The sequence below is a fragment of the Canis aureus genome, chromosome 6 (genome assembly GCF_053574225.1).
Source record: "Canis aureus isolate CA01 chromosome 6, VMU_Caureus_v.1.0, whole genome shotgun sequence".
NCBI classification, from domain to species: domain Eukaryota; kingdom Metazoa; phylum Chordata; class Mammalia; order Carnivora; family Canidae; genus Canis; species Canis aureus.
In genome coordinates, this window is record NC_135616.1 from 23,992,726 (window position 1) to 24,136,904 (window position 144,179).

The 144,179-nt window shown below is 38.8% G+C and overlaps 1 protein-coding gene and 2 long non-coding RNA genes across 6 annotated transcripts in view; 2 read left to right on the forward strand and 1 right to left on the reverse strand.

Annotated features, from left to right (window-relative positions):
• Positions 1–2,126: 2,126 nt before the first annotated feature.
• Positions 2,127–118,199, reverse strand: KLHL14 (kelch like family member 14). Of its 4 annotated transcripts, none has more exons than XM_077900385.1 (9): positions 117,890–118,199; positions 114,824–115,816; positions 87,776–87,897; positions 42,931–43,020; positions 35,258–35,336; positions 27,938–28,128; positions 27,698–27,856; positions 24,735–24,892; positions 2,127–3,662 (listed from the first exon to the last, which is right to left on the reverse strand). In XM_077900385.1, exons 2-9 carry the CDS (start codon positions 115,771–115,773, stop codon positions 3,615–3,617), a joined length of 1,797 nt encoding a protein of 598 aa, XP_077756511.1. In that variant the 5' UTR covers positions 115,774–115,816; positions 117,890–118,199; the 3' UTR covers positions 2,127–3,614. The 4 variants fall into 4 exon arrangements, with proteins under 4 accessions (XP_077756511.1, XP_077756508.1, XP_077756510.1 ...); XM_077900382.1 differs by lacking the exon at positions 2,127–3,662 and adding an exon at positions 20,059–22,228 and having other exon boundaries at positions 117,890–118,187; XM_077900384.1 differs by lacking the exons at positions 2,127–3,662; positions 42,931–43,020 and adding an exon at positions 20,059–22,228 and having other exon boundaries at positions 117,890–118,189.
• On the forward strand, positions 117,349–120,339 carry LOC144315614 (uncharacterized). The gene is made up of 2 exons (XR_013381332.1): positions 117,349–117,506; positions 118,561–120,339. It is a non-coding gene; the product is annotated as an uncharacterized LOC144315614 (long non-coding RNA).
• A 23,792-nt stretch (positions 120,340–144,131) lies between these two features.
• LOC144315147 (uncharacterized) overlaps positions 144,132–144,179 on the forward strand; it is a 9,497-nt gene continuing 9,449 nt past the window's right edge. Inside the window, exon 1 of the long non-coding RNA XR_013380919.1 lies at positions 144,132–144,179. This exon is cut by the window's right edge and continues 58 nt beyond it. This is a non-coding gene — a long non-coding RNA (uncharacterized LOC144315147).

The following is a 144,179-nucleotide window of genomic DNA, read 5'->3' on the forward strand; positions in this document are numbered from 1 at the left end:
TTTCATTTTGGCTTTAGTTAAGTTCCTGCCTGGCTTAGGGCGCTTGGATTGGGCAATGAAGTGATTCTTGTATCAGCCTACTTAATTCCCTATCCACCTGTCTTTATGTGGTAACTGCTTTTCCAATCTTCGTCCTGTGGAAGCCCCACTACCCATTTTTCTCCTGTTTACTTGCATAGCAAATATACCCTAGGCCACATTACCTAAGTACAGTCTTTGTGGCAGAAAATAACAAATATTCCTTCAGGGAATATCTTATGAGCTGTCATCATTCCTTTATTTTAACTCACATCCTTGCCATCCAGAGCAGCCCTGTCTTCTAGAACTTTCTACGGTGATTGAAATGTTCTGTGAATCTCTACCATTCAAAATGGTAGTTACAAGCGACATGTGCTGTGGAGCCTTTAAAAGGTTACTAGTGAAAAAAAAAAAATAAAAGGTTACTAGTGAGCCTGAGAAACTGAACTTTAACCTTATTACATTTTCATTGATTTAAATTTATAGTTTTTTTTAAGATTTTATTTATTTATTCATGACAGAGAGAGAGAGAGAGAGAGAGATAATGAGAGAGACAGGCAGGCAGAGGGAGAGGCAGGCTCCATGCGGGGAGCCCCACATGGGACTTCATTGGGGTCTCCAGGATCACACCCCTGGCTGAAGGCGGCGCTAAACCGCTGGGCCACCGGGGCTGCCCTCACTGATTTAAATTTAAATAGCCACATGTGACTAGTGGCTACCACTGGGGACAGTGCAGCCTTAGAGCTTTGGGGCATTGCCCTAATTTCAGCATTGTTGCTGCTACCTGGAGAGTCTTCCTGCCAGAGGGGTGTGTTTCCTTCTCTCCAGGAGGCCAGCTCTTCTGTATAGTGTATATTTTCTCTCTTTGTAGTCCCTTTGTTGTTGTCTTTGTGATAGACTGACTTGAAGCTGGGCACAAAGATGGAAGAGTCTGGGTTGTTTGCCCTCGTTTAACCCTCTCCTTCTGCCAGGCCATCTTTGATGATTTATTTCAGCACCACATGCCTGGAATTCCATCATTTCTTTCCCGAACCCCTGCAGTGGCCTCTCGCCAGTTTTCTTGCTGCCATTTTTGCTTCCCTACAGCCCATTCTTCACCCAGCAGATAGCATGAATGCATTAAGATGAAATTCAGAATTTCTCTTCTCCTCTCTTGCCATTTCAGGGACATTACCAGTGCTTCTTTAGCCCAGGATGTTCCTCTTCTGCTTTTTTGCAGAGCTAGCTTCTCATCCTTCAAATCTCAGCTTAAACGACACTCTCTTAGGGAGGTCTTCTCCGACCAGGCTAAAGAACATCTTCATTTCACTGTCTGTCTTTTTAATTTTTTTTTTGTCTGCCCTGTTTTTAATCTTTTTTTCCTTTGTAGCATTTGTTATTATTGAATGTGTTTGTTTAATTGTCCTCTCCTATAGAATGTCCAAGGTATCAGGTTTCTGCTTCTTCTTCATTGTATTTCTAGTATTTAGCATTGAACAGACACTCATAAAGAATTGTCAGGTATGAATTATTGAATCATTGACATTTTCTCTTTTAGAGAGCATGCTAGGCTGTTCTCTTCCTTCTCAAAGTCTGCTCAGTGGATCAGCAGAATAGCACCACTGGGAATTTTGTTGAGAAGGACAAATTTTGTTGGAGATACAGAGCTACTGTATTTGAGTATGAGTCTGGGCAGCCCTGCTTTAGTAGACTGGCTGAGAGAAAGAGTGGACACCTCTGTGAGCACTCTCTGTGTTCTACCCAGTAATGGTTGTCTATCTATGCAAGAGGAATAAGAATTTCTCTCTAACAGCAGAAGTGTACAGTCTACTGACCATTCCCTGAGTGGGGCTACAGTTTTCATGTCTAAGTGTGTTTGCCAGCTGCATGGGCTCATCTGAGCCTGGACTGCAGGAGTACTGATGATGGAATCATGGGTTAAAGTCCTGATTTATTGCTTACTGGCTGTATAAGAATGCGCACATTACAACAGGTGCATTAAAAATATAACCAGGCGGCACACCAGGCTATGGAATATTCTTCAACACTAAAAAGAAGTGAGCTACCAATCCATGAAAAAAAAACATGGAGGAAACTTGAATGCATATTACTAAGTGAAAGAAGCCAATCTGGGAAGGCTACGTATGATTCCAACTATATGACATCGTGGAGAAGGCAAAACTATGGAGACAGTAAAAAGATCCATGGTTGTTAAGGTTGAGGTGGGGGCAAGGGATGAACAGAAAGGATTTTTAGGGCAATTAAAATACTGTGTATGATGCCATGATGGGTACCTGTCATTTGCCCAAACTCACAGACTACACAACACTAAGAGGGGACCATAATATAAACTATGGACTTTTGAGTGACTGTGATATGTCAGTGTGAGTTCATCAGTTGTAACAAATGTACCACTCTGGTGAGGGGTGTTGATATTGGAGGAGGCTCTGTGTATTTGCTGGGGGCTGGTGAGGGCTGGGGATATATGGGAAATTTATGTGTCTTCCCCTGAATTTTCCTGTGAATCTAAAAATTCTCTAAAAAATAAAATTCTAATAAAAAACAAACAAACAAACATAGCCAGCATTTATGAAATGCTCGCAATGAACCAGGCATTACACTAAATGCTTTACTTGAATCCATACCTTCTACTCACAGAGCCCTATTAGATCCTTTTTGTGATCCTTATGTTGTAGACAGAGGTTTGGGGCTTAGAGATGCTGTATACTTTGCACACACTGGGTGACGGGTTAAGCTGGAATTCTAACCTAGGACTACTTGTCTGGTCCCCTGGTGCTATGCAGCTCTTGGTTGATAGCTCTTGGGGTTCTTGTGATAGCCCAGTGAAATACAACAGTGTTGATTAGTGATTAAGCTCTGTGTAAATGCTAATTGACATGCTTTGGAGTGGGACAAATGGCAAGTCCCTCAGCACGTGACCATCTCGTACAGATGGTTCCAGATAGGGAGTGGCTCCCCTACCTGCTGGCGTCCTGGACCTCAGCCTGTCTTGGGGAGGGGCAGTGCAATGATTGCAGGGATGTTAGCCCTCTCCCTGTGCTAGGGAGAAGATCTAGGTGAGAAGCAAAGGGAGTATTGTTCTCCTCCAGGTCTTGCACACAAGCTTGAGATTGGGCCTGTGCAAGACTCTAGCTGTTCTGTTAATCTTAATGGGAGGAGAGAAACCAGTGTTAGCAACCAAAGTGCTCAGGCCCCTACAACCAAGATTGCAAATGCTCACTGTGTATCTATTCTACAAGCACTGCGTATCTATTCTTCATCTCTGCAAGCAGCACAGGACCAAACACTATCCCCTTTTCACATCTGGGAAAAGAGAAGTAGAAAGAGGTAAAATCGTTTGCCTAAGGTCATGGGCTTCATCATTGCTAAGAGCAAGGACTGGCATTCAAACATTTCTTTAACTCCAAATTCAGAATTTTATCTAGTAGATGCTTCTGCAAAAGAAAAAAAAAAAGCTGGTGTTTCAGTTCTTTTATGCTAAGCTCCATTTCAGCGTTTCTTCTGATGTATGGCCCAAATTCTGCTTCAGTGGGTCTTGTTCAAAACTCATTTCTTTGGTGAACCAGCCTCTAATCTCATATGACCACAGGCTCTCCTTAGACCGAAGCTCCCGGACATGGTCTTTGAAAAATGACATCATAATCCTAAAAAGAAATGAAGGAAATTGAAACCAATCTTCGCGACACACTATTTTTATTTGGTTGCTTGTGCTATTTAGATGAAGAGGGTACTGGATAGGGACTATATCTTTTCCATGTTTTATACCATGCTTAATAAGTTCTCAGAATATAATAAATGTTTCACAGGCCAATGAAAAATTCCAAAGCACATAACCTGCTGGGAGGTTGTAAAATTATTCATGGCTGACACTGATGAGAAGATCAGAGATTTTACCCTACAGGGAGAAGACACTGTGACACCCAGAGAAGCCAGGAGTTATTTTTGGGAAAACCAGATGTACAGAGTATTTCAATGCAACTTGTTTTCAGAAGGAATGTTAATAAGCACGCACAAATGTACATAATAACAATGTACTAATTTATGTTATTCTATTATTAAACTAGAGTTGGTGCTGGTTATTTTCCATGTGATACACTGATTTTAATATAGATTTTGAGAGGAACTTTAAAATGCAATATTGCTGATTAAATGAGATGATATAGGTAGAGGACAGCATATATATATTAACGATGATATAAATCTAAATTATCATTCCTGATGATGGAATCATTTCAGTTGTCTGAATAAGTGAATGGGCTTTCTGTAATTAGTGGGAAATAAACATGTGAAGCTGTTGGAAAAATACAATTTGACATGGAACCATCCACACTGTGGTGACAGTTACGTGGGATGTTGGAGGTAAGATAACCTAGAATGAGAGGTAGGAGAAAAGATTATCTGGAATAAGAAGGAGGAGAAAGTACATGAGAAACGTACATGGATGTTGAGGGCTATCATTCTTGAACATTTGCTTTCTTAATTTATCTGTTGTAATGTCCTGGTATCGATATTCATTGCAAATGAAACCTTTTTACTAATGTGTGTGTGTATGTGTGTGCGCATTTCTAGAAGGCTTAGTACTTATGTATACTGAAACAGTTTAAGCACAACTATGGTAGAAAGTCAATATACAGAAATTTTGAGGCAGTGAAGGAGTGGGCTACTGGAACCACTGGAAGGCAGAGGCTATGAGACACTCAAGTCTAGATCAGTGGTCAAGGCTCGTCAGAGCTGGGTGGCAGCACAGTGACCTGGAGTAGGATGTGTCCTCAAATAAGAATGGGGCAGGAGGATGGCATCTCAAAGTCTTGTGAAAGAGATCGCTAAATAAATAAATGTGGGGGGCACCTGGGTGGCTCAGCAGTTGAGCGGCTGCCTTTCAGCTCAGGGCGTCATCCTGGGGTTCCTGGGATCGAGTCCCACATGGGCTCCATACAGGGAGTCTGCCTCTCTCTCTGCCTGTGTCTCTGCCTCTCTCTCTCTGTGTCTCGCATGAATAAATAAATATATAAATAAATGTGAAACACTAGGTGCTATGATGATGATGATGTGTTTTGAGTATCTACCAGGTGTCAAGTATATATTTTACATGCGAATACATGTACCAGATGTTTTATTTTTTAAAAAGATTTATTTATTTATTTATTTGAGAGACAGAGGGACAGAGAGATGGTGAGGGTGAGAGGGAGAGGGAGAGGGAAAGAGAATCTCCAGCAGACTCTCTGTTGAGTGGGGAGGCCATCTTGGGGCTTGATCTCACCACCTGAGATCATGACCCCAGCCAAAATCAAGTCAGATGCTTAATTGACTGAGCCACCCAGCAACCTCCTTATTTTTCTTTTGAAAGGGAATGTTTCCATTACATTGCTAGACCTTACAGTTTGCATTAAGTAAAATATGTGTTAATACAATTCACTGCAGGGGCACCTTGATGGCTTAGTTGGTTAAGCAGCTGCCTTTGGCTCAGGTCATGATCTCAGGGTCCTGGAATTGAGCCCCACATTGTGCTCTCTGTTCAGTGGGTAGTCTGTTCCTCCCGCTTCTCATGCTGTCTCTCTCTCTCTCAAATAAGTAAATAAAATCTTAAAAAGATATAATTCAGCTGGAATTTCAATGTTAGGCCCTTTTGGATGGTAGAAGAAGGTTGGATCAAAACTTACAGATTTGGATCTGTTTATTGCTTAGAATCTACTGTCAATTTTCTTTCCCAAAGTAATTCACATACTAAGTAGAGCAGATTAATAAAATTTCAAGTTCAACTATATTATCAGTAGACTGGATGACTAAGATGAGAGGCTGACCCTGAACAAGGACAAAAGTTTCCAATGAGATTCTGTTTATTATGTAATTTACAAAGAGTAAGAGGAGTGAGTCTTTCTGGGGTATTTTTGTTTGGAGGCCCAGAAAAGGATAGGAGATTGTTAATGTTCTTTCCTGTAGAAGAGCTCCTGTCCCATCAAACACAGATAAGATTGACCATTAAATAAAGCTTTCTTCTTTTTCTTTCTTTCTTTTTCTTTTTCTTTCTTTCTTTCTTTCTTTCTTTCTTTCTTTCTTTCTTTCTTTCTTTCTCTTTCTTTCTTTCTTTCTTGCACGTCATGTGAGTAAGCAGAATGCTATGTTCTGCTGGTAACAGTGGAAGTCAATGTTAAGATTACCAAAATGGTGAAGAAATTGATTTTACCTCATAGTACGATGGCTAAAAGAATGGTCTTTGTCCTGAATCTGCTTTCTCTTTCTTCTTCCAGGTTCTGTCTCTTTTCTGCAGTTAGTACTCCTTCTTGTTTCTCTCCTGCCCTTTCCCCCTTCCTTCTTCCTCCTGATGCAGCTCTGCCTGACATCCACTTTCATGCTCTCTCTACCTGTTAACTTCTTGGGGAAAATGGGATGAGAAGTTTTAAATTTCTCTTGGCAGAAAGAAGCATGCTTTCTGAGAGCCCTTTCCCACCCTTTGACTTAGCAGCTTTTTAGGATCTTGTTTTAGTATTTTTCATGACCATTGTCATACAGGTTATACCATTGCATTGCTTCACCAAGTTGGGCTGTGAACAGAGATATATTTTAAAAATGGATATGCCAAGACCTACGCTAGCTGAACAGTTTAGCACCAGGCTAGTTTACATAACACATATCTTACTGCTATATACAGAGGTCTAAATTATGTGGTAAGATAATTAGAGATTAAAAATTGTGACTTCAAGATAATATGTGCAAAATAAGTGGAGTAAAGAGTGATTCACTCGAGAGAAGAATTACACCATTACCAGAAAAATTAAATTCTAAACATTGAGATTCAGTTTTCCCTTGTGAGGTTCATCCTGAGTGCACTTGTTTCTCTTTCACTAGATTTCTCCTCTTTCCTGTTCAGTGTCCTCTGAGAAATCACTGTCTTCAGGTAGTTTGTAAGCAAGGCCATTGGCTCTCTAAGCAGGAAGTCAAAGTCGATTGTAGAAATTGGACTGTCAACAATGGGGCTTGTGAGTGGTCTCCCAAATTCTCCTCCTATGCTCTTCCCAGTACATCATGTGGTTTATAATGTATACTTGGTTTGGAATTTAGTCAAAAGCTTTAGGCTTCTCCACAGGTGCAAGTATGCACCCACACACAGACAACAATCTTTTATATACAAATGCACATATTCCATTACTTCGGGGTATACACATGTTTACCTTCCTGAGTTTTTTATACAAACACAAACACACACACACACACACAATTCTGTTACCAGGCCTCTCTGTACAGGGGCTTGATTGAATGAGGCAGGAAAGGACAGAAGTTCCCAGGTGATCATAAACACTATTTTCAAAACATGGGCAACCCACTTACTATATTAAACAGGATTGACAGCAATTATTCAACTATTGGGTTAACTCCTCAAATGAGAATACCTTATATGTCTTCATCGTTGCAGATTAGTTGTTTCATTAATGAATTCTATTAGCTTAATATGCATCAAGATAACAGAGCCAACAATTCTCTCAGACAACTTACATTTGGGTTTAGAATGGACTATAAAAGGGTACTTATTTTGTAAAACCTATAATGCATATTTCCCATTTTAGTTATACTTTATTTTTGTTGGTGTACAAATTAGTTTATATTTTCCTGAACACAAATGCTGCCTGAAATGGGAAGAAAGTGGTCTAGGATTCTAGTGAGTGCAATGGAAAAATGAAATGGATAAACAATTTGCCTCAGACAGACATTTCTCTTTTTGTGGTGGTGGGAAGGGTACTAAGGAGGACTATGGAAACATTGATAACTTATTTTTTTTATTACAAAACTTATTTATCTAATTTTTTAAATTATAGGAACATTTATTTTTCAACACTTAATTTGTTATTACAAAAGTAGCACATACCCTATAGAAAAGAAGTACAAATAAGCCCACCTAAAAATTCACCTCAGTTAAAAATACATTGGAATTAGATCTGCAGTGAAGGATTTGTACCACATATTAAGAGTAGTTATCCCAGTGGAGGGATTGCTAGTATGGTAATTTCATTTTTATGGTTCCTTTGGAGAGAACCAGAGAGTTGCTTTGAAAATGTGTTGAATTAGATGTGTGTGGGAGAGAACTAGAAAATACCTTAAAAAGGAGAAACAAAACAAAACAAAAAAACTATGAAAAACCTAGAAGTGGAGTACTTGGGTCGTGTCCCAAATTCCTTAAGCTTTCTTTGCTTTAAAGAAGCGACCTGTAGATGGTGGATAGTGGTGTCTGGGTGCTCACAGCCACACACAGAGCTCTACCAGGGCTTGAGTTACAATAAAATCTAAGGTATTTTTGTATTTTTCGTTCTTTTTTTAAAACTTTAATTGACTTTTGCAACAACTCATCTGAAACTTTCCACTTTTTATTGTATCAGATGATAAAAAAAGCAATCTAATCGACTCCAGGTAGACTTTGCCCTCTGGTTTTCTTATACTTTCAGATTTTTGTCAATTAAGTGTCTTATGGTGAGATAATTGTAGGCTTACATGGAGTTGTAGGAAATGATGCAGAGAGATCCTGTGTGCCCTTTACCTAGTTTTCTGCCAATGGTAACATCTAGCAAAAAGTATGATAGAATGTCACAACCAGAATACTGACAATGATCTAGTCAGGGTACAGAACATTTCATCACCACAAGGACCTCTCATGTTGTCCTCTTCCCTCCTGCCCCCACCTCTTCCTTAACCCTTGACAACTGCTCATCTATTCTCTATTATTTAATTTTGTCATTTTAAGAATACTATACAAATTCACATAGTAGGTGATCATTTGGGATGACTTTATTACCTCAGCCTAAACCAGTGATTTATCCAGATTGTCACATGTATGAGTACTTCATTTCTTTTTATTGATTCCATGTCAGGGATGTACTACAGTTTATTTAATGTTACCTCCTGTGAGACTTTTTGGCTATTTCTAGTACTAGGTTATTATGCATAATTTGACCTGTAAAGATAAAATTTCTATAAACAAAAATAACAACAAAACTTAACGCTCATCGAATGCCTAAAATATTCTAGGCAATGTTCTGAGAGCTTAACATGTAGCTGACGCAATGTCTTGGTTTTTTGACACTTGACAGTGGTAAAACTGTGAAGATACCAGGGCAATTGGGATGGTCAGTCACCCTGTCACGTCATTAACTCCAAGAAATCTGTAAAGTGATTTATAGCTATTAAATAATGAAACATTGGGACTTATTATTGTCCTTAAATGGTAAGAGTAGTGAAAAATTTCATTAGCTGTCCTAAGTACCACTGAGTCCAAAGGTCTTCAATAAATTCCTTTTTGGGCAGCAAGTTCTTGAAAGGTGCTAGCTATTTATTTATTTATTTATTTATTTATTTATTTATTTATTTATTTTGAAAGGTGCTATTTAAATGACAAAATCTGTGTTTTCTCCATCTGTATGATAGGCAAGGATTATAGAGCACTAACTACTTGGGAACAAAGTTACTATTTGTTGAGATTTCTCAAGCTGTTAGGTACATTTCATTTAATTCTGATGACAAACTTTTGGAGTAGGAATTACTATTCTTTTTTAAAATTTATTTTATTTTTTTTTAGGAATTACTATTCTTATTGATAGATGAAAAAATTGAAGATCAGGAGTTAAAATAATGTATTTCAAATCACAAATAAGTGACAAGGCAATGAACAGTGGCATTGCATTGCCTTTGCCCTTTCTGAGGCTGTATAAATCTGTCTCTCAAATAATAGAGAGCTCTGATGTGAAGAGCGTGTGCCTAATTCACACATGCTAGTGGCTCTCCAACCAGAATCTCACCTTCAGTCTTCCCCAGGTTAAGGGAAGGTAAACATTGCTCTCTGTGGCCCCTAACTCAATGGTGGCATGTATCAGGTTATCCCAGGGATGGTCTGGCTTTCTGTTCTGGTGTGGAAGTCATGTTTTATAGCAAGCATGGTAGCTTGGGGTAGGCAGTGAGGGATCTCAGCTTCTACTCAATCAGATGACTTCAATTTCCGTGAATGTCTGAGGGGAGATGAAATGTCTCAGCACTCTTTTGCCTATAAATTCTCTTTGAAGATATCCCCCTAATTAATTTACAGAAGCAACAAAAATTTTTTAAATATTTTAATTTACAGTCTTTGCTTTTGGAAGGTTATAGTCACTGGATCAGTAAGCCTCCTTCTGAGCAAGTCCTCTGGGGATATGACGCTCACATATAGAAAATGTGGTGAGGCAGCCGTAACAATGAGCCACTCAGATCCTCTACTGTAGGGAGCATATTGGACTCACAGTCCCAGCTGCTGTGTTCTGAACCTATTGCTGTCTTTATGCCAGAGCCACACTTCCCACAGATTGCTTCCAGCAAATGATGGAGCATGTCAGGGATTCTAAAGACAGGCTTGTTCCTACCAAGTGGAGAACTTCTCTTAAGAGTGATTTTTGCCTCCAGGACTTCCCCTTGGCCTTCTTCAAACCTTAGGCTTTTGCTGCAGGCTGAGAATCTTTGTGCCCAACCTTTTTTTCTTTCCTCTCTCCTTCCATTGGGGTCGGACCTGAATTGCATAGTCAGGGTTCCTGTCTCCATTGGTGCCCTCCCCTTTTCCCTGTTGGGCAATTTCTTCAATACATCTCTTTCACATCTACACTTGTTTTGGTGTTTGCTTCTTAGAGAACCTTAACTACCACCTACTTAATACCTACTGTCTTCAGTTTTGAGGACTTAGCCAAAATTTTCATTTGAAACAACAGAAAAAAATCCATTTAATATCCACCTATATTTGCCATGTGTTCAAATTTTAGAATATTTGATTTAATGCCAGATATCTGAAACTCAAACTTTTTTGGGGAAAGGAGAGGTAGATTTGGATCCACAGAATATTTGAAGAAAAATCATTTTAGTATAGATTTCTGAGATATTTTCCCATGTTTCTAGATCAGTTTACTTGTCGAAATGGAAACAGAACAGAAGTAGAAGAGGATTGCTTTGGGACTCTGAGGCCAGTTATGTGGCTCCTAAATTTATCTCTTTCTCTTACCAATGATGGTCTTGAATACAACTCTTTGTCTCTCTGTATTATGCTTCCTTCATCTGAAAAGGTAAAATTAGTTCATCACACCCAAGAAAAAAGTATTATTACTCCCATTTTGCAGATGATAAATCTAAGGCTGAGAGAGAAGAATTTAGCTTGCCCAAGTTAACCTAGCTAGGAAACAACAGAATCAAGATTTGGATAGGAGGGTCAGTGGTTATAGCTTTTGCTCTTTTTATCTATTTAAAACTGCATCCAATGATCTTTAAGGTGTTTCCAATTATTAACTTTACGGATTTATACACTTGAAATTAAAAGATAACACCTTGTCTAAATTCATATTTTAACTGTGCATGGATTTTGTGTTAGTGAACAGCACTACCTTATTGGGCGATTTTAGTTTATTTTTCATTGGCTGCTTTACTGAGCCTCATCAAATGTATTTGCTTTGCAGAGCTGCAGTGGATTAATTCTGAATAAGTAATTTGGAAATGTTTTTATTCATTTCTGTGGAAACCATCTATTTGGATTTTCATATATCAAGATCATAGAGATTTGTCCCAGTCCAATTGCAATCTTAGTTACAGCAGTGCCGGCTTACATATTAAGGGCATAGTTTTGCTCTGATGGCCCTTCAGAAATCTGTAATTGGTGTGGAACACTGACACTAACAGAATGTGTCTTATGAGGTCCTATGAGTTAGGCTTCTGCAGATTAATGGAATCTTTCTTGATGGAACAAGCCCTTTGGAATTCATTAACACTATCTGCCTCTCCCATTAGCTACTCACTTCTCACACAATTCATTTGCTCTGTCTCTCCTGGCGTTTTGGAATCAAACCTGAATCTGAGAGTCTAACTGGTAGCTGAAGCAATATATACTGAACATATTCCATGACTTTTTACCCCCAGACAGAGATTTTTGGGTTTTCTTTTCATTTTGGGATGAATAATACTTCCTTATATATTTCTTTTCTACAGAACAAGATTCTTTTTATTCTCGGAATAAAAAAATTCTCAGGTCATCATTACTTTATGCCCTTCATCTTCATCCCTAGTCTTAGGATTTGGGGGAGGACATAATACCTTTTTTCTCCTAAACGTTACTGAGAGGGCTGTGTTTGTGTGTGGGTAGATATTAGGGGACATGCAGTGCAGACTTCCTGGAGACTAGGAACCATGTTTAAAGAAAATGCTGTGGGGATGGTCCAAAGATCTAAGAATCATGTGAGAAATTTAAGCCACAGGTATAAATTCTGGGAGAGCTTATATTAAATATCCAAGATCAAATATAAATGAATAAATAAATAAATATCCAAGATCATCTTACTCTCTCTTTCCCTGTTTATTTATCCTTTATCTTTTTTCTTTCTTTCCTTTTTTCTTTCATATTAGATGATGTTTTGTACAAAATCGTTTCTTAAAACAGAGTAGTTACAACTGATTTATAGTATGTAAAACAGCGTCTAATATGCTAAATACCACCAACCCAAAGGTGCTAGGTTTGCCCATTTTGATGAACTTTTAAAATTCTGCTTATGTTTATATTATACCTGGTGATATTACAGCTATAGCAGCTTTCTTTTGGTTTTTTCTTACATTTAAATTTTGTTTCCTGTAAGCATCATCTAATGAGTTTTTAAAAACCAGTCTAACAATCTTATTCTTTCACTTTGAGTATTTAATCCATTCATCTTTAATGAAATTACTGATATATTTGGTTTTATATCTCCCATCTTATTATTTGCTTTTTCTTTAGTCTGCTTTGTATCTTCTTCTCTCTCTTTTCTTGCATTTTCTTAAATTAATTGAATACTTTTGTCATACCATTTTCTCTTATTTGTTAGTTTTACAATTTTTATTATTCTTTTGATAGTTAACCTAGAGACCACAACATGTCTTCTTGACTTAATACAAATTATTATTTTACCTCTTCCCTAATACTGCTAGAAACTTAGAATATTTGAATTCTATTTACCATTCCCTGTCCTTTGAATTATTCTTGTTATAGAATTTAGTTATCTATTTATTTTAAATTTCACAAGAATTTGCAATTGTTTTGTATGGTCAATATTCATTTATAGTTACCTACATATTTGTCCTTTCATATATATATACCTTTTGCATTCTTTTTTCTCTCTGTGCTTCATTTGGATATTTTCTGTTAATCTTTCTTTCAGTTTACCAATCTTTGTTCTGTTGTATCTAATTTGCTGTTCACTCCATTCACTGAGTTAATTTAAGATATTTTATTTTTTTCTTTTTAGTTTTAGAATATCTAGTTGGTTATTTTAAAATCCAGATTCTAATTCTTTGGTGAATTTTCCATCCTTTCATTCATTTTCTCTACTTTTCCTACATTTTATTTAATATATTGATCATAGTTATTTATTTGCTGACTCAAAAATCTAGATCAGTAGTGGGTTTATTTATTATCTCTTTTTGTTCTGTTGATTTAGATCATATGGTCTTGTGTTTTTTTCTCCTGTCTAATAATTTTTGACTGAATTAATGGTTTTATGTATAAAAGAACTGTAGTGGTTCAACATAATTTTATCTTTCATTAGGGAAAGTTTCCTCTTAACTCTGTTATGCAGATAGAATGAGGAGGTGATTATCTCAATTCATTCAGGGACTGAGTTTAGCTGGATCTCATTTCAGGATTTCTTCTTCTACCCTTAGTTTGTTCCTATTCCACGGCAGTCTCTCCCAGACTCTTGGCTGAGAGTCTGGTCTTTGTATCCTCAGCCTGAAGTCTGAAGAAGATTCAGCTCTTCCCTCCAGTGGCTTTCAGCTTAATTTTTTATCTTCCTAATGTGTATAACTTTAAAATTCACAAATGTCTTAAGGAAATGGAGTCATATATTTGAAGCAGTTTTCTTTACCTGGCAAATTTTTTAATTCCTAAGCACTGTGAGATTTTGGGAACTTTCTCCTGCCTTCTAGAAGTTTTTGGCCTGAATAACATTTCTCCTAAACAACACCAGAATTCCAAACATTTCCCTTCAGGAAAAACTGGTTGTGTTTAGGTTTCCTCAAGTTTTTATTTTGTCACTCCGGTTCTATATTACAGCTAAGTTTGCTGGTTTCTCTTTCCCACATCACAGATTCTCTGATTGAGCCAAGTTTGATCAACTTGTGGCCAGGACTTAAAGATGTCCCCAGAGAAAAAAATTACTGGCCATTGCCGGCTTACTTCAGAACACTGTTCCCTTCTTTGGAAGTTTAGTTTACTTACTCTTAATTGCTTTTAGTGCTCTCTGATGCCTTGCAAAATATTTTAAAATATTAACTTATTCACTTTTTGTCAGTTGCCACAGAGAACATCTTGGCCTGCTGTGTTTTACTTCATCCTATCTAAATATGAAAAGTTCTTGTCCTCACACTTCTCATTTTCTTTATCATTTGTATACCATTGTTCAGTACTTTGCTCTGAAGATGATTATAATATTTTTATCTAGAAGTTATCCATATGAAACTAAGTTAGTTGTTATTTACTGTATTTTTAAGAATTACCTGATAAACATTAATTGAAGAACAAAAATTCTATTTATTTTCTACTTATCTCTAGGACTGATTTTATATACTCCCTCTGCTGTAGCCTTCACTGATGCCCCTGGTTGGACATAAACTCTTCCTTTCAGAAACTCCACATCACCTTATTTATATATCTCTATTGCACATATACCCTGCATTATAGTTACTTATATTTATATTCTTTATAGGGCACATCATAGTGCTTTGTCCATAGTGAAAGGAATAAATGAGCAAAAACTGACAGCATTATACTGGAGATACTTTCTGGGATACCAAAAGAGTTATTAACTATTCATCCTCATCATTTGTGAAGAGATCCCCTAAGATTCAATGGATTCAATGTCTGTGAATGTTTTTTTGGGCTAGAGGCCAGAATTATACCAGTACTATTTCATTTGTGTACTGGGGCAGATTTTCAAAATGGTAAGGTTTTATTACAACTGAACAAGGGTTTTTGCATTAAAGTTTGGCTTTCACAGTCATTAAATAGAGGAAACATGGTTAATGTGACAAAGACAATTATCTTGCCCATACTTACAGGCAGAGGCTATTGTAGAGTTTGTCATATTGATAGCAGTCAGAATTGTCTTTGAGGAAATCCATGTACAACTTACATTTTCAAGATTATGAGCATAAAATTTCTGAGTCAGAAATAACTTTGCTACTTCACAGATTCTAATAACTCAAAGATCAAACTCTTCCCATTTATTGAGCACAACTATAGGCAAAGCACTGTGGGGAAAAAAACATTTTAGGCATTATCCATTCTACACCAAGGGGATTAGTTAAAATAAGGCATAAGTATGTCATATAATGCCATCAATATAATAAAATATATGATTGATGCTATATAAACCTTACAGGTAGTAAATATTTTAAGGATTTAAAGGAGATGATGACCATACTAAGTATTTGAATTATATTTTCTCATCAGACATGTAACGTCAAGGGCCTTGCTTTTCCTTCTTTTCTTTTTTTTCTTCCTATGAATCGGCTTAATGTGGCCAATGGTGTTGGAAAATAAATAAATACACTTAATATGGCATCCTATCCCAGCTGGTTTTAATAGTCTAAATTGCTTTTAAGAAAAACTTGTAGGACAAGTAGAGAACTTCCTGCCAAACTGTATAAATGCCATCTGGCCTGAAGTGGGATGTTGGTGGTCTAAGTCCATTCACAAGGAAACTACAAGTTACCACAACTATTCTGGAAGACCCTGGAGGTGAGGGGAGCTGCAGCATTTCTCATTAGAAATGTTAAGTGAGGAAAAGGGACTGGAGATGAACCGAATAAGCAATATCTCTGGAGACAGCTTTTATGTATTTCAAAGTGTTTGTTACAGTGAAGCAATATTAGCAGTGGGTGGAACATGAACTGTAGAGAGCAATTGGTGGGAGGGAGTCAGAAAGAACACATAAGAATGCTGTTTGATGACTCTATGACACCAGTACATAAATCAAAATTTGCCAATGCTTGAATGTTCCTTCGGCACACTATGAAATTATTAAAAATTACTATAAAGACCACCTAGTCACATGGAAACATGCTTGTGAAATGGTAAAAATTTAAGATATCAAGATATAAATTCAGTTGCATAAAATGCAAAATGTCAAATGAAAAAGATGGATAAGAGTTCAGACCCCAAAGATAAAAGTTATTATACTATATGGTGGACTAAAGGTATTTTTCTCTTTCCTCTTGTATTTCCCAGAGTGTCCATAATTTGGTTATATCATGTTGATAATTAAAAAATAGTGCCTTTATTCAATAAATATTTTATGGCATTATGTTGTTGTTTTTGTTTTTTTTTTTTCAAAGGCACATCATATATTCTCTCTACCTTCAAGGAACCCTGAATCTAGTAAAAGGGTAAGACATAAAAATCTCACAGATAGTATGAGATAGATAAAGTAAGAAAGCCATAGTAAGTCAGATGAAAAATATCACACAAGACTGTTGTGATCATGAAGGCTTAATGAAAGCAGTGGAGTTTGAACAAGACCTTGAAGGACATGATTTTAATAGATAGTGTTGAGCATGAAATGGCATTCTCTGTGGAGAAAATGCACAAGCAAAAGGGCAAAGATGGAAAAGCATAGCTGTGTTTGTGGAAAAGCAAGGATTCACATTGCTCAATGAACACAGAAGGAAAGAAAAATGTCACCTAGAAGTGAGGCTGAGGCCAGATTTTAAGGTATACTTTCCTGCCAAGGGAAAAGTTGGACTTTGTCGTTGCATCCAGGTAGCTGATCTGCATATTTCACTTTGAAGTTCACAAGATGCAAAGTGTTTTCACATTCTTTACATATGATTTTCATGATGTTTTGAATAAGAGATTATCACTCCATATACAGATGATGAAACTCAAGTTGGAGAAGCTCCATGACCTCCGAAGATCACAGAACAAGTTCCTTTTGCCCATTCTTCACATCCCTGTAGTTAATTTACACCAACAAGACAGCATTTGCCATGATGCATCATCATTCATTGTTCACTGTCCCCTCCAGCACAACATCTTCATAGATGGCAAATGTAGACAGACAATTCACCAAGAGTTCCTACATGACTTCAAATGGTTGACTTAAGAAGTTTCTTTGTTGGCAGGAGAAGATGGTGGTTAGAGGATGACTTAATCTTAAAGCCTTGGTTTGACTCCTAGCTCCATTACCTATCAGCTGTCTGACCTTATCAAATAGTGTACTCTTTCTGAGCTTAAGTGTCCTGACCTTTAATATATGAACAAATATTTACCTCATGGAATTGTTCAGAAGAGTAAATGAGAAAACATGTATAAAATGCCGGCATAATACCTGATTCATAACAAGCGTTAAATTAGTGGGAGTGTTATGGTGTTATAATATTGTTGACATAACTTTGATTAATAAACAAATATTATTTCTTTTGTTCCTTTTTCCTAATTTAGTTCAATCAGTTTCCAAATGTCCCTGATTTTTTTAAAAAGATTTTATTTGTTTGAGAGAGAGAGAGAGAGTGAGAGAGCACAAAGTGGGGAGGGGACAGGCAGAGGGAAAGGGAGAAGCAGGCTGCTCTATACAGGGCTCCATCCCATGACCCATGAAATCATAACTTGAACCAAAGGCACCTGCTTAACCAACTGAGCTACCCAGATCCACCTCCCCCCAAATATCCTGGATTTGAGTGACTTGATTGGGAGTAAGAAGCCACCATCTCTCTAAATGTAGGATGACTTCATTCCACAGCCGAATGTTTACCTCACTACCCCTTACCCCCACCACCTAACACCAGTGTCATTTTGTCGTACATAGGGGATTTGAAAGGCCTCAGAGGAAGAGTCAGCCTAATAAATGAAAAACAAAAGGGGAGGTCAGAATCAAGGACCACTTTACCTGAAGTTATATAATTCTTTTTAGCTTGAGGAGTGGACAGTTCTACATGTTAACTCACTCCAGTCATCTTGTTTTTAGGATCATTAGTGAACTAAAAGCACTAAGGTAATACTAATGTTAAGAATTGGCATTTACTGTGTCCTGAATATATGCCAGACAATAACCTAGAATAAAATGAGCCACTTAAACTTCAATTTGTAGAAGACTTCTTTCTTATTCTGATACCATTGTGTTGCATTTTTAAAGCATATTTTTCTTATTCATCTGTAAAAATGAACCTTTTGTCATTACACCAAGCCTGTAAACTCAACAAATGTAGAATGCCTCCATCAAGAGCCCCATCCAATCCTTGGCCTGTATTTATTGTACCAACCAGAGCAGAACTGTATGGATACATCTACACAAAGAAAACATACTACTTAGTTTCTTTTTATGTTGACCTTTCTGCTTCTTTTCATTGCCATTTTCTTTTCATTTTTTAAAAAGATTTATTTATTTTAGAGAGAGAGTGAGTATGAGTGGAGGGAGAGGCAGAGGGAGGGAACCTTAAGCAGAATCCACACTGAGCATGGAACCCTACACAAGGCTTGCTCTCATGACCCTAAGATCATGACCTAAGCTGAAACCAAGAGTCAGACACTTGACCGACTGAACGACCCAGATGCCCTGCCATTTCATTTTCTATCACAGTTTCAACATTCTCTAGATCAGATGCCTCTAGGAAGTCAGGCTTGATCAGTCATGATCTTCCTGGTACTTCATATATGTGACCTCAGTCTATCAAGATACCCACCAATGTGTATTAATTGGCTTTGGGACGTTTCGCCAACCTTATTTTAGCTCACTTGCTATTTCATTTAAAAAATACTTTGACCTAGAGAACCGAATTTAATAAGAACTCTGACATTTATAGTGATGCCTTCTGGGATGTGTTCAATAAATACTCGTTACTTATAATGTCGATAATGATGACAATTTGTTAGGTGATGTAAATATCAAGCAGCTGGGAAAATATGCATTTGGCCCTAATAGGGGAGCACAAATACAGGTACTAATTTTAAGCCTAGAAACACAGCTTCACTGACTAAAAAATCTGGTTCCTATGCTCACGCTCCTGGTTTTTGCCAGTCTAGTTATGGACTTAAAGTAGGCGGTTCCTTGGGATTAGGAAAAAGACAAGTTTTTGCTTGACTGCCCATATCTGGTCAGTACTAGAGATTTTGGGGACTCAGGGCATTTGGAAGAAGCCCTGCAACAACTAGCCGATTGACTCAGGAGAAGATGGTAACAGGCTACCACAGAGAGCAAGCATGGAAAGCAGGACATCCAGTAGAAGAACACAGAAACTCCATTACTCTTGTTTTCATGGAATATTCGGAGGGATCATATGATCCTTTCATCATGAGTTTAATCATCAATGAAGGCACACTTGCTGGGAAGAAATAAGTAAATTATTTCCAGCTTTCAGGCTTTAGGAAATAGCTTCCAGCCCTTCACAGCTCTTTGCCTAGAAGGTTGCCTAACTTCTACCTTCAGCTACATGCTTCACTTTCTTCTACTATCTCCCACAGCCTCTTTCCTCACCCTGCACTTCCTTTTCAGATTTTTAAGAAAAAAATACAGTTAAATACTATGTTTTAAGATGATTGATCCAGTTAAGTGGGTGATTGACTTATTCTTTAGCAAGTATGTGAGTACTGTTTAACACCTATGGTGCCTCTAATAATCTGCATAAATATTTAGTTACTAGATCTTAGATAATGTATACCTCATTACAGCACTCTTGCAGTGGACAAATTAGATTCTCCTCATGACTTTAAAAAAAATAATTTTTTTAAGTCAGCTTTACACCCAACTTGGGGCTTAAACTCACTACCCCAAGATCAATAGTCGCACACTGCACTGACTGAGGCACCCCCTGACTGATAATTTTTAACTCACTATTTTTTCAGAAGCATTCCATAATTTCTCTGCATTGTCCATACCATATATGGTAACATATTGCCAGGAAGCTAAATGAACTTGAAAAACATATCAGCAGAATAACAATAGTTAGGCACTTACATATTATAAACCTTTGAACAATCCACCGTAGAGATTCATACATATGCCTTATAAGTAGGAATATGAGGCAATTGAATTAGTACATAAAGTTTTTATTTAAAGTTTTCCCCTTCCAAGCAAGCTTCATTTACACATTCTAATACTGTACAAAATTTACAATCTCTGTGACTTATGTACTCACTTTTCACTTCTAATAGTGTGTGCTTTTCTGAAATACAGAAAGCTTTACTTATAGTTATCATAAATGCTCTTATTTATTTTGGCTAGAAATAAAAAATAAACAAAGAACAAGTCTAAGGAAAGCGAATATCCTCATATAAACTGTGATTTTCAGAAGAAATGGTAGCAGTTGACGATCAAAGGTTCTGAAGCTGACCTTGTTCTCTTCATGATGCCAGCTAGGATTTTCCCCGCAAAGTGCTGTCACTTTTCTTTCCTTCTCTATATCGTTATGTTTTCAAGGAAAAAGAAATGAAAGTTGATTGCACTGGAGATAGATAGAGATATATATATATATATTTATATATATATTTTTACAACGGATCCTTTGGATCTGAACATACAAATAAATACAAAAACAACAAAGATTGCACTTTACTGTAGAAACGGCGTTAGATTCCAGTACACACCCATCTATCTGGACATGCTCCGCAGTGAAAGCGTATCACCAAGGCATTTTTAATCTGTGCCTTCCCCAGGTTGTTGTTTGGAATGACACGTTTGTTGAGGGGTTCAACAACACCTCTGGGTGATCAAAAAATATTTTAGGCTAGTATTTACTCCTAACTGCTGCTGTTTCAGCTCTGAAGGGCTTGAAAATAAAATTCATGTTCCTTCCAGTTTTGCTTTTTTGACTGGCCGCACTGAAAACTATCTCATGCTGTCCTGACCTTCTCCTAAATTCCTCATGCTCCTAAAGACAGCTAGCAATTGCTCACCTAACTGAGCTCAGGCATCTTTGGCGATAACAGACAAATATGGTGAGTTGGAGAACAATCAGGGGTAAGTCGTGTGCTTTTCTAGAGCCAAATCTAGAGCATTCCCAGAGCCAAGGGTGAGGAAGAGGGCGAAATATTTGTTAAGAGCTATAATTCACTCCTGTGGCTCCTTTAAGTGGTATGTTTTAGGGACAGAGAGACAACTGGGATTGTACTTAAAAGAAACGATTCTTTCTTTTCATCCCTGAATTCCTGAAAGCAATCTCCCAGTTTCAGTACGGGTTACGTTCGGGTCAGATGTGTGATCCAACAGCATCTCTTCAATAGTGTACGAGTGACTTTGTCAGTCTTACCTTTTGAAGGAAATGACAGGTGTGTTCACTACTTTTTTATATACTGTAAAAAATGAGAAAACATGAGCCTCTGTGGAGTGAAGAGTGACATAATACATTTTGTTTTAATCTTTCGTATAAAATTGAGGACACAGATTACAACTGGCTAGCCTACAACCTACAGGGCAGAAAGCAATTGCTACGAGAGCCAACATCTTTCTCTTCTCTGATCCCAGGAGGTGCTGTGAGGGGCAGAAGGTAAATGAAATGGAGGTATCCAGAAACAAATATGTTCCTCTTTAATCTTCTGTGATTTTCTAGAACTGTGTTGCCTATGGAGTCTGTGAAGTAGCCACAGGTTAGGAATATAGAATCAAGTGGCAATTTCGGTAATGCAGGAAGTATTTTAGTGGGGTCAAATTCTGAATCATTCATTAACACAATATCCCCAAAACTTCAACATAGATCACATGCAGGTAGACTACAATGCACAATACTGATCTTAGGTCTCTCTGGGGGCACTCTTCTGTATTTTATCTTTCTCCTTTCGAAAGTTAAGATCCACGTGAGGAGTTTTTGTAAAGCTGGGACAAGTTAAAACCAGTCTGAAATGGAAGAGTCTGTCACCACAGGAAGTTTGGTGTGATCCGATTACAGACACAGTTATCTGTTCAAGAACAGGTCTTTTTCTTGTGTAGTTACTTGTAAATCATTAGAAACCAAGGGTGGGTTTCGGCAGTTGTACCATTAGGATGCACTGTTCATAGTATAATAGTGATGTCACCTGTCATTGTCTCCTAGAATGTGATACTGTTCATTCCAGGGTTTCCTGGTGTTATTTATTATAAGGTACACAGGCAGGCAGGATAACTGTTGCACAGGCTGGGCCTGCCAGTGGTTCTGCTACATCTCCTTCCAGTTCTGTCCAGGTGCCTTTTTCCGGACAATAGCATATCGTAGATGACTTGTAGGCCCCCTGTAATGGCAGAGTAGGGGGCATTTAGGGAAGGATGTCCAGAGAAGTGCAATGACAATCTTATTGATTACATTTACGTTGGAAAGAAAATATTAATTCTCTGCTTTTGCTAAAAAGTTCCAAATGAAACAGTGGACTTTAAACTGTTTTATCCTAAGGGAAAATTTGAGATTCAGAAGATTTCAACTTCTGCTGCATGTGTGTGTATAGTGTGTGTGTGTGTGTGTGTGTGTGTGTGTGTGTATGATTAATAATAAAAGTCGGGATGCCTGAGTGGCTCAGTGGTTAAGCGTCTGCCTCCAACTCAGAGCATGATCCTGGAGTCCCGGGATCAAGTCCCGCATTGGGCTCCCTGCATGGAGCCTGCTTCTCCCTCTGCCTATGTCTCTCTCTCTCTCTGTGTCTGTCATGAATGAATAAATAAAATCTTAAAAAAAATAAATAAAAGTCAAATGCCTACAACATCTAGATGATCAGCAAATCCCTTAAAATAATTGCCCAAAATTGCCCAGCTGGTTTAAACTAAAAAAATTCATCTTAAATTTTCAAATAATTTCAAGAGATTGGATTTGAGATTGTTGCCTCACTTTCTTATTTTTATTTTACTACTGTAGAGAATCAGAGCTGGGATTAAAAACTAGCTTAAAATAAACTGGAAAAAAAGGGCTTGCCAACTTCTTTGCACATTGATTGATTGGTTGATTTTCAAGTGGCCACATTAGAAATAAAAAAATGTCTTTAATCTTGTTTCCTTTGTCAACATCTGGAGGTAGTGCTTCTCTAGTTTCCCTTCCAAAACCAAAGCAGTTTGGTTTTTATCATAGGCAAAACCCAAAAATTCCAACCAACCTAATCATCCTATTTTGAAAGTGTACTCCTCATGTCTGGTTCCAAATGTGTACACTTTTGCAGCTAGTCATATGTACCAGCGAACAAGCACATGCCAAGTTATATATGTCTAGTTATATATATCAGTATATATTTGTCTCCATATAACTAATACCCTTTTAAAACTCCCCTCCAGAATAAAGGGGAAAGGAGAAAAAATGAGTGGGAAATATCAGAAAGGGAGACAGAACAGGAGAGACTCCTAACTCTGGGAAACGAACTAGGGGTGGTGGAAGGGGAGGTGGGCAGGGGTGGGGGTGACTGGGTGATGGGCACTAAGGAGGGCACTTGATGGGATGAGCACTGAGTGTTATTCTATATGTTGGCAAATTGAACACGAATAAAAAATAAATTTATATATAAAAAAAACTCCCCCCCCAAATTTACACAATAACCTTGTTTGATGCAAAAGAAATAAACCCCACATAAATCTTATAAAACCAACACATAAATAAAAAAATATAAAACAGTCATCATATATAAAATGAATTATGCAGACCATGAGGCCCTACATGTGTCCTAATGTGATGTAATTTGAACTACACAGCCACCTCCTCAGATGTTCTTGATGAAAGAGAAAAAAATAAAGAAGAAAAGAAATTTTAAAAAGAAAAAAGCTGAGCTTAATTATTAAGTTCTTAAGTCCAATTTTCCATTTTATAGGAAATACAGAAACTATTTTAAATGACATTGCAAAGAAATTATTAACCAATTCCAGAATGCCAGCTATTCTGTATGATAATTGACCCTGTTTTATTTTTGTTTTGTCTTTTCTACAAGTTAATGGAAGAAGAAGTGGAGTGGGGTAATTTTCCAGATTGCAAGAGATGGATGAGATGTAATAGCCAAATACAAGTGAGACTACTGGATCCTGCCTTGAACATATCAACTTGAAATATACATTTCAATAGGAAAAAAATCTGAATATAGATTAGATATGAAGGAGTTATTGTTAATTTTGTTGGATATGATGATAGTATGTTTACATACACAAATAATTTTTTAAAGATAAATACTGAAGCACTTAGGGTGATGATATGATGTCTAGAATTTGCTTCAAATTGCTTCAGCCAAAATTTTTAAAAAGGTGGACAGATGAAGTATGGTAAAATCCTGATGGATTTTGAAGCTGGCGGCTGGGTTAACAAGAGTCCCCTGTACTCTTTTTGTGTGAGCTTGGAAATTTTCACGATAAAATTTGGGCAAAGTGAAAAGCAATGGCAAATTATATATTCTAAAGAGAATCTGTGGATATTCAACAATTTTTTATTTTCATGCCTTACGGGTCAGAAACTTTTCAAACGATTCAAACAATTCAACAAACTAAGCAAACAATTTCAACAGAACATTTGTAAAACCCCTTTAGTCTCACTTTTAGTTGGAAAAGCAGAATCACAAAAGTATGGGGATAAGAGAGAAGAGATAGACCATATTTTGGGACACAGTTGATCAGATAGGAAGCCAGCTCGACAGGAACCATACTGATTCTTTCTTATTACCGAAAGTAACTTACTGCTTGCATACAAACATGATATTCTTAAAAGGTTTATGTATGGATGGTAATGCATAGTAAGAACAAATCAGGAAGCAGGAGGGGAAGGTAAACGTGGACACATACCATACTCCAGCTGTAGCCTCCCACAAGGTAGATGCTGTCATCAAGTGCTGCGCAACCAGGACCACTTCGACCCTCCAAAATGGGAGTTTGGAGAATATTCCACTGGTCACCTTTTGGGTCATAGCATTCCACAAGCATTACATCAAGGTGGGAGAAACCTAAATGACACAGCAAGATGGAACCACACAAGGATAAACTCTTGGGGTCCTGATTCAAGGTTTGGGCTTCGTTTTAAAAACGCTCTAGAGCCAAGAAACAGATAATTGTGTCTTTAAAGAGACAAAAGTATAAATTTACTAGTGAAATTGGGAGACATGTTACAGAGACCTAAAACAAACAAACAAACAAACAAACAAACAAACAAACAAATTCTGGATATTTCCAATTAATTCGAAGCAAGAATGTCTGACTCAAGTCATTGGTAAACATTGATTATATGGGGGTAGATCTTATTTAAAAGTGTTTATCAAAACCTTATTAAAAAGGTTTATAATAATTAAAAGCAAGCATTTTATAGAATGCTTACAATAAGCTAGTTGTCTTCCAAGTGCTTTCTGTAGATGAATTCACTTAATTCCCCTCAACCACACTATGGGATAGTTATGCCATTATGTTCATTTTACAGATGAAACAACTGAGTTGCAGAGAAAAGTAGTGACTTGAATAAGTCACACAGCCAGCTAGTATACAGGCTGAGGTTTAAACTCAGGCAAACAGGCTTTGGAGCTCATATTCTTACAGACTAAACTGTATTGCTTTTCCTAAGTGAATATTTAACTCTGTCAAATGTTTTAGTTAACTAAAGATGTGGTGTTCAGCATATTTTACCTTTTTAGCAGCTTATATTTATAAGCCACAATGTGCATGATTTCCAATAGCCACTAAGGATCGAGGTAGAGTAGAGGGCTAACTTCTGCTAAGAGTTGCTCCTCCCACTTCTGATGAAGTTTATCAGTGGCTGGGGCAGTAAGTAGGTTGCAGAGAACAACTTAAGTTCAAGGACTCCACTGGGGCTCTGCTTTTAATTCAGGAAGTCAAAAATCCATAGGGGGAGAGCTTCATGATCACCGATCAGACCAAATCCTTAGTAATATTTTTCTTCTATTTAAATGCATGCAATGGATATTTGCTAGCTGACACTTACAATGCATACACTAAATTAATCAACCTACTGGACTCTTTTTTTTTTTTTTTTTTTCAACCTACTGGACTCTTCAAGGTAATTGAGAAGATAGACCAAAAAGTAGAATAATTTTCATTCTGGAAGAGGTAGATGAATTATTTCAGGCCACTAACTTCTTACATAAAATAAATCCTATAGCTTTGAGGACAGTAGAGCAAAGGGCTTACTGGAATTCTATGGTATATTCCTTTTCCCATTAAGGCTATCGATGATAATATACATACTTGAGGATTGGAGCAAATTCCTAGTTCTGAAGCCCTATAGTGGCATCATAGGAGGATATGCATGCCTTCTCTGTGCCCAGTTCATATATATGTTGACTGTAAGCCTCACAAAAATTACCAAGGAAAGGATAACTATCCCTCTTTTATAGACATGAGGTTGAGAGTCTTGGTAAGACCACACAAGTGCATAACTGGGATCCAGACCCATACTTTCCCTCTAAGCCATGATGTCTCCCTGAACCAACCTCACTGTTATTTCTCATTTAGGTTGTCATTCCCCAAGTCTTTCTGTTCAAGTGTAACCTCAAACATTAGAAGTTTCTAGAATGTTTAGTCATTATATGCAAAGGAAATCACATTTGAATGAGGAAAGCTACAAAGTTAATACTTTATACAAATATTTTGCTGTAAAGGCAGGGTGTATGGATTGAGATGAAGGAACACCAGTGAGAAAGAAGGAGAAGAAAAAAAAGAGTGACAGCAGCAAAGATAACCTCCCACTGAAGAGAGCACAAAGGTGAGCAGCACAGATGAGGATACTGACCTTTCTGACTAAATATGAACTTGGAAATATTTACATTTAATGATGACACCTGTGTGGTCTTTAGTATGTTAGGGGGACACATGTATGAGAAAGCCCAGAAAGGAATGTCTACACCTAACCCAGTGTTTAGATGGGTATATTGTGGAAAAGTAAATGCACAGATGGGCCTTAGCTACCACACATGGATGGCCTGCTTCTCATGGGGTTCAATTTCAAGGATTGTGACAGGTCAGAGCTGGAGGAGATTTTAGAGATCAGCTCGACCAGTTTTGTCATTTTCAGGTGAGGACACTGAGGCCCAAAGCAGTTTGGGACTCCTCTCAGCACCAGAGATCTCTGTTTCCCTGTCACATTCAGTATGACATACATGCATATCCTGGTTACACACGTGTGCATAAATTGCAGAAAGTTGTAGTCATAGATGTATATGGAGAAGGAAAGGAGCCCAAACAAAACCCTAAAAATACCTTGTTTTAAATGTTTGTTATTAGTAAAGCAAATGGAAGGAAGTTGAGAATCACAGAAGGTTTGATACTCAACTCGCAGAAGAATTTATTCTCAATTTAGATATGAAATTCCATGAAATGTTTTTGTTAAGAAAAATCACGTATGAGCTTCTTTATGCAGCTATGACTGAAGTTCTTTATGATTACCACGAAAAACAATTTTCCGGAAAAAATTTATTACTATAACTTTGGTGATAAGGAATAATTTATTTTACTGAATTCATTGTTACAACAAATTGTTTGTGCTTTTCCGTTATTAATGCTCTCGTTTCTTACTTTCTGTTGACATCATTATTCATTTCTTTAATGTGTGTGGTAACTTAAAAATAATCCTCTCTGCAGAGGAGCCAAAATAAATGCCTGCCCAAGGGTACAGCTAATTTACACAGAGTAGATTTTATTTGGTCAACATGTTTTTTACTTGGTTAACTATGATTATCTAACAAGAAACCCCCTTAGCAAAGAAACAGGAGATGCAAATGATATTGTGATTAAAAAAAAAAGACCTTTCAAATGATTTCCTCCAATTGCATACAAGCGATCATTCATTACAGCCAAAGTGTGGATGGCACGTTTTGTGTTCATATCTTGTTTTCGAGCCCAGACATCCATTACAGGGTCATAGCAATATAGCCATGGGACATATTCTCCATTGTGTACACCCCCTGTGAATTAAACATATACATACAAGTCAAGAAAGTGCCTTGGAACTGAACTTTGTAACAGAAAGTGGAGGAATGACTTGCCTGAAATGTATATTTTCCCATTGTGCACTGCTCCTGCATGAGCTGCCAGGGGCTGTGGCAAAGAGGACACATAACGCCATTCATTTGTTTCTAGGTTATAGCACTCCACGCTGGACAAATAGCCGGTTTCGTTCCTTCCACCAATAACGTATAAATGTTTGTCCAACCGACATGCATAGAAACTGGCTCTTCTACAATGAAAACAACAACCCACCGTAAATCACAAAAGGAGCTCAGTCAGGCAAAGGAGGTACATCCTGCTTTAGAAAAGGCTAGCAGAAATTTGGAAATTACACACAGTCCCCTTCTGAATCCGAGACCTTTACAGTAATCATATGCATTGCCCACTCTGGCTAACATTTTGATATTAAAGTAACAGTAGAGGAGAAATTTCACCAGCTCTGATGCAGCTCCTTTTCTCTTGCTTTCTTATACATTGGTAAAGTGTTCACTAATGTTTGGGATATTTGGTACCTTGTAAGGATATCACAGCTCAGTAAGACAAAGTGAAAAATGAGGTAGATAATGTAACAATAATAAATTATCTTGACATTCACTTTTTTCATGGTCCTTCAAGGGTCATTGTTCCCAATTTATAAGAGAACTACATCATCAAATTTTTTCTTCAATTATCATTTTTTTCATTCCCAGTACTACTGCAAATAGAGAAACTTTTGTGAACTGAATTTAGTGTTGAAGTTTTGCTCTTACATAACCTATTGTAGGAATTTCATTGATATGGCTTTTGGTGTTGCTTCTTACAAAGCTACAGGATATTTTTCAGTCTCTATTCAAGAGAGGCACTTTATTCAATTTTCCCAGTACGCCTTCAAAGGCCAAAGACACCAGCTGTGTTGAAAGGCCTGGAGACAGGGAGACCGATTCTGAGGTACACCATAAAACAGGAGTGAGATATCGAGGGCCTGAATTAGAGTTTTATGGAAGACATACAAGGGCAGATGCAAAAGATGTTTTAGAGCAAGACATAAGACCTGGGAGCCAGCAAGACATGAGAGCTGAGGGAGAACACATGTTCAAAGGTGACTCAAAAATTTGGAGTTAGGATGACTAGGTTGATATGCTGAGCAAGTCCTTGACCTTTTGCTTCTTTTTTCTCATTGATGCTACTGGAATCACATATATTTTGAGGATAACATGCGGTCCAATACTGAATAAGTACAATTGTTAAGTGCCAAGCCCCTCAGAGAGTATAATTTGTTTGACGAATGGATAGTTCTCATAAAATTTAGTGCCAAGACTCTTGGGCCATGTGAGTAGCAAGATCCAGTCCTAGAGGTTTTTATCAGGAGATTTTTGAAGCTCTGTTTACAAAGTGCCAAAACCTCTGGGAAGCAGTATTCAGCATCTTGATTGTCAGTTTAGTCTCTGGGATAGATTGCCTGGCTACAAGATTTATTGGATGCGTGACCTTGGACATGTTACTTAACCCCTCTCAGCCTGGATTGCTCATCTGTAACAGGGAGATGTTAATGGTACCTTCCTTAGAGGATTATTTGCAAATACATATGTAAAGTGCCGTCATAGTGTCCCCGTTTGTGTTCATCCTTTGGAATCTTCAGTTAACATTATCCAGACAAAAAAGTTTTTAAAAATCAGCCATCAGGGTGTTTGCAAGGAAACTTTTCCTAGTAATACTTTAAATGACAGTTAAATTCTTTAATGTTGGTTTAGGTGATTTATTACCATATAGATAATGGTCTATGTTATAGATGATGATGTATTCAGTTTTGCTTTATTTTTCCCAGGTTTATTGAGGGATAATTGACAAATAAAATTGTAATATATGTAAAGTTACACTGTGATGATTTGATACATGCATGCATTGTGGAAGGATTTGCATAATCAAGTGAATTAACACATCCATCACTTCACATAGCTACCTTTTTCTTTTTTTTTTTTTTTTTTTTTGGTGACAACACAAGATCTACTTTCTTAGCAAATTTCAAGTATATGCTACAATGTTAACGATAGATCAACTATAGTCACCATGTTAATACATTAGATATTCAGAACTTTTTCATTGTGTAACTGACCTTGTCTGCGTTTTCACCAACCTCTCATTTCCTTCATCCTCTAGCACCTAGCAACCACCATTCATTTTGTTTCTGTAAGTTTAACTTCTTTTTTTGCTTCTTCATTTTTTTTTTTAGATCCCACATATAAGTGATACCATGCAGTATCTGTCTTTCTCTGTTTGGCATCTGTTACTTTGCAAAATAGCCTTCAATTTCATCCATGTTGTCACAAATGGCAGGATTTAGCTGTAAATAAGATTCCATTGTACATATATACCACATTTCCTTTATCTATTCATCTGTTGGTAGGCAGATTGTTTCTATATTTTGGCTATTGTGAATAATGCTACAGTGAACGTGGGAGTACAGATATCCCTTGAGGATACTGATTTCTTTCTCTTTGGATATTGTATGGTTCAGGTTCTTTTGAGTATTCCTGAAACTGTTAGCATCATTGATAATTTTAGAGCAAAATGTTGGCTGTCTTTGTTTTTTCTGTATTTTCTTGATGCTTTTGAAAGAAATATGTGCTGTGGGAAATTCAGAAGGATGGTAAAGAACACAATGATGGAGAAAGGAGGAAGGAAAATAAAAAGCAGGAGTGGCAGATATCCTAAAATAAGGCCTATTAACCTGGGCCCTCTGGGTCTTCTGAGGGGTTCAGGAAACTCTGACATTGTAATAAAATTGCCATAAAAAGTTGCATATATAGGTTTTGCACCTGTGCATTTTTTGGAGAAAGTATTTGGAAGAAGCTTTTAATCAGATTATCAGAGCAATAATTAATCTAAAAAATTTTGAGATTTTCTGTTACAGAGAAGTAAAAACTCATTTAAATATACTATTAGGTTAAAAACAGTCGCAAAATTAAATGCCCACAGATGTCCATAACTTCCTTCTATTTCTCTAACCAGATTTCAGTTGTTCTCTCATTGAATGTGATAGGTCACGGTTGTCTTACAAGGATTTTTACCCTCTCAGTTAAAATATTTTTAAAAAGAATTTATTTATTTATCCATGAGAGAGAGAGAGAGAGAGACCGAGAGAGAGAATGGCAGAGACAGAAGCAAGCTCCATGCAGAGCCCGACGTGGGACCCGATCCCAGGTCTCCAGAATCACACCCTGGGCTGAAGGTGGTGCTAAACCGCTGAGCCTCCTGGGCTGCCCAGTTAAAATGTTTTATTGAAAAGACTGATCTGTCTACAAGAATAGATTGAAGTAACAGATGTTTCTTTGCACCGTGGACACAAGAGTACATCAGTACCCTTTTTCTATACGATGAGTCCATAACAAGTCATAGAACCTCTGAAATAATTTTACTACTGGGCCATCTTTAAAGAATTTGAACAATGTGGGCTGTAAGGTGTTGAGTTCTCTGCGCTATATACTGGTCTAGAAAAGAAAATGCCTGTTAGTCATGACAAGTGCGAAAACCCTCCATTAAATAAGTTTAGATAATGGCGAATAAGAGCAAGATCTCCTCACCATAGTGTGAACTCCTTTCATCTAGACTAAATTTCAGTTCTCCCACTTTTTCTGTCCTGGCTCCTTCCTTTCTTCCTGACCTTAAGTGAGCCTATCAGAATTTGCTCTTGTTTTAGCCAATATTTTCTTAATTTGATGCTTCATGTGTACTCCTAGCTTTATCCACACAGTGTCACTGTTAGGATCTAAATGGGGGAAAAAAATCAGCAGGTTTCATATCCTGACTAAAAGTGCATTTTTATGTAGAAATTCCAATAGTGAAGATTCTGAGCCTATGACTTATTCCCTTGCTAGCCCAAAGTAAGAATTCATGAAATGCATCGTAGGAACAATGGATAGTTAATGGTCTGTCAGCATCTGTGAATATTTGCTCCAGGCTGAATTTTACCATACCAGGTCTCTCCTGGGAGTGCTCCCAGCCCCTCCTCCCCACATGAAGAACACACAGGATTAGGCTGTTTGGGTTTTTTTGTTTTGTTTGGTTTTGTTTGAAAAGTAAGTTCAAGATTACAGAAGATTTTTAAGTGGGATTGCGCTATTTCTATTTCAAATTGTTCATCCATCCCTCCTCCAGCCCCTCCTCCCCCAAAGCCAGAGGCAATAGTCAATGCATTGCAGTAAGTTTAAAGAGACTACCAGCAACTTCTACAAACATACTTTGAACTCTGCGTATTGTACAGGTCTTTACTAGTTCTTTCTGACCCTTAAGATGGTCAGTTTATATCCTAAAGCATGAGATTTAATTACTATAGCCTTAGATCAGCTTGAATTCTTGACTTTCAACCTCAGGTTAAAAATGGTAACAGATTTTTTTCAAACAGAATATTGTCTTACGTCTTACATGGCTTACATTGTCTCGTGTAAGGCTTCTAGAAACAAAATATTTAGATTTGGAAACAATTTTTTTAATGTATTTGCTTCTAGCATTTCTCTTACTCTGTGAAATATGAACTTTGTTATTGGTGCTCTCCAAACTGCTTTTTCTTTTTCATCTTTTTTTTTTCTCTCGACTAGCTAGGAGGTAAGATCTCCATATGAACAATACCTAAAATATCTATTTTTACTGGAAAAAAGTGTAAAGTTATCAAATCATTTCTATTGATCCTAGTTTCAATTTTTTAACCTCTTTGTTTCACTGAAGAATCAAATCCTACATCTGAGACCAAAACAACTCAGTAGCATTACATTTAAATGTATGTTTTCCTGCAACCATTTCATAGGTAGCAGGGATGTAATCCATGAGTTAGCTGAGTAAACCTAGGAGTAGTGTATCCATTCCCCTGTTGAGCTGTGTGTGTGCGTGTGTGTTGCAGGGAGTATCCTGCATTTATATTAGAGCACTCCTTTGGAAGCTCTGATGAGGTAAAAGATGTTAGGAGTCTGTTCAGCCAGCTCTAGGAGTGGGTTACCCCAGAGGTGGTTTTCAACATGTTTCTATTATTCTCAGTTTGGTAATTTCTCAGCATAATCACTTCTTAGCAGTTTGGTAGCAACTCGTGGAAGGAGGGAGGTTGGGGAACTTCTGGTGAGTCTAATTCATGGTGTATGCAATGCAAAATTAACTCATTTAAATGTTTCAAGAAACTTCTTTTCAGATCTGAAGGATGTCTCAATATTTTCTTTTACTTTTTTTTCTTCTTTGTTTAATCACCAATTAAGCCACGCCAGTAACTTAGAATGCTACTTAGAATGGAGGCTTGGCAATGACAGAAAAATTTCACTTTAAGTTATGGATTGCTGCCTGGGTCAACCAACCCATAGGAGATCTGGAGCTAGAAGATTGACTGGGCATTTGTGAGATCTGCCTTTTCCCACTCAGCTCTGTAAGGAGCTCTTTATTTGGTCTATCGAGTTGATTGTTCTAAATCTAAAAAAAAACTTCTCTTACTAGGGACCTGACATGATATACCATAATGACTTAGAAAGAAACGTTAAACAGTCCATCCTGTCAACGGTGGCTGCCGGGCGCCGACAGACCATGGCAGGTCTTTTTATCAGGTCAATGAGCTGCTAAAAATTGTCTAAGTAGGACCCTGCCATGATAGGCCATAGTGCCTCAGAGGAAGTCATTATAGAATATCAAGTAAACAATACACATTTAAAAAAATTACTAATTAGGTTTTGCAGCAATACTTCTCATCCTTAGGGGCTCTACAGTGAGATAATTGACCGCGACGTGAGTTATGCTTCCCAAACCGAAGGCGTGAAGGTTAATTATCGTGGTGTGCAGCCCCCAGCAAAGGGGACCATGGTGATGAGATGCTGTCATTTCAAACATATTACTGATATTTATTTGAAAAATATTTTTTTAAATAAAACTTTTTGGAATGGTTTTGATTAAACGGTAAAGTGATGCAGCCACAATAAGAGGATCCAAGAAATAACCCCCGAGCGAGAGACACCAGGCCCACTGGAGGAAGGCTTTGCGAGGCTCCCATGCACACATGTAGGCACACGACAGGGACAGAGAAGTTGGTCAGGACATTAACTAGAATAATTTCCCGAGGTATTTTTGAACTACACCTTTTCCTAAAAGTGTCTGTGGTTCTTATACTGTGTCTCATCATTTCCAGTGTATAGCTTTTAGGCTCTTGAAAGAGAGTTTTAATTTATTTAGAGGGAACAGAGCGTTGGATATGGAGTTTTCTCCTAACATTGATTCAAACTGTCTTGCTGCACCAACGCACATTTTTGAATCAAGGATAGTATCTGAAAACTTCCCTTTAACTTGGAATTTATGATTAAGGATCTAAGTTGATCCCAGTGTAATCTTAGTGAATGTTTATAAAAGAGACGTTAAAGTGAAGAGTCCTGAGGGAAACAGGAAAGAAAATTATTTCTTAAATAATTCAGTTGAGAAGAAGAAATAGGTTGCAGCTTATTGTATCATGGTGGGTACTTTCCTCAAGAGGGTGTTGAAGTACTATTATTATTTTTTTAAAGATTTTATTTATTTATTTGACAGAGAGAGTGTGAGAGAGCATAAGCAGGGGGAGAGGCGGAGGGAGAAGCAGGCTCCCCACCCCTTGCAGGGCTCCCTATCAGGACCTGGAATCATGACCTGAGCTGAAGGCAAATGCTCAACCGACTGAGCCACCCTAAAGTATTATTCAAAAAGAATTGAGTGCTCAAAATTCAGCATAGGAATTCGCACATGCTTGTTAAGATGTGGCCTCACATGGGTAAGAGCAGGAGCAGCAAAATATGTATAAATGTAGTAGCCACTTGTCCCTTGGCCACTAGGAGACTTTGAGATAAACACCAAATACATAAAAGATAAGATGACACCTTGCAAAACTATTTTTTTTAAAGCGAACAAATGATCTGTTCTTCAATGTATGATGGGAGGATAGTTGAGAGGGCAAATGTAAAGTATTTGAGTTAGTGAGACTTGGAGCACTTAATACTGTAATTTCTACATCAAAATGGATATTATCATAAGAATGGTGTTTTATATTTCAGTGATAGGATTAAAATATACTATCACTGAAAAAAGAGGGATAGGCAGTGAGGTTTTAGGTCCACTTGCCAAAAAAACCAAAGCAACGTGGTAAGAGAAGACAAGTCATACACTTTTTTTTTCTTCTTCCTTTAAGACCAATAATTGACTTATTTGATTATTTTTCTCCATTGAGTTAATAAAGTAGTTATTCTAAATTGGCCAGGTCAAATTTTGCATCTTGACTCATGTGTCTTTCATTGGCTCCATTTAGCATAATTTACCACAGAAAACCATTCAGCATCCATGCTTCCTGTAAAGCAGCCACAAATGTTCAGACATAAGAAATAAACACTTACCTTTCTTGCATGGGTGGAAGTTGTATCCAGCTATTAAATCGAGGATCATATCGGCTGACAAAATTTGTACTGTGTTTTCCTGGAAAAATATATTTGAGACATTTAAAACTTAAATTCCTTTGCTGTTTTGCACATTTAATAGTGTTTATAAGATGTCTTTGTTCTTGAGTTTGACACACAGATGAATTAAGAACAGGGACTATCTAACATAGTCTGAGAAGCAGTAAATCAGTGGTAAATGTGCCACCCAATTATTTTTCTTTTTCTTCTCTTCCCCTCCATCTTTTCTTTTTTCTTTTTTGGAATGAGTCAGAGTAAAACTAAATCAACCATAAGAAAAAAAGCAAGTATGTTTATCAAAACAGTTTTACCACAAAGTTAGGGGACACATTTCTGGGTTTTGGTATTTTTGTGTTTTAAGAATGAAGTTATGGTCTATAAATAAACAGTTCTGGAGACTACCTTGTGTGGTATCTCTGGTTAGAGCCCTTTTTATAATGATCCAAGAACCTAGCAGTGGTTGAGTCAGCTCTCTCCCCATGGAAATAACAGTGATCACTATAGTAAGAGTTTGCTTTAGGAAATCAGGTTTAGCCTATGTATGTCATGTAAGTTCTGTGCATGTATTTGGGGGAAGCACAGTTGCAGGTACACGTGATGAAATGGGAAACAGGAGTCCTAAGAGCTGGTCAACCAGCTTGTCCCCTCTGTTGGGCCTAGGAAGCACAGTAATGCCTCCAAAGCATTATAATGGATTTTATTTTACATATAGATTGACACCAAAGCAAGAAATGGAAGCAAAAGAGTACATTCCAATTTTCTTTGTAGCATCTGAGATGACAGTCATCTAAAGCACTAGAAGTTTTAACTCTGAAAGTCTGTTTTTGTTTACATTTGTAAGTAAAAATTGAAATAACAGGTACCAAACTTCACCACAGGAATAAATGGATAGGAGTGTGTGTGTGTGTGTGTGTGTGTATGTGTGTGTACCTGCTCGCACAGGCATGTATATTCCACACAATCGTTAATTGGATAAATATACTTCAAGCATTTATTGTATGTCTTATGTGTTCTAGGTTCTGAGAATATATTGGTGAACAAAAAAGGAAAAGTCCCCATTTTTGTAAATGAATAAAGAAATATATACTATATTTTCAAGTAGAGATGAATGCTATAAAGAAAAATAAAGCAGGGATTGATAGGGAGGAGACTAGTTTAAGTAGAATGGTTTCCTGCCTACAGATGTCTTCTGCAAACCATGCAAATATCTGCAGAATGAGCCTCTCACACAGTGGACCAGGTGAGTAGAAAGTCCCAGAGGTTGGCCAAGAATTCAAAATGGGCAAAATGCTGGGGTGACTTGAACAGAAGTCAGAGGCATAACAAAATCCAGAACATAGTGCACCTTATGGACTGGTATAGGGTTGCGCCTTCTGTTATAAGAATAGTAAGAAGTCACTGGAGGTTTTGAGCAAATGAGGAGCATGGCCTAATTTACATCTTACAAAGATCACTCTGGCTATTATATGAAGAATACACTATAGAGGAGCACTCTGGAAGCAGGGGAGCTGTCAGGAAGCCATTATAACAGTCAAGGCAAGAGTTGATGGAGGCTTGGATGAAGGTGGAAGCATTAAGATATGGCCAAGTTTGGGATCTATTTATGGGCACAGCCAATAAAATTTTCAGATAGACTGAATATTGGTATGTGAAAAAGTAAATAATTAAGGATGACTGCCAGATTTTTAGTCTGAGTAAGTAGATGGAAGGTCATGAAATTTGCTGAAGTAGGGAAGACCAGGCAAGAGCAGTTTGGGGGTCGAGAAGAGAAACCATTAGTTCTGTTTTGGATTTAACTTTGAGAGGCCTACAGAATTTCAAAGTGGAAGTGTGTGGTAGGCTACTGGCTAAATGAGGCTGCAGATGCAAATTTTAGAGTTATTAGTCTAGAGATATTTAAAATCCTAGAACAAAATGAAACCCTTTAGGCAGAAGGTATGGGCGTGGAAGATAAGGGGTCTTGGGATTGAGCCCTAGAATACAAAAAGAAAAACCAGCAAGGAAAGGAATTGTCAGAGATAGGAGGAAAGATATGATATTTTGGAAGCCATGGCAAATAGTGCTTAAAAAAGACCGATGGACAACTGAAAATTGACCATAGGATTTGGCAACATGGAGGCTGGCGGTGGCCTTGACAAGTGTTGATTCAGGGAACAGGTAGGAGATTCCTCAAGAGAGACTAAAATCTAAGAAAACAGATGCAAGAGGAAGGCAGTGCTTCTTAGCACTTTTGTCATTAAAAAAAAAAAAAAAAAGATAGCTAAAGGATGCAGCATCAAGAGAAGGTTTTGTTTGGTAGTTTGGTTGTATTTTTATGTCCAGAAATACAGGCAAGAGCTTGGGCATGCAAGAGGGAATGAGAAATAGGCCTTAGATCGGAGCAGAAACAATAATAGGAGGGAAGATAAAATATATGGGTAGACTTGGAGGTAAGTGGCACTAGAATTGGTAGTGGCAAGATGAAGATTTTATCTTCTGATTGCTTCTATTCTCAATGAACTACGAAGAAAGGCCATCAGTGGACAGTGAGGAGGGAGGTTTTGGAGAAGGAGGCATTTAAGAGAGAAAGTGTGAGATAGCTAACCTGGAGGGTAGGATAGTATACCGACCAGGGAAATTTAGTGGGGTTGACTAGTAGCCAATATGGTTTACCAGTAGCCAGTGTGATTGTGCAGTTTTCTACAACGCAGATTTAGTCACTCAAGTACAGGGACGAGGTGGAAGAGTGTTGGGCTTAACCAGAGCCAGGGCTTTACCAGGCAAGTATAATGGAAGGAGAGATGGACGCAAGGACTGCCGGTATATGCGCGAATGTGATTACAGGGATGGGCAACATAAGTCCAGTAAGGAGGGAAGTAAGGACATCATATGATGACAGACAGTGAGAAAATAGTAGGGTAGAGTGAAGGAGGTGGCACATCCAGGATAAGTAGACAGCTGCCACATAAAGGGGCAGCAGGTGATAAAGACTAGAGACATCCTTTAAAGTGGTGGGTTTTAAGGTTGTGGGAGTGACAGTAAAGAGGTAGTAGAAAGCTACCTGCCTTCAATAATATGAAGTTCTGGATCAGGTGGGGGAGCAGACACCAGTTCCCAGTATAGAGGGTGGCTGGGAAAACAGTACTCTCAGAGGATTGCCAGCCTTTGATTAGAAAAGGATGGAAGTAATCATTCAGAGGAGAGTTTAAGGATTCTTGGGATTTTGTGGACGTGATATGAGTTCTAAGTATCTTGTGAAAGGGTCCGGATGGTGTGATTGGTTGGTAAATTAAATTTTATTTGGGAGTATACAGAAACAGTTAAGAGTCCAGAGGTGGGAATGACCCAAAAGACAAATAACACAGAGAGGCTCCAACTCATGGAAGGATTACATCTAGAGTTGGTTTATAAGAGAGTTTTGTAGAATTTGTAATCATTTCACTCTTGGAAAAAAATATTCTTGATAGGCTCCAAGGTTAATTCCCAAGAGAACCTGAAGATGAATGTCGTTCATAGGAATGTAGAGCATACCTGCCATAGATAAGAAAGTTTCTCTATAAAACTTGGTTTAGAATTTCCATTTAAAGGAAGACATCTGTCTCCTTTCAGGAAAGGGGCAGAGTGCCTTCTGGTAGAAATTAGCAATGTTTTCTTTGGTTGTATCGGTAGTGGTCTTCACTCATGGAAAAGGTTAAGTAGGGACTGGTGTGATATGGATTTAAGATGAAGAAAGAATTTCCAGGGGCAGCTTCAATGGTGTGAAAGAGGGGTGAGGGTGGAGGACTGGGGAGAGAAAAGGCAGACATTCTGGAGTTGGCAAAGCATGTGTAGAGGGGATAATGAATCTCAGAAGAAACGAGTATGGTGGAGTGAGGAAGGTGAGCTAGAAGAGTTATTTGTTCCTTCCTCATGGCTTCTCTTAGGACTCTATCAGTAGCTTGAGAGTGGTAGCCACGTGCAATGGAATTTTGGATTATTCCACATAATGGAATAATGCTTTAGTTAAACATAATGCTTTAGTCTCTTCTCATCTTTTCTATTTTTTTCTTAAATCTTCCCCAATTTCTTCTCTTTTTGTGATGATGCCCTGTCACCAGACACCATTGTTGACTACCCTTTAGGTGACAGGTAAAATGGAGCATGGGGTGGCAGTTTCCAGCCAGTGGTCAAAGGGAAGAAGGGGGAAGGAAAGGAAGACTGCCATAGGCAGTGTTTTGGGGAGTGAATCATCAGTAAGTGACAAATATAAGTCATTTTCCTGTAATCTGGGACACTGACGGAACATATGCATATGTATTAGAATATTATAATGCATTCCTGTCATTAATGACATGAAGGGAGTCAATAAGATTTAATATCTATAGCTGACTAGAAAAACAGTGTATGTATCCTGTTTAAATTTCCAGTAACTAATATGTTTTATGATTTCAAATTCTGGTCTTGTAATCAAGATAATAGAGAAATGAAATTATATTCGTATTTTACGAGTAAATATATGTTTTATGACAATGTATTCAAATTCACAATTTTCTATTTCATTCCAAGACATGCATCTCAGGCATCATTTTCACAAGAAGTAAAGTTTAACTTAAGATTTTGTCTTTGGAACTGACATATCCAAAGCATTCGAATTCACGGATTTTAAATTTTTCCTCCCTGGTAGCAGTGAAATTAAAGTTCTATATTATCATAGGATTGCTATTCTTGATAAGTTTTGGTATTAACTGCTTACTTTTTAATTGTATAAGGTATTATAACATGAAAATCCCATATTTTTGAGATGACTGAGTCCCTGCACAGTTTTCTAAATGAGAAATGAAGAGTTCCCTGAGAATCAGAACCACTTTCCACTATGATAGAATACTGACTTAATTTCACAAAATCAAGGCAAAAACATGATTATTATTTAGTATCTAGCAAAATATATATGTTTGTGTGAGGAGGAAATGTTATACAAGCCTTAAAGACTAAAGCAGACAGACCTAGGTAGGAATCAGTCCATCTTCGCGCAAGCTCTGTGAACTGGCAAGTTCTTTCACCTCTTCAGGCTTAGATTCCCATAGTAAAACTAGAACAATCATGGAACAGGCCTCCCAGGATGGGTGTGAGGATTAAGTAAAATGATGCAGGTGAGTGCTTAGCCAATTCCTGGGAAATAATTAGTACTCAATAAATACTACTTGTTAATGTAGTATTTAATGTAAAAAAAAAATAAAAAAAATAAAAGGTGGTCAGCTATGGTTGACCAGATGGTTGGAATACAAAGCTACATGAAAAATGTTTAAAGGATTGTGGTGGCTGTGTGATTGGTACCTAGCCCAGATACCTTTACCAGACTGGTACCTGCACTCCCAGGTTGCTCATTGTCATAGCAGCTCCCTCCCTGGGGAATTATTCTCAGCCATACAGGCCATACATCCCTGCTTATCCTTCCCCTGACCTGGGGAAGGCCTCAGCCAATGACTGAGTGATTGACCCAGGGGCACAGAAGACTGGCCTGCTTGCCTCCTGAGGTGATTGATTCTCCTCTGTTTAGGAGAGCCAACTCAGTGACTCATCAGCATCTGCCCAGATCTGTACAAATGACTTGTTGTACCAAATACCCCTTCAGGGACAGAGTGACTCAGCTTTGCAGGTGGGACTCCCATAACTCTAAAAGAGTTAGCTGCCAGGCCCTTACTGAGAGTTATTGTAAAGTTAAAATAGTTATTAGAGTTTTTCTATAATTCAATTCTGAGCCTCCTAGTGGCCAAAGCAAAAAAAGGAGAGACATGTTAAATCACACAAATGCATTAGTGGCAATTTTCAAAAGCACACAATGCCTTAGTACTGCAGTCTGGCAAGAATTTGTCACATGAGTCTTCACATGGGGCACGCTGAGTGGTGACAGTGACAGGTATCCCTGCAGTAAATGCAACACTGTGTTTTCTATAGTCTTTTGTTGCAGCATATTCATTGAGGGCTTTCAACTGAATTCCTGTTCCTCTCAGGGGTGGGGGGAGGCAAATCAGTGAGGTCCAATGGCACAGTTTTATGGGAATCTGAATTAGTCCAGAGATAAACCATGACTCTATAGACCAGAGGAAGAAATGCGTCCATAATGCTCTTCCCTATCCACCCTCCCCTCACCAATCTGTCAGCTGTGTGTGATAGACACTGAACAGGAAGCAGATAGAGGTTATTTTGAGGGGGTGGAGGGTGCATAACCCAGGGAGCAGGTTTCCTGTGTTGCTGAAAAAGTGTGTCTCAGAGGAATGGGAAGTTTTGCGAACACCAAGTGGTCACACCAAGACGCATATTTTACAGAGGCCTGCTCCACCTGGGGAGGGAGGTGGGCTAACAGAGCATTGTCCCCAGAATCAGGACTCTGCAGCCTTCTCTTGTCATGTGTTAGTTTTAATCTGGCCTTCAAAAAGACCGTTGTGCAGATTCTTTGCTTAGATAAACCCAATCGCTGTGCACTATGTACTTACAAAGGCTCTATTCAGTTCAAACCACTTCAGAGGGACAACAGGTTACACAGTAAATGGGGGACTTACAGTGGATTGTACATATGCCAGCGTTTTTGGGGAACACGTCAAGTGTGTCATTGCAAAGATAAGTTAGCGGAGAGATATTAAATATCACTTTTGTTCCTGTTCTGAACCTGTTTCTCAAGAAGCTCAGGAACTGTCCCCTTTGGAACGCTGAAGGATGGGAACCGAAAAAGCTGCAGGTTTTGAGAAAGAACGTCCTGCTCTCTTCAAAGAAATGTTCTTGGAAGGGTGGCCTGGGTCGTTTTCCTTTAAGATTTTCTAGAGTGAACAGATGTAACAATTTTCTATAATTTGCCTTGGTGCAGATGCTGAAAGAGAGCATTCACAATAAAATATACGCAGTATATGTAATTTCACTTGGATGTTCTGGGGTTTTAAAGTAAAAATGTGTACCTGCAAGCTGTTTTATGGTTTCTCGGTCATAATGATCTCTGTTACACAGAAGGCTACAACTGCGACTCCTCCCTCCTGTGCAGGCGTTCCAAAAATATCTTGATAATTTTGCGTATTCTGTGAGGCACCGCGTTCTCCCGTGTTGGCTGGGTGGGGAAGCGGGTTAAAACGTGCAATTTCTCTTTGCGATCAGTTTATGGAGTAATCACAGCAACAGGGAGGATGGTGGGGAGCCTTGCACAAGGTGCAGCCACCAGAATGGGTCTCAGGCAACCAAGGCTGCGAAAGATCAACTGGGGCTGTGCGCTATGACCGCAGATAAAGCTTATTTATGGAAACTGCATCCTTATACTGATAGAGCGGGAGAAAAGTGGTGGAGAAGGTGGTGAGAATTCTTAATAGCTGCAGCTTGCTACCTGCCTCTGGGGAGTCTGTGCTGATGCTCGTGGCGTTCCTCAGGGGACGGATAAGGAGAGGGGCTGGGGCGGCACTGCGAAGCCAAATCCCCAGGCGGCCCATGAGCGAATGCTCCGCTGCGTGCGTCCTCTGCAAGCTCAATGGTTGACCCTCCCTCCAATTGTCAGCCCAATTTACCGACTGCTTCATTTGTCCCTGTTCACAGAAATGTATTTTCCACAGTAATTACAAAACGGGCTGCCACCAGCGCCTTCCGCAACACACATCCTTGTTGAGTTCAATAGTTACCATTGGGGTTCCACTGGTCCTCTCCACCCAGCACAAACAAGAAGTTTTCTACCTCCACGACGCAGTGGTGGGCACTGTTGTACGGCATAACTGGAATGGGGGGGGGGGGGAGAAAAAAGATGCATGAAAGTCTCCACCTTAGGACTCAGCACCTTGGCTCACCAGTTACTTGCTTCCACCACAGGGCATGAAATGTGCGAGTGAGTGGGAAGGAAGAAGAGAGCACAAGCAGCAGAGCAGGGCGCCCGCCAATCCACGGTGGCTCAGCCGTGTGTTCACAGCAATTTCAAACCCAACCCCTTTTGATGAATTTTGCATAATGTTATTCCGCAAATTAGTCAAGAACAACCTGTCATGCTGCTTTCGATTCTTGAGTTCTCCTCACCTGCCCGGCGATGGGGATCGCATTCTAAAGCAATGACGGATACTCCCAAATGGTCAGGGCTGGGGGTTGCTTCTTGGAAGAACTAACCCCACGTACACTTGGAGCCATGGAGATGCTCTGCCCAAACTTGGTTTGCTGGCAATCTTTCCATAAACAGACTCAGGGTGCTTGGGAGCTTTCTATTCCACAGCAATGAGCAAGCTGAATTTCCATACAGTTTTAAGTTTTTAAATTAAGGTCCTGCTGATTTAATGCCTTCTCCAAATGTATACGCTTAATCTCCTGTACAATGTCATTAGCAGCACAATCACACATTTTCTATCTATCTGCTTAGGAGCTCTTCTGGAACAAAGATAAAAACTGTCAGGAACATCACAAATATCCGTTCCCTTGGTCTCACCCTCCCCCCTCCCCTGCCCCAACTTGCATGGTGGATGCGAGGAGGGCGTATTCTTCAGAAACCCACCAAAGCCTGGTTTCTCTGTATTTGTTTGTTCTCATTTACATTCTCTTTTGGGGACACGCACAGTGAGACTAGGACAGCCCTGTCACCCCATGTGCAGCGCAGGGCCGGGCTCTGCTATTATAATATCATATGGCACATGTATACTTACACAGAATTAGTTATCGTATCACATGTGGTGGTTTGGACCCAGTGACACCAGTAGGAAAAATGATGTCCTTGTTCAGCTCATCATATGGGCACCTTAAATCTAGGTGAGGACAAATGGGGAGGTGATGTGCATGTTCAGGCGGGGAACTTATTGCTTGACACGGATCAGCAGAGCACTTAAGAAACCAGTGCGGTGGGAAATCAATATGACTCAGGGCCAGCTCCTACTTTGTGCTCTTTTGCCAATGCTGAGAGAGAGAGAGAGAGAGAGAGAGAGAGAGAGCCTATCTTACATCCAATGTATTTTGGATGATCTATATCTCTCATTTCATTTTGCTTTTCCTGTCTTTTATTTTTTTCAGAATGCACTTAATGCTGGCTAAGATAGGTAAATAAAATTCATAAGGAACCAGGCATAGCCTTGAAATCTGTAACCCAGCTTCTGAAAGAGCAAATCAGATCATTTAAGCTTCTTACTAAAGGATTTTAGGAGTTTGAGTTATTTTTTCAGTTATTTTTTTTACTATGAATATTCATTGTTTTTGAACTTACAACGCCAGAAGGCATTGATACGAAAACCCCAGATTTCGGTGATAATATAGAAAGTGGATGTGCCATGGATTTGTGTGGCCCACTAATTAGGTCATTGACTTAGGGAGTCATGTTGGGGATGTCCTTCTGCGCCTCAACCCTCAGTTATCTCTTTGGAAAATGATTTTAAACAGATGGCTCTGCAGGGATACCACATAGTTTCTCAGAATCCATTGGGGCAGGATATATGTTGAGTTCACTGATCAACTAAGATGAAATATGTTTTGAACATTAAAAAAAATTAATCATCATTGTTTAGATTAGGATGCTAGTTCCAAAATAGCAAACAGAAAACTATGCTCCTCATAGGTGATGTATATTGTGTATACTGTGAACAGCCTGGCGCTACTCCAGTTCATCATCATGTCATCTGGGCAGTGTGAAGTCACAGCATTGATTGTCATCTGCATGCATCTATTCACATGGGACCCGAGAATGAGAATAGAGCCCATTGACTATAACCAACTTACGTTATGACTGCTGTTCTTTCAATATTTAAATTTTTGGTCAGCTCCATGCCCAAACCTTATAAATAATGAAAAACTGTATTATCATCTTTTTTAACTAAAAGTCCGGTTTGATAATAAAGCACCATCTCTGAAAATATAACACTTGTGTTTTGTTCTTGCCATTTATTTGCTCCCATTCAGGCAAGCAGAAATTAAGTGAAGGAAATAATACATGATTTATTCTTAAGCCTCTTTTTCATTTGATTACCCCTATTGTTATGCTTTATGCAAACAAATGAAACTATTGCACTAAACTACAGAAACCTTCAAAATAAGAGAGAAGGTCTTTGAAGTCCTAATATAAAGGCTACTTGAAGGCATTCCCATTTTTTTTTTACTCTTGTTTTTAAACCTTGTATGCTATATTTCTTGGCTGGGTATTTTAGTATTCTCATTCCTGAAGTATCGTCTTTTCTAAATTATTACCATGAATCGAGAGGCTATAAATACACACAAATAACTCTTTGAAATTATTCTGAACGCGAAACGTTCCAAATTTATTTAAAAAAATCTATATTAAATCAATGTTCGAGTTTTGCAAAAGACCTAATTTGACTTCTGATTAAACCTGAAGCAAATCAAAATAAATAGGGCAGTGAGCGATAGCAAACATCTGTTTCAAATGGCAGGTACTGCATGTATTGATTATCTTTTAAATAACAAGGTATACATGCCTGACCCTTTCCAGATTTCTCGAGAGGTGGACACTGGCCTTGCCCTCACAGGCAGGTATTGGAGGAGAAGTTTGTGCTCATGTTCATCTATAGCCCAGTGCGAGTTTTTAGCGTGTCAGTCAGTGAGTTAGAGGGAAAGGGTAAAGAGAAGCTAATCAGGATGAAATGAGATTAAAGGCTGTCTAATTTTACAGCAACTGTGATCCATCAGCTACTGTGAAAGTGACAGTGGAAATGAATGATGGAGACAGACAGGTGGGGCTGTACATTTCACTGATTTATCCTCAAATGCACTGGGCCTTATTTTATTGAGTGAACATGACCGCATTTATCATGACTGTCATCTAAACCCACTTCCCTCCATTTAAAAAGGTCACTTTACTCAGAGGGAGTAGGAGAGAGGCACTTTCGAATCAGATTTAAAATCTCATAACACGTGTTTATAAGGCTCTTTGTGAGAATTCTGAACTTTATTAAACAAACTAGAAGTGCCAGGAGGTAAAGGGGGTGAGAAAAGGCCAGAAAATTGTAATAGAAGAAACCTTTGGTCACTTGAAAGAACACATTCATTTAGTTTCTGGATTGGAAGTATTTGTACCATGTTTACCTTTCCAGTTCCAAACACCTGATATTCAATTCTGGTCTGGGAAATTAAATAAAACATTTACATTTAGCATTTTTAATTAAGAAAGTGGGAAGCAAGTGACACTATCAAATAAACTTGGACAGGATATTAAGTCACAGTATTTACTCTGCAGAATGACTAATCATCACACACTCAGTAGATGTTAGCAATTGTTACAAGCTGCCACAGTTTACTTCTATACCTATTAATTGTATTCTCATAATTTTACGGCCATAGGAAAAAATCTCAGTTACACAAAGTCTTTTACCCTGTACCACTGCAATAAAGTGTCCTAGAGTGTTATGCACAAAATTGGTTTGTGGATATGAAAATTGGGAGTCAAAACCTCAGAGTATTTTGTGTTACTTTTCATAATACTAACCACCATTTACCAAACATGTACCATGTACCAGACACTGTTCCGGTGCTATAGATATAGATATAGAAATTGAATATGTGGAGCACCTGTGTGGCTCAGTGGTTGAGCAGCTGCCTTCAGGTCAAGTTGTGATCCCGGGGTCCTTGGATCGAGTCCTGCATCTGGCTCCCCACAGGGAGCCTCCTTCTCCCTCAGCCTATGTCTCTGCCTCTCTCTCTGTGTCTCTCATGAATACATAAATAAATAAATCTCTTTTTAAAAAAAGAAATATGTAATTGCATTCATGTATAGTTACCTATATCTCTGAAGATATAATGACACTTGTGTTTTGTTCTTGCCATTCATTTGCTTTCGTTCAGGCAAGCAGAAATAAGTAAATGAAATCGGACCTGATATTAAAATACACGATAAAATGCAATATGTGATAAAATATGTCAATGTTTTATTTACCTTTAATATCTTTCCTTTAATACAACTAACTTCAAGGGAGGCATTACTTGCTTGTTTTTTCTCTATTAGGAATACTGAGGCCTTGAGAGGTTAAGTCACTCGTTGAAGGTCATACCTAGCTAATGAATGGCAGAGAGAGAATCTGAACACAGGAATAGCTGGATCCCAACCCACGCTCTTGTCCATTTCACTCTACTGATTTTCAATAGGTATGTTCATCCAACCAGGAAGTAATTACTGAGTACCTGTGTGCTCAATGATGGTGCTCTTGAAATTTCTGTGTAATTTTTTGTATTGAATCATATTTTAAAAGTTTATTACTTTCTTATTGAAAGGAATCCTTAATTAGAGCAAGTGGACACTCCTACATATTTTTTTAAATCCAGATATTCAAATAGTTGGTTTTCTTAAAGTAAGGCATGATTGTTTTACAAAGCCAGTGTTCATAAAAACACTTAACAAATCTATTGGCAGAGATTTAAAAAAAAAAAAAAAAAGTGAGGTCGTATTTGACCTTGTTAAGCAGATTCAAAGTATCTTGGGCACAGAGGCACTTTTCCTGACATACAAAATTTGCAGGGGGCTTGTTGTGTTATGTAGGCCTTTTTCTGTTAGAGATCCTCACTACTCTGTTTCCTCCCACTTATGTCTAAGGAATATATATATCTTTTCCAGCAGAAAGTATAAGTATCCTTCCTAACCACACATTTTCATGAACGTCCAAAGAGACTGATTTCCAAAGAAGGGAGGGCAATGCTAAGTTTATAGGATTGCTAAATAAATGGTTGTTGAATGCTTATCATTTTGCTGTAATGTTTATGAGGACCTTGATTTTCTATTGGCTTCAAATACATAACCTTGCAAAACTGTCAAATGCGACATACTTCCTAATTTTTTTTTAAAAAATTAATGCCCATGGTAAAAATGCAATCTTATAAAAAGTAAAGATTATGCAGGACCACTAAATTTTCCTCCTATCTCTATGCCTCAGTGTTTCAGTTCCTACCAGAGAGGCTATCACTGTTACCATGTTCTTGGATTTTCCTTTCAGAGAGTTGTATATATATGAGTCATTTCTCTATAATACAAATGGCTGCCACACAATCTGGGCATACTGTTTAGTACCTTGCTTTCTTTGCACTCAAGAATGCATTCACTTACTCTTTCTCCACCAGTCAAATATTTGTTCATCTGCTACTCTATGCCAGGCCCTGTTCTACCTGCTGAGGAGGTCATGGCAGAAAATGGCATCAAGAAATGTTCTAGTCAGGGGGAAGCACACAGTAAACATATACACAAGGAAATAGGCACTTTTGTTTCAAATGATAGGTACAATGAAGACAAGTAAAGCAGTGTCAGAAGAGACAGAATGACAGGCTGGGGGATGTGGATAGTGTTTAGGGAAGGCCTTTGTGAGTACACTTTTGAGTCACCTCAAGCCAAGATGACTTAGTGAGCCAGGAAACCAGGTGCAGGAATAATAAGCACAAAGGCCTTGGGATCCAGTCGTGGAATGAATCTGGCAAGAAGACCAGAACAGAGAGATCTGAGATGAGGTCTAGGTGGGAGACCAAGGTCAGGGCAGGTGTGAGGGTGTGGTCTTGGTCCGAAGACAACACTTGGATTGTCCACCATGGCTTTTTTTTTTTTTTTTTTTTTTAATGGCTGCATAGTGTTCTGTTTGATGGGGATCCTATAATGTATTCCATTCTTAATTCATTCAACAAGTATTTATTCAACATTAATTATGTGCAGACACTTTTCTGGTTGCTGATAATGCAGCAGGAAACTAAGCTCTCATAGAGCTTACATTACAGAGGAAAGAAGTATGTAAACACATAATGAGCAGGAACATGGCCAAATGAAAATAGATGATGTAAGGAGAAAGAAAATGGGATGATGTGTTACGGCGTGATGGCATGGTTATTGCTCTAGCTGGGTGGTCAGGGAATGGATTTAAGATAGAGTTTGAAGGGTTAAAGGGAGGCACCGTTATAAAACATGGGCAAGGAGTCCATGCAGATAGACCCCAAAGCACAATGAACTGGAGGTGCCTAAGAAGTCAAGAGAGGCCTGTGTGTCTGGAACCCTGAAGGTAAGGCCAAAGAATCATGGGATGAAGTCAGAAGGCAGGCAGAGGCTGGGTAGATAGGTCTTCATAGGTCAAGCTAAGTGGAGTGGATTTCATTCTTAGCATGATGGAAAGGAACTGGAGGGGTTTTAACCAGCTGAATGATGCAATCTGATATATGTTTTAAAAACATTACTTTGGCTCCTGTAGATGTGGGAGGGAGAAAGGGGACAGAGGGAGAGAGAGCACTCTTCCTGTGATCTGGGTGGGAGATGACAGATGCCTGATTAGGAAGCAATGCTAGGGATGGACAGAAGGGGCATGTGTTGAAAGGTGTTGCTACCAAGAGTGCTCTGCTGTGTCCTTGTAGACACACAACGGAGTTGCGCACACTTGGGAGTTCATCTGGAGGACTAATTCCTTCAAGGGAAATTTCTGGCCCAAAAGATGGCTGCATTTTAGATTTTGTGGGCTATCGTTACATTTTACCCCTTTTAACATTTGTATCTTTGCCAATATGGTTGGTGAACAATTGGTATCAAGTTAAATTGTAAATGTGCACATATTTAATTATGCTAGAGGTTGAGCATCTTTTCATAAATTTGAATTCTTTCTCTTTTTTTAAACGATTTTCTTTTTAATTAATTTCTACAACCAACGTGGGGCTTGAACTTACAACCCTGAGACCAAGAGGCTAATGCTTTACCAACTGAGCCAGCCAGGCACCTCAAAATCTGTCTTTCATGTATTTTTCTTGGTTGGGTTTTCAATTTCATGATATCAGAATTTATGTTACCTATAATTATGTGATTTCTGTTTTTGAAGTATTCTTTTCTATAGATTTGTCTAGACTGGCAAAATAAATGATATTTTGGAAGCATGATGTTGCTAGAATGTATATTTGTGAAATATTTACTCACTGAAACAAATTCAAATAGCAATTACATGTTGTTGAAAACAAATATAACCTGAAAGAAAGATGCTCCATTTTAATAATAATAATATTGAATGAGTATTCCTTACCATAGAATCACAGAGGAATTTTAAAAAACAATTTCTTCAACTTTATAGTAAGTGTAATTGAGAAACATAAATAATTTAAAATTTACAAGTTAGTTTAATCCTACCCTCTAGTCTTTCTGCAAAGACCAACTTGGCCAATGATTCCTTGGAGATAGAAACAGACACATTATAAAACATTTTACATGAAGCAGGGGCTTGGTAGATGCTATACAATAAATAATCCACAGAAAAGGCTCTGTTACTTTTTTTTCTGTCATATTGGGTTGTACTATTTCTGCAAATCACCAATAGTTGTTTGTATATTTCAGGATTACTTGATCACTATGGACAATTAATCTGGAAAATTAAGCCCTGTAAGAAATTTACATGGCCTGAATCCAGTGGTGAGTTGGTTGAAATTCTGAATTAACCCGAAGGTTACCAACATTTTCTCCCCAACGTGTTCTGCACGCACCGAGCCAGGATCCCATAGTCCCACTGGAGACAAAATAGTTGAAGTGAGTTCATGATACATAAATCTGAAAAAAGTGCATATGTATTAGGGTTTGGATGCTGTGCATGAACCATGAGAGCTTGTTTCTTTCTTATGGTTCAAAATTGTATATAAGGGAGAATTTTCCTGACAATGAGTATTGCTTCAAAACTTTTGTGCACTTGCCAAATTCATGCCTTTATTGTACACTTGCCAAATCATGACAGTATATTAAAATTGCCTGTCTTATGTTTGTTACTAAAGGATCTGTGAGCTCCTTGGAGCCAAACTGTGTCATCGGTATAGCTTTATGCCTACCCTGGTGCCCAATACATAGTGCTGGGTCAGACTCAGGCATTAGTTTGAGCTTTTACACCTAATAAATTAATTAGTTACACTAGTGAAAAGGGGCACCTGGGTGGCTCAGTCAGTTAAGCATCTGCCTTTGGCTCAGGTCATGATCTCCGGTTCCTGGGTTCCTGGGATCGAGCCCCATGGTAGTGGTGGTGGGCTCTCTGCTCAGCAGGGAAGCTGATTCTCTCTCTCTCTCTCTCTCTCTCTCTCTCTCCCTCTCTCCCCCTCCCCCTTCCCCCATGTGGGTTCTCTCTTTCTCTCTCTCAAATAAATACATAAAATCTAACAAAAGAAAAGAAAAGAAACATTAGTGAATCAATAAACGTTAGTAGCGTGAATGAGTGAATGCTAGCTAAGAGAGATTGCGGTATTTACTTCTTTGGAAAGTATGCAAACTAGGATGGGTCCCAGAAGACCGGAAGAGGGGAGGGATTGAAGGAAGAAAGGGAAGAAGCTGTGCCTTAGATCAGATTCTGTCTGTGACTTTTAGGAGAGATGTCACCCTGTAAGCAATACATATGTTTTAAACGAAAGAGGTTTGCAAGTTCCTCAAAAACTGTGACACAGTTCTCTAGGAACTATTATAGACCTAATTGTGCCAAGGTCACAGGCTTTCAATAAATCCTTGTTGATTTACCGTTTCAGCTCTGAGCACTTCACTTGGGGAAGCACTAACAACCAGCAAAGCCAAGGGGACTTTTAATAGGACTTCTATTATTTTCTATTATCTACTTAAGCAAGACTCACTTTCAAAGTCTTATTTTTATTTTAATTAGAATATTTTCACTAAAATGTTCCTATGACTATATTATAATATCAACTATTTAATTTTGAATACTTCCCGGCATGTTAGAATATAGTTTGATTTTCACTTTTGGAAAGTAAAAACATCTTTGGGAATAAAAGCTACGACCTCTTCCAATAATTAGTTCTCAGTTTGTTTGTTTTTCGGTCTTATAAAGCATTGTGTTTTCAGGGACAGATTGATGAAACGTGCTAGTGCTTTGATGTTTTTCCTTTCCTACAGGTCCTTTCCTTGTTAGCGTCCTGACCTTGTCTTTCTGGAGGAGTAAGAAATTGCATCTTTCATTCTACACCTAAAAAGACTCACTGAAAAAAAAATAGTAAACTCTTTAAATGGATTAAACTAGCACATATTATTTAAAGCTGTGAAAATAAGGCCCTTGATAAAGTTCAAGGGAGCCAGGGTTATTTACACCGTGCATGGGCTGGCAAAAGGGTAGCAAATATGTTCGCTAAATGGTTTAAAGTCTCTTAGACGATGGCCTTCTAGTTGTCCCAAATTATTGAGGGCAAGAAGAAGGAAATGCGTGTGGTCTATATAATGAGGATTTACAAAGAGTTTTTTGATATAGATCCCATCAACTCGGTGTTGGACAGTGAACACTAGTGGTTCACGTGAAAACCCATCAGATGTCAAAAGGTGTGTTTAAGGATTACTTGTCTATCAATTTATTCGTTCATTTATTTTGTTCCCAAATATGTATTGAGGAACTAGTAGTTACCATGCTAAAGTCTGGGATATCATTCTTGTATTCCAGATCTCACAGTGAAAGAGAACATAAACAGGGTGAAATAGGATACACAGTGCTCTAGGAGAAGAGCAGTAGAAACGCCAGGGAGGAAAGGACTAAAGCTTTAGGGACAAAGAAAGGTTTAAGCTAAATCATAAGGCTAAAAAGCCATTTTCCAGGATATCACAGCAGCAAAAATCATCAGCAGCAAAGGGAATGTGGATCCTATAAATATTTTTTGAGCTCCTACTATGTGCCAGAACTTGGACTAGGCATTAGTGATAGTATTTAGATTACTTTATAAAAATTGATTATTAAAATTAATTTCCAAAATATTAATATTAGGATCATATTTCTTCAGTATCAGTTGTTTTGTTGGGGCCAGAGGAAATGTGTTTGGTGAATGTGAGAACAAAGAAAAGGGACGGACTATTATGTATACCGTCTTTTTAGGCAGCTGTCCTATTGCCCAACTCAGATTCCCTCTGGAGCACTCTCTCCTTAGATAATCCAGCAGTAATGGCCTCTACTCTAATTAAATCTCTCCCAACATTTGGAGTCACCTGATATTTCTAGAAGCAGTTGGTAGGATTATCAGAACTGTGAGCGATACTTTTGTTCCTTTTAGGCCATCCCTCATCGCATTTGCTCTTGTTGCTTCCCTGTGTTATTATGCTATGGTATTTATTTGACTTCAAAGGATATTTCACTGCAAAGATTCAGAAGGATTTGTTGTACATTCCTTCCATGACCATTTCATGTTATGTGTCTGGGTACACTCACATAAAGTTGTGTGTGTGTCAAATCTGGGAAATACTAGAGCAGTTGAGCCAAGCAGTGATAATTATACTGTCGATAGCTTATAACACACAAAGGAAATTAAAGTGCAGCCCATAATCTTTGGAGATGAGCCCATGTTGGGTGGTATTTGCCATGGAAAGGCATCTAGGGCCATCTTGAGAAAGTTCTGAAATCTGTATTCCTGGAAAAGAGTGGAGAATTGTAACTGTGCAGATTGAAAGAGAGAAACATGTAGGGAAATATGATAAATACTGAAGTTGCCTTTTCTTGTTTTTTTGGCACCATTTTTTTTTACTGGCAAAACTAGACAGTCATTGAATGCTAAGTGATATTTACTTATAAATATATTTATGAATGTGCATGAATATTTGGCACTTTTCCTGTCTTAGAATTTAGACTGAGACCCTAAGGCTTAAGCTAATCTAAAGGTACATGCCCAGTCATCTATGCAGGACTAGCTATAAGTGGCCCCTACACTTGTTCTGTCTGGTTGTGTGTGTACACACATGCACACATGCACATCCCTATTTCACCTGTATATACAATGACACAGAAGACTATCGGGGGGAATTTTCTTGAAGAGATTGTTGTAGGAATTTGGTGGAGCTTTGGGCATTTTCAATCTGCAGGAGAACAGAACACTCCTCCCACCTTCACCCCAAAGACAAAGATGAAGGCTGGTAGAAGATTCTTGGGCCAGATGTTTCTGTGTCTCTTGGGGCCTGACAAGAACAAGGAGAAGTCTGAAGGCAAGACACTGGTGGGAGCCATCTGTGATGGGAATGTGGAAGAAAAGAGCTGGGGCACAGTGGCCTGCATTTCTGGATTTGGTGAGGCAAGGATACCTAGTACATTCCTGTGTGCTGAGTTGGCACTTGGGTGGCTTGCTTGGCTAGAACTGCCACAAAAAGATCCTCCACCCAACAATATTAATCGCCAGGTCAAAGTGACTGTGATGGAAGCTATGTGGTGAACACGGTATATGGTATAATGTGAAGTCTTTAAAAAGAGATTTATAATAGAACCCATAAAGAGAGTTCATCAAAAACAGTCAGCTTTATGGCATTTGTCTCTTGAAAGCCAATTTCTAAAAACACTAGATACATAAGAGCTCTTCTTTCTGTGTCTTCCTCTCCAGATCTGGTACAACCAGATTACTCAGGATGGCTGACTTTCCACCAGGGTGGATCAGCCTTTCTCAATCTCATGTCAACATCAGTGCAGGAAAAGGCTACACTGAGGCTGTTATCCATAGAAAGGCCTGGCCTTGCTTAGAAAGATTTCCTGAAGCCAGGGAATTTGGATTTCAATTTGGATTTCCTGAAGCCAGGGAATTTGGATTTCCTGCTACCTTAGCCAAGAGTGGCTATTTGTGCCCAAGTTGAAAAACAATATGGTTTATGCCCAACACTTGCCTTCCTTCTGAGAGTTGGAATTTTGGATGCCTACCTGAGAAGGCCTCAGTAAAACTTTTGGGCACTGAGTCTCTAATGAGCTTCAGTAGTTGACATTTCACAGGTGTTGCTATAATTCAGGGCTGGAGGAAGTAAGTGTGTCCTGTGGGACTCCACTGGAGAGGACTCTTGGAAGCCCACCCTGTGTTTTTCCAGACTTTGCGTCATATACCTTTTCCCTTTGCTGATTTTGTTTTATATGCTTCACTGAAATAGATCATAGCTGTGAGCACAACTATGCATTGATCCTATTAGTTCTTCAAGTGAATCACTGATCCTAAGGGTGGTCTTGGAAATCTCTGGCACAATAGAAGACAGAGAATCGTCATGTGCATGGGGAAACTGAGGTTTTGATTTAACATTCCAGTATAACTGAGACTGTTTTAAGAATGTCCTAAAGTATAGCCCCAGGTAGAGATGCGACATCCCACAGAGAGGTTTTGAAAAATCAGTGGTTGGACAAAATCAAGTTGTTTTTAGTTGGCCCTATACATGAGACACTCTTTCAAGAAACTGAGTATGGATGCATGTGTTTATGACAAGACTGCTTCTGGACTCCTGAGGAACCCTTTTAGCTGGAGAGGCATGGGTTCCAGATTTCCTCTGACTGGAATCAATGTGTAGATCTCTCTGGAGAACCCACTAGTGGCCAACTCTATCCTGTCAGAGGTGCCAGAGGATTTGTCAGAGAAGTTAACACAATGGTCCCTTTTAATTTCCTCAGAAAATTTACAGTCCAGTTGAAACACTAAATTGACATATTTGAGAGCACTTGGAAGAAGTAATGCAGTGTTGTAGGAGCATTGTACCAGAGAAATCTAAAGAAGGAAGAAGTCCCTGGTCCTTGGCTTAGGTAGTGATGTGCTACCTTCCATCTCTCTCTCCAGCCATCACATCCTTCTGCATCTTCACAGGGTGTCTTGCCTTATCTTCAAAAAAACTAGAAAATGTAAACTTCTTTCATCTTGTTGGTCCTTCCAGCTATCCTTAGGGCACCCCAGTCCCTAGGCCACAGAGTTGGGCTCACACTCACAGTGCTGGATACAGCAATTACTCTAGAGATGGTCCCATAACCCAGTCAGTCCCTTCAGAGGGTTTTTCATACTGGAAATGACAAGAAGACACATTTTCTTCCTGACCACAGATCCTGGGGCTGCTTGTGACAAAGGAGAAGAAGGTCTGAACAAAGGAGCTTGTGTAGTGAGGAGAAAAGAGACTTAAAGAGAAAGAATTCTAATAGGATTTCAAAATTTTGTTTCTGAGTCATGTGCAAGGCCAGTGCTGCCCTGCCCTCCTGCTGATGTGGTCTCATGAGTTCTCTTTCTCCCCTGGACCTTTCCAATATCCCCCTGCCTCTCTGCTTTTGTCTTTGTTCCTTTTTGGCTTAGTCTTCAGAGAACAGTCACAATGATCCTTCTTCTGAGTCAAATTGGATGACGACATTCACTTCTCAGTCTTTTCCTTACTTCTTATCACCCTTAGAATAAAGGTTTGAGCTTTCAGAATGGCCTATAAGGACCATAGAGTCTCATTGTGTCACCTTCCCAAGCTTCTTTTCTACCCCTCTCCCTTCAACAATGGTGCTTCAGCCATATTGGCCATACTGGCTTCCCTGGGATCTCCCCAACACCACAAACGAATTCCTGTTTGAGGTAATTGGCACTTGCTATTCTCTCTGCCTCAAGAGTTCTTCCTTTGTGTATTCTCATGGCTCACTCTATCACTTCATTCAAGTGTCTACTAGAAAGAGAGACCTTCTCTGACAATCTGATTACAAAAGGCCTCCCTTGTCATTCACCACTTGTTTACCTGCTTTAATGTTCCTGACAGCACTTGATAATGCTTATCATTATATAGGGTTTTTGTTTGTTTATAAACTGTTTCCATATTAACAAGTAGGCAATCTACTAATACGCTAGCTGCATAGTTGCATGACTGTCATGCCTACCACCAAATCTCTAGTCCCTAGAACAATGTCTTGGCATATAGCCAATAAATATTTGTTAATGACAGAATAGTTTCAGTTATGCTGAATTGGATTTTTGTAACTCACAACCAACACTTCTACATTTTGGATGGAGAAAGTAAAGCAATTTGGCTAAGATGAAATAGTAATTCAATAAGCATGGGACCTCAGCTAGTTGGTTCAGTATTGGAGACTCATGCAATTTACCTTCTAAAATGGAAGATGGTACAGTGTTACACAGATCTAGGTTTTATATCATTTTACTGTGTGAGTTTAGGTATCTCTATTTTCTTCATCAGTAAGATGTGGATTATAATATCTACCTCACAGGGCTATTGTGAGGATTCAATTAAATTGGATAGCTTACGTAAAGCACCAGGCTCATTATAGACAAGCTATAAAAGTTAGTTCTTTTTTGTCTCCTTTCCTTAGTTCTTCCACCAAATATTTTTACATTGTTTAATTTTACAGAAGACAAAAAATTCCAGATAAGCAAAGTTCTATTACTTGTGATATTAGCTACTTAAGAAAAGCATGAAACTGTTAAAGCATGGATTTGATATAGAACTGTCTTAACATACAATTTTGATGTATTGGAGTTGGAATGTGTGGTTCCCAAAAGATCATATCTGGGTATGTGGATAGGATGAAGTGGCACATGTCCCCACAATTTCATGTGTTATATTGGTGGTGCTTAAAGTGGTTTAGATTCACTTCCTAAAAATACACACTGCATGAGGATAAGAGATTTCATTTGTGATAACATATATCACACAACTACTACTACTATGTGCTGTGTATGAAACAGAAAAGAACACAAATTTTCCTTGATAAAAGAAAAATGTACATGCATAGGTACATTTAATGCAAAGCAGACTATATAGCTAATGATACGATGGAGGTCCAAAGTTCAGTGAAAGACAAGGCAAATGAATAGTAAATTTTTTAGTTGTTCTGGCACATAATAGTTACAGGTAGATGTATGTGTATTGGGTCTGGGAAGGAAGTGGGAAATGATCCAATGCAGAGGGGCTCAGGGAATTCCAGTCAATGCCATCTGTGTGTATAGAGACATGGTGGCTGGGGAACTGTTAGGCAGTTTCGTGGGGCTGGAATATAAAGTAAACTTTGAGGAGCAATGGGACGTAAAGTTGGAAAAGTAGAAACAAGGTCATGGGGGCCCCGGAATACCAAAGAGTCTACAGCTCTTAGTAGAGAGACAATGGAAGGTTTAGAGAGGGCAGTAAAGCATGAAGTCTGTGAATAGGGAACAGATCCTGTCATTTGATCTTGCTATCATTCTTTCCTCACCTGGATATGTTTCTGCTAAAATAAAGGCAGCTGTCATCTTAAACTCATAAATCCAACAAAAGAGAGAAAGTTCTATAGAGAAAAAGCATGGAGAGTATGAACACTTTCAATTGTCCACCCAGAAAAAGTAAAACATAACCACACATAAAATCTAAGAGGCAAAGGAAATGGGAGAGTGAGACATCAAAAGAAAAAAAAAAGACCACTAATGAAATGATAACAATAGGTATATGCATTATTTGTGGAGAGAGAATAGGCAAGAAAATTTTTATATAATAAAGGGGATGAAGAGAGGGAATAGTCCTAATATCTAAGAAACTAGACATAATTGCCAGCAAACTATCCTTTAAACACTACTTCCAAATTGGATTTGGCTTCTCTTTCCCCTCATAGTAATAAAATGGGGAGTAATACTACCTCTACCCCACAGAATGGTGACTATTATATGCATTGTGAGCCAACAAAGTTTAAGTGATTATTTAGCTCAAGAAAATAGCTAATGAATTGTCCTCTTTCTTCAGGAAGAGTATCTGAGCATCAAAGGATAATAGAAAGGCCTAGATCAATTAAAAGCCTGTTCCGTCTCACTGTCCTTCAGACCCCTACCCCTTGGGTCTTCATTTCCCCCCTGGATCAGCTTATATTTCATTGCTTATCTCCATAATAATTTTCTGGCATACACACTCAACTTTCTTGTTCCTTTCTCTATTTTTCACACTTGGAGTTTGAAACCAAATGTTAGTTATACCAACCCTATGTCAGCACCTACACAACTGAATGTGGTCGGAGACAATTATACCACCATGTGAATAGGCCTTATTTTATTTTATTTTATTTTATTTTATTTTATTTTATTTTATTTTATTTATTAATTAATTTTTGTTTGCTCAATTTACCTTTAGTCTTAGAAAATTAAAAAGATATACAGGAAGGGTATGTAAAAGGAAAGACCTCCTTTACCTTTCCCCTATACCTCCTTCCCTAGAGGCAGATGTCCTGACCAGCCCCTCCTGCCATCCATTTTCAAACATCTATGTAAATAGAAGGCCAAGTTTGGGTTTGTTTCTATTAGTAACCAGAATCATGCTGTATGTATTGCTCTTTGATGTGGTTGTTGAAGTTGTTCCCAATCCAGCATACTCTTTTTATCTGCTACATATTCCACAGAATCAGTGTCATCATTTGGATTGCTTCATTCTGCCATTATAATTATGCCCACTTTTGTGCACAAATTTGAGTACAGGGGTTGGAATTTGAGAGGGGAGAGTCTCAGTTTGAGTACCTGTTGATCTGAGGTGAAGGCGTGTGACTTGGTGTTGAGAAGGTGGCAGGCAGTGCACACTGACTTGGGCAGGAGGGTGGCTGGACTGTGGATTTAGGACCGGCAGGCCAATGGCACTCCGTGTGATAGGAAAGTGGTTGGTTTTGCTCCTGGTTTAGAACAGGCCTCATTTTAAACTCATGATATTCTTGGCTGAAATTCTTAGCATGTTTCCCTAGACCACTCATTATTCCATTTTTCTAGATCAAGGGTGAACAAACTGTGGCCCATGGGCCAAACCTGGTCAACCACTGGTTATTATAAATAAAGTTTTATTGAAACACAGTCACACCCATCAGTTTATATATTGTCACTAGCTGCCTTCACGTTATAATGGCAGAGTTGAATAGTTGCCACAGATACCTAATGGCCTGCAAATGACAAAATATTTACTATCTTGTCCTTTACAGGACAAGTTTTCTGCCCTCTGGCCTAAATGATGATTTCACATCTTGTTCTCTCTCCAACTCCTTAACATCTGCTCCTTGACTTAACTTTTAGCTGATAACACTGTTTTCTGTTTCACTAAGAAAATAGAAACAATTGGAAAAGAACTCCCACCGGCTCCCAGCATCATACCTACCAAATTACCTGCACCAGTATATCCATATGCTGCCTTTGCTTTTGCTTCCTTTTCTCATTAAGGATGGATGGGCAGTGCCTGCTTCTTTCTAAAATCAAGCCCTCCACTTGCAACTAGGTGCCATTCTCTCTCAATTACTCAAGGTATTTTCCCAGCAATTTTATCATGTCTGGCATCATCAATCTTTTCCCTCTGTATCAGATCTCTCCTATCTGCAGAGAAAAATGCTGTTAAGTTGCCACTTTAAAAAGGTTTCTTGGATCATGGTGCTTGGGTGGCTCAGTTGGTTAAGTGTTAAGACTCTCAATTTTGGTTCAGGTCATGATCTCAGGGCCATGAGATCAAACCCTAACATGGGCTCCGAGGTCAGCAGGGAGTCTGCTTGAGATTCTCTCCTTCTCCCTCTCCCTCCCAAATAAATAAATAAATAAATAAATAAATAAACAAACAAACAAATCTTTAAAAAGTTTTTCTTGGATTAATATCCTCCACTTTCTCCCTATCTCATTTCACTGTTTCTCTTTAAAGAAACAATCTGTACAAGAGTTGTCTTTCCTCAAACTTTCCAAGTTTTCCCCTTTCAATGCCACTTAAACCCTTTCCAGTTAGGCTTTTAGCTTCATTGTTCCACTGACACAGCTGTCATTATGTTAACATCCATATTTGGATCTGATGTCATTTCTCTGTGCTTGTCGCACAGGATCTATCTGTAGCACCTGACATAGTGGATCACTCTCCTCCTCCACCTGTGTCCTTCTGGGTGACCATTCTCTCTGGATCCTCCTTCTACCTGATTAGCTGTTCTTTGGTCCCAGTCCTTATTGCTTCCTTCCCATCTCCTATCTGTAAATGTTGGCATGCCCCAAGAACACGCCCTTTAAATCTCTTCTCACCTCTACCCACTCATTGCATTGATCATCTTCCAGCCACATGACTTTACAGCTCCACTTGAGTATCAAATGGGCTCTCCAATGTAGTGTGCTCCAAACCAACCCTCAGCTTTCCCCCTTCAAATACTTTCCTTTCCTACTAAGTCAATGTCAACTCTGTCCTTCCACTTGTTCAGGGCAAAAAACTGAGGGGCCATTTTTGGCTTCTTTCTCTCATATTATGTTTGATAAAATAAAGCATTTTTCCTCTGGGGATTAAAGATATCCTTTTAGACTTTTTCTTTGCCTACATACAAGTAGATAAAAATGGATTGTGATATATATGCTTTTCTAGTCTGCTTTTTTCCATCTATGAATATATGGTAAACTATTTTCATTCCAATGAAAATAGATCTTTGTTAGTGTTAGTTTTTAATAATGATAAGCTATTTATTGTGTGTGGTTAAACTAAAATTTATTCAGCAATCCCTAAGTATCAAACACAAGCTTGAGTCCAATTAATTGCTATGATAAGTTACATTGAAGTGAATATCTTTGAACATATGATTATCTCCTTAGAAAAAATTCCCAGAAGTAGGGCTGCTGTAAACAGGACCATTATATCCTTTTTTTTAGAGGGGGGAAGGGGCAGAGGAAGAGGGAGAGGGAGAGAATCTTTTTTTAAAGATTTTATTTATTTGAGAGAGAGAGTGTGTGTGAGCAATGGGCGGGGAGAGGAGCAGAAGAGAAGGGAGAGAGACAAGCAGACTCCACACTGAGTGTGGAGCCTGATGTGAGGCTCAATTCCAGGACTGTGAGATCCTGACCTGAACCAAAATCAGGAGTCAGATGCTTAACCAATTGAGTCACCCAGGCATCCCAGGACGATTATATTTCTTAGAAATTTATATTTTTATGTAGTTTACATATAAATATAAATAAGCATTTTTCAAGATTCCTAGATGAGAGTAATATACTAATATTTATTGATGAAAATAACGTAACAAATAAACTTGATAATTTAGTAATGCTCTTTTACTAATTACATTTGAATTGCAATTTTGAATCCATTGTATGTAGAAGATATCACAGATTCAGTTTACAGAGATTGAGCCTTCTGAGGGTGGATTCAAGGACCCTTTGCAATGACGCTGGCTCTCCAGGAGTTCAGACTGCCCACAGCTTTGGTTGATGATGATTTAGATGTCCACAGCTTTGGTTGATGATGATTTAGATGTCCAATTCACTTAGCATATGATCACAAATAGAACCTATTTCCTCTTTAATCCAAGTTGCTCACTTCATGATATAACAAAGTGTTACAGTAGAAATATTAATTCTGGTACTAAGCAGGCAAGTAAAAAGTTCTCATTAAAGCAGAGTAATTATAGATACATATCGGAATAAAGTAGGATTTTAACTGTGGGCTATTTAAATTAACTTCCTAGATTGAATCTTTTTATGTGCAGAGAGGGCTTCCCTCTGGAATTCATGGCAACCACTTCAGTGTTCTTCAGGCATTCAGAGGAATGCTGAAGGAAGAGCTGCCTGTTAATTGCCATGGCTGCAGACACCCATTGCTGCATCCTGCTCGAACTCACCTTCCTTGGACTGCTGCAATTTTGAACTGAGCCACTAGATGGTGTACACTGTTCTTTGCTTGCCCCCCAGAAAAAGCATCAAGAACTATGCTCAGAGATGGGGCTCGAAGTAAGGCCAGCAAAAACAAAGAAAAGTACAACAGTAAGACAAAAATTCATAGGATCTTTTAAAAACTCTAGTGTTCATTTTTTTTTTTTGATGCAGATCACTCTGAGCTGGAGAATAAGATCAGTATTATTTTCTTCACTTTTCTCAAGTAATTCCAAATATATATTTTTAAAGATTTTATTTATTTATTCATGAGAGACGCAGAGAGAGAGGCAGAGACATAGGCAGAGGGAGAAGCAGGCTTCATGCAGGGAGCCCAGTGTGGGACTCAATCACAGGATCCTGAGATCAGGCCCTGGGCCGAAGGCAGATGCTCAACCACTGAGCCACCCAGATGCCCCTCAAGTAATTCCAAATATTTGAGATGGACCAAAATCTCTCTTTGATTCTCTGCTATTCATAATAACTTATATTTAAACTTCACACCTCAGTGCTGAAGGCAATATAGTTTATTTTCCCTTTTAGAAATTCATATAGACAAATACTTAGGAGTGCCACCCTATGCTAATATTATTAAAGATAGATATTTAAAATAGGCCAGATTTTCCAATAATTGAAAGATCTGCAGATAAGTTCTGTGGTGTTTAGTGGCACAGATGTAATGAATTAGAATTTAGTGCTGCCCTTCTGTCTCTAAGCAACTTTGATCAATGCATCAATATAGACTTGTATTTCTATATATAGTGTACACAGGGTTGAGAAAATGATTTGATTTTCTTTGCCTTTTAGGGAATAGTTCACACAGCATTATAAAATGATAAATTGCTTTAAGAAGCAAACTTTTTAGATAACTTGAAAGAATAAAATCCTTTTCCTTACATTAAAGTTCTCTCTTGGGTTTTTACAAACACACAGGCATTTAGCTGTGGATGACTTTTTTCTTTTAAAGTAGCCTCAACATATCTTTTACTCTTTATTGAATTAATTTTAAAAAATAGTAAATTGCTTTCAGTTAAGAAGCAAACATTTTAGTGAAGAAAACAAACTAAGGGTTGCTGGAGGGGAGGTAGATAGGGGATGGGCATTATGGAAGGCGCTTACTGTGATGGGCACTGAGTGTTGTATGTAAGTAAAAATCATTAAATTCTACTGAAACTATTATTACACTATATGTTAGCTAACTGGAATTTATACAGAAACTGGAAACATTAAAAAAAAGAATAAAAAAGTCCCCCCCTTAAAGTACTCTCTCCAATTTTTATAAATAGCACATGCATTTAAAATATGGATGATCCTTTTATGATTAAGTAGTTTCAAAATATCTCCTACTCTTTCTCGTCATATTAACCTGGGTCCTATATGAATTATAGATCCTCATCCCAAGTAGCAGTTAACTTTTTGAATCTTAATTAGTCAAAGATGACTATGGAAAATTGGTAGGATCATTTTTTGTGGGGAAAATAGTCTTCAAACCAACAGGACCTCAGAGCTGACAAGGACTGCTCAAAGTTCATTTCCTCTATGCAATAATGAAATGAAAAAAAAAAAACATCTATAGGTGGATCTTCAGTTGGAAAATCTAAAAAGTCAGTGAAATTACTAAAAGGATTTAATGGTGCTTCTGAAAACAGACCTAATTTTATGTTCTCATTTTTTGAATTACATTCATCTGACATTTAGAAGTAATTTTAAGGAAGATTTTTTTATTAGCTGAGAGACGAGATTTCTTGGACTATAATGATAAATGATGACTATATTTTAGGAATATAGTCAATTCATGATTATTCAATGACCAGTGGTCTGATTCATATATTATTCCAGTATTATTATTACTTCTGTTACTTCCTTTCAGCCTGTCCTTTGGTTACTTAATCCTTCAGAGAGTGGGTAAAGCCAAAGGACAGTGGTAATTTTGAGTAAATTGATCATGTATCAGCCGTAAAAGAATTTGATTTTTGGGTCAGGGTGTGTGGTGAAAGAATAGGACGATAAGGTCAAAATTCTATAAATTATAAAGTTTTTAGTTTGCTTGAAGTTTAACAATTTTAGTCTTTTACTTCATATAATTAATATTTAGAAATTGTTTTTACACATCTTTTTATATATAGTTTGTATTTTAATTTTTTTCAAATATTACTTTCATAGATATGAGCCTTTTACATTATAACTCCTGAAGGCTTTAGGTTTAACTTATTATTTACATATTATGTATCCTGCTGTTCTCATCTGACAGTCTAGGCTGAGCCCTATAAGAGCAAAATCAACTCAGATTGAGATTGAAATGGCCTCTGTCTCCAAATTGGCCTTCCCCATGATGGTCAGGTATTGGAACAATAACTTCAAAACCTCTTCTGCCTCATGTTGTATATATGGATCACAGTTAATGAAGTGAGTAGACTGGATATTTTGGTTCCATTGGGCTCACTTTTACTGCATGAAAAGTATTATGAGAAGTTCCTGTTACTATTGTATGGGCATCTTAAGGAAAGAATAATCTGTTATAATTGCAGTTTGATGATAGGTTTAAGTAATTGGAAAGAAAACGTGGAAGTGAGAAGGACAAAGGGAAGAAACTCCTCATGGTTGCCTGAAATCTAGGCTATATAATTCATGGTTCCTCATGGAGCCAGATGATGAATTATAGAATTAGTCTATGTGATTCAGACAAAACACTTTGGACAAAACAAAAGGCTACTAGAAGACTCTCAGTTGGTCTTGCTTTATTTCTGAAAAGTTGGTATTCATTCATTCCTCCACTCATGTATTCAACAAATATCTCTTCATTGAATCCTACTCTGTACCAGGCATTGGTCATACATAATCCTATTTTCTTAGAGTTGGGTCATTAGTTCTCTTTTGTCTCCATCTCTGCCCTTTCAGATGTCAATGATGCTATTTGCTTAATGCTGACTTCAGAATTTGTATTTCTAGCATTTTCTCCTCTGTCATATAGACCAATTCCAGTCCTCTCTGGATACCTTCCCTTAAATATCTGCCAGTCTTTAATTCTTCCTTTCTTCTTGTTATGCTCACCAAATATTCACCTGCAATGTAATATGCACAAGTCTGGATGTGATGAATAGAGACACTGCAACACAGATGTTTAAGACTAAATCTATTCTCCTCTAAACTTACCTCTTCTTCTTGGTTTCCTCTTCTAAGCAAAAGCATCAGCTCAATTTGACCAAGCCATACTGTCTCTTATCTCCGACTGCCCAGCATTACCAAATGATGTTTAATGCTATTTATAAAATGAGTTCTAATTTTGCCATTCTTTCATTGTTTTCATAGCCATTGCTGTAAATCAGGCCCTTATTATTATCTCCTGCCTGGTTATGCAATAAAAGGTTAGTTTGTCACCAATCTCTCCTTTTCCAACTCATCCTAAATTGGCTTTTAAAATACAAATTTAATTATGTTATTTCCCTGCTCAAAGATTTTTGGTGATTTCCCACTGACTGTAGAATAAGATCTAAATGGTTTTCACTTGACCCTTTACACTTGTTCTCAACCCACCTTTCAGCAATTCCCAACTTTTTGCAATTTCCTCAATTTAGAATGCAATGTCACATTCAGCTTTTGTTCATGTTGTTCTCTCTCTCTGGAGTAAGAACTTAACATGTTTGCATGTCATTTGCCAATTTACAAGGGACTTTCCCAAGCATCTTCTGTGAGGTGGCAGGAATTATTTTCTAGAGTTTAAAACAGAAAGAACCAAGGCTATGAACACATAAATGGTTTATTGAGGCTCTTACGATTAGCGAGAGAGTCCAGATACTAAATGTCAGTAGGCACTAGCACCAAAAAACAGATTAGATTGAAGTGTAGCATTTTTATTGAATAAAATGAACTTGGAATATAGGTTCCCATCAGTATTTGGTGTCATATATTTTATCCAAGAGCTTTTTTTTTTTTTTTTTTTACACAAAGCCAATTCTTAAATTGGATTTATTACACTAATTAGAGTTTTAAAAATTCAGTATTTTATAGTCACTGTAATAAGCTCTTTTTTTTTTTTTTTAAAGAGACATGAGGGATAGGCAGAAGGAAAGGGAGAGCGAGAATCTTAAGCATGCTCTACGTCCAGCACAGAGCCCAATGTGGGGCTTAATCTCACGACTCAGATCATGACCTGAGCTGAAATCAAGAGTTGGACGCTTAACTGACTGAACCATCCAAGTGCCTCATGCTTCACTCTATTTTTAATCTTTGTGTATTTTTACAGTGATATAGATATACTCAACAATATTGCTACAGTTTACTTTCGTGAACACTTCGTAAAAACAGCACCTGCTGGTTTCATCAAATTTTATAATACTTTGTGCCACAATTTGATGGAAACACATTATTTCAACAAATATTTAGCTAGTACTTGTTTTGTGCAACTATGGTAGGCACTTAGTACACAGTCCATAGGAAAAAATACATTTTCAAAGCTTGCCCACAATTTTTGAATTTGAACTATATCTATATCCCTTAAGCCCATTATTCAAATATCTTGATAAATTGGATATTTCTCTCATCACTAAAAAGTATAAGCACTTTGGGCCTCACTATATGACATTATGTGTCTGTGTATAACATTATATACATATGTATGCATGTATATGTGTATATTTGTGTATATATATATACATATATCTGCATGTGTATATATACATCAAACAATTTGATGTAACACTCATTCCGTGTCACTGTATAAATAAGATGTGAAGGCAAAGTGGCTTTCATGTCTGTGAGTTTATTGATTGCCAGGGTTGCTTAAGTTGCTATTGTTGTTCAGACACTACTCACCCATTTCTTCAATAATTACTACACGTGCTTGACACAGTGGCTATAAAATAAATAAGGCACAATATTCTTCCTTTCAGTCTAGGAAGGCAGAGATTGAAAAAACTACCAGACAAAACAATAAGCTTTCTAAGGTAAATTGGGAAGGGCTCTGTCACAACAACAGAGGAAGCAGCATCTATTTGTTAGAGGTGGGGCAGGAGTGACCCTGGCAGGAGGTACGTGGCTAAGTATTGAAACTCTATGTGCTCCCTTAACACCCTGTACCTACCTTTAGCTTCGCCTATCATATTATAGAGAACTGATTCACTTGTATTTATTTTATCATCTATCTATCTATCCATCCATTTTAAAGGACTGATTCACTTGTCAAAATTGTGGAGACCTTAATACTGTGGGCCATGTCTTATTTGTATCCCAAAAGCCGAGCATGAAGCTTGAAATAGAACAAGTGTTGCACAACTATGTGTGGAATTAGACAAAAACGAAGAGCAGCCCACACAGAATAAAGGGCATGAGCAATGGCTTAGGGGTTAGAAGGATGACATTTTAGGGATCTGCATATTGTCTGGAAAAGCTGGGGGAAAAAGTGTGGTATGGGAGAAAAAAACCCAAGTGGATTTGGGGAGGCAGGCTTTAGAAGCCATGCTGAGCAGGTGGATTTCATTTTGCATGCTCTGGCGATTCATGGAAGATTTTATACTAGGGACTGATAATGGGAGTGTTGATGAAGAAATGAATTAAAACAGAAGATAATAATGATGGCACTTATTGGTAGCATGAAGAAGGGAATCAGAGTGGAATGACAAGTTGGGGATGAAACTTAACTTTTCAGGTTGGGGAGTTGAAGATGTCATTTACTGCAATACAGAACAAGGACAATGGGTTTGAAGGCAAGATAAAGATTCTAAGGCCAAGTGGAGATGTTCTGGAGGCAGTTGGAAATACAGTAGTCAGTTTCAAGAGAGAGTGTGTAAACAAACACCGGTGTGTAAACAGTAACTAGAAAAGAGGCATCCAAGAAGGTACCCGAGAAAGTACATTTTTCCCAAAGCCACATTTTCAGAGTAAGAAGATGACTTAACCAGATAGATACGACATTCATTGAGATGAAGGATATATTAGAAGTGCTAGAAGTGCAGAATGGATGCTCTCTGGACCAGAACTCATCGCCCAATAAAACCCTCCTTGTTCTTCATGATTTCACTACTAGGCCCACCAGGCTTCCTTACATATTAACAGTGTAAAGATTGTCATTTCTCTCCTCTTCCTCAAGGTATTCTTCTTCTCCTTTGGAAACATGTATATTTTAAGATGATTTTCACATTGGTTTTATTAAATGGGAATGTGGGAGGATGGTGATGGCACAGTAGCAAGGTGAAAAGTAGAGTTGTAGAGAACAAAGTACATTCTCTAAGGAGAAGGCTCTTTCCCCCCACCTAGCCCAGTGTGCTAGGGCTCTGAAGCTGGTGATTTTTAAGCCACTCAAACAGTTATACACTGAATTCCATGCCTCTGGACACTTAGGTAACATTAGTAGACAGGGGCAACAAAAGTGGCAGATATTTAAAATCCTGCTGACAGAAAACTTGGGCATTCCTTGGTAGTCTGCAGAGTGGCACACATCCCTGGGCAATCCTGGAGAGACGTGGGGGTGTAGCAGGTGTCTGCCACTCTGACGCCCTGGTGCCATGCATCACAAGAATGGGCAGAGGTAAAGGGTAAGAAGTAAGCTCCTCCAAATGGGAACCATCTATTTAAGGGATAAAAGAAAGGAAAACAATGACTTTCAAACTAGATTTTTATTGAAGCTAATAATACTCATTAAGAATGATTCGTTACTGACATCTACATTCACTGAGCATTTGTTCAGGCTTGATTCCCATAAAATTTACATTTTTACCTGTTTTTTTGTTCACTCAAGGGAAGGCCTCCTCTCCCCCAACCTTGACATATTTGTTTTAAATGGCTAATTAATCAAGCTCTTCTTTTTCACATCGCTGGCCTTCCTCAGTTACCAATCTAAAAATCTTTATGTGGTGAAGAATGTTGGAACACTTCATTCTCCCACAAGTTTGGAGAAGCCTCCTCTAATAGTCTCCATTTTCAGAGCACAAGCACAGTGAACTCACTTGCCTGACTCACCCATTTCAATCCGCAATTACCCATCTGACCTTGAAATAGAGACAGTATGATTCTCCCGTAGGACCCTCCGGGTAATGGCTTTTCCTTCTACATTTAGTGACATCAGGAAGGAGGTCCCAGCTCAAACTTATGCCATCCCTCAGATACATAGTACCTTTTCTTTATCAGAAACAAAGCCTCAAGTCTAACATGATAGGAGCTACAATGACAAAAAAGAAAAATGTAACCAAGAGGAACGTGGGAAAATGGAGAGGAGTGATAGGAGCAGAGCAGTGTTCTATGAAGAAGGAACTCACAGAGCCCAACAGGGATCCACGCTCACAGAGCCCAACATTGGTCTCAACTCTCACTACAAACAATAGTGTTTTTTAATTTTTACTTCGTAACATTAAGGTATGCAGATAACAATGCTGTATGGTGGAAAATGTTTTCCATTCATAACAAGAATCATAGAGAAGAAGAAAAGTAATTTTATCTTTTAAGTCAAACAAACATTTCTGGTTATTCTTTCTTTGAGGGATGGCCCTGGTATAATACTGGCTATAGGCTTGACCTGCTACTGGTGGACAGGCTTGGTGGTATCACGTCACTGTCCCTTTCTTACCTGCCTCCACTCCCAATTTGTTGATTTGGTAGTGAGAGAGCCAGTTAGACCCAGTAAAAAATATAAAACAGCTAGCTCAAGTGTTAAGGAGATTGGAGAAGCTAAAGTAGATATTATAGTTCCAAAGAACTGAAAATGTATCTGTATTTTGACATTTTCAATCGAGTTTGGTCTGTAATAAAAGGCAGCTTAAGAATATTGAATGGTAGGCCTCTTCTGATCACCACTGCAGATCCACTCTCCATCTCCAGTAGACAGTCTTTCCCTGCTTGATTCTTCCTTCCAGGTGCTGAGGGCACTAACCACATCTAGGGACTCCCTTTCCTCTGGCTTCTGGCAGGATTCGGTTTCAGAAGACTGAGGGGAGGAAGAGGGAAAGGTCAGGGTATATATTATCCCTGGTTTCCGTCTTCTGAGTATGTCTCTCCAAGCAGCCCTATGTCTGCTTCCTGTTGGAATCCTATGTTATTCATCAGGTATGCTTCAGCTTTAATATGGCACCTTGTGAGTTCTCATATCTGCATTATTTGCATTAAGGAGTTAATTATTTTCTTTTTTAAATATTTTATTTAATTATTCATGAGAGACATAGAGAGAGGCAGAGACATAGGCAGAGGGAGAAGAAGCAGGCTCCCTGCGGGGACTTGGATGCAGGACTTGATCCCAGGACTCCAGGATCACGACCTGAGCCAAAGGCAGATGCTCAACCACTGAGCCACCCAGGCATTCCAGGAGTTAATTATTTTCCATTCCAAATGGCTCAAGTAAATTAAACACTTCGGATATATCCTTTTCTAAATAATCCAGTTGGAAAAAAAATTTCATGTTAGAAAGAGATCAAATGATGTCAGTTACAGGTCAAAGAACTCCTAATAAGGTTTCATAGAACATGGCTTAATAGAAAGAACGCTGAACTAAATTAGGTCAGAAGCCATGGGTTTGAGTCACAAATTCATCAATTATTGCATGACCTTGACAAGTCACTTAGCCACTTTGAACTTTAGTTTCCTCATATGTCAAGACAGTGATAATAATGCCTGACCTGTTTATCTCACAGGGTTATTATGGGCGACTCAATGAATGATAGACTGGGACGTGCTTTCCAAATGTGAGGACTGGATACCATTATTACCCAGGGTTGTTATGAGGATAAAATTTATCCAATAAATACACTTGTAAAGTTTCGTTATCCTGAAGAGCCCCCATTACATGTATACTCTTAAAAGCATACTGACAAGATAAAAGCAGTACAAGGTTGAGTTTAAGATGCAGAAGACAACTGGTTGATTTCATATTCTGGCTCCACTGAAACTATCTTGAAAATACTCCTCAACCTTGGTTTCCTCATTAATAAATGGAGAAAATAATGATCTTGACCTCACATTGTCACTCTGAGTATTTAATGAGATAAGTCATGTAAGGCTTGAAGCACTATATCTTACAAAAGAAGTTCTCCATCTATTTAGCCTCAAGCCATAAAGGTTGAGAGAGAGCATCTCAATGAAGACAGTGTCATACAGAGGTTAAGCATCCAGGTTTTGGAAGAAAAAATTTATGCCTTGGAATATTAACTGTAATTTTCAACAAGTTATTTAGTCCTCCTAAACCTTAGTTTTTAAATCCTTATCAGGATTACATCTACCTTAAAATAGGATCTAAATAAGATGCATACAATCTGTTCAACACAATGCTGGCCACATAATAAATGCTCAATTAAAATGTTCATTATCATTTTGGTGTTGCTGAAATTAAAACTCCCTACCTTATCTTTTTATCCTTTACTCTTTTGCATATATAGTCTGCAAAGAGGCTGGTTTACATAGCAGATACTTGCAAATTCAAAGACAAATTAAGACAAGCAGAAAAATGCAACTGCATACATACATATCTTTGAAAGATTGATATTGTCTCAGCACAAGCAGTGGATGACGTCTTGGAGGACCCCATGGCTGTTGAGCCAATATTTAGCCACTCTGGGAACTGGCCTGTGATGCTGGCAAGAGTGAGAGTTAATCCCCCCAATTCAACCTTTGCCCACTGTCTGGGGGCTGTGTCCTGTGAGCCAGGCAGGGAAGTGGAGAGAGTCAACAAGGTAGATATAATGTCTGCTCTCATGGTGCTGGCAGAGAAAGTGTTTCATTTATGTTCAGAATAGAGTCTATCTCCAAAGTTAAAGATGAAGGTCACAAAATATTCCCTGGGAGTCAGTATGGTTTGTGATTTAAGAATGTGATCTCTGGAGCGAGACTACCTGAGTTTAAATCTTGGCTTTGCTTCTTCTTCTTCTTCTTCTTCTTTTTTTTTTTTTTTTAATAAAAGATTTATTTTAGAGAGAGAGAAAGGGAAGCAAATGAGGGGAAGGGCAGAGAGAGGGAGAAAGTTTAGCAGACTCTACACGGAGTGTGGAGCCCAACTCAGGGTTTGATCTCAAGACCCTGAGATCATGACCTGAGCTAAAATCAAGAGTTGGATGCCTAACCGACTGTGCCACCCAGGGTTCCCTTGGCTTTGCTTCCTATGGAGGGCACTGGACAATTATTTTACCTTTTAATGCCTTGGTTCCTTCTCTATAAAATGGGAGTAATAAGAGATCTTGCACCATGGATTGTTGTGAGGACTGAATGAGCTAATGCAGGTAAAGGGCTTAGTCAGTCCAATAAATGTTAGTTACGAGACCGTAAGTATTGTTTTACTACCAAGAGGCATGATTTATGAATACCATAGTTATGTTCTTAGATTAGAGTACAAAGATTGGCAAATGACAGGTTGTAGGTCAAATCCAGTTCTCCACCTATTTTTATAAAATAAAGCTTTCCTGGAACAGAGCCATGCATATTCGTTTCCCTGTTGTCTATGGCTATTTTCATGCTGGCAGAGTTGAGTAGTGGTGACAGAGACCTTATGGCTGCAAACTCCAAAAGATTTACTATGTGGCCCTTTACTGAAAAAGCTCACTGACCCTTGGATAGACAACTACTACTAACATATTTTTTCTCAAAAGGAAAAGTTGTTGTAGAAATAATTTATTCTGGGAAATGTGTTTATATCCATGTGTTTGCATTCTGTCAAGTGACATATTAGACCCTGCAAACAAGTGAAACTCAGAAGACTTCAGAAGGTACTTCTTTGTGCCCTCCCAGCCCCCATAAGTTCTGCTCAAGGAAGCAAAGTGCATGAGGATGATGCTACGAACCTACTTTCAGCAGAATTAATGTCCTGTTATTTTCCAGTAGTATTAGTGGATTCATGCCGTTCCATCCTCTCTTTCAGTGGGCTTGCATTACCCACGGTCACATGTGCCTGTATGAAGCTGTAGGGTGCAGCCTGTGGCTTGGAAAAAGAATTCCCTCCATATGGAGTCAGCAGAGCTGTAAAGGGAACTGAGCTCTGATCTTTGGGTTTCCTCAGATCATGATAGAATCAGGCATTGGCCATCATATTTGTAAGTGACTAAACCTGGTAAAAAGAACAGAAGGTGCTTCTTAAAAAGATGTGTATTTTATGGAAAACTTAACAATTTTCCAAAGGTCATGAAAGGTTGTTCTGTCCGGTGAAAGTGCTTGGTTAGCGCTACCCTTCTGGCTTCACCATGTACTCATGGCTATTAAGCTTTTCAGTTCAGGGCTGAGACAAGATGGCAATGGAAGCCCAATGTGAGATTAACAAATGAACTGGACATTAGAGAGACACATACATGGAATAGGGGGACCATCCTGGGTTATTTCTGACTAGATCTAGAAATCCATTTATCTGTATTTGTGACAAACACAATGTAAGATATTAGACCTTGCAAATTTAATAATAAGATTGAAGGCACGTAACCATTGCAATTCTCCTTAATTCATCTGCACATAGATCTTTTGATTATCACTCGAGTGGGCAAAAGGACTTGGGTTTTTGACAAGGATAAAGACAAAAAAGGAAGCTCTATCTTTTTTTTTTTTTTTAAATGAAAGCTCTAAAGTGGAAGAAGTAATCTAATCCTACGAAATGTTTATGAACACACAAGAGCAGCTACTGGTATTTGGTAAACTTAGTGATTACAGTTATGAAATACTTCAAACAAATTTATGACTGGATAGGAAACGAAGATCTGAGATTTACCAACACACTTCAGATGAAGGAGGTCCTTTGTGTCATTAGTACAAAATGAAAAAGACAAGCAAGAAAGTGAACCGGCGCAGCTTTTCCCTCTTTAGCAAATCACATCCTGGCACACAGATCTTACCATCACTATTTCTGCAAGTGGGGAGGTACACAGAGTCGTGGCAGGAGTTGCAAGTCTCTAAGAAGGGAAGGCTATCTCTTTCTAGCATGACTTTCCCCAGGAATAACTCAATCCAATATTTTTCCTTTGTTCTTTAATTAGTAAAAAAGGGGATACTGGAAAGTTCAACAAATAAATATGTATATTTATGATATTAACATATTCAGTTTGTGCAGAGAATATTCCATTTTATTCTGCATAAAATGCTGGAGTGCCTGTCCAGTGTTGCTTCACCTTTAACTCTTTTTAGAATATGCACTCTCGTTTCACTCCAGTAATGAGAAACAGAAGAGTGCAGGCTCTGGAACTTTATTTGGGTACACAATTTGGTTCTGCCATTTACCATCTGTGTGACCTTGAGCAAATGACTTGATATCTCTGTGCTTCCATTTCTTCATCTCAAGTAGAAATAATCGTAGTGCCTAATACCAAAGCGGTGTTGTAAGAATTAAGTAAATACATGCTAGTGATGTGACTAGAATGTGTGCCTTCCACATAGTGTCTGTTTTTTTGTGTTTTTTTTTTTTCCTTATGTGGGTCATTTGCTAGGGGTAGTGAGGTAAACTGTGTCTCCCGAAAACATATCTTTAGGTCCTAACCCCCCAGGACCTGTGAACATAAACGCCTTTGGAAGTAGGGTCTTTGCAAATGTAATCAAGTTAAGGTGAGGTCAGAGTGGATTAGGGTGGGCCCTAAAGCCAATGACAGGTGTTTTTATACAACAGAGGAAAGAAAGATTTGGATCCAGAAGAGTCACAGGGAAGGATTCCATGTGAAGACCAGGCAGAGATGGAGGTGATGAAGCTACAAACCCAGGAATACTGAGGATGGCCAGGAGCCATGAGAAGCCAGGAAGAAGCACAGAAGCATTGTCCCCTCCAGGCTTTGGAAGGGCCCAGGGCTCCGCTGGCATTTTGACTAGATTTCTAGCCTCCAGCAACATGAGACAATACATTTTGTTGTTTTAAGTCATCTAGTTTTGGGGATTTTGTTATGGCAGCTCCAAGAAATGAATATACCAGTAACCAAGATGAGAAAGTGGGGACTTGTGGAAGAGAATGAGAGATTAAAAGGTGAAAGCTCAGGACCTAGATGAGGGCTCGCATGTGGTTCACTTGGGTGTTCTTTGAATTTGGTCATTTCATAGGGTCACCTGTTTGGTTTTTTTTTCCTTGCACAGAGGGGATTGGGTTTGGGCCAGCAAGGTTGAATGGCAGACAGCTCTCCAGGGTAAATATGAACATCACAAAGCTGTCTGTCATCTAGAGCTGTGCTGCTGATACAGAAGCCATTCACCACGGGAGGTGATTTTAAGCGGAAATTTATTAAAATTAAATAAAATCGGAAGCTCTGTTTCTCTCTTGTAGCCACATTTAAAGTGCTCAATAGCCACATGTGCCTAGTGGCTGCTGTATTGGACTTTGATGTTTGAAAGAACATTTCCATCATTGCGTAAAATTCTATTGAACAATGCTGAACAATATTTTTGTGGTTAATAAGATTTATTTAGGGGGCAAGTGAAACAAGCAGACAGGTTGTGTTGAGAAAAGGAAAGTGTCATATTCTTGTAATATGGATAAACAACTCCATAATTTGTTAAAAAAAATAAAAAGTTAATATGATGGTAAAATCCATACTTGGACAGCTGCTCACAAGGCAAGTCTCACGTGCTGAATGGTCTACTGTTTTCTTCATAAAATCATCTTTATCACTGCTTTTCTATAATTTGGACAAAGGAAACTATATTAATTGTTTTAGACTGAAAATTAATATAGCTGAAACTAGTTTGTATCCAATGGCAGGCATCACCATGGAAAGGTATGGCCTGCTTTGCCTTCATCTGGTCGAGATACATCTTGTATAAAATTTGTTAATATTTTGGTCCCTTAATACTGAGAAGGAAGTAAGTGCTACAAGGAGACAAATGAGATCAAAAAATCTGTGAGCCACAATCTCTTTCCTCCTCTTCAGATCTAATCATACAGATGAATAAATTGCCATAAAAAATAGCAAAAATAAAACTAAAAACAATGACTGAATCATTTTTTTTAATCTCATGTACTCTGTGTTCAGGTAGCAAGAAATTTAATTCCAGTCGGACCAGTCTCCTGTGATTTTTTTTTCCCTTTTCATCTAAGATATTTTTAATGCTCAGAGGCATTATAATAGAAAAGCATGTATTTTTGCTTGGTTTATACCCATCATCCTTACCATTACAACAAGACAAAAGCATTAAAGTAAAATTAATCATGTCAAAAGATTTTAGCAAAAACAAGTGAGACCATGCATAAAGCATCGCTTTGTCTAGTGTGAAGTCATGCTCTGATTAAAAACATATAATGAAAGCTAAAGCGATACATCATTGCCTTAGCAGTAGGGTTTTCTGAAAGCACTTTGCGGTTCTCGACATAAAAATGTAGGGAGATTTTGGTCTTTGAAATTCACAATGATTATTGTTCCAGCTAAATAACTGGAGTTCAGTCTTAATTTTTTTTTGAAAAGAAATTAAGACTTAATGACCAAATAAGGCATGCCGGTAGGATTAATAATTAGCACACGCTGTAAGGAGTATCCAGACACAGAGGTAAGAAAGTGTCTGCTCAGCAATCCCCTTTCAATGAAACCATTGTTGAAGCCAGCTGAATGTGGCCAGGGTCTTAGGGTATCCTCCATGAAATACAACTGCTTGCTCCATCAAAAACAATGTAATTAATAAATACAAGGTGTGGTAGGAGAGTGATCATTCCCCAGCTGTGAGAACATTTTGTGTGTGATACACAAAACCAATTTCTATCTGGCCATATAGTCATGAAATATAGATTTGCTTCTGAATTCCAGTGCAAAATGATTTCTGGGATCTGAAAAGGAACAGTTTGCTTATTTGCACTTTGCCTTAATTACTCCTTTATTTTGATGGAGATATTTGCGTATAATAATCACTCACCCCAATTATCTTTCCATTTTTGGGTTGTAATTTTGAAAGCCATTTCAATTCTTTTTTTAATGAGTTTTCTTTAAATGATAAAAACCATTCTGTTCTATGGGAATTATGTGTATCTATCCAATTTTTTATCCATATACATGTTTGTATATCTATATTGTAGACGTGTATTAGTTTACATATATATAATAAGCAGGAGAAATAGTGAAAATCAAATAAAGTCAGACATAGTTAAACTGTTTGAGTGGATGCAAAATTTTAAAAGTTCCTCCCCAAATGCATTATAATATTTGGAATGTATTTTAAAACATTTCCTTTAATATAGAGGCATCCAGTCTTCTGTGAATAAATATCAGTCCTGACAAGGAAGTCACATCGAGACAAGAATGGACAGGAAGATGCATGGAGAAGTGAGCTATCTCTTCTAACTCATAATTGTTCATAGGAAAGCAGGGATAATTTTGCAGGTGACCAGAAGAGTGAACCAAATTATTTGTTGAATCTAAGGGTACGTGGTTTGTAATCATTAGGCTTATCAAAGAAATATTTTGATAATCCTTCTGAGAACTTGGGAGGATTGCACTTTTCCACTCACTTTGAAGTCAGGTGTGGCCAAGTGACTTATTTTGCCAATAAGATGCGCTAAATTCAGAGCAGAAGCTTCAAGAGTCAGACTGAAACTGTCCTCTCCCTTGCCAAGGCAACAGTGACAAGTCAAATGGTGGAGATGTCATGAACTTGAGAACTAGAATACGAAGAAGTAGGACAGAGATCACAACAAATCTACCCTAGGCAGGTGACGCGAAAAGAAATAAACCAATAAGATTTGGGAATTGTTGTTATGACCCCTCAGCCTAACCTCGCCTAATCTGACTAATGGAGGCTTTGGTATGAAGAAGGCCCACAGTGGTTGATGACAAAGAAGCCCAGATTGGAGGGTGGAAAGATGGAAATGCATGTTTTGGCATGGAACACCACTGGGTAAAACTACTATTTGCTTTTACATAGATAGTGGATTGGTTATTTAATAATCTTCCACTCCAAGGTTGGAAGAAAGAATGTTGACAATGTGCAGTGGTTGCTGCTGGTAGCACTTGGCAAGATCTACAGAAAAGAGATGATCTCACAAACAAAGCTGGCCCATTTAGAAGCAGGAGTGAAAGGAAATGAGGTCCAGAAATCTAGGAGTGTGCAGCATTGGAAGAGTTTTTTTTTTTTTTTTTTTAATCTCATCTGGTAGAAGATTTGGGTTTTGTGTGTCATACACGAAATTAAGTATGTTTTGAGCAATAAAGGTAAATTAAAACTCAGCTGGCAAAGACAAAGTTAAAGATATGGTTTTCACAGTAATTTCAGCACATTAGAGTATCTTAGAAGAAAGTTTCAATAAAGGACGAGATACCCAGTGTGTTCTTCTAACTCTGGAAAAAGAGTAAAAAGGGAGCTTTCCCATTAAAGACTGATAAATATATGGAGTGTTAGAGTGTGTGTATGTGCTTATGTGTGTGTGGGTGGGTGCGTGTGTGTGTATGTGTGCGTAAAGGAGAGAAAATGGTAAATAAAAAAAAAAACTAAGGAGAAAGCAATCTACGAAGTATATTAGAAAAGAACTGTGGACATGGTCACTGGCCATGGAGTGGATATAAACATAAGAAGATAGCTAAGTTTTCTAGGGAGTTAATTGCCGAAAGACCTACCAGCCTGGATTAAAAGAGGCTGTGAAAATTAGAGACTTAAATGTCTACAGACATGAAAGGTACTTAAAAACTCTTCCACTTCCAGGAAGAGAAGAGCTAGTCTCAGGTTCACTTCAGATAGGTCCAAAGAAGATAATGGAAAAAGAAGAATCTCCCATAAGGTGAAACCAGGGGCCATGGAGAACAAAGGAAAATGAGCAGAACCAGGGAGGGCCCTAATCAAGAAACACAACCTTGGATAGGCATCCTTCAAAATGCCTGTTTGGTGGGATTGCTGAATTGCTATGATTTTTCCAAATGAAAATGCTTATTGAGCTGATCCTGTCCCTAATCTATCACTGTGCACGATGTGGGAGGAAACCAGGTAATTTGATTGTTTAGTTTGTTTCCAGATCAAGATCAAGAACAAATAAGCCTGATACTGGGAGGGTTGTTCATCACCCAGAGATCATCACTAAGCTTGATGATTTGTGATCTGCCTTATGTGGAGGGGCAAGTGGACTTTGATCATGGCAAGGAGAATACATGAAATATTTAATGTCCAGTAGGGCAGATTACAGTAGGCACAGTTACTCTTCACCAGATACTTGGATTCTCTTCTTCCTGAACCCGGGGAAGATTGTGCTTCCCTGCCCCCTTAAAATGCGACTGAGCATAAATGCTAAATGTCGCTTTTAATTGCCAGTTCAAGACACTACAGCACATTCTTCCTCCATTGCATGGATGACAGAAATACTTGTTAAGATGCAGCCTCATGTGCCTGGATTCCTAATGACTCCGTTGAGCAAATGCTCTCTGCCAACCTGTGTTGGACACTTAGTGTGAGCGAGGAATAAATTTTTTGTTGGCTTAAGCCTCTGAGATTTTGGAGTTGTTTCTTACTACAGCATAATCTAGCCCATCCTGACTGATACACATGGTTCCGTGCTAGAAATAGATAGAAATTTCACTCTAAATGGAAGGTGTGTCTTCTCTCTCAAACTCCTTCTGACAAGAGCAGAAAGAAATTTTCAATCTTCTGCTTTTCTCTATTCGGCTATATGCAAAATAGACTAAAATAGAATAAGATTTTTTTTTTGAGGAACAACTATCTTCCAGATGCTGAGCCTACAGCCTTATTTGTATTATTTGATTTAATTCTCACAATATCTCTAAGAGATAGGTAGAATTAAAATATTCACTTTGCAGATGAGAAGGATCAGAGTGAAGGCAGCATACAAAGGGCTCCCAGTCAGCAAATGCCCAGGGGTATATTTTAATTTAGCCTATCTATCCTGAAAGATGTGGTTGTGTGTGTGTTTGTGTGTGGGGAGGGGTGTTTTGTTGTTTCATTTTTGACACTGCTTCAAAGGCAGAGTTAAGATGTCAGGAAATTTGCATTGAACTATGGCTTGTTAATAATATTAAACGCAAGTTTTATCACTTACATATCATAATTTGCAGTTTAGTCCATAAGCCAAGATAATATTCTTAATCTCTAGGAGTAGGGTATTCATTCAATTAACCTATATTAGTTTTATTCTCTGAATGTGGTACTATGACATGTACTTTGGATCCATTTAGATTTTCCAGAGTGAAATGGGTCAGCAGAGATTAAATCCCATTCATCTGCTTGGATTCTTGACTAATGGCAATTGTTGGTGAGACAGATTGGTGTGCTACATGAGGCAGCACTCTCCGATGGAAAAACAGAGACCTGTGTTCTATTCCTCATCCTGCCACTGAATCATCCTGTGACTCTGGGTATGACACTTTCTTTCTTTCAGTCACTTAAAGTAAAAGCCAAATTTGTGAACCTGTTGTAGAAGTGCCTACATGGTCTGGTTTCTGTTGATGTCTTTAGCCACATGTCACATCTTTCTCCCCCTCACTCTTTGACTTCAGCCATGCATCTTCTTTCCACAGGGTCTTCATACTTCCTATCAACTAACCTGGAGCACTCTTCTTTTCACATCTTTACTTGGCTAACTCTGGCTCATCCTTTGGTTCTCAGCTCAGCGCAACTGCCTTTTCTTTGGTGACATTCTCCAAGAAGGCTAAACTAGATCAGGTCTCTTCATTACAAGATCTTCTATACCTTTTATACCTTTATGCTCCTCCTTCAGATCGCTATCACATTTTGTTATTATATATTGCTATCTGGGATTATTTATTAATGTTGGTTCTCCCCACCCTTCCTGGCTCTAAGATTGGTGAAGGCATGATAATATTTGCTTTGACTCAGCCTTGTTTTCTCTGTATTGAGAACAATGGCTGCATAGAAGATATCAATTACATTTGTTGACTGAATGAAATTAATGTGTAAAATGAGAGGACTGGGCAAAAAGATCATCTAATCTCTTAGTATTCATATCCACTGGCTTGCCAGACTTAGTTTGCAATTTGCCTAGGAATGACACAGGAATGAAACATCTCATATGACTCATACCTTCTTTATACCAGACTCAGTAGCAAGTACCACAGTTTGTGTGTAAAGAAAGCGTCAGCATTATTTGTACATGTGCTGTTCTCTGAAGAAAAAGCAATCGCTATATTCAAGGGAGGTATAAACCAGAAACAAAGTCAACTAGTTTTTCCAGGTACCCAACTTCCTTGAAATACAGTAGTTTGGAAGTGACCACCACACATATTTTTAAAAAAATCTATGAAAAATCCACTAATGCACTGGTGCATAAATACACAGTAGCAAATAATTCAAGATATATAGCAATGTGCAGCCATGTATCTCAAATTAGAATTGAGCTCATTGAAGGTAAAATTAGATGCTAACATATTTAAAAAGTCCAAACACAATTCTCTTTCTTTCTTTGTCCAAAGTCATGGAAACAATCACTCCACAAATGGAAATAAAAAGTTCCAACAAGCCAAGAGAAAACAACTGTCATGCTATAGTATAAAGTCTTTAGATCACTATGTTTTCACAGACACATTTCAGTTCTTACTTTTTTTTTTTTTTTTGCAAGGGAGAAGAGGCAGAGGAAAAGGGAGAAAGAAAATCTTAAGCAGGCTCCACACTCAGTGGAGCCCAGTGTGTAGGGCTCAATGTGGGGCTAGACATGGGGCTTGATCTCACAACCCTGAGATCATAACTTGATCCAAAATCAAGAGTCAGACACTTAACCGATGGAGTCATGTAGTCACTCCACAGAGTTCTTCTTAAACTGATCTTAACAATTCCTTGAAAAAGTCCCATATAATATGGTTCTTAGTTAATCCTCCAGCCCCACCACATACTTTCCCAGACTCAGATTCTCCTATAGATACACAAATTCATGTCAGTTTCTAGAACGCACCAACTCTGTCTTGCCTTGATAATTCCTACCCACTTTTTCAACTTTATAGAAGGTCACTTTGAGGAAAGCTTCTCTAACCTCTCATATTTAGATTAGGGGCCCTTTTTCTGTGCTTCCATAATACCCCAAGCCTTCTCTCTCTATTCCTTACACTCTCTGTTGTAATTGCCTTCTTAGCTTCTTAAGAGGAGAGACAATCTCATCGTATTCAATAATTGCTTGTTACACGAAGGAATGAAGTTTGTAAATAAGTCTAAATTCTTCCCAGGCAGTTTCAGAGTCATTCTGGAAGCATTTAACTGTTTTCTGAGGTTCTCCAGCAATGAGAAATGTACTATCTATGGATTCTTCATTCCTTTCTAGAAATGAAATGAAAATAAATAAAATTAAATAATTAGTGCAGTTAAATCTAAAGATAATATAAATAAAGGAAACCTGCAGGTATAAAGCCTTCAATTGGGTTGACTACTTCTTTCTTTCTAAATAAATAATCATAAGAAATGATTGTTAGCTTTTGATTAACTTGACTTTCTCTCCAACATATCCTCAACAGAAATAAACTGAAGTCAAGATGTAGAAGGGTCAAGGAGAGAAGTCTAGGTGACAGTATCAGTGTGCAGGCTTATATTTCCTGAATGATCAGCAATTATTAGATATCGTATATGATCAAATCTGTATTCATCTTTTGGAACTGAAGTTACACTGTCTTATACAAGATTTGCTTTGTTGGTACTATTCTTCAACATTTATGGAAAAGTAAATTTGAAAAAAAAAAAAAAAGAATGAAAGGGTGCCTGGGTGGCTCAGTTGGTTCAGAGACCGACCCTTGATTTCAGCTCAGGAATGATCTTGGGGTCTTGAGATTGAGCCCCACATCGGGCTCTGCACTGGGCATGAAACTTGCTTGTGATTCTCTCTCTCCCTTAAAAAGAAGGGAGAAGAAGGAGTCCACTAGCCTCTGATCTTTGTGAATCCTAAAAGAAATTGCTGACACCCAGCCCCAGGACTGCTCTCATATGGGTGGGATCAAATTCAACGTTCCCCAGGGATCAGAGGAGATAGCCCAGGAAACCTCTGCACAATAGTTTCTTTTATGTCCTGTGACTGAAAAATACCAGGCCCCAAATCCCTGCACTACCAGGTAGAGGACAGAGCTGCAAATCAACTGAAAGGAAGAAGGAAAAAAAGGCTTCTCCCCCTACTTCTGGCAAAGAGAACTGAAGTGGCCAGAAGAAGAAACATGCCTTTCTATGTTAGTTCTTCTCGTTTTCATCCTAATATTATTAAAGGGAAGTCATCATGGGCACATGGAAGGACAGATTCTTACTTTGAAATCCTTTTCCCTCTCATTGCTCACAGAAAGCAATAACCAGCACCTAAGAAATAGAATGTCTCATCTGAAATGCAGGGAAAGGAAGTCTGCCCATAGGAAACACCTTTCCCCACCAGGGAAGGACTTGGCCAATGGAGAACATGGAGAAAGGAGATGGCTCCTCAGTGCTATCCAGTGGCAGGGATCGTAAACGACTTCTTCAAATGGACCCCATAAAAACTTTGACATATCAGAGAGGGGTTATAAAAAAAAGTATAAAGCAGCCACAGGAATTGTTTCGCTTGATCTTTGCACCAAGGATTTAGGGCCTGCAAAGTGCAGGAGGCATGTTTTTTTTGCACTGGCCATTTTAGTATTCATGTCTCCTGTACTGCTTTCTAATAAGTTAAGAATGAAACGGGAGACTGCGCGCAGGAGTGAGAAGTGCAGGAAAGGCAGTACTGTAAAATAAAAATGAATGAAAGTGCATCTCAACTTCCCCTCTGTTATTAACAGTCGAGAGAAAAACAATGCCAATTTTACTGTTATTACTTAACGTTTTACAGGGAAAGGAAGACTCTCCAGTCATTTTTGCATGTTATTTCTTAGTACTTTTCCTAAGAAAGACCACAGAGCTCTGTCCCTATTCTCAACATTAATTATATAATGTTATATTAAATGATTTTTCCAAAGAGGCGGATAATAATGCAATCTGTGTCAGCACGTTACCCAAACGGTCTTTTCCGTGAGAATGATTGTTCCCTTTGCTGTGTGGGTAGACCAGCCTGCTGGCTGGCTGGTGGTTGGATTTTGTGTTCTTTATGTTATGTGGATCCACTTTCTCACTTCTACGCACCCTCCTCCCTTCACTTTATTATTTGCACAGCCTTTCAGCTGTGATTCTAAAATGTAACCTAATCAGGTAAGATCTAAAGAAAGTGACGACTGTCTTTCTTTTCATTATTCTTTAGTCTGTGATTTGGGTAAGCCATGTGGCTCCCATCACTGGGTGTCTGTGCTCTTCCTGTGGAAGGCATCCTCCAATGAAAGGAGCATGTTTGTAAGACAGGCTGAGAAATGTTTGCTCAAACCAAGTGGGCAAAAGATTCTAAGATTCAGAGGCCCTAGCTGACCTCGGGTTTTGGCTTTTTGCTAGTTAGCTTGTTAGTCTGTCTGGAGACAGTCGTTTAATAGATCAGCAGACCCCAAGTCAGGCACTGTCTGCTAGCATTAACTGGCATCCTCACATCCTCATTTCTCTGCCAGTAAGTTCAACAGTCCTTCAGGGTCAAAAGAATGGCAGTGGGAAGCTCTGGAATCCCTAATGGTTCGTTGGATTTGGGGAGAACTTGGACTTTTTTTTCTATTCCAATGAGAATAATCTACATGTCTTCCTTTATCTTTTGGTGGCCCAAATAGTGTGGAAATCTGTCAGTGGCCTGACTTATTTATTAGTCAAATAAGATGTCTTAATTAAAAAATACAAACCAACAGCAGAAATCATCCGGATAAACTGTCTATATCTCTCCAACAAACCTGAAAAATATGCCTTCACTTGGGGCCATGTAGTCACAGCCCAGCAGGTAATAAACTCTATTTTTTAAAGTACAAGTCCCAGTGAAATGAAGAGCATAAGTGGAGTAGACATTTATTTCAAAGCTCTAAGCATGCCTGACTATGGCAAAGAGGTTCAAGATCTTCGAGTATGCTCCCACTATAAGAACTTTTCTACACATTAATGTCTTTATTTCCTTTCATTTCAAACCTGGTGAATGGAATCAACTGACAGTAATTGATCTCTACTTCTGAGACTGTAGATTACCACATCCAGCATAGGAAAATTAGGTTCCTGGCTCTGGGACAGTGAGTCAAAGTGCTGTATCTGTTGCAGTGTAATTTGTCTCCTCTCTGCCTAGAGAGCTTGAGTTGACTGATGCCTCCAAGGTATAAGGGTCTACACAGTCCTTGTGCTCATATTGGCAGTATTGTTACAATAGTGGTCATAGCGCCTGGAATCTGTTGAGCTCATGCTGTGTGCTGGATGACTTCTAAACACAATTTTATTTAAAAATTATTTCAGTGGCAGGGGCTCCTGGGTGGCCCAGTCAGATAAGCATCTGCCTTTGGCTCAGGTCATGATCCCAGGGTCCTGGGATCAAGCCCCACATCAGGTTCCTTGCTTAGCACGAGCCTGCTTCTCCCTCTCCTTCTGCCACTCCCTCTGCTTATGCTCTCTCACGCTCTCTCTCTTTCAAACAAATAAATAAAATAAAAATACTCCAATGGTGCTTACAAAATGAAGCCATGACTTGGGACATTTATATGCCTTGCTCAACATGATGGACATGGATTTGAACCCAGGTCTGCCTGATTCAAATTCATGCCTTCTTACTACACCCTTCTAAGAGTTAAATTAGGCAATGTGAGAAATTTGAGTAGGCTGACCATAAGTTTCAGGCTATACTATTGTCCTAGCATAACCAATGGGTCCACATGTCATGCTCGAAAGTGTCCCAGTCTGGAGAATAAATTGGATGATCACTCTGTCTCCAAAAAAAGGTTTAAAATGAACATAAGACTTTTCTTAGGTATTACTCATGATGCTTTAATTAATCTTTTTGTCTTTAACGAAGGACTTTAAACCAGTAGCAATTAGACTTTGCCTGGTGTAACTGGGAAAGCAGAGGGACTTGTGAATGAGGGTCACTCCTTTGGCCTCCGTCTCTGTCATCTCTCTTCAAGAATCTTTGTCTTTCCTTTTTCTTCTATCCTCCTTCTAGTATCTGTGTCTTACTCTGTGTAGGCATTCCCTATTGATCAGGGTCAGATAACTGATTCTTTGGTGTTACTTTAAAAATTAGGCTTCATCACTCATTTAAATGCTCAAATCACTGTTAACAATACTTTTGTCAAAAAGAGAATGAAAACCACTTTAAGGGTCTCTAACATATTTTCCTTTCTTCCTTCTCCTTAGGCTTGCTGCTGTGACACCCCCACCCCCACTTCTTTACTATAGCCGTAGTATAGAGGTGTCCAGGGAGCTTTCTCGTTGCAGTTCCTGGACAATGCTACTGGCGGTTTCACTGGGGTAAGCCAGCTCCAAAATGTATTATTTCAAGCACCACCTCACATGTCTTTGCTCCTCTTCTGCTCTTATGGGCAAACTGTTGTCCCGTTTCTATTATTTTAAAGGGCTCTTAGTAAGAAGAAAGGAAATGATTTTTTAAAAATCCGATAAAATACATAACTGCTTAAAAGACACATGCTATAAGAAAAGCTAACTTTCTCTTTTGTCGGTTTTAAATGTATGGCTTTGATTTATGGATCAAAATTACTCATTTATTATTTTATCTATACAGCTCTGGGCAATTTTGACAGTTAAAATTTAGTTTTATTGACCAGTGCAGTCACCGTGCCCACGAGGGGACTGGGGCACACAGCCGGCTGCACTCAAGAAATGATGATTTTTGATTCCATGACTGAGTCAGATTGGGAATCATAGCCGATATAACAATAAGTTCCAAATCTCAGTGCCCAAGGCAAGAGGTTTGCTGTAAAACACAATCACCCTTTAAGGAGGGGAGGAAGAGAATCTCGGGACGAAGTTTGCAAGCACGATTTAATGCAGCCAGGATAGGCCATGGATATCTGTCCATCAGGACTGCAGAGAATAGAGGGGAATGTTTCTCTAAGACCCACTTCCACAGACTAAAGGTGAATGAGCAGAAATGCCTGAAAGGCAAAATGAATGTTAGTTGTGTAGACAACGAACCAAACACCCCTTACGATTTGAGAAAATTCACTAGGTCTATTAACCAACCTTTTACTTTTTGATATGCAAAAAAAAAAAAAAAAAAAAAAACAGAACCAAGGCATTTTTTTTGGGACATTCTGTGACCACCCTCTCTCTGTCATAGAGACACAAACTCATGCAGTGCTTTTAGGCCAGATTAATTTAGGCCTATTCGGCTACCAAATTGGCCACCTCTGCAATGTTAATTTAGTCTTTTACTCGAAATCCCCTGTGATACATAAACAGACCTCCAAAGGCTAACAAATCAATAAAATGTCTAATTTGATTAGCTACGTTTTCAAATTCATCGAGACAGCTCTAAGCTGAAATAAATAGGTGGGTAAATAAATAAAGGAGGGCACTCACTTGTGAGTATTTTCCACGTCTTCTTTTCATCATCGTAGTACTGAACCAAGTTGCTGGGGAGCCGGTCCGGCCCAGGAGGCAAGCCTCCGACCAATAACAGCATTTTCTTGTTAGAGCGAATTCTTCACCCAAAACAAAAGAGGAGATGAATAACCACATTACTGTAGAGCCTTTTTAGTGGCGACGAAATCATAACCATCAAAAGAATGTTCCTTGCTTGCAGATTTCTATTTCATTTTTTCCTGTTTCTTCTCCCATTCATGTCTCAACAGTTTTTTTGAACCAAGCAGAAAAATGATCAGAAGAGCAGCATATCCCCATACTCATGGAATAATAAGCTCCCTTTATGCAATTTGTTAGAGGTTCATTCTAGAACGACCTTTTTCTTATATTATCCCTTTAAATCATCACTCTTTACAGCTGAGTACACATGAAATGCTCTGGAGTTGTACTAAGGTTAAGCATTAAAGTTGCATGTCAAAAATCGTATTAGTCAAAATCATTATTATAAGCCATTCTCCACTCAAAGAACCTTGAAAAAATTAAGGTTATGCAGAGAGTTTGTGAGCCAACTCTTTAATCACCCAGGGAACTTCGAGTACCAGTTTGGTACAATTAGTAGCACAGGGCTAACTGGGGTAGGTTAACCAGTATCAAGGAGACTTTTTGTTTAATTTAGCTGAGACTTCTGCCTTCATCTCCTTCCCAGCTCCCCCTCCCCTTCCCATGCACCCCCCCACCTCCGCCGGGCCCCATCCCTGGGCACCACTGGCGACACAGCAGCACCAATTGGTAAAAATGAGACTGTGAGGTTGTTTTGAGCCTCCCCAGAGTGGAGCCCTGCCAATGCTTGCCACTGATCCAGCGGCATGAACCTGCTCAACTGTGCAAAGTCACTCTAATTCCCTCCCTCTGTTTTTCTACCTTCTCCCCCAGGGGGCAACCACTGAAAGGAGTGACTACCCACCCATCAAGAGCTGGCAATTCGCTGCTATTAACCGTGACTGTGATTCCCAGTCTGCCTGGCAGTTCCTGAGAACAGGCCTGCAACGTCTCATATGCAGTAAAAGCTGTAAGATGCATCCTGGCCAGCACACATGACCTGATGGATGTGCGATCCTTGGGAAGGCTAATGGATTGAGCACACTTGCGATTGGAGCAGGGAGGGGAGGCCCAGACCCCCACGAGGGGCCTGCTGATTTAACGGTCGCTTTACATATAATTGAACTTTTCATTTACCTGAGAGGCTGAAGGTGGTGGTGGAAGAAACGGAACAGCCATGACTGAAGGAAAAAGTCAATAAATACAAAAGGGTTCCTCTTAACTATGATCACAACCCGCGGTGGTGGCTCTGAATCGGTTATTACATATTCAGCCTGTCGTTCTGATTCAAGGACGCTTGGCAAAGTATGCCCTTGTGGAGAAGCACTGTTTGTTGGTTAAGAACCTAACATTCGGAGAGTTAACTTAATACAGTTAATGACATTTCCATGTGAAGGAAGGGAACAGGAGAATTCCTTTAATGAAACTCTGGTGCCATTGAATGCGCTGTACATGCCTCGGTAGGAATAATACCTTCTGGAGAAACTCCTATCAGGGAATCATGGATAGGGGGAGCCGTACTTGCAGAAGAATGTCCAATGTGATGTCAGCTTGCAATATCAATTTTGTCACAAACCAAACGTCCCCTCACTTCTTTGAATTCTACAGTACTTTGGGACTGTACTCATATATGCCTGTTAGACCAGAATATCATAGCAGAGAGCTCCAAACTTTGAGGATTTCAGTGATTAGGGTGGGAGGGGAGGGCGATGGAAAACTCAGTGAAGGAAGTAGCTTTCTTTTATTCTGAAATGAGAACCTGTGTAACTGATGTGCTATGTAATCTCCTAAATGCATGGCTAATAGAACTAAGATAAGACTATTTGATTATTGTCATTATAGTCCAAAGAATCAACCACTCTGTGAGTGTAAGACAAGTTAAGATGAGAGCAAATACTCTTTTTTAGGTTGCTGCCATCTGTTACTATGTGTAGACATTTCCTGTTCGACTGGCAGGCACCATTCTGTGGCTGTCATGACATGATACATCTACCTGCTGCCAGACTACGGCTGATGGCAGGAGGACCAGTATCTATGGTCAGACAGAAGAGGAAAGACTCAGTGAAGTGGTAGTGTGACCAAAGCAATATAACTAAATCTCTATTTTAATGTTTAAATAAAGGTACTTTTTTGTGTTTCATGAATGACAAATGGTGAGAAATGAATGACTTAACTATGTTTGCAGGGTTGTTTCATTGATTGGTAAGGCCAGCTTCCCTGGGCAAATCCATATTAGTGATTTCAACAGCAATTTAGATGGACCATCTCTGGAGGTGAGGAGAGGATCTAGGGTCTCTGTTCTCTCTGCCCGAAGAGCCACTCACTGCCATCTGTGCTCTAAGAAATGGCCTGAGATTACCAATACCTAAGCCACTGAACAATTGGAAAATGGTAACCACCCTCACCCCTGCCAACAATGACATGATTCAAAGGGCTACCTAGTATAGCAGTAATGAAAACTTCCACATAAACTAAGTCTCAGAACCATACAGCCTTCTCATGGAATGTGATGAAGGATTATATGGAAGGAAAGGCAATTCCACCTGACCCTCATTGGTTGTGCATTTCCTGTGAAGGACCAGTGTTTTAAGTTCATTGTGTATGGCCTTTTAGTGAGTGACGACATATTTTAAACTTGCACTACTATATTCATATATTCATTTGACTTATTGCGGCATCTCACTTAGATGATTTTGTTTCTAAAGCTTGTGTCACTTGATTTTCTAACCCACTATCAATATTATTTAAGTCTAAATAAAGTTTAAAACTCTACCTTGCGAAGGTGAATTAAATAGAAGCCAAAAATAGGAAAAAGCATGTGAGAAGTAGCAGAAGGCAGAAGAAAAAATGCAGAGACTCACAGAACTCATGTGAATGGTTTCCTACCTATTTTCTCCATTGACTATGGAAATAGCCTCATGTTACAGAAATAACTCCATTTACAGGGATGTTAGAAAGTTCTCATAGTCAAACTAAATGGCATGGAGAGTGTTTAAACACAGGCCTCCTAATGTTCCCAGGCCTATGATCTTTGAAAACTTCAAATTTATTTTTAAAATTTTTGTCTTATCATAACTTCTGATTAAGACCCAGATGACCAGGATTCTAGGGCTAATTTTCTTTTCTTTCTTTCCCTTTTTTAAAAAAGATTTTATTTATTTATTTATTTATTTATTTATTTATTTATTTATTCATTCATTCATTCATTCATTCATTCATTATTTCATTTATTTGAGAGAGAGAGAGGAAGAGAGAGAGCATACCCTCAGGAGGAGGAGCAGAGGCAGAAAGAGAAGGAAACTCCCCACTGATTAGAGCCTGCTGTGGGGCTCAATCCCAGGACCCAGGATCACGACCTGAGCCAAAGGCAGATGCTCAGCTGACTGAGCCACCCAGGAGATGCTTTAGGGCTAAATTTTCTATTCCACAGAGTAATTTTGTGTAAATTACTTGGCTTTTTGGAGTCTCTGTTTTCTCATCTTTAAATAGATTAATAGTATCTGACTTACCTCTTCCAGGGATTGTCATGAGGATTATATAATATGATAAAGTGAAAGTTCTATGTAAACTCTAAGGTAAACTATTAATCTGTAAATATCGGCAATACAATGTGGGCTTCATTTCAACATAGCAAACCTGATTAGTTAAAAAAAGAAAAGTAACATTTGTCACTGAGTTTCTTGTTGAGTTCATGTATATAAATACAAGCTAATTAAAAGGACTTCACTACCTAGTTGTTATATGTTCTTAGAAAATTATTACTTTAACCATATTGAATATCTTTTGAACCTTATTATGAGAAAATACACATTTAAACATTACATGAAACTGAATCTTTCTGGATCCAAATAAAGGGGTCTAATAGAGATCACTCTACATTTTTTTGTTTCTTAAGAATAAAACAAATGAGAAAAACCATCACATATTTTACTTTGATATAAATGCAATGTCAACTATTCAATTACTCCTAGAAAGTAATACATGTGAATAATTCCTGTGGAAAAGCTTCCATTCTTTTTACAGTGTGCAATTATAATAGTGACACTGACAATAATGACAGATAATAATGAATGTGTATTGGATATTGAAACCTCTGATTATCATGCTATTTATTTGATGTGTGTGAACTTCAATTTGAAAACACCACGATAAAAAAGATACCTTGTGAACCAGAAAAGTAAAATTAGGAGAACCTGAATTAACTTGCTGAAGGGGGTTTCAATTATTCTTTTCTAAATAATTCCAGCAGAGCCTTACAGGTTTAATTTTAGATTAGGAAAAATCTACAGGTGTAGCCTTTTGCAATAATTAAAGTTCCTTCACATGGCCACCTGGTACACTTTTTTAGAAACTCTTTACATAGGGAACCGATTTAGCCAAAATGAATATTTTCTCTTCAAATTTGTTAATATTTTAAAAATACCCCTTTTTAGTCTTCGACTTAGCACCACCTAGACCAAAGTAATGTGTTTAAAAGACAAGGAATTAGAGATAAAGGGCTTAGTATGTCATGATTAATAACATTATTTGGATGCCTTTGATTTGGCTTCCTAGATTCTTGCATAGAAAAAGATAAGGTTAAAAAGGCGATGGAATTTGAAGGTCTCCTTTGTTCCATCTCAGTAATTGCCCAACATTTACCATGTGTCATATTTGTGTGTGTGTGTGTGTGTGTGTGTGTGTTTGCGCGTGTGTGCATATGCGTGAGTGCTTGCGCGCTCACATATTCTGGTTCTGGGGATGAATGATTGAAGGATGACCTAAAACCTCCTTGTGTAAACAAATTTTTCATCATACTGGTGTTCTAAGTACGGTAAAGTCTCATTTATTTATATTTCAGTGATTTGGAACTTAAATAATTGGGAAACAGGCCAGATAAAGTTTACCTTTCCATGATACATGGAAAAAGTTTTCATTAACTATATTGCAAGGAGAGTTTTAACCTGTTGAAGAAATCAGGTGGTCTGCTGGTACTTTAGAGCTACCTATGTACATTTAGACTAAATTCCTTTTACAGATTACAAATCTTTCTCATTTATTTATTAAAGAAAACATTCTGCAGTCTTCTAAGAATCATTACATCAAAGAGTTAGAAGAGAACTTTGAAGTAATCTAGTTTGGTGATCCCCAAGCCTGGGAGGCACCAGGTTCATCTGAGGGGTTACAAAATTTACATTCTTGATATTGATCCTCGGGTCCTCACTCCCAGAGATTATGATTCAATTGGGGTGATGCCTTAGCAATCAATAATATTTCACAGCCTTCCAGTAGATTTCAACTAACATACAGCCAGGTTTGAGATCACTGACTTGTCCCCTTCTCTCCATAACATAGAAATCTTTTTTAATCGTTTTTTTCCATAGGTAATTATTCTTATCAATTTGGCAATTTATAACAAAACGGACCTTAGTTTTTCAAATCCACTTTATTGTTGAAAGATGTTGGACAGTTTTGTTAAATATGTTTTTTCTCCTTATTCTGATCTGAAAATCTAAGTTTTCTACAAGGAAAAGAGCAAGTGCCTGTGTCATGGCAGCACTTTAAATATTGCAAGACAGTTGCCATATGTCTTCTCTTCTCTGTGTGGAAAATCCTCAATTCTTTCTGAGAAAGTTTCCTCCCATCATATTCACCTCTTTTGAGTATCTCCAGACTATTGCTGTACCTTTTTAAAGATGTGGTCAGAATTGTATACAATATAACAATATGATATGTGACATGATGTGTTTTATAGTTTTATAATATATTTTATATATTATATTTTAAGGCTTTCTAAAATTACAGTAGTCTTTTAGAGGTCCCAGTGCTGTGTTGGGTTCCTGTTCAGCTTCCAGAGGACTACAAATACAGATTTTTTTTTTTTTTAAACCAAGTGTTTCCAAGCCAGGTTTTTCCTGTCCTATATTTCTTCTGGGTAATATTTTAAACATCAATGTGTGACTATTTTTAAAATGTTATTTAATCTCTACTGATTTAGATGTTTTGTTTCAATTCACTTATTATTTAGCAGTTATTAATTGAGTTCCTACTATATTCCAGGTACTGTTCTAAACACTAGAGCTAATGGTGGGAACAAGAGGTATAAATTCTTTAAATTCTCTCATTGCACTTAGTTCCATCCTAGTGCGGACATCTATTGAAAACATTCTCAAAGCAAGGATCCTGCTTGTTAAGTTGTTAAGGGGTATAAGTCCTACAACTTGGGTGAGATCCTTGGCTTTAGTTCTTTTTTTATTTGTATTTTTTTTTTAGAGAAAGAAAGAGTAAGTGGGGGGAAAAGGGGGTAGTGGGAGAGGGAGAGAGAATCCCAAGCAAGCTCCACGTTCAATGTCGAGTCTGACGTGGGGCTCAATCCCATGACCCTGAGATCACAACCTGAGCTGAAACCAAGAGTCAAATACTCAACGGACTGAGCCACCCAGGTGCCACCCAGCTTTAGCTCTTTTGAGATGAATGACCTTGGGCTAAACTCTTCTCACTTTTTAACCTTGTTTATGAAATAGGGATAACAACAGACTTAAGGAATAGGGTTTTTTTGATTAAATTAAATAATACATGCAAAGCATTTATAATAGCACTGGATAAATGCTATCATTACCATGTTCCTCCTCCTCCTCATTGCCATCATCAGTGTTAGCTATTTCTTTGTTGTAATTTGCAGGCTTGACAAGCTAGTGGCCTACATCCTAGTATTAGAACTTAAAAATAGTGGTGCTGTATTTCCATTGTTTAGATATTTTAATTATCCTAACCTGTTCTCTTTGAAACAATACTAACTCATTGGGGGTTTTACTCTAGACTTTCTCATCTACGGTCTTTTAGGAGTATGTAGCTGTTTTTTTGTTTTGGTTTTGTTTTGTTTTTTGTTTTCAAACATAGTGATTTGATGGAAAAACTAAGCAGTTTTGAAACGGTAAACTGGAGTAGGTAATCATTTTCCCATCCTCTAAAGGCCAAGTTAATTTTAATGTCAGAGTCAACCAGACCTGGATTTAAATTCTCTTTCTGCCACTTCATAGATTTATATCCTTGGGCTGGTATGCTACCTCTCTGAGCCTTAGTTGCTTCATCTGTAAAGTGGGACTGTCACGAGGGTTAAGGGTAATGAAAAAATAAATGGTTGCTACTTGCGAATAAAACCACCTTTCAGAGCCAGTCCCTTTAACAAATGAGAAGTACTTTGTGCTGCTGATGCCTTGGAAAATGAATGTCTCTGTCTCGTGAAAGGAAAGAAAAACTGTTATCTCCGACACAATCCAGTAGGGAGAGGCTGGAGAAGATTGGAGGAAGTTATGACTCATTCCCATTACTTTGCAATTTTAATGGACTTCACTAACCCTATGATGGCTTGGTATTTCAAACACGCAGTGAGTGAATGGGCAATTTCACATCTGGTGGTCTGGCAGGGATGTCTAGTGGTGGTCTGGGAGGCAGGAAAAGCAGGGAGATGCAAGCCCCCAGGGATTCACAGATGTGAGGATGGGTGTGGGATTACCATAGGCCATGAGATATGTGGGGTTTGTAACAGTTTCACCAGATCTGGGAAGCCACCCACTGACATTTGGATTGCATATGGAAAATATGTAGCTCTCACAGTAATCAATCGATAAATGATAACTATTATTATGATGCATAATTATTAACCTTATAAATCACTCGTGCAAAAATCAATCATTGGAATTTGGCTTTTTCTTATATTGCTTAGAAGCCTTTCAGAAATCATGGGTTGCGCTATTTATAAATAGCCTGCATCTTTACTGCATAAGTGAGTTTCACAAAAATATAAAACCATTGGGTTTCCTACAATGGTGTGGACCCAGATCTCTAATAAATTCAACTTGCTCACTCTCTGGTCTGCTAGCTTGCTCTCTGTCACCGATCTCACCAAACCATATCCAAGTCACCAAGTTTTCTGATAGTCTTGATTATTCTGCTATGTTCTTGCTATTTTCTATATTTTCCAAGTCCTGAGATTCTAGAGCCATGATGTTTCTTCAGCCTATCTCCATATTCCAGTCAAACTGCAGTTAGCCTGAATCAACTGGGTTTGGCTCTCTCCTGAGCCAATGGAGCAGTGGTGTCCCTGCTCCCATTGAATTGACCTGTCATAACTTTGTCAAATGAATTTCAACAAAGCCTGATGTTGATCATCAACGACTTCAGTCCTTTAAAAAAAAAAAAAACTATTGAGGAATTCCCCATTACCTATCATCTATAAGGTGCGCATTTTCCCCACATGATAACTTCCCTTTCTCTCTCTCTTTCTCTCTCACAGGTGAATGCCTTGTTTATGATTCTCTTTAGGGATAAAAGAGTTTCTGAGTTAAGGTCTGAAAAAACTTGAAAGAGGAATTTCATGGAAACTGCTTAGACCATGGGGAAAAGTAAGCCGAAGAAGATCCTGAGCGATTGGCCAGGAGGAGACTTTGAAAATCAGCTAGACTTCCCGAAACTTCCAGCTAGAATGGTACCCAAAAGTCCCCAGAGGAGAGCTGCTACCCTTTTCTTAAATTTTTCCAGAGAAGTAAACTCCCTTGAGAATTTGTTCCAGCTGATTTGCTGTTGTATTTAGGTTTCTTTATCATAGCTGTTCTTGGTAATTACACAGCAGCTTTCATCGGAAGAGCCTTTAAATAGACCTGATAATGCCTCTCTGAGGTAGGTAAACACAAAGTATCATTATCCCCATTTAACAGATGAAAGAATAGAGGAAAAAGGGCTTGGGCATCTTCTCCAGTGCCTCAGGATGGGTTTTATTTCCTCTATCTCACAGAGGAAATGTCTCTAGCGTTTTCTCACACCACCCTTCTGTGATTCTCAGGGTCAGGTATAACTGAAAATGCTTTAGCTTCCCATCTTCTGACCCTGGAGCTGCCTTCTTCCTACCACACGAGTCTGGCTGCGTAGTAACTGGAGAATGGTCAGTCATACACATTACTCAGTTTTTCTAAGATGGAAGTAACTTTAAAATTTGTTTGATTATATCATAAAGACAATTCATGCTCGCTGAGAAAAATTCTGACCATACTTACAAGCAAAAAGGACTTACAGTATAGTAGGTGGTCAATAAACGCTTCTTGTATGAATGAAGAAATGATAAAAGAATGAATGGATGAAAAGAGTCACTGGTAATCTCACCTTCAAGAAACACATCATTACTGATTATCATCTCATCCTTTTTCTTCCCTCTCATCTGTTTTTAATGTCCAGTCCAGGAGTGTGATAGTGAAGATGTCAGAAGGCAAAAGGGGAAAAGGAAAAGTCATATTTCTGAACTCTAAGGTGGAAGAGTTAGACTTTGGGTAACAGTCTTACTGACAAACACCCACATTTAACTTGCCACCTTTACTCTGCACTGCCTGAAACCCCTTTGTCTTTTATCCCTACCTGAGCATGTCTAAATAATCAGTCTTGCTGTTGTCACACCACCACATTCATGGTTTTTCTTGGTTATCTCTGTCTTTCTTTTTGTTCTTTAGGATTATTATTGTCTCACAGAATGAGAGCTGCCCATGATACAGAAAGTTTACCACATTTCAGTTATTAGCACAATATAGAAACTTCATGATATTTGCCACATCCACATACTATGATATTATTTAATATTTTACTTAAAACTGCTCACTTAAAAAATATTTAATCCTACTCTAATTTAGTGGCTCCCAATGCTGGTGACTCTTTAGAATCACTGGGGAAAGCTTTCTCAAAGTATCTAGGATGGGGGCAAGCTCTCAGAGAGTCTGGTTTAATGACTGAGGGTGGGACTCAGCATTGTTTTTTTGTTTTTGTTTTGTCTGTTTTGTTTTAAGCTTTCTGTGTGTGATTCTAATGTGTAGTCAATATTGAGAATTATGGCTCTAAGCAATCATATTTATGAATTATGGACTTCACGGATTAATTGTTCTTTATTTCTATACATGCTCAAATGTAGTAACACCTAACCTAATTATTACAATAAATTTAAAAGTGGTTTTTCATGTACCATCTGAAGTTATCTCACATCCTACCAGATGGTAGGCAAACATAGTTGAGGATACACTATAATAAATGGAAGAAGCCAAGACATTAAGGCCTGGACCTCTGAAAACCATGTTACATTCCAACTCTGCCACTGCTTATATACTTGGCTGTGAAAAGATCAACCTCTTTACGGACTTTAGCTTTGCACATTGCAATTGTAAGTAACGGTCTTCCTGCCCCCCACTCCCACCCCCACCCCCCAATTCCTTGCCTGAGCCCCTGTAGCATGCTGGCATTGTCCACAATTCCTCCCTGGCACATATAAATTCCAGGTGGATTAGGAATGTGACCATTCTTCCTGTATGTGGATGAGGTAGTTGGCTTATGCTTTTGCCACTCTCTTCTGGGACCAAACTGGTAGACTGGCTAATGATGGTAGAGGTAGATGTGACAAAAAAGCCTTCCATGAAATGCAGGCCTCCTCCCTGAGATCATAAGCCTTAAGGGCCAGAACAGGTGCATGTTTATATTGTACATAGCACTTCACACTTCATCCTTGGTCCTTTGCTTCATGAGGGACCATGGCTTCCAGCCAAGTTTTTACTCCTGTATTTCCCCCCTCCTTCCCACACCTCCCAGATTAAAGCTTCCTTTAGTAACTAGAAGCAGTTGAATATCTTCTTTGCTTGATTACCTATATAATCCCTAATTCTAATACCTAGTACTTAGTGCCTTTCTTCTGAAGAGCATAAATTGCAATGGAAATAGCATCTCATTAATCCTCCCCGCATCCCTGTGAGGAAGTTGAGTGGCAAGTATTACCTCCTAGACTAATCCCCATGCCTGCAAGTGGGACATGGGATCTCACTGCTCACTAGCACAGATGCCTGCTGCCGAATGAGCTGGCAGGGACAACCAATGTTTGTGTGATAGGAGAAAGCTCTCCTCCTCGTTCAAGAGAGAAGTGGTTCCATGCAGCCTGTCACAAAGGAGCCATTCAAGCTCTGTGTAGCTTGGTGACAAAAGGAGATAAAGCATCACTCTCACGCTAGTGATGGACTCATAAGTAATGCCTGCATTTAAACTCCTAATAAAGCTCAATTATTAGACTGTGCTGCCCCCTGAGAACAATCTCATTATTGAGACTTCTCTCTCTCTCTTTCTCTCTCCCACCCATCTGGCCGGCTTTTTGAAGACATAAGAGTGACTTCCTGACCTGAGGAAACTGGTATCTGCTGCACAAGAAAAAGTGCAGAAAGACATAAGATCACAGAATGATGTTGAAAACACAAGTTCAGGATATCATATACCTGGCTAAAATTACTTGTCCCCGAGAATCTAGGATGTAGCAGTCAAAATGAGTATATCAACAACATCAGCATTCACAAGGAAGTCCAGCCATTCCAGATGATGCTGAGGGAGACCATGGCCAGATCCTACCTCATGATCTAGAGCCTGATTTTATCCATTACTCTAACTCCAGGGAGAGATTTCTCGTGGGGGAAGCTAGGAAGCTTGTTCTGAGGAACTGGAGCCAGCCTCCTACCAAGCAGGCTGTTTCCAGTTGGAGAGTCACTGCAGGAGTGGCCATGCAGGAAGACAGTGAGAAAAGTTAGTTAGTAACTGAATATATTACTCCAGGCTTCTCTTGGAATATTCATGGCAATAAATATGTGTCCATCTTCAATTTAAGAAAAGAGAGTTTCAGCTGATACCTTCTAAATGGGCCCAGAATGTGATTTTAGGGGCAGAATAATTCCGTGAAATCATCCTGGGATTAAGATAAATGAAGAAGGTTACCCTTACTTTTGGGTAGATAAGCAGCAAGGGACTGAGACAGGCCCCGGGTGTGTGTGCTGTGGAGACAATGAGGTGTGGCTTGTGGGATCCAGCTTAGGGACACCCTGCTGCTGTGGGTGAAATAGGAATCTCTTATTCTCCTCTTTTCCTCTCCCTCCCTGTGGGGAGCCAGTTCTTTCTGTTCTTTGCTGCTTCACCAACCCTGGAGGGGCGAATGCTGAAGTAAACCCTAGCTCCAGGGCTTTGGGAGGCTAAGAGACTTCCCGATATTCTCCCTGAAAAGGACATCTGTGTGGAAGCGTCCCAGACCCTCCCAAACAACCAATCCACAACAGTATCCTTTTCAATCATCAGTTCTTTGCCAGGCGGAAGCAAATTATCCTGGGGAAGCTGACCACATTCTCTGAAGCTGAATTGTGGACACTCTGACATGTGGCTTGCATTATTCTGAAAATACTTGAGTGTAGTAAGTACCTCAATTCCACCATCAGGAAATAAATCCCTCGGAGTCTGGTAATTCCAATAACTTACTCTGTGATTCACTTCCCCCTTTCATATGTCAGTTTATCAGATTTCCTTTAATTCTGCAACACCTTCCCCTCAACCTTATCTTTCAGTAAATCACTCTTAGCATTTTCTCCCATCTTCTGCAGATCTGAAGTGAATTGGAAAGCAGAAGCAATTTTTTGTTTTAGTCTTAATGATTTTCAAAGCGTGGTCCAAAAACCACCAGTAGCAAAACCACTTGGGATGTTGCTAAATATGCAGGTTCTTAGGTCCACATTCCAGATTTATTTAGAATCTCTGAGGTAGGGCTAGGGAAGACATATTTTATTAAAAAAAATCTCTATTGTTGATTCTTAAGAGATCTACTGATTTAGGCAAGACTTTATGAGGCCGAGGAAAGAGGATATTTTTCTCTTCCAGCTTTGTATTACTGGAAAAGCTATTCATATATTGCTGACTTGGATCATTGCTTAATTGCCTATATAACTTTGCCCTATAGACCTAGTTGAAAAATAATAATTCAGTTAGCTTCCCTAACCTGTTTTCTAACTCCTGTATCCTATTATTGGCTCTTGGTGTAAACTGAATCATGTTTCCCGAAATTCATATGTTGAAGCCTTAACATCCAGTGTGACTGTACTTGAAGATTACCTTTAGGAGGTAATTAAGGTTAAATGAGGTCATCAGGTGGGGCAGTAATCTGATAGGACCAGTGTCCTTATAAGAAGAGAAAGAGACACCAGAAATCTCTGTCTCTCTGCACACAGAGGAAGGGCCATGTGAGGACACAGAGAAGGCTGCTCTCTATAAGCCAGGAAGAGGCATCAACAGAAACCAACCCTGCTGGCAACTTGACCTTGGACTTCCAGCCTCGCAGAACTGTGAGGAAACAAATTCCCGTTATTTAAGCCATCCAGGCTGTGTTATTCTACTTATGGCAGCTCAAGCAGACTAACACAGCTTTCCTTTAACTGTCCAGCCAACAGGAACACAGGGCAGAAAGAGACCAATGAATCTCACACTCACTTTTGGGAACTGATGCTCAAGAAGGAACTTTCTATAGTCAAACTTGCATAAATACCTTGGGAAAGGGTTTTCCTAATTTTACCGCACAAAAGCTATACCTTGTTACAGCCTGCCATCTACATTCTGTATGGAGAATTTGGGATACGGAGAGGTAGGCTCCTTATCTACTCCTCTTGTGCTCAAGGGCTGTACATATGTAGTAAATGTTAATGGATAACAATGTTCCAGTGGAGGAAGGGCAACTAGGAGGAATAATAACAGATATAGTAATGGAGAGAAGTGATTCGCATCAGCTTTGGTGGCAGACTAATTAGTGTCTATAAAGCCATAGACATGAATTTCTTTGTGCTTTCACAAATTTTAAATGTTTTTTATGCTCTGAGACTCTATAGTTTCCTTGCCATAAAAAAAATGTGAAGCATTTTCCAGACACATCTTTCTGAGTTGAGAATTATTCTTTCTAGGTCAGAGAGACCGTTGTTTTCTGGAACTTGGGCTCTCAGTTTGACTCGGCTGATGGAAGGCTGGAGGGGCTCCTTTCTGTACAGGGGGTGCCCCTTCCTTGGAAGACAGTTTTACTTAAACTACTTGCTGCTGGTTTAGTGTGCTGCTTTCTAAGTCTGGAGAAATCACAAACCTTGAATTTCTTTGAGTGAATTAGAGTGATGTTTACATATTTCAGTTTAGCTTTGCCTGCTTTCTATCTTTCCAAATTTTGTGTTTTTTTTTTTTTTTTTAGATTTTATTTATTTATTCATGAGAGACACACACACACAGAGAGAGAGAGAGGCAGAGACACAGGCAGAGGGAGACGCAGGCTCCATGCAGGGAGCCTGACATGGGACTCTATCCCGGGTCTCCAGGATCACGCCCGGAGCTGAAGGTGGCACTAAACCGCTGAGCCACCTGGGCTGCCCTCTTTCCGAACTTTGAATATAAGAATGTCTGAGTGATAGCTGAAGTTTGTTAGCTTCTAGGGATACTGAAGTGACTGCCTAGAATTAGTACCTTCTTTTTTTTTTTTTTTTTTTTTTTGTGTAGTACCTTCTTTATGTAAGACTTCCACATAGGGAAGAAGATGCCTGCCTTTTAAACTACGCAAATGACTAATTTAGAGAGGTTACCTGCTTTTTGGGATCTGTTGGTGGTGCATACTAGAAATTATAAAGTTATCATATACTTTTGATAATACTTTGTCTCCTTGAGTATCAGGATAAAGAAATCCACATTAAAATTCTACCACTTTGCACTCTGATGGTCGCCTGGAGCCTTCTTTGTGATATAATAGAGATGTAAACCTTAACGGAAAGCAAAAACTTATTTGGTTGTTCAAAGAGATTCATAATCAAAATACAAATTGTCCATCCAGAAGCATAAATAGCCACGACCGAAAATCCTGGCCTGTATTGTTTCTTGCTGATCCCCATAAGGAACACTTTTGCATCCCTTTCCAATTGAGAACATCTGTTTTGCAGTTTGTTTTCTTTTTACATATTTCTTCTGCAGTGGCTCTTATGGGTTATCATTGTCTTGGCAACCAAAAAAATTCACCTCATTCTATTGTCTTGGCAACCAAAGAATTTCACCTCATTTCCCTAAAATAATTATTGTATAAACATATTTTGAATAAAAATGTCCTATGTAGCTCTAAGAAAATTTAAATAAATTAAGTAATGGATTTTTTTTTGATTAAAAGTTTTGCTAAAGTGAGTCCAAACCATTAGTTGAGAAATATAATGCCTAAGTCAACGTAAAGCCAGAATAATCACATGGAGAAGAAGATAAACAACAAAATTGACCACAGATATTTTCTTCTGTCACACCCAGCACTGGTATTTTTAGTAATAGACATAATGTGTCATACAAAAGTATCTTGAGAGTTTTCCACTGTATATCTGCATGCATTTTCTTTTCATCTTTGTCAGCTACAGCAACCAATTCCTGCAGAAGATGGGCCCTGGCTGTGCTCTAGGAGCCACAGGAAACACTACTAAAAATCCTTTAAAGACTCATAACTCAATAAGAAAAAGACAAATAGCCCAACTAAGAAATGGCCAAAGGATCTGAATCGATATTTTTCAAAACAAAACAAATAACCAATAAGCACGTGAAAAGATGCTCAATGTTGTTAATCATTAGGGAAATCAAACCACAATGAGCTAGCACTTCACAGCCATAATGATGACTGTGGTCAGAAAGATGGACAGTGAGAGTTGATGAGGATGTGGAGAAAGTGAAACCTTCATACACTGCTGGTGAGAATGCAAAGTGGTGCAGCTGCTTTGGAAAACAATCTGACAGTTCCTCAAAAAAGTGAAACATTTGTTCATTGTTCACTGAATATCATATGACCCAGCAATTCCACTCCCAGGTATATCCCCCAAAGAAATATAAACACAAGTCCAACACAAACCTATATATAAATTGCTTATAGCAGCATTATCCATAATAGCAAAAAGTGGAAATAACTCAAATGTCCATCACTCGATGGATAAAGAAAATGCAGCATATCTATACAATGGAAAACTCTTTGGCCATGAAAAGGAATAAAGTACTATTACATGCTTCAACATAGATGAACTTTGAAAACATCATGCTACATGAAAGGAGTCAGAAAAAACACCACACATTATGTGATTCCTTTTATCTGAAGTGTCCAGAACAATAATACTATGAGTCTCTGGAGACAGCCCTCAGTGGGACTGAGGGGATGATGGAGGAAAATAGGAGCTGATTGCTACCAGATTACAGGGTCTTTGGGGGGGGTTAATAAAATTATTCTAAAATTAATTGTGCTGATGGCTGCACAACTCTGAATATACTAAAGTTACTGGATTTTACACTTTAAAAGGAATTGTATACTATGTAAACTATATGCCAATAAAGCCATTTAATGTGAATCCACCATGATTTTTCTAATTTTTCCAATTGCTGACATAGATAGATCAAGAGGATGGAACAGACTCCAAGGCTGGCCTAAGCTCTGTTGTTCATTCAAAGGTGTAAAAAATAGACACTTTCAGCAGAAATATTATCACTAGCAGAGCAGCACTTGAGATTTATGCTATGTTAATCCAGCTCTAGAAAGAACATCTTGTATGGAATCAAGGATCCTAATAAATGAACAGAAAAGCAAATTGGATATAAATAGAAGTATTCTTATAAAAATAAAAGCTGTCCATTATAAAGTATTCATAGCCAGGCACCACATTAAGTGTTGTATATACATTCTTCCAACATTCAGAACTGCCCAAATGAAGTGGGTATTAATTACTATGTACACCTTATTGATAAGCAGGCTGAAAAGAAGTTAAGTAAGTCACTCAAAGAAAGTCTGCTTGTAAATCATCGAGGTGGGATTTGACCCACCTCTGTGTGACTTTTGGGTCTTAATTACTACACTATAGAACTATTTAGATATTTGCATTGTAACACGGCCATTTTATTTGTACATCCTCTTATGCCATATTCTTTCTCTTATCCATATATGTAGGTTTCCAAGCTTTACTGTTTCCTACCTACAAATGTCATTTTGGAGTGAACACTTGTGAAAACCTTAAAACAGGGAGATTACAGGGATTGCCACTGACAGTAGAGGTACAGTTGTCATAGTAACCAATCCACCCAATTGGTCTTTGCTATAAGGCACATGCTCCAGCCTCTATATAATACACCAATATTGTCTGGGATCCTTCAGAGTTATCAGTGAACCCCAGTTTAATGCATATGAGGTTCTAGATCCTAGTGTGCATATTAAAGCATTAAAGTTTTTCCTTCAAAGTTTCCCTCTCTGCCTCACAGATTTTCATTCTCTCCTCTAATCTTTTCCATTTGCCCAGGATGTTCTGGTGTGATTGGTTTTAAGGGGGGCTAAAAATCAGAGCCAGGCAGTGGTCTGCTGCTCTGTTGTAAGTGGGATTTACAAATGTCATTATTTTCTTTTGGGGGAAAAATTGACCCTCCCAACCCAATAATTCCTCACTCAGTGCCAGACTGTGATTTGTTGACTGTCCCGCTCCCATTCCCACATACAAGATAGACCTGCAGGTGCTAAAAACACACGTCAGAAATCATTGCACAGAAAACTTCAAGCTGGCACCGAGCTATATGCACTTTGTCAGTGGATACACACACAGACACTACACACATCCATCGATCCACAATTTTCTTTCTTTCTTTCTTTCTTTCTTTCTTTCTTTCTTTCTTTCTTTCTTTCTTTCTTTCTTTCTCTTTCTTTCTTTCTTTCTTTCTTTCTTTCTTTCTTTCTTTCTTTCTTTCTTCTTTCTTTTCTTTCGATCCACAATTTTCTACAATGCCTCTCCATTTGCAAAAACTGTCTCTTCTCTAACATTGGTGCTGTCTCTCTTCCTCCTCCTCTCCATTTCACTGGCCTCGCCTGTCTTCAGAGGCACCTGAAGGCACATAAGGCAGGGAAGTGAAACCGACTGTAATTCTTCAGTTCACTTCTCTGCAGCCTCCAGTGAGCCAGTCTCCATACGGTGGCCCAGCTGAGCTCTGAGGAAGTTCAGGGTCCCTGTGCAGGTGCAATTTACCCACCCGCTCACAGGCGCACCGGGAGCCCAGGACCCGACATATGCATGTGAGGGGCTCGGGGATGGCAGAAAACGAAGCCTCAAAGCTTGAGTTTAGGAGATTAATAAGAAGAGGGAATGCTCCTCTATCAATGGAAGAAATGGAAGGCTTTTACATCTAAAAAGGCCATCGTTTTCCCTTTGAAGAATTATATATAAATTACTGTGAACACTCAGAAAGTCTAATTTTCCCACTTCCTTCTGATGCCCTTGTGTTCACTTTTGGGTTCCTTCAACTTCATTACTCTGGTCTTAAAAGTCTCTGACTAATTCAGAGGGGCTCTCGTGAAATCACTGAGGTTTCTTGACGGGCAAAAATGTATTCAGTTAAATTTTGTCTATTGTATCTTTTAAAATTAATAAGTTGATTTTAAAGAGCATTTTCTGTTTACATGTTTTTTTCATGGTTTCAGCATATCATTACCAAAATCCTGGCAAGTAGAACTATAATTACTAACCCATTTTACCGACGTGGGGCTCAGCTAAAGTGCAGCTAGGACATCTATTTAGATTGATGATTTCAAAGGCAGTGTTTCCACCATATTATTGCTGATTTTATCAGTTCAAATTTTTTTTTAAATGCCGATTTTTCCACCATGGAATTCAGCCAAGTAGTGGATAGTTCTTAGCAGAGCCTACAACTTCCTGTATGATTTGGACAACCCTTCTTGCATAAGCGCCTAGCCACACACACTTTCTGTCAGTTCCTGGAAGGTACCAAACTTTTCTCTGCCTGGTGCTTATGTGCATTCTCTTCTCCCAGCTTGTGTTTTCCCTGGGTGCACACCTTGCCCTCCTCCAGACCCATTACTCTGGATATCTCATCTTTTAAGGCTCATCTTAAATCTCCTGGTCTCTCCAGTGAGGTTGCGGGACTCTGTTATATGTTATCCCATGTCTACATATGTAGATATGTTACCTCTACATATGTAGATATGTTATCCCTACATATATCTATCCCTATCCTATAATATATATGTTATCCCTAATCTACAGCACGTATTACCGGTCTGATTAATTTGGGTAATTCTTTTTTTTCCCCTTACACTGGTAACTGCACAAAGTCAGCACTGTTAACTGCACAAAGTCTGTCTTGTTTAACTCTGAATCTCAGAATCTAGCTCAGAGCTTGGTGCATGATGTGTTTACATTCAATGCAAACTTGGGGGCTAGTTTTCACAGCAGAACTTCTTGTTAGTGGTAAATTGCAACACATCATCCCAAGTTCCCACTGTGGGGGTGGTATGGTCATAGGCATGGGTTTAGAAAAACTATCCAGGGCTGTGAAGGTCCCCCTGTATCTCAGGTCTGCTGCCAGTCCCAATTACACTGAAAATTAAGATGATTTTGCAAGGAATGCTCCTATAGTTTCATATCCTCCTATTGGAATAACAGACTGTCCCCTTTGAACTCTGACACTTCTGAAATTACCACATTATCTAAAAGAAGGAAACAGTTTTTAGTGAAACATCTTGATTAACTCAGATTGCAAATATATAATTACTGAACTGAATTGAATTATGGGAGTGAAGATAACCATGATTGACCTTTCTCTGTTCCTTGGGGAAACATTTTTTTGTGTGTGTGTCTTTAAGAACTGACTTTTCTCTTTTCAATGGAAGACCATTAATGATCTTGTAAACTATATTAGTTGGGTATGTAGTGACTTAAATGCTCCTAAATTTGTACTTCTTTGTCCAACAAATATTTAACAACTATTCTCCAGGCTCTAGAATTTCCTTGCCCGTATTCTTGTACTACTAAGTCCTCTTTTTCTTTCTTTTTCAGATGGTTTATCTTTTAATAATTTCTTCGATTTCCCATATTTCCTTGTATTTCCCTTACTGCTTCTTTTTCTTCTTTTTTTTACTTCCTTATCATTTATTTTCTCTCTTTGCATCATAAACATTAATTATTTTCATTTCCCCAGGATTGTAGGCTTTCTCTAGTACCTTTCTGCTTTAATTCTTTTTTTTTTTATTCTCCCTCTTCCCTCCCCCCACCCAAGGCCTGGAGCTGCCTGGCCCGCGGGCCCCAGGCCTTTCTGCTTTAATTCTGATGCTGCAAACAGTTCTAACCCTATTTTCATTAATATTATTTGTGGCTAGATAGGCCTCGTTTTAATATTCACAGTGAAATAGACATATTCACTGTTTCACCTATGTTATAACTGAGAGTCCTTCCTCTGGTTAACTCATTCTCCTGCCAATATAATAATAGTGTTGTGTTGTTGTTGTTTTTAAAGAAATCATCATGCATCATGAATTATCTTGGAAGTTAATGGAAAGGACATAACAATGAATATATTTTCTAAGTGAATGACAGAAGGTATAAACATTTATGGTATAAAAATTGTTAAAATGATTTTCTTGAAACAAGATATAAACCCAATAAATTTCCAATTAGAGTAATCTTATTTTGTGTTATTAGAGTATACAGACATTTTTATAATTCTGGCTTCTACCTGTTGTATTTATCACCTGTAAGTATCACCAACATGAATAACTTTCTATTGTCCTCACGGAAACAAAGCTGATACCCCTCTAATACTCTAGTGCACAGAAATCTAGGGAAAAAAACCTCTTGGTTCAATTCAAGCTCCTAGGCTTTGTTTTGTGTTTTGTTTTATTTTCACAATTATTTTTCATAGTTAAATTGAATGTTCTCATTTTTATTGATTTATTTAAAATATATTGGCTCATTGTATTTTTAGTAAGTTAATTTCTGAGTGAAAAATCTTAGCAACCTTATTACATGGCCCCTTAATCTCAGAACTAATAATTAAATATGGTAGACCAATGGAAAAGAATTTTGGTTTTCCAAAGTATTTATCTCACTCCTTTTCATTGTTTGGGTCATTTGAAGAAGCATGAGAAGTTGTAACTTTTAATCTCTTCAGTGATGTAGTAAAACAAAGATATGGAAGGTATATTAGAGTTCGTTTTCTGTATAAGCCATATATATATATATATATATATATAACATACACTCACAACAAGGGAGTATTCTTCAGATGATGATGACTGACTCCCAATTCAATCGTATACAGATAATTAGACAAATTATTCATCTTCTCTGAGTCTCAATTTTCTAATATTTAAAAAGATGAGAAGAATGTTACAAGGAGTAGAAAATGTAAGCAAATAATATGGCAAACTCATGGTAGGTACTCAACAGTGATAGTTACTATTGCACCTGGTAGACAAAATTGTGTGTGTGTTGATCATCTTTCAAATAACCTCCATTTTTATTTCAACATTGGCTTTGTCAATTCGCACTTAACTGACTAACCTAAGTGTCCACCTCAATTATACTTAAGACCAATATCAATTCAAATTGAACTCACATTTGTAGATCAAGGTCAGGCACTTGATCTACTGAGGGAGATAGACACATAAACCAAGCCTACAACAGTAGGAGTGTCCTCCAGAGGTTACTCATTTTGGAGAAGGCAGGGGGAAATTATAGATGTACTCAATCTAGCTAATTCCCTTGGAAGTCAGGAGTCCTGACAACACATACCCTTTGATCAAAGCAGCTGGAGTTATAGAATGGTATTTAGAAAAATAATTGTTCATATGTTCACTTATGTGTTTTGATTAGTCTGCTGGATATTGCATGTCAATCTTAGCAATGTGTTAAATGTACCTGACTAATGTCCTGCTGGAAATCATTAAAATATCATATAAATGATATTTAAACCTCTTCTGAATAATGACCAATTTCTGTTAGCTGGTTCTCTATATAGTATGCTTGAAAAAATTGAGCAACTCATTCATTTTTTTAAATTAATTAGTCTTTACTTTCCGAGATTGCTACTTAAATTCTTAAGCCTTATTATGGAAAGTTGAAATTCTAATTTGGCATCAGTAGAATTATTGAGACTTGTATTCTTTCCAAGCAGAGGGAGAATGATCAATGAGATTCTTTCCACTAGAATGAGGACAAAATTTTGCGTCCATTTTGTTGATTAATATATCCCAAGTGCCTAGGACAGGGGTTAGCAAACTATGACTCACAGAACATATCCAGCCTGCCTCCTGTTTTTATATATGCCCCGACCAATGGATTTTACATTTTTAAATGGTGGGGAAAAAACAAAAAGAAGAAGATTATTTCATAACATGTGAAAATTATACAAAATTTCAGTGCCCAATAAGTGATGTTCTATTATAACACAGCCATGCCCATTCATTTACATACTGTGTGGGGCTGTTTTTGTGCTACAAGGGAAGAATGGAGTAGTTTTAACAAAGATTGTGTGGCTCCCAAAGCCAAAAATAATTGGTATTTGGTCTTTTACAGAAAAAAAAAAAATTGTAACCCCAGGCTTAGAACAATACTTTTCCTTAACTTCTTTTCAGGTCAGATACATTATTATTTAACCCTTACAAGTTTTCCAAAAGGAAAGTGTTAAGTCTAAATATAACTCTAGGGCCAATCACTGCCTCATATCCTAGAATGGAAAGGTTCCTTGCATGAAAAAGAACACTGTGGATGAGAACACAGACCCAAAAGCCACACTGCCAGGTCCAGACTTTGGTTCTACGACTTACCAGCCGTGCAAAAATGGGCAAAATACTTAACTTCTCTGTGTATCAGTTTTTCCATCTATAGAATGAGGCTAATGGTGGTACTCATACCTTAGTGCTGTTTTGAGCATTAAATAAGTTAATGTCTGTAAAATGCTTAGAACATCTTCTGATATTAAGTAGTTGTAAATAACGTGATATATTTTTTTTTACTGTATTTTACTGTATTTTTAAGTTAAGATAGAGAATCTTGGAAATTGGCTAAGGTAATGAGTGAAGTGCACCATTTTCATAAATATGGAAAAAATACAAGATATGAATTTAAAATGTGAACATGTCCACTTTTGTCAGTAAATCCTCTGAGTCAATACAACACATTAATATCTACTCTAATTGCTTTTTGATTGTAGGATATAACTATTTGGTTCCCATACCTGTGATATAATTTTGTAATCAATGGTCCTGTTTCACATAATAAACAAATTGTATTCTGAATGGTTGAGTAACTTCTGATACAAAAATCTAACTACCTAACAACTTCTAATCTGAGGGTATCAAATTGATATAAAGGGAAGTAACAATTTAGAGAATACATGGATACGAGATTGGTTCGCTTTGCTAAGGTTGTTATTCAGGCCTTAGAAAGAGAACTGATAGAAAATATAGTCCTACATTTAAGGAAATAGTCTTTAAGCACCAAAGCCAGGAAACAAAACTATGTTAGGAAATCTAATGGCTTTTTAATCATTACAACTCATTTTAGCCAATAGATAATTGTGCTCCTTCAAGTTTAAGTAGATTTTTAAATTAATTTATATGAAATCTTTAAATAGACTTTTTTAGAGACTCTTTCAGGTGGCCCTCTGTCTTCTGTGAAATAGAATCTCTGGAAAACTACACTTCAGTATAGGACTGTACTTGGGACTGTGGTAGCTGGTGGTTAAACGTTTTAAAAAAACATGATTATTTTCTTTATAGGTGTTTTCCTGTGGAAGGGTCAATGGACTTTTTATGTGCAATAGTAATATAGATTGGGGAGCATATTGGTGAAGTGCAACACTGAAGCTTTCTTATTTTATAATCTTAATTCTTTCAACTTTCAGTTAGCATTTATTTAACTGTTGCATTGTGTGAGATGCAATGAAAATGTAAAAAAGAAGTTCCTGAATCCAGTCCAAATTGACTTATTTGAATGACTACTAAATTATGCTCTAAAATTTAAAAAATACAAATGAAAAAAAAACTTTGGGGGTTACTTAAGCTAAACTTAGACTGTATGTTGTCTGATATTTACCTTCTAATGTACTATAAACATTGCATGTTATGTCACTTATTAAATTAAATTTCATACTTTGGAAGCCTTTATAAAGGTCTTTTCTAGAAACTTTTTCCAGAACTTATTTCTTGTTTATATTTCTTGCAATAAAACAAAGAGAATAAGAAATAAGACTTTGAATGTCTTAATTTTTGTCTTCTCAAGTCCTTTTCTCTTAAATTAGTTATGTATATATTTGAATATAAGATAATAAATCCTTTATTTTTAATTTATTATTCTTTTTCAAATTTATTATTCTATGCTTAATTTGCTAAAATAAAACATGAATCTGAACATAAATGGCATACTCAGAAAGACTAAGCCACTAGAGCAAAAATTAAATATTAATTTGGGTATTTAGAAAGTCTTCAGGCTTGGGTTGCTTTATTTTTCTAGATGTAATAAAAATTCAAAATTACTTAATAGTCTTTAAAAATATTTAAAATATTGTTATTATGTTAATGGCCTTACTTTCTATAGATAATGTGATTCTTAAGCAAGTAGATTCTTTTTGAAGTGATTCTAGCTCCTCATATTTTGTATTTTTTCCAACAGATTAGTCAATTTTAATTTTTCAACTCCTTGTCTAAATTTGAGGAATTCTTTCATAGACTTTAAAAACTATAGGTGGATAAAAAGTAATAAATATAATGCATCCCCACTCAATTGTCTTCAATAAAAGTGATGCATTTGCAAAAGCAATTGTTTAACACATTTATCCTTCTGTTAAACTACATGTAAATCTGAGAGAACATTTTTATATTACGCTGATGCTATAATAAATGGGCCAGTATAATACTATTGGTTACAACTTACAGCATTTCTCTACATTAAAGTTAAGATCTTGATGGTTTGTCTTACATCTTTTTTGCAAATTAAAATTAGAATAATGTAATTAGTCCCCCCAAATTAAAATGCTACCGTTATCAATAATGGAACCAAATCTGAGTTATAGTACTTTGAGAGCAACAACAGGTTCACATGAACTGTTTTCTTCTCTGTATCTTCTGCTTTTAAAGGAAAATACAGTTTTCTTCCTGCCGCAGAAGTATCAGATTCTTGCAGCATCCATGACACTTGTAAGCATTTAGTGGTCAGACACCACTACATATCCTTCAAATGATATGGCCCAGTGAAGCTGGAAGGTGTCGTCACGGAGCCAGGCAGCCTGGTATCTCAGCCATCCACCAGGACAGAACCAGCAGGCCCCAGCTGTTATGCTGAATCCAGACTAAGGTGGAAAATGGACTTTGCATTTTGAGAGTCAACTGTCCTAACACTGAGCCCTAGAACATACTTATTAGATAAAAGTGCATTGAGGGCTTCAGAAATTCTTTACAAGGTCCAATTTGTAATGTCCAATATCCCGAAATCACTCTTAAAACAAGTTAAGCCTTAATCTCATTATCCCTCTGGATTTCTGAGTTTATACTAGATTTTACATGTTTTTCAAAATATGAATAAATGGATGTCAGGACTACAGCTGTGTTGTTTGAATTCTTAAATCTGTATAATATATACTAAATGAAGTATACTTTGTAGGTCATTTAAAAGTGATACAAGTTAAGATAACAGAATATTAATCACCAGTGCCCATTAGTGGGCTAACATTTGCCCACTAAGTTTTAATCTTTAGACAAATGAAAAGCTCTGACAAAATAAAAGTACATTCCATGTTCTTATTCATAGCTGGACTTCTGGGCTCACTATTCAAGCACACAAGGGTTTGGATTCTTTTTTTTTTTTTTTTAAGGGTTTGGATTCTTGCTTGTGCTATTGTCCTAATATCCTCTTTTGACACAATTCATTAATTCATCTCTCACAAATATTAGAAAAGCAACTTAGAAGGTGGCTGAGTCCCAGATTTCCCATACCTCAGTGGGCCTCACCTGAATACCAGTGCTGTAGAGAATATTTTCCTGTTCTAAAACATCTCTAGTTGGGTCTAGTAGAAACATCACGACTAAATATTTAATTCCATAAAGCTGCACAAAATGCATCCCCCCGCCCACCTTTAGATATCCTTCTGAATGGGAAAATACCATGATGGATTCTTAAACCATGTAACACTTTGGTGGATTAGGCTGGGGTGGGTAGCCTGGCATCTGAAATCATGATAGTTTTATCATGAGAAACTGAGAAGACACTGCTTCTCTTTTTTTGGGGAAAAAAAAAAAAAGAAAGAAAGAAACGCTCTGCTAGGACTCATTAAAAGGGGTCTTAACATTGGAACCAATAAAACATGACTGTCAATTCCTACGGCTAAAAACAAATCTCAGCAACATTTTCAAAAGGCATCATTTCTCTCTCCCCTTTGACATGAAACCTTATTTGCAGCACACAGAGACACATTCCAAAGAGCAACAACAAGTCCCCAACTTCTTTGTGACTTCAGAGCAGGCACAAGGACCTAACTGGAGCCAGATGACTTCCCTCCTCCCAATTTTCAGCCCTGCTCTCGGTGCTCCTGGTACAGATGAAAGCTACTAGGCGTGATTCCCTCTGACACCCTGAAACCTCCTGCTTTGCTCTCCTTTAAAAGTGCAAAAGAAAGGTTTTCCACAAAAGATAGAAAAGTTTGCCTGGGTATGTGATGCCAGAATTTCCAATAGTGACCCTAAGAGACAAAAACCTTTGGGAGCTCTAACTTCCAGAGGGAGCAGACCCCAGTCACTAAAACGACGACGACAACAACAACAACAACAAAAAACCTCGAGTGTCTGACGTTAAGAATGAAAGCTCTCTTCATGGAGCATCGCCAGGGCGCTCCTGCTCGCCCAAGGCAGGAAAGAGGTGGAGCGGGGTGGGGACTTGTCACTGCAGAATCCTTTTCCTTAAGCGAGTTCATTTTGAGATTTGGAGGGAGGACTGGTTAGAGAGGGTTCCAGAGCTGCGCTTCGAACTGCCCTGGCCTTTGGCCCCACCTGCCTGTCAATTTCAGCCCACAAGTCCCACATTTCTGGCCCTGGGGACGGTGAGAACGTGGGCTCTCTAGCGCTCGGGGATGCAGTTAGGCCACTTCCCCGATGACCTTTCAGGGACTCCGCAATCAACTTTCCCCACGCAGTCTGAATTGTTTGTTTGCGTGTGTTTTCAGCCCGCCAGAGCCTCCCGCGCAGCCCACCCCTCTCCCCCTCCTCTCTGCCCCCTCCCCTCCCTCCGGCCTTTCCAGCTCCCCCCCCCCCCCCCCGCCCTCCTCTTTGTTGTCTCCTACCTGCTGGCCAGGCTCTGCCTGCAGTGCTGCCTGAAGGGCATCAGGTGGTAGTTCATGGCGTCCAGCAGCAGCTTCTGGCAGACCGGGTCGGTGCGCATGAAATCCACTGACTGGACCCGCTCCACCAGCTCCGGGGCCGGGATGAGCGCGAAACGGAGGCGCTTCATGAGGTCGGGCGCGTACTGCATGCGGGTCTCGCGGTCGTGCTCCAGCCACAGCACGGACATCTGGAAGAGCGCCAGCTCCGACTCCACGGGGGGCGGCAGCGAGTCCAGCAGGGCGCGCATCTCCTCGAAGTTGAGCAGCAGCACATCCTCCACCAGGTACTTGTTGGCCAGCTTCTTGGTCTCCTCCAGGCCGTGCAGCGCGGCGATCTTGCACACCTGCTTGTAGTTCTGTACCGAGATCTGGTCGTTGAGGAACTGCACGCAGAGCTTGGTGACCTGGGGGATGTGCAAGATCTTGCTGACCGACAGCACCTCCTCCACCGTGTCCAGGGAGAGGGTCACGTTGGCCGTGTAGAGGTACTCGAGCACCAGGCGCAGCCCGATGGACGAGCAGCCCTGCAGCACCAGGTTGTTGATGGCCCGCGGACTGGTCAGCAGCTTGTCGTCGGGGGAGGAGGAAGGAGTCCCGGGCTCCTCCTGCGGCGGTGGCTGCTGCTGCTGTGGCGGCTGCTGCTGCGGCGGCTGCTGCTGCTGGTCCTTGGGGGCCCCCAGGCCGTCCTGGCCGCCGACCCCTCCCCCGAGAGGGGGGTGGCTGGAGAAGAGCGATCGGAAGTACTGCGAGCAGGAGGCCAGCACGGCCTTGTGGCAGTGGAACTGCTGGCCCTGGGCCGTCAGGGTCACGTCGCAAAACAGCTGCTTCCTCCACAGCAGGTTGAGGCCGTGCAGCAGGTTGTCGCTGTGGCTGGGGTCGAAGGTGGAGGTCCTGTCCCCGGATCTGGACATGGCGAGCTGACTCGGCGCACCTGGCTTTAAACCCTCCTCCAACCTGGCAGACAGGGGTGGGGGATGGGAGGGAGGGGAGCAGGGTAGTGGAGGTGGTGGGGTGTGGTCGGGGTGGGGAAGGGTGTGGAGGGGAGGGGAGGGCGAAGAACAACAATCAGTGCTCAGCTTGGCTCCCGCCCGGCGCGCCCAGGACCCCGACCCCAGGAGTACGGTCTGCAGGCGCCGAGTCCGTGAGCGCCACCAGAAGGGCCCTGTCTGGGGTCGGGGCGCCGGTTCAGCTCCCGGCTACTCCTCTCGCCACCGCCCACACACTTCGTCCCTCACTTTCCTAAAACCACCCCGGCTCGGCTCTTGGCAGCGACAGTGGTGGCAGCAGCGACGGCAAAGTGGCGGCGGAGGCCGAGACACCTCGTGGGCTTGTGTCCATGCCGGGCCCGAGGGAGGGAAAGGCCGGGGAGTGGGGAGTCGGGGGCCCCGGAGAGCGCAGAGGCGGCCGTCGGCGGAGGGTCCAGGTCAACTTGTGCCTGCAGCTTTGCTTTTCGCAGTTGGTCCAGTTTGGAGGGGGGTGGGGTGGGGTGGGGTGAGGTGGGGTGGGGTGGGCAGGGGACCCGACAAGCGTGCGGGTGGGCGATTCTTAGCCCTCCGAAAGCTGGGAACCCCTTCGATTATCCGTGCTGCCCCGAGAAACTCCTAGGCTAATAGTCCGAGGGCGCAGATAAAGCCCTTTCTTCTCCCGGGAAAGTGCAGCGGAGCGCGCTGAGGACCAGCTCCGGGGACTCGGCAGAGGCGGGAGCCGTCCTTATCAATTCTAGCTCGTTTCTCTCACCCCGGCCCTGCCTGCCTCCCTGCTTCGCAAACTGTTGGCTTCCCCGTCACCGCTCAGTTTGCCTCATTTTCCAGAGACGCCTTGAAACCTGGCAGGAGAAGCCTTCCAGCCCCCCCACCCCACCCCCACCCGTGGCCCCCTCTCTCCCGCCCCCTACCCCCCCCCCCCGCATTTCAAAGCGCGGGAGTTCAGACGTGTATCTCCCCTTCCCTCCCGGGGCGACCCCGGGGAAGAGGGGGACGGAGGAAGTGGGGGGTACTGGGGTGGATTTGGAGCAGGAACCGGGAGGCCCCGGAGGGATTCACGTGAAAGGTTGTGTCTCCCAGGCACCAGGAACAGTGGCTTTAACTCCAGTAACTGTAAGAAGTTCAAGTTAACTGGCAGGTGTTGGGGGAGGGGGTGGGGGCTGTCCAACGGGGGGGTGGGTTCCGTGCGGGGTCTCCGCATCCCACCCAGCGTCGCCGCGCGAAGCCTCAGCTTCCTTCCGAGCCCCTCGGTACAGCCCCCAGCGGCCCCCCACTCGGGCACCCCCACTCTCCTGGCCCTGGAACTACTTCTGTTAAAAAAAAAAAAAAAAAAAGTCTGAACCGCCCGCATCTAGGCGGAGGACGGCAGGTTGGGGGAGGCGAGGCGAAATCGATACGCCAGGTCCTTAACCTGTAATTGCACCTTCCAGGGCCGAGCGGAAAGGGACCCTCTGCCCACATCCCGCCCGCGCGCCCGCCCGCCCGCCCGGGAGGGCCGCCGCCGCCGCCGCCGCCGCCGCCGCCCGGCTCCGAGGGATCCCGCCGGACCTGCCCCTTCCACTGCGGCTCACTCTGCCCTGCCTGGCGCCGGTCCTGGATCGCCGGCTTCCTATTTATACCGTACTGGGCTCCTCTCGACTCACTTTACCATCCCGTTTCAGGTGGACCCTAACCTCCCTCGAGCTCCCTCCCCCGGCAGGACCCCCTCCCCCAGCGGCCCCCAAAGCTCTGCCTTTCCTGAAACATCTCCCAGAGTCTCTCCCTTTAAGTGGACCCGGTCATACCTCTCTCTCTTGCTCTCCCCGCTTCGTTGTCTCGCCACCCCCCCCCCCATCTTTTCCTGTTCCCCTTCCTTCTTGTTCTCCTCCTTTGCCTTTCCCCCTCATCTGCTTATTTCTTGCAATAGGAGTTTTATTCTTTATGAGCGTTTGCCACACAACTGCCCCCCCCCCACGGAAAGACTCCCTCCCTGTCCCTTCCCCCGCCAACAACCCAAAAGACAGAACAAAATACACACAAGGCAGACACAAGGCCAGAAACTTACCTGCTTTCAACCAGCTGCAAAGTCAAGGCTCACTTAAGCTCCCCCCCAAAAATCAATTGTCCTTCCTTTTTAAAGGTTTGCTCTCTCCTTGGGAGGGGGAAAACACCTTCTGGTTCCCAACTCCAGGCAGTCACTCTTTACAATTTATTTTGTCGTACATCATTTGATCACCATGAATTAGCAACAGCAAGAAAATGTAGGAGAGGGAGAAAAGAGAGAAAGAGAGAGGGAGAGAGAGGGAGAGAGAGGGAGAGAGAGAGAGGGAGCAGAGCTTTCTGCAAGAGAAGAAGAAGAAAAAATGTACGTGTGACAAATTATGCTACCAAGAAACAACACATCATTATCCTTGGGCCTGGGGCTCAGTGAGTCGTAACGAGAGTAATAGGAAATCCACGGTTGGGGAGAGAAACGGTCGTGCTTGGCCAGTAGAGAGAGACCATACAGGGGGATGGATGCTGGAGAGACTCGCAAAATTATGGCTCAAGGCTATTGTAAAAATTGTCGAGCGTAAATGACTGCGATTTCAAACATCTTTGGAAGAAAGAAGGGGAAAAAGCGAGCCCCCCCTCCCTCCCTCTCCCTCTCTCTCCCTCTCTCTTCTCTCTCTCTATAAAGAACCGTCAAGTTTTAGTGCGCATTGCTAATTAGTCAATTTCTCTCTGCCTTCACAGGCTGGCGACTTCGCTGCTGAGCTGAAACTGCTAATTTCTGTGACCAGCTTTTTTCTTAGCTGTGATCTGGATGAATGAGTAGCTGTCTCACAGAGATGACAAAAATAAACTCTAATCCCCCCCAAAATTTCCACTACATCTTTCTCATGCATAGATTTATGATCTTCAAGCGCTCTGTGCAATATGCAAACTTTTTTTTGTGTCTGTATATATGCTGTTGTTTCCAGATTTCACTACACTGGTATGCTGCTCCCCCCCCCCCCCATGAAATGCAGAAAACGTCTGATCTCAAAGTATGCCAAGATGCCACTTTCTAGTGTCTCGGTATCTGGGGTTTGAGTCTAATTTGGAAGACACTAGTCCTTGCCTAAAAGGTGAGTGGCTGAGTGTACAAACTGGGGGTGGGGGAATTAGAGCTGGTAGATGGAATAGAAGACAGCCCTTCGCTTTTTATTTGTTTCCCTGCACTATACAAGCTTTATGATCTTGTTGGAAAGCATATTTTCTCTATCATTTTGTCTGGTTAAACAACCATCTCTGAACTTCTGTGTCAGCTCCTCAACAGATAAGAGTTCAGAAGTCATATTTTGTTTTTAATTGAAAGATTATCATATTGTCAGATTTGTCTTTCAGTTAAGAGTCTTTGAATTGCAGGAGCTAGAATCAAGTGCTGGGAAACCCAGCTGCAATTTCACAGATGTAACCTTTAAACTTTAGACCTCATCTGATACATAAGGATGACCACATAAAGCTCACATTTTGGCCCTGCTTCACATGCAAAATGAACCCCAAAATGATTCTGGAATTTTCACTGTGCCAGAGATTCATGTGCATTTTGGTAGAGGACATGTTCTCTAGACTTATCTCATGATATATTGTGCCCTTACATTTATAGCCCTGCATTTTGGTTGTCAATGGGGGTTGGAGGTGTCCCAGAAAGGAAGAAAGAAAAAAAAAAAAAAAGCAAAAAAAAAAAAAAAAAAAAAGGCATGCCCTTGAATAGAAGGAGCATGAAAGAAAGCTGGACATGAGTTAAACTGAGTTTTCTTTGCTATCAAATATATGAATATGATTCATTCTAATTTATATATGCTCTGATTAGTAAACTTATTAAAATACACATCAGGGCACCACTGAAAAAGGCTGTCTTCCCACTTTCCCTTTTGATTTGTGAGATATGGAAAGACACCTGCTTAAGAGAGGGGGGAAAACTGAAAATTCTTTGGTTTAGAAATAGGGAATTCCCCATTTAGAATAATAAACATTAACATGCATGTGGGATATTTGCTCTTAAATAAATGAAGAAGGATCAAACTGAAGCATTTACTCCTCACAACGGTCCTTCTCTATCAAGGTCCTAGGTTATCTGAGAGTAAGATACTTTATTCAGATCTTGTTGAGATGCTGTATTTCAGCTTTCATATTTATAATAAAAAGCTCAAATATATGGTAAAATAATAGAAAAGGATTTTTTGTTTTGTTTTGAGCAAGGAAAAGAAAGAGAACAGATTCTTCAAATCTTCTGGCCCTACTATTTGTTTTGAATGTTCCCTTTTTTGAATTTCCCTTAGTTAGGTCTTGGACAGGAAGATTGTGTAATTGTGATACAGTGTCTTTTGGGGGGGTTCTGTGCATTAGCAATTAAAGCTATCATGTCTGTGCAGTATCACCAAATTCTCATACATTGAAAGTATAATTTGTATTGTCTGCTTTTGATGTTCAGCTCTTATGAGCTTCCAATGAAGTATTTGGAAATAAATCCAAACATGAGTAAGAGTATCGATCACTTAAACTATTGCCATCTTTCCATGTTCTCATAAAGGAAGTAAGACGTGTTTTGAGATCTCAAAATATCTTGATTTTGAATTTCTATTTCTTTTTTTTTTTTACTAATAGGATGTATTGATTGCTAATTATGATGACATGGATCTTTGTTTCTCCCAAACAATATGAAAGACACATTTCAAAAATTTAACTATCTATAATTTTGATGCTTATTTAACAAGTAGAGTGGAAGGGGAAGAGAAGGGCTGTGGTCTTGCAATTCTAAAACAGCTGTTGAAATGAAGTGGCTAGGCTGCTTTCTTCTGGGTTTTAAAGTACACTATTTGAGAATGTTTAAGATTTCAGAGAAAAAAAATTACAATTATGGCTGTTTCATAAGCAATTAAAAATAATATTGATGATAAAACATCCCTTCATAATCTGTGTGTGCACTGGCATATATATCATGTAAGTCTCACACCTCCAATATCTTGCACTGGCTTTGACTGAAATTATTGCAGAACTCACAAATGATATGACACTATTTACAATAAATCCCGTTATGAAAGATTCAATTTGCAGCAATCAGATGCTAGCTACTAAGCGATTGTAAGTATTTGAATTTTATCCTACTTCACTGTTCAACGTACAGAAATTGCATCTGTGTGTTTGATCTGTCCTGCTGAGCACTATCAGCAGCTTGCATCTCTGCCACTATTGTTTTTAAAATGGCAGGAAGGACGTGACTAGTCAAGAGCACTCAGCAGGATGGATTTCACATGGCATAGGAGCCCGAATTGTCTTATAAAAAAACTAAATATGATCATGTAGTCATCTAATTCAAGCAGTCTTCATACTTCGACAGAATTATCAAAATTATTCATCAGTGAATCTGCATTTAAACTATGTACAGTGGAGAGATTCTGGAACTGCCACTACCGAGCAATCTACTGGAGCTGCCACTAACTCTGAGCAGTCTGGTCAGCCTTCCGGGTGGCAGGGACCCAGGCGAATCAGTGGCTCTGGTTGCTCAGGACCATCTCACTGGACTGGATGAACTTAAGATTATCTTGAGAACAGTTCCAGAAGTGTTTTGCTGCTTCACATGAAGGGGCAGCCACATTGAAACTTCATTTTCCTCATTCTCCACTTTTCTGCTTCAGATTTATGAGTTACCACCAAATTGTATAAACATCAAAGACTGGCTTTGCCTGTATTTCTTTTGGTTACTAAATACTACTTCCTGTGGCCTGACCTTTATGATTGCCACCATTGTAAGATGGATAAAGGGAGAAATTATTCCATTTTACAGTAAAATTGAGCAAAAAAGGGACCTCCTAGGTCCCCAAAGCCAGGGAGTGGCAAAACCCAGACAAAAATCATAGGCCTCTATTTTAGATCTTGGGTAGACATGGCCAGAAATATTACAAAACCACTAGCATCATGAAGCTTATGGAAGAGCAAAAAATCGGAAATAACAGTAAAAGATAAGAAATGGTACAATTGACTAGTATTTAGTCAAAGCCAATGGTTTACTATTGCTCTGGGGCCAAGTCCAACTCCTTAGCCAGTATTCCAGGTTCCTAGGTTCCTGTTGTAGCTCTTCTGGTAAGTCTGTTTTCAGCTGCTTTCTGAATACCTCCCACTTTCATACCACATGTTTAGGTTGTATCCTTATGAGAGGCCTGGGTTCTCTGCATAGAGAAATCCCACCTATTTCTCAGATCAAACTCAGATTTCTTTCCACTTTGAAACTCTTCCTGGCAACTTTGAACAGAGTACTCATAGCTAATTTTTACGGAACTCCTTGCTTATTTGGTGGACACTAGCCTGAATCCTTTAGATGTTTTATTTTCTTAATTCTTTTGCCAATCCCATGAGATGGCATGGTAGATTGTGAAAAAGGCACCAACTCTCTATCCTTCCTGGTATAAATATCCCGTTATAAAGTGGCTTTGCTCTTCTTCCCATCAAGAATGAAGTCTATTTCCCCACCCCCTGAATGTGAGCTGGCCTTGTCGCTTGTTTGATCAATAGAATGTGCCAGAAGTCACTTTGTGCCAATTCCAAGTCTGAGCCTTAAAAGGCCTTGTATGCTTCAACTTCCCCTCTTTGAATCCTGCCAGCTGCCATGTGAAAAAGTCTAGGTTAGCCTGGTGGCAGATGAGATACTACATGGTCTCAGCTGACCTAGGATGTATGAATGAGCCCAGCTAAGACAGAAGAACCAACATAGCTCAAGTTTACTGACCCACGGAACTCTGGGCAAAATAAATGGCTGCTGTTTTAAGCCATTAATTTTTGGGGTGACTTGTTCCATAGTAAAATTAGCCAATAAAGAAAGATGCCATTATTCTAACCTTATCAATGAGCAAAACGAAGTGCAGAGAAATCAAATAAAATTTTCAGGGCCACACAGCTTTTCAAAAGTAGAGCCAAGATCCAAACCAATACAACCTGACTCTAGAGGTTAACCATTCTGCTACACTAGCCACAAAAGAAGTGCCTGCCTTCTGTGAACTTCATACATCTATTCATCAAGCATATGTTAAGTATTCATTATATCCCAGACAATGTGCTAAACATTGAAGATAACAATGACGAGTAAAACTGCGTCCTTGCCCTCAAGGGGCTAACATTCTAATGGAGGAGACAGGCAGGTAAATTAGACACAGCATGTGAATAATTACAGTGTGATGATTGCTCTAATAAGGGTATGTGTAATGAACTACTGGAGCAGAAAGAACAAGCTCCTACGTTCCTTATAGTACTTTTTACCTATAATACTTTCTTGATACTTATTGTTTACCGCTTTGTATAGCTAATTACTTATATAGATTAATATATTTTATGATCTCAGCTAGATGATAAGCTTCTAGAGGAGAAAAAGCCTGGTACCAGATAAAGTCTCCCGTGGTCCACAGCTCTGTATCTTGCCCATAATAGATATCCAGTAAATATACTGATGGACTATGAAAGATGGATTTTCAAATTTTTCAGGGTAACAGCAGAAAGGACAAGGGGGTATTTCATAATCCGGGACTGTTTTGGGCATTTAACTAAGGAGATATTAATCAATTTCTTGATTTTAAATAATAAAATCTTTTTAACATTGTGAAATAAACATTTATTGTACATAGACAAGAATCTGATAGGACCTTGTGAGTATTTCCCTCAAATCCTTTACCTATGGCAACCATCACTTGGCCAAGTACTCTAAAAATTTGAAGGGAATAGTTACTTTTATGGAAATATTTATTAAACTACTAAACCAAGGTAGCACAAAGTTGTGTTTCTAAGCCTGCATTCTGGAAGCAGACCACTTACTTTTGAATCCTAGCTTTGCCACTCCATCTTTGAGACTTTGGATAAATAACATTTCTCTGCCCAGTTTCCTCATCCAAGAATGGGGATAATTATAGTACCTGCCTCCTAGGGTTTTACAATGCTTAAATTTTGTAAATATTTGTAAAAGTGCTTAGAACAGTTTCAGACACATAGTGAGCACCATGTGAATGTTTGTTAAATAAAAAATACACGTATGTAACTAAAGAAGAACTTTTTCTTTTTCCTATTCTGCACATTATGCCCAGTATTCAACAAATATGAGTTAGAAGGAATAAAGACATCTGCTTTTCTCAGGTTTGCAATAATTCATAATGCTATTCAAGAGACAACCAGTCATGTTAACAAAAGAATCATTATTTTTGACTTTGTTCTTTAAATGTTGTATATTTCCATTTATCTTCCTATAGTTTTAAAAACCACCATTCATTTATCTTTGGGAACACTTGGTTTTTTTTTTTTTTTAAGATTTTATTTATTTATTCATGAGACACACACACGAGAGAGAGAGAGAGAGAGAGAGAGAGAGGCAGAGACACAGGCAGAGGGAGAAGCAGGCTCCATGCAGGGAGCCCGATGTGGGACTCGATCTCAGGTCTCCAGGATCACACCCTGGGCCGAAGGCAGGGGCTAAATGGCTGAGCCACCCAGAGATCCCAATACTTGGTGTTTTATGTACGTGTCTTGGGTAATTGAGATTCTAAAAATGCAAGGACATTTATTATTAATATTAGTTTAACATTTATTATTAATATTAGTTTAGGTTGCTGAATATATACCTGACCCTGAAAAGTGGCTTTTTGGCATTAGACCTTCATGCCAATGACTGAGATGAGAGAGAAGGTTGTTGGGCTTCAGCTTTTTCTTTAACGTTATCTGTGACCTTGGACAAATCACTTTTATTCTCCATATTTGCAGAGAGAAAACATTTCCTTCATTTAACCAGTCTGGGGTTGCATTAAGACTAGAGTGAATGTTCCCCAAAAAACAGTTGGGAACTTTCCTCATGACCTGTGGAATAAGATGAGGGTTTAAGCAATATAAGAAGAAAAAAATTTCCCACAGAAAACTGTCCAGAGGCTTGAGTCCAGAGCATTTACTCAGTCATCTTTGTGCAAACAATCAGATACAAACAAATAAAAAATTGGAAGTTTGCTGACTGTTTTAAGAGAAATTATGTGTACTAACAAAAAATTATTTCATAAGCATCAAAGTTTTTGAAGAGTTGAGGTTTATGGGAAAGTATTTGTTTTACTGTAAAAATGCCATATTCTGAATATTGAGTAAAGGAAGGCATGACAATCTTTCCCTATGAGCAAGACAATGCATCTTTATCACAAAGAGTTGTTACCTAAATCTGCAAATTATCCTAATCACCTTCCCCACCCTTAAATTTTTTTTTAATAAATATTTACTTATTTTTGAGAGAGAGAGAGAGAGAGAGCGCGCAAGCAAGCAGGGGGAGGGGCAGAGGGAGAAAGAGAAAATCTTAAGCAGACTCCCCACTGAGCAAGGAGCCCACAGGGCTGAATCCCAGCTCCTGAGATCATGACCTGAGTCGAAATCAAGGGTCAGATGCTTAACAGACTAAGTCACCCCCAGACACCCCTCAATTTTTTTTTTTTATTTGTGGCAATTTTGTTCTTTTTCTTACTAATGCTTAAAAAGGAAGACATGTATTGCTGGGTTGGAATATTCGCCAGTGCATTGACATTTTTCATAATCAAGAGAGAATGATGTAAGTTTTCTAGTCAAATACCTAATTGCTTAATTACTAAATATTATTGTATCATTACAAGGAAATACTACCTTGACTAAGGTCCAGTTTCTATTACAGATGAGCTGTTTATACCTTTAAATATCTATTTATTTCTGCTCTCAGCTTCTTAGATATCAGTGCAAATTTCTCCAATTGTCCATTTTCAGAATAATCTTTCTTTGTTGCTTTCTTATCTTTTTCACCAGATCCTTCTCATTCTTCCATCCCACACCAGTATATCCCATCCTATTTCTACTTATGTTTGTTTAAAATATATTTCACAACATTTCAGAAAAATTTAAACTGTTCAAATTCTATGACTTCATATCGTTATATTGTTGAAGAAGTTTTGTCTGACAGTTTGAATACATTTTGGGAGTTGGTTGGCTGAGGTGACAAATAATTTAAAAATTCTGTTGGGTATTTCACTTTGTTATTTAAAAGACAATCAACTAACTAAAGGATATATTTTCTCAAAATCTGTTGTTAACATGCAGCCAGTGCTATTACAACATGATAAATCTGAATGGGGAAATTTTCCTTTTGTCTTTACATATTATTGAGCTCAGCATTAAAGTAACATGAGTTGAGATAAGGACTAATTTAAGTTCTCCTTGGGGACTTGAATCTCGTCTGCAAGAACATTTTGTCCAGTTTTATCTTATTTTATGTATATTAATTTCCTTGGCTTTCTAACAATAGTCAAAAGAAACCAAATACTTCCAGAGAAAATGTCAATAACACCCTTATTGTGTAAGATGGAGCTCTTTGCAGTTCTTATCTTTAAGAAAAGCTTTCAGTTATAATTGCTTTCATAAACTTAAAACGTATATATTCTTGGCACAAAATTCTACAGCATCTCTGAAGGGGGTAAAAGTTGTCAGTTGGATCTCATATGTAAATGCTTCTTTGCCCATTTAATGAATATGTCTATTGATGCTTGGGAAAACTCAAGTATAATGATTTTAGGTAATACGTACAGTATCTAGTTTTGAAGGTAAAATTTTAAATGCATCTGTATATTTGTTCTTGTTCCCCAAAGTTTGTATTCCTCAGCATGGGTAACTGTCAGGACTTCCAAAGTTTATTTTCTTTTGAAACTATTATTAATATAATATTTTATTTAGCTTTTTTCTAAGCTACAGGGGTACTTTTTAAATAAATTTTTTATTTTAGAAAGATTTAGATTTACAGAAAAATTGAAAAGATAGTACCGAGTCCCCATATACCTAGCACTCAGTGTCCCCTATCATTAACATCTTACATTAGCGTGTTGCATTTGTTACAACTAATAGCAATTTGATGCTTTACTATTACTAACTGCAGTCCATAGTTTATTAAATTTACTAGATTTTTACCTAATTTCCTTTTCCAGGATCCCATCCAAGATATCACATTACATTTGGTTGTCATATTTCCTTAGGCTCCTTTCGGCTGTACAGTTTCTTACACTTTCTTGTTTTTGATGACCTATAACTTTTAGAGATACTGATCTGGCTATTTGTAAAATGTCTCTCAGTTGGGAGTTGTCTGTTTTTCTCATGATGAGACTGGGTTTATGGGTTTATAGGAGACGGACCACAAAGATAAAGTCCCATTGTAATCTCATAATATCAAGAGTATATGTGATCAACATGACTTATCACTGTTGATGTTACAGTTGTCATTAGGCTCAAGTAATTATTTGCCAGGTTTCTGCAGTGAGAGTAGTGCCCCGACCCCCCATTTTCCTTTAAATTATACTCCTTGGGGATCCCTGAGTGGCTCAGTGGGTTAGTGCCTGCCTTTGGCCCAGGGCACAATCCAGGAGACCTGGGATTGAGTCCCACGTCGGGCTCCCTGCATGGAGCCTGCTTCTCCCTCTGCCTGTGTCTCTCCCTCTCTCTCTCTCTCTCTCTGTATCTCTCATGAATAAATAAATAAAAATCTTAAAAAAAATAAATTATACTCCTTGGAAACTAGTCATAGCCCACACTTAAGGAGTGGAGAGTTATGCTCCGACTCCTTGAGGGTGAAGTATCTACATAAAGTATTTGAAACTTGTCTACAAAGGAAATTTGATCTATTCTCCCTCATTTATTTATTTATTTATTTAATTAATTATTTCTTTATATCATTATGGACCCATAGATATTTATTTTTGTCCTTTGGGTTATAATCCAGTACTATGTTTTTCTGTTGCTTGAACCATTTCAGTTTCAGCCATTGGAAGGTCTTTTCAGTTGGTTCCTGTATCCCTTGATATAGTCCTATCATTACTGTTCTTTTTCCTTCTTTCCTTCCCTTCAGACCTCTGCTCCCCACCTGCTCCCTCTCCCCACCTTCCCTCCCTCTCTCCCTTCCCTCTTTCCTGGCATGGCAAGATATTGCATGCTCACTTTGTATAGTTCATGCTTTAGTCCTAGGATCAACCATATCTCCAAGGAATCTTGCTTTCTTTTATTGGAAATGATGTTAGAAATGAAGATTTGAGCATTAAGTATGCTAATAATCCTGTATGTACACATATCTATATATGTTTCTATATGTAACCATCTATATATTAAGCTAAGTTCATATTGATGTCTCCAACTTTAATCCATTATCAATCAGTTTTGATTTAACTTAAATGGTTTACATGGGGAAAACAGGAGGAAGAGGAACAGACAAAGCAGTGTCCCTACTTTGAGGTAGATGAGATTATAGCATACACTGAGCTCTCGCAGGATGCAAACAAGTGCTCTTATGGAGAAATAAACCATACCCTTGATTAAGAGTCTTCAGATTTATTATTTAATAAGGTTATACTTAAAAAGTGTAACATGCAGAAAATGAATATTTTGCAACCGAAGTTCAAAAACTTTTTAATTAAACATTTTAAAGTCTAATAATATTTTTAAAATATATTTTCAATAGGAAAGATGTCAGAATTCTATAACTGTAGAGGAAGAACTCAAACACAGGCCTATTGAGAAGAGAATATGAGAAAAAGCATCTCAACCCTAGCCTGATCTTGCTTCTATTGATCCTGATGAACACTGGAAACGCATAATAGAATGGTTGTAGCTACAGTTGATGTAATAGTTCAAAGCCCAGGGGGAATAGGAGAAAATAACACAGGCTGTAGGATTGAAAGAAATGGATTTGAAGATCACTCCTATCATTCATTGGTAACATAAATATCCTAATGCCACTAACCTTTAATTTTCTTATTTGTAAAATGAGATAATAATAATAATAATAATTTGTATTACAGTTGAGGGCAATATAACAGTCACAAAAGCAAACAAAAATGTGAAAATAATTTTTGAACTGTTAAAAACAATGCAAAAAATATTATGGAAGAAGATCATACCCATGTGGGTAGTTGGGGGTCAATATTGCATGGTGATCAAGAATGTTGACTTTGGAAAGAGATCATTTGGTTAAAATCGCAACTATACAATTTACCAATCTTGTAAAATTGGGTAAGAAACCTAATTTCTCAAAGAATCAGTTTTTTTACAGGTAGAATGGGATTCATTTGGATTTCAGTTTAATAATCTATGGCGTAGAGAGGGACATTGTATGGTCACTAATGTCCTTTTTAGCTCTAAATCTTAAGGTCTGAGTGTCTATTTCCTTGAAATGCTAATTGAGTCATTAAATGGGGGCTCCAAGGTCATAATGTAGAGCCTGGGTAAATTTTTTTGAATTTGGGAAGCAAGAGGATTGGGCTTCCTAAGCAAGACATGAGGATCCTCAGATAAGTTATGCCTGAATTCAAAGATCAAAGGAGGCTATATCCTGGGAAGCTCCTTCACTTGCATGGGCCCCTTCCAAGGCTCTGGGAGGGGCCCTAGCAATGTGTAAAAATTTCAAAAATAATTAATTGCAACAAATTAAAATATTTCTCTATTTCCACTTGGACTTTCCCTCATGTCAGATGGTGTTGGAGGAGGAGCCATAAACATTTTTGGACGTAGTGAAAGGGAAGTTGAATGGACAGTGTGGTGTGAATGGAATAGGATGTATTTATGTGTTCACAATTATTTTCACATAGAATTAAGTTATTATTAGTTCCCCCAATGAAAGAATAACTACTAGGAATATTCTGGCTTTCCACTGTGCTGATTCACACAGCATCAAGAAAAAAAAAGTGTTAAGATTGGAAGTTCTATTGTGATATATGAGTATGTACTCTCAAAACAGTCCTTGAAGAATATGGGGTGTTTAAGATGATTCCCTGCACAAGAAAATTGAAATCTTATAGGTGGCTTATAAAAGAAACTTCCATATACATTGGGAAGTTGAAAGAAATTTTCTGAAGTACCAATAATTAAAAAAAAAAAATTTCGATCAGTCATGGTAGAAGAAAGACTAAAGACTGATCTTTTGTTTTGTCCTTATAGAAAACCGTATTACAATTTTTTTGCTATCATGCAATTGAAGACTATGAAGTCAACATTTCATGGAAAAGAGGTGTTACAGAGATATATGTTAGTTAATTATTAAAAATTATGTTATTTGGATATTTTGCAAAGTTTGTGCTATTGGTGCTTTGTAAAATTGGAGATTTTAAGCACCAGGGAATGTGAATCTACCCCGTGTTTGCTTCTCTAAGAATTGTACTAAGTCTGTTACAAGTAGCTGTGGAGTAGACGGATTTCTGTGATGCACAAAGATACAGGGCTGAATACGGATTTCCTTTTAGATCCTTTGTATTTTAGGAATTCCTGTGAAATGAAGAATTGAGGCTCTTAGAGCTTCCTTCTGTTTGTATGGCCTCCTTCCCTGATAGCCTGGAGGAATTCTGTGGCTCCCAAGGGCCCAATTTGCTAGCTGGAGCCACTTAGGCAGTAAACTGGTCACCACTGCAGACAGGAGAGCTGGACTGGTTTGTTTCACTGGTGCCTGTATGCAGATGGGCCTCACTATGTATGTGCGTATGCATATATTCATTCACCAAAATATTTAATGCTATGTGTGAGATGACTTTTGTACCTACATGTTATTTCTTAGAATAAAAGCTTTGAGGTTTGTGCAATGGAAAAATTGGTGCTGGAAGATCATCTAAGCACCCTGTCACTTATCAATAAGGTTCTAAAATCCATTGAAACCTAAAAACTCTTCTGATATCTCCTAATCTGGCTTTTCTTGAACTCATACACATACGTGATGGCAATTCAACAACCTTCACCCTAAATGCTTTATTCTAATGGCCACATTTCAGAATCTGAGGGCATACTTGTGCTAAATAAATTTCTTAGTAATAATGTAATTTGCTAATGTGATTTAAAAACCACCAAGTCATTTGGAAAAATAAATGTATTGTTGATCAAAACACCTGAATAACAATTTAAGTAGTCACATTCTCTCTTCCAGAGCAAATATTATGATTTTCGTGTGTTTATATGCAGTCGTGGATATATACTTGTGTGCACACATATATGTATGTATGTGTGCACATGGATTATATTTTTTCATACATACACGTCTACACATACATACATATTTATAGTATATATAATCACTGTATATGTGCACTTTGTAGGACTTAAGAATTGCTTTACCCATTCTTAGAGGGTATGATCTATTAAAATATTGTTTTAGGACCAATGTAATAGCTTTAGTATAGTAAGAGATATTACCTGTCTCCTATGACCCTGGTGGATTCTGCTATTTAAGAATATATACACATTTGCTCAGTGGCTTTGTATATTTCCCAAGAGTGGGGCACCAGGTAGCAAAGGCCAATGTGAAGCAACTAAAAAATTTCACTCTACTCTCTAAATATTTCAAAAAGTACAACATCAGTAACCAGAATCTAAATTTTTCTAAAGCTCTGCCCCACAGCAAGGAGTGAATGGAAGGAATATGCTTTAGGTGAAGGGCTTTCTGAGCCTATTTCTGGCATCCAAGCAGCAAATGGTGGCAAATGAATCTGCGCTATAGATCACTTAGAGTGTGGATGGTCATTTTACCCTCTGCTATCCGCAGAAGACACCAACCTATTGCCACAATATCCTTATCAGAAATTAACTGGAGGCTGTGCCTGTCTTCCAGGATCCCCTTTCGCGTTGGAGACACTCTCCTGTTTGCTCTTCTCCATACCCACTGAGAAGATATGCAGTTCCACTATGAGGACCCAGGGGTAGCTTAAATAATTTCTGAAGTTATAGCTTACTGTAAGCTTTCATGCACTTACTCTGCTGAAGAAAATGAATTTACTACATGGAATCACACTTCTCCTAAAATATCCCTCGGTCTCCACAACCTACAGACATGTAACAAGCAAAGGAGTGCTTATAGACACTGATCTATTAAACCATTTTCTTAAAATACCTGCAGTCTTTTCATACAAAACAGAAAAAAAATCATTAAACCTATGGTTTGCCAGACAATTACTCTGTCAAATCTCAAGAAATTGCATAATAAATTGTATACATGCATCAAACATGAACACCAGAGGAGTATAACAAGCTATGTATTTCCAGTCCACTTGTTCTTGCATCCAAACAGTAGCTTTTGTTTTCACGAACAATTCTATATCTTTCCTGAAGGCTTTTACAAAATATGGCTATACATTTATCTATCAAACTAAGTATAAATAATTGAGACACTTAATATGCACAGTAATGGGGAAATGCACGAATAACTTCATTATTAATGTCTATTGATTACTTATGTTTTCAAATAGGCAAATGTGCTGCTAGTATTTTTATCATGTAAATCTATATGTGTATTTTGGTTTTACCTGTTTATTGGCAAATTTACAATCCACATTATGGGCATTTTTATTGCTTTACACACTTATTTGATATGCACATAACCAAGGTCAGTTTACAAACTGACTAATGTTTACTCAATTTGATTACTATGTTACATTTCTGAGTTTATTTTCCCTTTGGAAAATTAACTGTACAAGGAAGCCCAGTAAATCTTTACTTAAAAATTCCAAACTTTAGATTGATTTCAGCAGTGAGTTTGTATTGATCTCAAAAGCTTTGCGTTCCTAACTAAAAACTAATCTTTATTTCACCCTTTAGTGACTGCAGTCATAAATATGCTCACTCCTACCAGTGTAGAGTGGATTAATGGTTATTGGAGATTGGGGCTTCCAACTGAGTCTGGGAAACCTTAACCTTTGGAGGACAACATGAAGGCATTTACCCCTTGTCAGCTATAATCCCTAGGTCCACTTTTGACATTTACCTGAGTGTTAAAGAGGAAGCAGAGCAGGGACTGGGGAATAAAGCTCCAGAGATTCTGCTTGGCTATTAATCACTCACGGTTAGATTGACTGCCGTGCTTGATCTGGCTGCTTCCGGCCATCAGAGTCACTGAAAGGCATGGCCTTGCCTCTCCACTCTGGAGCCTGGGTTAACTCCTCCTGGGGAAGACTTTTACTGCTTGCCTGCAAGGAGGGGCTTCTTGCAATGCCAAACCCGTCTGTCGTTATCCTTCCAACTTTGCTGTACTGATGGAACTAATATTCTGGGGGAGTATGTCCAACCCATTTGTGTGATCTAATTATAGAGAATAAAAGAGTTAAAAAGGAACAAAACAGAAGTTGTTACTGAGGGATGACCAATAACATTCCAGGCAGCAGGAGATGAAAGGCTGACAAATGGTAAGGAAGCTGTAAAGCAGTGTTCCTCAAAGCATGGTCCTGGGTACCTCCAGGATCACAATAACTAAATGAGAATGTCAACTTAGCATCACCTCCTGGGCACCAGCATTCTGAACTTCAACAAGCACTCCGAGGAGCTCTTATGCCCCTCAGAGTGTGAGACAGACACACTTTCATGATATTGGTGTGTTTCCCCCTTTACCACTTTCTATGGTGCAAAGTAAGAATTTTAATTTTTTTGGACCCGATGGCAGAAATTAGTATTAGCTAACTCAGTATCCGTATTTTTCCTTTTTTTTTTTTTTTTTGTAATACAAACTTAATCTTCACCTGGGCTCCTTGTTGCCCAGTTATTATTTTTCAGCCTTCCTGACAGTTAGATATGAGAGGCTTTTGTGTGGGATTTATAAAATGTCTCTCTTAAAGGGTTGAGGCATGCCCTTTTCCCTCCCTTTCTTTAGTGTGCTTAGCCCATATTAACTGGAACCTATTAACTGGGACCCCCGCAGGTCATCATGGACCACAAGGACAAGGCTGTCACCTGGGATTGGTGGGTCAGAGAATTTGAAGGCACTGGGGTCCCTGATGATTTTTCATGAAACCACCCCACTGGTCCTGGATGATCGATCACTAGATCACTTTCACATGACAGAGTAAAACCTGCGTCTTTAAACCTTGACCATGGGAGGGATTCACTATAGTTCAGAGCTGAGTGAGATTAGCAACTGGTACAGATCCCTTCAGGATTATGGGCTGACTTCAGGCAAAATCCTCCCACTTTGGATGACCCCCAACTTTTCCCCCGAGCATTATTATTGCCTGTGACAGTGAGAGTGTATCTGAATATTAATAGTCTCTTTGTTATGTTTCCGTGGGCTCAGGAGTCAGAGAGGTACTCCTGGCCTTGCTTAGAATTTCACGAGAGGTCCGTGTGCTTCTCGCTGTTGTCCACAGAAAGGTGATAGGTTTGTAGTGGCTAGTTGGCCATGGGGGTTCTAGGGAGGATGGCAGCCCCAAGGACAGATGTGCATGCAGGAATCTAGATTGCCCGTTAAGGCAATTGATCACTTAGTGGTGCCCTCCATGCTCCATGAAGTTAACCTTTATCAGACTTAAGGCTAGGCCTGTTACATATGGATGAAATGCAGTGTCTTAAAGACATTCGAAGCTTACTTAAAGTGTTCCTTTTACCTTGAGGACGAAAAGATTGTATTTCTTTTCTCCCGTTGGTATTTTTATTTCTTCTGTTCCCAAATCTGATACTATCAAGTCACTATCTTTGTGTAGGGATAGCACTTCCAAACTTTACTGTCATGACTTTTAAGATTATGTGCAAATACAGCAAGCAAAGTAAGATTTTCTATTTCTTTCACTGATGTTGGCTCAGTTACTGAGGCCATTTATTAGAGGCTTTTCCCCATTTTTTCCTTTTCTTTCTCATTCTGCCATGAATGCAGTTACAACCTTTAACATGATTACCTTTATTGATACATTGATTAATGGAATGGCTACAGCGTCCCTTGCACAAATAATTCATTAGTTAAGATCACATTCTGACATCTAGTATGATCCTAGTTATGTTAGAACAGGGACTTTCAAAGTGTGGTCCCTGCAGCAGTTGCAACAGCATCACCTGAGAAGTTGTTAGGAATGTAGATTCTTGAATCTAGGAATGCTGCCCTAGATCCACTGAATCAGAAACTCTGGAGGTAGGGCCCAGAAATTTGTATTTTTACAAGCCTTCCAGATGATTCTGATGCCTGTTTAAGTTTGAGACCAGTGTTCCAGAGTGAGTCTAGTCATGTCTTCAAACCAACCCACCAACAATGCTTAAAGGTGTATTCCTTAATGTTTCCACGCGAGTGAAATCTTCAACTCCCATAGGTTGGAATTGAACATTCAATTATATAACTTTTACCTCATCTATCTTCAGTCTACAGTTAATTGGGCCAGGCAATAAAATGATTCAATCTGTGCTAAAAGGGCACAAATACTAATAACAGTTAACAATGTACAGTATTCTTTCAGTTTTCAAGATGCTGACACTTTTAAAATTTCATTTGATTATGCAGCGGGTTCAATATGAGTTAATGCAATTTGATTGTAGGAAAAAATCATAAAAACAAACCAATGCAGGGACATGTTTTATTCTTTTCTTTGCTCCTATATTGCTGGTTTTCTGGCACTAGAAACTATGATTGATAAAATAAATACGATTTAACGAATGATCACCTAAGTGAATAATGTTTAATAGTACTATTTGAACAATATTTACTAATGAATTGGGGGAAGAATCTATGGGGTTTTAGGCAAAGTCTATTTGGAAGGAGAGAGAACTTTATGAAACACATTTCAATTTTGTAACCATATATCTGACACTAAGACATTTGACATTAATACTCACTGACTTATAGATACACTGTAGAGATTGACTTATTGTCCTCATTTCGATGGGAAACACAAGCTCAAGATAGTTATTGGGTCACACCCATGAGACCAATATTCTTTCTGTATTATTATTATTATTATATACTATTAGATGGGAGAATATAATTTTTCAAGAACATAAATATAATATTTAGGAATTGACTTAAATGGTTCTTAAATCCATGTTTTATTATACCTGTAATCTAAATTGGAATATTGTGCTCCATTAGTTTACTAAATATGCTTAAATAGTATTTTAAAAAATTATATTAAAGATAAAAATCAAGAACTATCTTTGAAAATGGGGTAAAATAAAGCAAAGAACTTCTTAAAAAATGCCCAGCATCTATCTAAGTGCTAAATTTATTAAAGGCACTAACCAAGTACTCTTACTAATAGTCCAGGATTGTCATCCCAACCAAACATTTCAGGGTTTGATAATATTCTCTCTTAGCTCCAAGACTCTTAAAAGTAATATCAATCCTAAGACTCTTAATCTTTTCAAAGCTCTCCAAAAACAGCAAATCCCAAACCACAGTGTTTTGAAGCAAACTTCTGATAAAGAATTTGGAATATTTTCAATAAGAATAACAAAATTAAATTTCCAGGAGTGTGCTTTAGTGGAAAAGATTCAAGCTTTGGAGTTAGAGAACTGGGCTTGATTTCTACCTCTGTAACTTACTAGATCTAAGTCCAAGTTAGTTATCCCACTGAGCCTCAGTTTCTTCATCTATACGATGGAACTGATAATAATACCCGCCTCATACAATTTTTGTGAACATCAACCAGAATGGCATGTGTGTTCATTTTCCAGTCTAGAGATTGGCAAATAGAAAGTCCTAGATGTACAATAGCTCTTGTTATGTGAAAAGACAATGTGAGGGACGCCTGAGTGGTTCAGTGGTTGAGAGTCTGCCTTTGGCTCAGGGCATGATCCCAGGGTCCTGGGATCGAGTCCCACATTGGACTCCCTATGGAGAGCCTGCTTCTCCCTCTGCCTGTGTCTCTGCCTCTCTCTCGGTGTCTCTCATGAATAAATAGTCTTTTTTTAAAAAAGAAAAAAACAATGTGAATGTACATGAAATAATTTGTAAAATGTGAAGGATGCAGACATGTTGGTTTGATATATTAGTTTCGTAGAAATAGAGTGAAAAAATTATAGTTGGGGAATCACTATTTCTAAGAACAGACTTGGAAAATTCAAGCCTGTTTGATTTCAGTTAGTGCACTGAAGGCACACAAAATCTGAGGAAATAGTAAAGTCTTCTATCAATTTGTATGAGGGAAAATCATTCCCTAGTAATTAAAAATCAAGCTTCTCTGGAATTCTGGCATGCTGAAAGAACTAGATAGGCACATTCAGATAGCCTGCAAGCTTTTTTAGTAGTGTAATTGTGACACTGAATTTTTAAAGAGAAAAATAAAGATGACAAAGTAAGTGACAGTATCCAAAAATGATCCTGCCTTACATTCTTAGATAATTTTCATATCACCATTTACCACTTACCCTAAATGAATAATTATAGAATAAGGGTGAACAGTATCACCCAAGAAGACAACTACCCTGTCATCTTCTAATTCACTGAACCCAATCTTTCCTGGGTACTTACGGTGTCATGTGGTACAAAATCAAAATTAAAAGCAGTATTTGCTTTGGAAGAGTTCAGCAATCCAACTCTATAGCACATGAAAGAAAAGACATATATCTAGAAGAACCTGAGTAATTCCACAGGTGAGTGGAAATAGCCAGCAGATAGAACACTAACTAAAACACACTCTCCTTGAGGAACTGTCATGATAACGCATACATAGTTACACAAACTGTATAAACAATGCCACAGATGAATCAGTCAGAAAAAGCCTAAAGGCGAGGATGCAGAGCTTCTAATAATTCTAGAATGCTCATTTTTTTGTAGTTACAAAAACTAGAGATTATTTATGTAGAGCAGTAATTCTTAAGGTATGGTCCATAGAAACCTGGTGGTGCCTGAAATCTTTTCAGAGGGTGCATGAAGCCAAAACTATTCTTTTTTTTTTTTTTTTTTTTTTTTTTTTATTGGTGTTCAATTTACTAACATACAGAATAACACCCAGTGCCCGTCACCCATTCACTCCCACCCCCCGCCCTCCTCCCCCTCTACCACCCCTAGTTCGTTTCCCAGAGTTAGCAGTCTTTACGTTCTGTCTCCCTTTCTGATATTTCCCACACATTTCTTCTCCCTTCCCTTATTTTCCCTTTCACTATTATTTATATTCCCCAAATGAATGAGAACATATAATGTTTGTCCTTCTCCGACTGACTTACTTCACTCAGCATAATACCCTCCAGTTCCATCCACGTTGAAGCAAATGGTGGGTATTTGTCATTTCTAATAGCTGAGTAATATTCCATTGTATACATAAACCACGTCTTCTTTATCCATTCATCTTTCGTTGGACACCGAGGCTCCTTCCACAGTTTGGCTATCGTGGCCATTGCTGCTAGAAACATCGGGGTGCAGGTGTCCCGGCGTTTCATTGCATTTGTATCTTTGGGGTAAATCCCCAACAGTGCAATTGCTGGGTCGTAGGGCAGGTCTATTTTTAACTCTTTGAGGAACCTCCACACAGTTGTCCAGAGTGGCTGCACCAGTTCACATTCCCACCAACAGTGTAAGAGGGTTCCCTTTTCTCCGCATCCTCTCCAACATTTGTTGTTTCCTGCCTTGTTAATTTTCCCCATTCTCACTGAATGGGAGAAGATATTTGCAAATGACATATCAGATAAAGGGCTAGTTTCCAAGATCTATAAAGAACTTATTAAACTCAACACCAAAGAAACAAACAATCCAATCATGAAATGGGCAAAAGACATGAACAGAAATCTCACAGAGGAAGACATAGACATGGCCAACATGCATATGAGAAAATGCTCTGCATCACTTGCCAAAACTATTCTAATAACAAATATGTTATTTGAACTTCTTACCATGTTGAAAATTGTACTGACATTGGAAAAGGCATGGTGGTAAAACTACCATTTTTAGGTAGTCTGAGGAAGAATCAAGGCAGCAGCACCAAACGAAACAAGCAGTCATTATATTCTTAAATGCTAGGCACTTTTGGTTTGGTTTATCACCAGTTTCACTTAAGAATGTTTTTGATGAAGAAATAAATTATTAATTTTATTACATCTTAAATTTGAATATATATATTTTAATGTTCTGTGTGACAAAATGGGAAGTTCTTGTGTATACCAAAGTATGTTGATTGTCTTAGGGAAAGCTTCTTGTGCAACTGTTTGAGTTGCAAGCTAAACTAACCTTTTTTTTTTTTTTTTTCATGAAACATGACAACATGACTTGAAAGAATGAAAAAGTATTTTCGGACGTGAAATTCTCTTGACAATGAACAAAGTGAAACTGTCATTTCAAGAAAAACAATTGACAATACTTATTGCCAAGGATAAAATTTGAGCTTTCCAGTGAAAAATAGAATTTTGGAAAACTTACATTAACCATCATGAACTTGATTTAAACATTTATTTTATGAAATTGGTGGTACTACTATTAACAGATGATTTTTTTTTAATTTTTATTTATTTATGATAGAGAGAGAGAGAGAGAGAGAGAGAGAGACACAGGCAGAGGGAGAAGCAGGCTCCATGCACCAGGAGCCCGACGTGGGACTCGATCCCGGGTCTCCAGGATTGTGCCCTGGGCCAAAGGCAGGTGCCAAACCGCTGCACCACCCAGGGATCCCCCTAACAGATGATTTTTAAAAATATTGTGCAATGATATGTGTCGACATATAGAAGCTTTGCATAATTTGATGGAGCTGTATTTTCCAAATATTGATGCTTGATATACAAAATCATACATGGGTAAAGGATTCATGAAAAATGGAAGACAAACCAATGGATTCAATGTAACAGAGCACAGAAAGTTAATTATTATAATTTCATATTCTACATTGCAACAGATCCAAAGGAAACTACCACTTGTCAAGTTTTGATGTGATATCAAAAAAGAATATAAAAAATTATCTGAAATGGCTACACAAATGCCATCCTTTTTCTAACTATAGGTCTGTGTGAGTCTGGGTTTTCTTTTTTTTTATTTATTTTTTTCTTTTTTTCTTTTTTTATTTATGATAGTCACAGAGAGAGAGAGAGAGAGAGAGAGGCAGAGACATAGGCAGAGGGAGAAGCAGGCTCCATGCACCGGAAGCCTGATGTGGGATTCGATCCCGGGTCTCCAGGACCGCACCCTGGGCCAAAGGCAGGGGCCAAACCGCTGTGCCACCCAGGGATCCCCCCTATAAAAATATTTTTAAAATGCCAGATGGCTCCCTAATCTTTGTTTTGGACAATATAGCTACTTTTCATAAACTTGTGATTTATTTTAACACAGGTTTGTCATTTTCAAATGAATTAATAAATACATATTTGAAATGTCTGCCTTTTTATTTCTAGTAAGGTAAATATCAATAGGTATGATCCATATAATTAAAATCTCTTTGGAGTACTAAGTATTTCTTAGGAGTGTAAAAGATTCTTGAAACAGAGGTTGTAAGAATCACTAGCATGGATTATAAAACAAACAAACAACAAAACTTTTGGTAAGGTTTTGATTTCTTAATCATACTCTCTTTGGAATATTTCAACAATCTTGGCAAAATGCCACATTTGAGCACGAAAGGACAAAGTTAAAATTTCAGGTGGAATGTCATGGGGGATTCTTGTGGGGGATGGAGATTGTTAATGGACTTCCTGAAGAACCACAGGAAGTGACTCTCCCTTATAACCAAGTCCCTCTGGTAAGCTCCCCAGGGCATTTATTCTCTGAAGGCCAAAATACTTCTAGCACTGGAGCATAAGGTACTTTGATTTTGTGATACCCCAGGATGTAAAAAATAATCTCAAGGGACGATTATAAAAAAAAAACCTGTCCAATAATTGTAATTTGCTTTAATTTTAAAGCCTTATAAATATTGTCTTATGATTGCTTTTTAGAGATATGTGTATGTATGTGTGTATATATGTATGCATGTGTATCTGTGTGTATATATATGTGTGTGTGTGTGTACACGTGTAGTGGGTTTGTACTAAACCTGGTATCTAGTATTTACTAGCTGAGGAATATAAACATTAAAACATTAAAAGGCATCCTATGGATATGGGGACAATGTTTGTGATGTGAACTAATATAACCATTATTGAAGCACACCTGTTAAACTTTTCCTTCAATTCTAGCCACTTTATTCTTTTGTTTTTCCTCTTCCTTTCCAGCAAGGTTCTAGCTCAGTACCCTCATTGTAATTGACTCCCCCAGGCTCTGTCCATTTTTATTAAGCACCAAAATGTCAGCTAGTTAGCCAAAAGATGTTGCTGAACTCTGCACGGTGCATTGCACACACTCATATTTAAAGGTATACATGAGCAGGGGAGGCCTTCTGCCGAGCCAGGAGCAGGTCACAAGGATATGGGAAGCCTCCCCTCCCGTCATTCCCTGCATGCCAGAATTTCCACTTAGAACAAAATCCAATTAGTTTAAGACTGAAAACATGGGGGAAATCCAAATACCTCCATTGTTGTACCTTACTGTGAAGGGAGAAATCCAGGATCTGTTCAGTAGGAAGAACTTCTCCTCTGGAAGGAGAAGCTAGCAGAGGCCTTCCTGTGGAAAAGGAGAGCTGAAGGGTGCAGGTACCAGAGATGCCAACATTAGTTTCCCCAGGAGTCCTCGTGGCATGTAGTGACAAGCTCATGAGGGTTGGTGCCAGCTAGACCTGAGTTTGAATCCCTGTTCCCCCACTCAGTGACCAACCATGTGACTTGAGGCTATCTACTTAATCTCATGGAGCATCAGCCTCCTGAAGTGGTAAATGAGAACAACCGTATCTACCTTACAGGGCTGAGTGAAGATTCACTGAGGGCAAGCCTGTTACATGCCTGGGACACAGTAGGTGTTCCATAAATGTCTATTTTCTGTTTTTGAAATTTTCACACACATTTTGATATTCATTACCTTTTGATGGGCAAACGAACCCATTTTTTCAGGGAACAACTCTAAGTGTTTTAACTTCTACCCCATGTCCTAATGAGTTCACCTGGCTTAAAACTTTTCAGAGTGTCTCACACAGACCAGTATTAAAAGCTTTCTTTAAAAAAAATGCAAAGAATAGGGTGTTCATTCTATTCTCTCAGTCTCCATGGTCAGTTGTGTCTTCCAGAAATTCCAAGAAGTTAGTGAGGCCCGACCTTCCTCTTTTTCTTCTTTTCTTTCTGTAAAGCACGCCAACAATCTTTAATCATGCTGTGATTTTTCTAAATGCCACCCAGGTTAGCTCCTGAAATAGTTTCAAAGAAAGATTTAACTCACAGACACACAAGTAGCTGATGTGCATTTTCCAGAAAGTACTCAGAAACATCTTTTTTTGTAGTATATTTGTCAGTTTTCTCCCTTTATTTTCATATTCATTTCTACAGAGAAGCATTCATAACCTTTGTTATAAATTTTAATAATACCACAGACGCAGTTACAGTTTTGCATCTGTATATATGCTTACTTCTTGTTGGGGTGATAGACATGCAAAACACTTTATAGCATTTTTTTTCCTTTTAAAAATAAGAAAAGTGGATATGTAAAGTGGACAGAGTTGATCTATTAGCTGTTTCCCAGGCCACCTAGTTTTTAACTGATAAAAACTAATTTGATCAGTAGAATTTACTGTTCAGAATGAGAAGCTTTGGAAAGGGAGATTAGTATAGAGAAAATGGGCTAAAAGGGGTTAGAACCAAGTGTTCTCTGTATTAATAGAGAACATGCTGTTTACCTGTCTTATATAGGCTGGAAATTAGCCATCCATCACTCTGAATATGAGAACAGTGAAGAAGTTAGAGTCTGGGACTAATGCAAAGGGATATAGCCAAGACACAAACAACCAACAACTAATAGCCCAAAAGTCTGGAGGGAAGGATCTCATCAGAGATATGAGTAGACCTTGGAGACGCAAAGCTCACATCAAATGCTTTGTTTGAGGCACACATTTCTCTGACCTACCTACTTTGGCTTGGGAATGACAATCCTTGGAGTGACCATGAAGGAACACAAGACCATAGGTCAAAGGCACAATCTTGGAATGAGTAAAATGATAAACTGAACTTCAAAAAAATGTAATAATGTCAGAGATGGACAGGAAGCAAAAAAATGGCAAAAGCACCATTTAAAGGAGCTACTTTTAAATGGTGTTCTTCCTCTTGATGGCACACAAAGCAGGATCCTCTTACTTGATGAAGTGTTACTACCAACAGGAAACTAGTGTTGACACCCAGGGATTGCTTGTCCGTTTCATGTTACTTACCTCTCCTGTACTGAGCAATGATCAGATGAAAAGGTTGGAGCTCCTTTTTTGGAGTGAACTGAAGCGTGTGATGTGTGATAAGCCAAAACCATCAGTAGCATTCGGTGATGAGGGCACAATCAACAGGACCTGGTGCCCGATGTGGTCTGCCTTCTTGCATTTCCTTCCACCTTACATTTCTGTTTTAGAGATTTGCTTTCATTCTTTTTAAATCTCCAGTGCATGCAGTGGAAATCCTCCTTAAGCATTCCTCTCTCTATTTTGTTTTTTGATTTTTGTTTTTTGTTTTCCCCCGATAGATCGCATGCTTCCTTCACCCTGTGAGAAATCGCCCTGGCAGCTTGCTTAAAGCGCAGTGGGAATGTCTTGTGCTATTTGTCGAACTTTATACAAGGGTTCTCCTTCATCATGCCCAATGTGCCATTTGCAAAATCCACGGCCAATAGCCGTTCGTCACTCTGCATCGCCGTAGCACTGCGCCACTTTATTTCTTCTCTTCCAGGCAAGTGAAAATGATGATCTGACTGAGATCGCAATCACTGCTTGATCAGTACCTGGCCTCCTGCAAAGGTCCGTGCAAGCACACAGGCTTTTTGTAAGGCGCCACTGAGCAGAGAGCAGATGGAGCGCCCCCCGCCCCCTCACCTGGTGGCCCCTAAGAAACTTCATAACTTGGTATTGTTCAGGGAGTTAGTAAAGCGAGGAGAGTGGAATTGTACCTGTTGTTCCTCAAGGTAGAGGATCTGCTAAGCTGCTGCAGAGACTGTCAGGCATTCATAGCTCTTTCTACGTATAAAGAGCTCATGGTTAGGTGAATACAAACCTTGAGTGAGAGCTTTGTAACTTCCTGTGTTTGTCTGAAATCATGCACAAAATAAGCCAGGTTGCAAAACAGAGCTCAACCAATGTATTCCTCTTTTACAGTGGCATTCTTTTAATGCTATCCCCCCCCCCCCCCCCCACCGGGGAAAGATGTCCTGGAACCAGATCACAAACACACAGAGCTGAAAACTTGAAAGTAAACTTTCATAAATGCCAGAGTTTCAGAAATGATCACGTAAAGGTTTCCTTTTTCTCCCCCCCCCAACCTTTTTTTTGTTAAAACATTGGTTGTAATTTCTACTAGGTGTCACAACCCAGTGAACCATTAAAAGTGAACCGGCTCACTGAACCGAACTGAACTGAACAGATGGAATTCCACCCTTGCCGTGCTTGAAAGACTTCGTGAACAATACAAAGTCTTCTTTTAAGTCCCCTCCTTGCAGTTGCTTACCTCACTAATGCAAACACGTGGGGGGCTCTCAGGCTAGAACTTGGCCCCCCAGCTCTTTGTTCGGTTGTGTGGTGCTGTTGTTCAAGCAGAAGGGAAGGCACTTCATTTGAAATCCT

Bases quoted from the DNA above. Each gene is read 5' to 3' on its own strand.
- KLHL14 (XM_077900382.1), bottom strand. From the start codon at position 115,773: ATGTCCAGATCCGGGGACAGGACCTCCACCTTCGACCCCAGCCACAGC. The intron at 27,857-27,937 runs GCAAGTCATTCC...TTTAATTCACAG, and splicing joins TGGGAAAATATACATTTCAG to GGGGTGTACACAATGGAGAA. The intron at 24,893-27,697 runs GTCTTTTTTTTT...TGTGTCATTTAG, and splicing joins TGGAGGAAATCATTTGAAAG to GTTTCTCCCACCTTGATGTA.